General features: G+C 31.6%; 14 protein-coding genes, 2 long non-coding RNA genes and 1 pseudogene across 31 annotated transcripts; 8 read left to right on the plus strand and 9 right to left on the minus strand.

The window, feature by feature from the left end:
• Positions 1-5,914: 5,914 nt before the first annotated feature.
• On the minus strand, positions 5,915-8,341 carry LOC100797820 (cytochrome c6, chloroplastic). Of its 8 annotated transcripts, none has more exons than XM_006605448.4 (6): positions 8,171-8,341; positions 7,920-8,043; positions 7,146-7,243; positions 7,014-7,044; positions 6,572-6,635; positions 5,915-6,234 (listed from the first exon to the last, which is right to left on the minus strand). In XM_006605448.4, the coding sequence occupies exons 1-6, from the start codon at positions 8,228-8,230 to the stop codon at positions 6,111-6,113; spliced, it is 501 nt and encodes a 166-aa protein (XP_006605511.1). In that variant the 5' UTR covers positions 8,231-8,341; the 3' UTR covers positions 5,915-6,110. The 8 variants fall into 8 exon arrangements, 5 of the variants coding, with proteins under 5 accessions (XP_006605511.1, XP_003556673.1, XP_014627811.1 ...); XM_003556625.5 differs by having other exon boundaries at positions 7,142-7,243; XM_014772325.3 differs by having other exon boundaries at positions 7,920-8,103.
• A 3,650-nt stretch (positions 8,342-11,991) lies between these two features.
• Positions 11,992-18,125, plus strand: LOC100777083 (lecithin-cholesterol acyltransferase-like 4). Its single transcript, XM_003556281.5, has 11 exons — positions 11,992-12,454; positions 13,275-13,366; positions 13,451-13,569; positions 14,004-14,139; positions 14,299-14,350; positions 14,744-14,844; positions 15,578-15,760; positions 16,218-16,375; positions 16,536-16,590; positions 17,188-17,241; positions 17,377-18,125. Exons 1-11 carry the CDS (start codon positions 12,208-12,210, stop codon positions 17,785-17,787), a joined length of 1,608 nt encoding a protein of 535 aa, XP_003556329.1. The 5' UTR covers positions 11,992-12,207; the 3' UTR covers positions 17,788-18,125.
• A 102-nt stretch (positions 18,126-18,227) lies between these two features.
• Positions 18,228-21,923, minus strand: LOC100798352 (uncharacterized). Its single transcript, XM_003556626.5, has 3 exons — positions 21,613-21,923; positions 20,208-20,804; positions 18,228-18,860 (listed from the first exon to the last, which is right to left on the minus strand). Exons 1-3 carry the CDS (start codon positions 21,885-21,887, stop codon positions 18,494-18,496), a joined length of 1,239 nt encoding a protein of 412 aa, XP_003556674.1. The 5' UTR covers positions 21,888-21,923; the 3' UTR covers positions 18,228-18,493.
• A 2,010-nt stretch (positions 21,924-23,933) lies between these two features.
• LOC100785829 (protein PHLOEM PROTEIN 2-LIKE A1) lies at positions 23,934-27,418 on the minus strand. The gene is made up of 3 exons (XM_003556296.4): positions 27,398-27,418; positions 26,398-26,557; positions 23,934-24,432 (listed from the first exon to the last, which is right to left on the minus strand). The coding sequence occupies exons 2-3, from the start codon at positions 26,547-26,549 to the stop codon at positions 24,063-24,065; spliced, it is 522 nt and encodes a 173-aa protein (XP_003556344.1). The 5' UTR covers positions 26,550-26,557; positions 27,398-27,418; the 3' UTR covers positions 23,934-24,062.
• Positions 27,419-27,928: 510 nt separating this feature from the next.
• LOC102670399 (uncharacterized) lies at positions 27,929-31,042 on the minus strand. 2 transcript variants are annotated; one of them, XM_014773063.3, is made up of 3 exons: positions 30,808-31,042; positions 29,604-29,762; positions 27,929-29,493 (listed from the first exon to the last, which is right to left on the minus strand). In XM_014773063.3, the coding sequence occupies exons 1-3, from the start codon at positions 30,829-30,831 to the stop codon at positions 29,368-29,370; spliced, it is 309 nt and encodes a 102-aa protein (XP_014628549.1). In that variant the 5' UTR covers positions 30,832-31,042; the 3' UTR covers positions 27,929-29,367. The 2 variants fall into 2 exon arrangements, with proteins under 2 accessions (XP_014628549.1, XP_006605516.1); XM_006605453.4 differs by having other exon boundaries at positions 30,399-31,042.
• Positions 31,043-32,913: 1,871 nt separating this feature from the next.
• On the minus strand, positions 32,914-36,025 carry LOC100787947 (protein PHLOEM PROTEIN 2-LIKE A1). The gene is made up of 2 exons (XM_003556300.5): positions 35,757-36,025; positions 32,914-33,460 (listed from the first exon to the last, which is right to left on the minus strand). Exons 1-2 carry the CDS (start codon positions 35,909-35,911, stop codon positions 33,094-33,096), a joined length of 522 nt encoding a protein of 173 aa, XP_003556348.1. The 5' UTR covers positions 35,912-36,025; the 3' UTR covers positions 32,914-33,093.
• Positions 36,026-36,117: 92 nt separating this feature from the next.
• LOC113000790 (uncharacterized) lies at positions 36,118-39,238 on the plus strand. Its single transcript, XM_041013134.1, has 5 exons — positions 36,118-37,272; positions 37,602-37,660; positions 37,988-38,046; positions 38,447-38,525; positions 38,778-39,238. The coding sequence occupies exons 2-5, from the start codon at positions 37,651-37,653 to the stop codon at positions 38,972-38,974; spliced, it is 345 nt and encodes a 114-aa protein (XP_040869068.1). The 5' UTR covers positions 36,118-37,272; positions 37,602-37,650; the 3' UTR covers positions 38,975-39,238.
• Positions 39,239-42,255: 3,017 nt separating this feature from the next.
• On the plus strand, positions 42,256-46,385 carry LOC100798879 (uncharacterized). 2 transcript variants are annotated; one of them, XR_001386851.3, is made up of 8 exons: positions 42,256-43,397; positions 43,803-43,950; positions 44,595-44,738; positions 44,983-45,055; positions 45,136-45,206; positions 45,798-45,860; positions 45,935-45,991; positions 46,077-46,385. It is a non-coding gene; the product is annotated as an uncharacterized lncRNA (long non-coding RNA). The 2 variants fall into 2 exon arrangements; XR_005890186.1 differs by having other exon boundaries at positions 43,813-43,950.
• A 10,351-nt stretch (positions 46,386-56,736) lies between these two features.
• LOC100799048 (protein PHLOEM PROTEIN 2-LIKE A1-like) lies at positions 56,737-58,655 on the minus strand. Its single transcript, NM_001255241.2, has 3 exons — positions 58,306-58,655; positions 57,782-57,900; positions 56,737-57,149 (listed from the first exon to the last, which is right to left on the minus strand). Exons 1-3 carry the CDS (start codon positions 58,642-58,644, stop codon positions 56,780-56,782), a joined length of 828 nt encoding a protein of 275 aa, NP_001242170.2. The 5' UTR covers positions 58,645-58,655; the 3' UTR covers positions 56,737-56,779.
• Positions 58,656-63,696: 5,041 nt separating this feature from the next.
• Positions 63,697-66,573, minus strand: LOC113000741 (flowering time control protein FPA-like; annotated as a pseudogene).
• A 2,169-nt stretch (positions 66,574-68,742) lies between these two features.
• Positions 68,743-80,232, plus strand: PHT1-8 (inorganic phosphate transporter 1-8). Of its 3 annotated transcripts, XM_026127275.2 has the most exons (8): positions 68,743-68,809; positions 69,282-69,333; positions 70,340-70,404; positions 70,518-70,586; positions 72,074-72,137; positions 74,825-75,211; positions 75,986-76,270; positions 79,043-80,102. In XM_026127275.2, the coding sequence occupies exons 6-8, from the start codon at positions 74,898-74,900 to the stop codon at positions 79,881-79,883; spliced, it is 1,440 nt and encodes a 479-aa protein (XP_025983060.1). In that variant the 5' UTR covers positions 68,743-68,809; positions 69,282-69,333; positions 70,340-70,404; positions 70,518-70,586; positions 72,074-72,137; positions 74,825-74,897; the 3' UTR covers positions 79,884-80,102. The 3 variants fall into 3 exon arrangements, with proteins under 3 accessions (XP_025983060.1, XP_006605371.1, NP_001345390.1); XM_006605308.4 differs by lacking the exon at positions 69,282-69,333; NM_001358461.1 differs by lacking the exons at positions 68,743-68,809; positions 69,282-69,333; positions 70,340-70,404; positions 70,518-70,586; positions 72,074-72,137 and having other exon boundaries at positions 74,177-75,211; positions 79,043-80,232.
• Positions 80,233-82,882: 2,650 nt separating this feature from the next.
• On the minus strand, positions 82,883-88,325 carry LOC100808100 (exocyst complex component EXO84C). The gene is made up of 7 exons (XM_003556336.4): positions 88,164-88,325; positions 87,939-88,033; positions 85,704-86,739; positions 84,624-85,154; positions 84,110-84,298; positions 83,465-83,601; positions 82,883-83,371 (listed from the first exon to the last, which is right to left on the minus strand). Exons 1-7 carry the CDS (start codon positions 88,257-88,259, stop codon positions 83,125-83,127), a joined length of 2,331 nt encoding a protein of 776 aa, XP_003556384.1. The 5' UTR covers positions 88,260-88,325; the 3' UTR covers positions 82,883-83,124.
• Positions 88,326-93,735: 5,410 nt separating this feature from the next.
• LOC100801000 (uncharacterized) lies at positions 93,736-94,476 on the minus strand. Its single transcript, XM_003556629.4, has one exon. It carries the CDS (start codon positions 94,474-94,476, stop codon positions 93,736-93,738), a length of 741 nt encoding a protein of 246 aa, XP_003556677.4.
• Positions 94,477-105,219: 10,743 nt separating this feature from the next.
• On the plus strand, positions 105,220-125,404 carry LOC100814878 (zinc finger protein ZPR1). Of its 5 annotated transcripts, none has more exons than XM_041013123.1 (16): positions 105,221-105,513; positions 108,924-108,968; positions 110,379-110,419; positions 110,540-110,621; positions 118,393-118,437; positions 118,762-118,818; positions 119,289-119,348; positions 119,435-119,562; positions 120,928-121,192; positions 121,287-121,353; positions 121,899-121,969; positions 122,042-122,131; positions 122,752-122,860; positions 123,461-123,552; positions 124,092-124,197; positions 124,691-125,404. In XM_041013123.1, the coding sequence occupies exons 1-16, from the start codon at positions 105,394-105,396 to the stop codon at positions 124,723-124,725; spliced, it is 1,413 nt and encodes a 470-aa protein (XP_040869057.1). In that variant the 5' UTR covers positions 105,221-105,393; the 3' UTR covers positions 124,726-125,404. The 5 variants fall into 5 exon arrangements, with proteins under 5 accessions (XP_040869059.1, XP_040869057.1, XP_040869058.1 ...); XM_041013124.1 differs by lacking the exon at positions 124,691-125,404 and adding an exon at positions 124,305-124,540 and having other exon boundaries at positions 105,222-105,513; XM_003556349.5 differs by having other exon boundaries at positions 105,223-105,513; positions 125,019-125,404.
• Positions 125,405-127,625: 2,221 nt separating this feature from the next.
• On the plus strand, positions 127,626-128,573 carry LOC121174262 (uncharacterized). The gene is made up of 2 exons (XR_005890187.1): positions 127,626-128,031; positions 128,114-128,573. It is a non-coding gene; the product is annotated as an uncharacterized lncRNA (long non-coding RNA).
• A 4,293-nt stretch (positions 128,574-132,866) lies between these two features.
• LOC121174384 (replication protein A 70 kDa DNA-binding subunit A-like) lies at positions 132,867-134,560 on the plus strand. Its single transcript, XM_041013624.1, has 7 exons — positions 132,867-133,007; positions 133,092-133,359; positions 133,459-133,543; positions 133,634-133,764; positions 133,865-133,958; positions 134,037-134,187; positions 134,399-134,560. The coding sequence occupies exons 1-7, from the start codon at positions 132,867-132,869 to the stop codon at positions 134,558-134,560; spliced, it is 1,032 nt and encodes a 343-aa protein (XP_040869558.1).
• A 342-nt stretch (positions 134,561-134,902) lies between these two features.
• On the plus strand, positions 134,903-135,583 carry LOC121174261 (uncharacterized). The gene is made up of 3 exons (XM_041013135.1): positions 134,903-135,055; positions 135,134-135,202; positions 135,303-135,583. The coding sequence occupies exons 1-3, from the start codon at positions 134,978-134,980 to the stop codon at positions 135,456-135,458; spliced, it is 303 nt and encodes a 100-aa protein (XP_040869069.1). The 5' UTR covers positions 134,903-134,977; the 3' UTR covers positions 135,459-135,583.
• Positions 135,584-142,230: the final 6,647 nt, after the last annotated feature.

A 142,230-nucleotide genomic window follows, 5' to 3' on the forward strand; every position in this document is an offset into this window, starting at 1 on the left:
TAAAAGTTAGTATCTGTCATGTTTTTAAAATGAGAGACTCCTCAACTCAAACCTTTATTTATATATATATATATATATATATATATATATATATATATATATATATATATATATATATATATATATATATATATATATATATATATATATATATATATATATTTTCTCTCAACATGTTCCTCAAAAAATCCGAGTTAGAAAGTTTGACAATATTTTAGCACCATATTTTGAGTTTCTTTGGATTTGATTATTCATGCTCTAAACAGGTGATAAAGATAATGTTCCCATGTGCTTTCAGAGCACTTCGTCCCTACATCCACATAATCACAATTAAATAATGTATGGTAATTAGATGTAATAAAAAGGGGTATAATTAAATTGGCCAGGTTGGTGGAATCAGTTGAGGGTGCCCTCATTTTGTCTTTAGCTTTGGGTGGTTTCTCTGTCTTTGGTGTATTTGGTTGACAAACAATGACATATGGACAGACCAAATGGAAGGCAAGGACCACCTATATGCATCTTTTTTTTAAATATTTCTTCTGATTTGTGGATAGAGTCACATGGTTTTGCTTTTGTGTGTTTTAGCTCAATAATCAGTTTGATATCTTCAATTGATTAAGGTAGTTGTGACTTGTATGTGGTGGTTGTGAATAAAAACACTTCATATTAGGGCTGCTCCCTTTACCAAACGTATTAGGGTTCTCTTTTTTTTTTTTTTTTTTTTCTTCTTTCTTTGGGTCCCACTTGTTCGTTAGATAATTCAATTAACTCCTTTATACATATAGCTGGGTTTTTTAATTAATTAAGATGCCCTTTTGCTTTCCATGCCTTCAATCTCACAGTTCGTTTGTCCTAGCCTCTACCTAAATCAGGGTAAATGTTAATTACATTTTAGAGAGAATCACATTTATGATGCCCAGTTTGTGTTTCACCTGCTCCATTTCACTTCAACCACACAAAGGAGACACTCAACTAGATCATTAGAAAAACACTGAGCAACCAGAATTAAAGAAGCACAAAGATATTAAATAATATTAGTTTAGTAACAATTGATTCCATTTTCTGTGACCTTTTTCAAATATAAGACACCCGGAAACAAAAATGAAACACATGCTTCGATTCATATTATCGATTATCTCCAAAATAGGATTCAAATTTTACTTTTTTTTCTTCCTCGAGTAAGAGGTGGCATATCGGTAAATTAAAAAAATATATTAACAACTATAAATAAGCTCCATATAAAATATTTTTTTCATACTTATGTGTCATTTTTATTGAGATTTGACATGACAGTTAAATTAGAAATTGCGAATATTCGTCTAATCCCTACCTAATTTTGATAGAGAAAATCTGTTTTGACTGAATTCTAATTTGGATTTTTTTAATTTAAGAAAATAGAGCTAGATATAGTAATTAAATAATAACATTGAAATTTGCAAGATGAAGACAAGAAGAGCTACCACTTGAGTGTATGATCAATTCAAATGAAATTATTCTGTATTAATTAATGGCCTCGAGTCTAAATCTTAAATATAGAGCCATATTAAATTTTCGAAGAAAAAAAATTACTACTTATATATATATATATATATTGATTCTCTTAAGAATACTTATAGTCATCTATAAAAAAAAGTCCAGAAGAGTGTTACCCACCTTGTTTTTTTAAGCGATCGATCTACCTTTTTATTATGCCTAATTGTTAGAATAGAGAATTATATGAATTTGGCTTTTCTAGCTAGAATAAGCCAGTCTCACTTTAAATAGTAATGCACTAATCTCAGTTATTAATAAAAAAATCAAAATTAATATTATGTATATATACATAATCAATCATGTATGTATGTGTAAGGAATATCATTTTCTTATCAATAATTAAAATTATTTACTTTAAATTCTCTTCTCACTTTATAAGTTTTTAAATTGAGAGCTTAAGAAATGTGAAGAAGATCGACACCTATTTCATTCCTTCCAAATATTAGATACCTTAACATTCCCTGTAGCCATCTGTGTATTTTTTACTAATTGTTTTGGTAACCTAAAGTTAACAAACCAATTAACATTTATGTTTGAAATGAGCAAGTACTTTTCGAATGATGATGGTTTTCTTACCATTGCAATTAAAATTACAGTTGACCAATCAATTAGCTGATTGATTCAATGTATTTATATTTTATACATGTAGTTGACGTCATTGAATTGGTTACAACAGTTATTAAATATGGGAAAGAGTTGAGTAATATTGGAGATGTTGACTCTAAAGGATTAAAAATAAAACTTTACCAAAAAAAAAAGATTAACAATAATTCTGGACAGCTTGTAATTACAATCCCAAATCTTAGCTGTTTTTTTAGAAAAAAAAAATGTTTCAAAAAATAAGCTCAAAATTTGTAACTTATGATTATTTTTCTACAACTTTTTTCCCTTTCAGCGGTATAAACATTTTATTATATTTTTCTTAATATAAAATTATTTATTATTTTTGTTATATAATTATATAATCTTTAAAAATAAAGCAAAAGAAAATATGTATTAAACTTCCTTCCATCCAATCTTTAATATATATTTTTCTTCTATTTCTCTCTTCTCTATATTATTTTCCCCTAAATGCACCCAAACAAGAACACCATAGAAGCCAATCAAGTGGAGGATTGCATATGGCCAAGACAAGAGCTAGCAGCAATGAAAGATTTCCCTAGATAGGCCAAGCACCAGTTGCTATTAGTCATTTGTTAGTGTAGCTGATAGAGATAGGGTGGTTTTCACCCGTGCTTAATTTGTTTTCTTCTTTACTTCACTCACCAAAAAAAAAACAACAAAAACAAGAATGCCATAAAAGAACTAGGTGATATTTAAAAATGGGGAAATTGATTTGATTAGACTTGGATCTCATGAAAATTCAGACAATGATCTTGGTTTTCAAGAACGCCATAAAAGAACTAGGTGATATTTAAAAATGGGGAAATTGATTTGATTAGACTTGGATCTCATGAAAATTCAGACAATGATCTTGGTTTTCCATTAATTGATAAATAGTTTTTAATTTTCTTATCCTCTTTAGCCTTTAATATTTTTTTTATCTATAAATATTAATTGTTAATTTATTATAAATCTTTCTATTTTTTTATAAGCATTCAACCAACTTTATATCTTCCTTTAAGTCTTTAATGTGTTAAGCTAGCTTTGTAAAAATTATCAAGGATTATTATGAACGTGGATTAGAGTATATATCCTTGTACTCCGATCCCTTAATATTACTATTGTGTTTGTCTATTAAATAATTAAATAAAAGGGACTCGTTTGTGTTCCATCAATTTGGCATGGATGCAACGTGGAGATCCAAAAGCACGGTTCGAGAAGTATTGCTTTTCTTTTCTTTTTTTTCCTTTTACATACAAATCATATATATTTACGGGAGGCAATTCCTCATATTGAATCATTATGAACAATTTTTCTTCTGATTATTCAATATAATTATATACTAAAAACACAAATTTTAAAAATTATAGGTAAAATTAAAATAATTATGCGCTAGTTGATTTACCTGTTCAGTAATTTTCGAGAACAATTGTTGAATATACATGACAAAAATCTATTTCAAGCATTATTTCCTTTCTAAACAAGCATTGGGGGATAAAGAGAAAAGAAGTATCTATCTCCCATCAATAGCCTGAAAAAATACAGGAAATTGACAATCAATTAATAATTTTCGTAACAGCTGTTTCTAGTATATTAAAACTTACCAATACATCATCTTTTTCTGCTTCTATATATAAAAAAAAAAACAAGAATGTAATTAAAAACACAAGTTGCTATGTGTATAAAGCTATTTTCAAGATTAATTCATCAAATCGACAATATGCAAAGATGAAGAAACCCTTGCCTTGAGGGAAATTCCATGATACCAAGCACAAAGTGGCACATGGCAACAAACTATAAAGTGACAAGTTGTACCACCCAATGGCTCTTGATTAGTCTAGTCTTTGACCTTTTTTCTCCACATTTACGCATGGGAAAAATGAATAGAGATCTAGTTTGTCCCGTTTTGATTATAGGTTGGCTGTTGGGGCTTGGGAGGACTATTGCTCTTGGTGTGGGAATCTTTAATAATATTTTTATATACTTGAAAGGGCCAGGGCAGAGCACAAAAGGTGGAGCTATATATAGCTATGGCGTGATTTGTGAGCATTGTGCAATTTGTTAAATGTTTTGGGGATCTATGTTCACGTATTTGATTCAATGTGTCATCATGCATCTTGCCTAGGGTTTAGTGAGAATCATCCTTCGAAGTTTTAACCCCCACGCTTGGTTCATTTTGACTCGTAACTTTTTTCATGAATGCTTTATCTAAGTCAAAGTTTTGCTTGATTTGGTGACCCACTAAATGAGACAGTTAATTATCACTGGCCCATTTTTCCTAAGTATTCTACAAAAAAAATAAATTATATTGCTTAGTAGACATTAAGGATCTATTCAGCAGAGAGGAAAGAAATAAAAAGAAAATAAATTAAGATAAAAAATTTAAATTAAAATAAAATATAAAAATATGAATTTCACGTAATTTTATTATTATTTTTTTCTTACTCTCTTTCTCCTTAAACGATTGATATGTATGTTTGGTATTACTACCAAAGGGGACTAAGAAAGCAACATATAAACACCCTTATATCTGACTGTGTGGAGTAGGTTGCCAGGCCGCAGGCCCAAGACATAAGGAGTTTGACATTTGAGTGTTATTAGGTGCACCCAACATTATTGCTGATGTACCCAACATTCTTTGAAAATGACAAAATTGTCCTTATTAATTTCTCTCCTTGCGGATCAAGTTGATCCGTAAAAGACTTACGGATCAACTTGATCCGTAAAGAGTATTTTTATCTTTTCGTGGTTAGTGCTGGATGCACCAAGAATAATGCTGGGTGCACCTAGCAGTACTCTTGACATTTGGGGCTGGGAAGTAGGCTCATGGACATGCCATGGTCTTCAGAACTGTCTATCAAACATAAACATTAGATTTAGAAAAGAGTTTATTATTACCCTTAAAATATCTCATTTCCTATAGTTTTATTATTTGTTTATCCTTTCAGTTCTCACTATCTAAAATTACCGAATGTTGATTAAATGAGCTACGTCACTTCCTTTCAAATGATATTAGTTGACACTTAATGACGATAATAAAAAAAAGTAAAAAAAATATAACTATAAAAATCAAAATAAGATGTTTTAAGCTGTATGAATCAAAAAAGAAGTTGTTGCAACTATAAGGATAAAAAAAGATAATTAAACCCTGAAAAAAGGTCAAATTTGTTATAAATTTATTTTGACTTGACACTCAAATATACCCTTCAAAATCAAGCATTTCAATTAAGGCTTTGTTTGCACTCATACAAAACTTTGGGATTCATTCAAATCAATGCATGGTTAGTTTGATTTATATATTTAAAATAATAATAATAGTCACTTTTACGGCCAAACATGTGTATTAATATATGTAAGGTTGTTCTATTAAAATCAATAGTTGAGTTTGAATCTTGAATATGTAATTACTTGAATTATTTGAAAGGAAAATTTTATCGTTCAAAGTGATTATGCTTTGCTGGAATATGATTGATTATCTTCAATAAAATATACTTATGGTAATCACTTTTTTAATTATAAGCTTTTTTTAAAAGAGAATTTTAAAAAATAATTTATGCAAAAGAATTTGATGATCTTCTGCCTTTAGATCTATAATTTGCTTGGACAAGAGGACCTGGGTACAAGTATACATCTAGTAGTAGCTAGGGCTTCTGTTTGCCTTAATTTTTAGTAATTTCAAAAGAATCCAAGCCCAAATCCTATCAAAATTTATATAAATAAATCCAAAATTTCCATGCCAGCATATGTCTGCGCACAAAATAACTGTGTAAGCTCAAAATAACTGTAAACCAAACATTCATATATTATGAAAAGATGAAACAAAAGTTAATAGCATGCTTTGTTCAGCTCAATTGGACATAAAAAATCATTTAATTTCCAAAAGTTCCCTTAAAAAATTGAAACGAACAAGCAATTGTTTTTTATAAATTCATTAAATTGAACCAAATATGTATTAAATCATTCTTCTTTAGTCTCTATACTTGGCCACCCTTGATCAGCCTGTAACTTGACAAACTCGGCCAATGTCTTGATATCTTCATCTTCCAAACGAGCTCCAAATGTGCACTGACCCCGTGGCATGCACTCTTTACCAAAGCCCTGCAAGCAAGTGTAAGACATTCTTTGACCAAGTAGAATCTAGATATGCGTACAAATTATTTAAACCAGTAAACATAAAATGTGAATGATGAAAAACAAAATATTGACAATGTATATGTATGTACATTTAGTGAAAGTGAAAGGTAAGTGAAGTTAATTTTAACCATACAAAACTATACATTGTTGGTCAAGTTTGGTTTTACTCAAATAGAAACTAGATAATATATTCATGTTTTTATGATTTAAAGTAACTAAATGATCTAATGGGTTGTCTTTTTCCCTCTTTCCTACATATCCATTTGAATACATAGAGAGCTAATCCTACAAGATAACTTACTGGCATTCGTGCTTTGCCATAGTATGTGACACGATAGATTGCTTCTTCTGTATCAACTTCATTTCTGTTGAGCAATAACATTTGGATTATTTCAAAGATATACCACAAAGACTCAGAAGTTTGCTACAGCCGTTGCTAGAGGCCAACAACCTGTGACTTTCAAATTCACATTTGTTGATACTCTAAAGAACTTGCTAAGCTAGCAATTTACAACAAAGATATATTGATTCATGCCTTCAACTTAGGCAAGAGCAGTTTGCAATAACTTGCATAGGAAACAGTTGATACTTGATAGATTATTTTCATTCTTCATTAAGTATGAAAGAAATGATCTCTGAATTTTTTAATTTCAACTAAGACTTTTATCCTTTAAAAATTTCAGTGCTTTCTATTCCATATTTTCAATTCACTGCATGAGGGTGCTTAGGTTTACTCCATTTACCTCTGTAAATCCTTTGTAAATAGAGTTGCCCCTTGTAAGTTAAAATAGGAAGAATAAGGAAGAAAGAACAAATTAATTTCAGTTTAAAAAGAAAAAAAAATAAAGAAATGTCATGCATAAGGGGATACTCACCGGTTGTATTATGTTTCCACCTGCATCATGGCATCCAATACAAGCTTGACGAAACAACGTGGTTCCTCTCTGAATATCTACGGTTTGAGCACTTGAAACTGTAGAGTAGAATAAGCTTAACATGAAAACTTCATGTTTCTTTCTTGTAAAGATTACCTTTAGAATAGCTTACAAATCCAGAAGTGCTAGTTCTTTTGTAGAGTACACTTTCTTCTCTTACATTTAAGATGAGTGAAACAAGATACATCAGAGGAAACAACTAAGTTGATCCAATAACTGTAAACAGATTTTAGCCAATTGGCACACACAAATATTTGGCAAGCATGAGATGCCATACATTTTCAGTTCATAAATCAGAATTTCTTAGTATGACTTTTAAGCTAAAAACTTATTGTAGATGATAGTGTATGATTGATTATTTACTAAAATGGGACCACCAAAAAATGTATTTTTCAATCAATCTAATAATAAAGTATGTGTTTAAAAAAAATATCAAAAAGTGTGTTATTAGTATTTTTTTCATATTCTTTCTTCCATAAGACGTATCTTCCAAGAAGAATCATGCATTGAAGATTTGATTCTTGATTGATGTGAAGTTCTCATATGATTCATATATCATCAAATAAATTAATTTTGTAATTTTTTTGAATTGTTTTGTCTAGACGTATAAAACAAGAGTAGGTGGATTGCATGTTGGCAGTCATGTCATTTGAATCAAAAGCAGGGGCATTTTAGTATTTTAAAAAGAGGACATGGATAAGGAGTAGTACTAACCTGGAATGCTGCAAATTGGAGATAAGACTAGAAAAGCAGCCACAAGACGAGTCAAGCTCTTGAGAAACTTCACTTCACTCTTCCTTGTAGTAGGAATTGGCTTCTCTTCCCTCATCACATGCTCCTTTAAATCAATAATTATTCAATACCCAGCATTCTACTTGTGATCAGTTTCTCTCTTTTTCTGGCTTAACACATAAGACATAATTCAAAATCAGAGAGGACAAGTGAGAGAGTGACAAGAGTTTTACCTTAATAGAGAGGAGGTGAGTGTAGTCATTGCAACCAGAAATCAAGGAAGCAATTTTCATTTCGTTTGTTCCTATGTAATAAGAAGAAAACCTTAAGCGCAACTGAAACAGGATATGTCAACAACGTAAGAGTCCAGGAGTGGCTGCTTAACTCCAATCCACTCACTAACACGTGACACGCACGTATACTTCTATGTTATATAGTCCGGGAGTTCAAATAGAAAAAAACGTGGTTTGATGAAAAAATTATACTATTTTTTTTTTAAATTAATCATTAACAAAATTGGTGAATATTTTATACTGATTTAGAAAAAATTATATATTTATATTATGACAGCGATTAGGGTGCGAAAGTGAAACTACTTTCGCACCAAACGCAAGTTTCAGAGAATGCATTGCGTCTGTTCGATTTTAAAATTAGAAAATCAAACAGTGGAGATCTGCTTGGGGTATCGGCCCTCCCCTTCCATTGTCTTAGTCACAAAAGTGACTTCCGGCCCTCCGCCGTGACCGCCAGCCTCCCCTTCCTCCCCTCCGCCGCACCCTGCAGCTGGATCTTGAAGTCCTTGACCTCCGCCATGTGGAACCTCAGCCCCCACGTCGCCTCCGCAATCTTTGCCACAATTCGCGAACTTGCGGGCAACGTGAATGGTGGGGCTAGGGAGCCTCGCGCAAGAAGCCAAGCTGCTCCTCAAAGGCTCCGACCAGATCCTGGCCATCGTCAACGTCCTCCTCGTTGCCGAGAAGCCAATCACCAACGACCACCTCGATTGGTACGCTATTCTCCAGGTCGATTGCACGTGCCAAGACCTTGATCTCATCAAAAAACAGTACCGTAGACTCGGCCTTCTTCTTCACCCCTACAAGAACCCTTTCTCCCTCGCCGACAAGCATTTGGGGAAGACGTGCGACTGGATTGTGGCGCTCAAGGCGTTGATGCTCGTGAACGAGGGCCCGTCGCTGTTCCAAGAGGAAATCCTCTTCGCCGCCTCTGTTCCTGGGATCCTGGGATCCTGGGATCAGAGGCTTGACTTGATGCTCTTTGATAGAAAAAACATCGCTGCCTCCTATGGTGGCGGTGCTGGTAGTGTTGGCCTCTAGCAAGATTTCGGCGAGCCTCAATGAGATTAAGTAGCCTCTTCGACCACAGGTAGAGGGGGAGGGAAGAACAGTGACCGTAAGTGCAACCTCTCAATCCGGTTGCCATCATCAAATCTGGTTCATTCAATTTTTTTATTATTAAATCGGACGGACCCAAATGACTGCGACCCTTTTTTTTAAACTTACATAGGGTCCGAAAGAAGTTTCACTTTCGCACCCTAGAATTCACCTTATATTATATATATATGGATCCACAAAGCTAGGTCACACAAAAAATAAGCTTTTCGCGGTGTTAATTCCTTAGCAGAATACCATTTTAATTCCTTACTAAAAATTTACTTTTAAAGGAATAAACCAACCAAATTAAAACATTATTGCAAATTTTCAATTCAATACAATAGATGAACCAATTAAACAATCAAAGTTAACGTATTTATTAGACATGACAATAAAACCCATACTTGTGGGTACCAGTCTGAATCCGTCCTGACTTTGACGGATAATATCCGAGTTGATCAGGTATGAGATTGGATTCGAATTTTTCCCAATAACCAAAAGTCGGGTACGGGTATGGGATTACTACATCCGTCGTGACCCCGAACCCATCCCGTCACTTAAAATTTTTAGAATTTTTGCATAATTTAATCAAAAGGCCTAGAATTTTTATTATTAGTTAATTTTATTTTAAATTTTTTACATAATTTAATATTCTTTTCTTAACGATTTTTGTAAACACATGCGCTATAATAAATTTATTGATATATAAGTAGTTAAAAATAAATATTTAACAATCAATTTATTTTTTCTAAAATCAAATTTATAATATTTTCTTTTAAAAAAATTGTTTTTCTAATTTGAATAAGATACGAGACGAGGTCGGGGATACCCGATATCGAATAGGTACGGGAATGACACAATAAATTTTAATTTGTTGGGTATAGGATATGGAGACATGAGGGGTTAGGTCGGAAATTGGAAAGACAATACTGTCCTTACCCCATCTCGTTGTCATGTCTATTTATTGATTGGTGCGTTGAGGAAGAAAAAAAGAACATATAGAAATTGGGATTCAAATGCTGATTAATATTTTTAACAAAACTAATTAAACAAAGAAAACATTACAACTATTTAATATTTTAATATATTAAAAGGAACATAATGCGGCCGGGTTGTACAGTTTGGGTTCACACTCCATAAAGCATCCCAAATCCATTACAAATGACAAAAGGATTTTCTTAAGATCAATGTTTAACAAACACCCACTCAAAACAACACACCCATTTTAAAATATTTTCTTTTCTTTTAATTTTTTATTTTATTAAATATTAAAATAATATTTATTATGTGACGTTACCGGTGTGTGTATCAGCGCTCTTTTCTTAAAAGTCTTGCTATCAACGAAATCGAAACCAAGAGACAAACACAACCAGACTTCTGCAAATGTTAGTGATTCAAAAACAGGCCGTCACAATTACAAGATAAAATTCTAATTTTCAACTAAGGTAGTTTTAGTTTATAGTAATTCTATGCTTACACAGATATTTGATTTTTTTCCCCTTATTTCCATCATTATTGGAGTTGGTTTTGACACTTGTTATTAATTAAGCAAGATACACAATGAAAATATTTTATTTTTTTTGTGTATCTTGACAAAATCTCATTAAGATAGATCTTGAATGTAAGAAAAAAATATTTTGAATGTTTGTCTAAAAAATATAAATAAATTTCAACTAATTTTATCTTAATGAAACTGTTTCCAAATTATGATTAATTTAACTGAAATTTTATTTTCAATAAATATCATTATATTTAACATTGAATAACAAATTCCTTTCCTAACCCGCCTTTTAGATTTTCTTTTTATATATAAACATGATATTTGAATCTTGCACTTGCAAAAAAAATAAAAATGCCGATAAACATATATATATAGGCCTTTAGATTTAAGAATGGACAAAGTCAAACTCGTAATCAGAAATAGGCAATTAAATTTTCTTGATCTTGTGCATTATTTGTTTTTTAAATCATAATATTAATATGAAGTTATCTTTAGAATGAGTATTTCCGTCAATATACTATTTAACATCCAAGTCAATGGTCTAAAAGCCAATTATGATCTATCCAAACTAATAAAATAACATATATTTCCCATTTATTTGCTTAAACACGTTTATAGGCTAAAATGCTTAATTACTCAATTATTATGGGTACTAGTATTTTTCAATCAACTACCCTGTATCTAGTCTAGATCTACTAAATTAAGAAACCAATATCCATAGAGTTGTTATGGTAACAAAATATTAAGAATCACCAACTATATCCACAATTTCATATTTTTTAATTTTTTATTTAATTATAAATTTTATCACTTAATTTTCATAATTTTATGGATTTTATCTTTCAACTTTTCTTATCATTTAATTTTTATTAGTTTATTAAATTTACCATCCAATTTTTATTTTTATGAATTATACTATTAACTTTCATCAATTCATAAATTTTAGCATTCAATATTTTTGATTTTTTTACATTTTATCATTACATTAAAACAAAACAACATTATTTTACTTTTTCTTTAACATTTTTTATGGCATGTCAATGATGATAAAATATGTAAAAATTGAAAAAATTAAGTGATAAAATTCATGAAAATAAAAAATTAAATAATAAAATTTGCAAAATCACTAAAATGATAAAATTTGCTATTAAATCAAGAAATTATTCATATGAGAAAAGTTAGTGACCACAACGAATCTGACAAGTGGCAAATAATTAAATTTGTCCATTCCACGCTATCGTCTCTTCTCTTCCGTGCAACGCAGAACTTTGCTGGCGTACTCATCGTGACGAAATTAACCCAACAGCACACAGCACTTTCCCCAAATCAAATCATCGAAACCCTAACTCGCGATTCCCGATCGAAACCCTAACTCGCGATGGCGATCTTGCTGGGCGAAATTCTTCAATCGCTGGAGCTGTGGCTGAAGCTGATCAAGAACCCGCAGCCTCAGCCCTACGTGAACCCTAATCTGGACCCCGTTTTGCTGGTGCCCGGTGTCGGAGGCTCCATGCTGCACGCCGTTGACGAATCCGAAGGAAGCCGAGAACGCGTCTGGGTTCGCTTCCTCAACGCCGAGTACACGCTCAAGACCAAGCTTTGGTCGCGTTACGATCCTTCCACCGGTAGGACCTAATTTTTCGTTTTAAGAAAATAAATAATTAAAAAGCACGTTGAAAAAGCTGAAACTGATGCTATTTAGTTGCGCGTGTTGCTAATTTAACGGTTTTTGCTGTTCGTTGATGCTGTCAATTTTCTGAAGATGTTTTCGGATTGAAGATGAAATAAAATTGATATCGAATTAAGTCAAATTGCAGGTTTATATGCTAAAAATAAAAATACGAATTGTTCGTTAATTTTTTTTCCTTGCTTTGCAACAACTTATTATATAATTGCAGTAGGACAGGGAGCAAACCTTGTGATTGAACAAGTGCGTGTTTGGATAAATAGCTTAATTAAGAGTTTATCAGTGAAAACTTATTTCTTTTGATAAGCTTCACCGATCACCATGGAAGTTATTAACTGCATGTTTGGTTTAATGTTTATCAGTATTTGATGCACGTGGAGCAAAAGCTACAGATAGTAGTTTCTGAGTTTTAGTTTTACGCTGTTGACATGAAACTGCCACTTGACTCAAGGATTTGATATGCAAACAAACACCAGCTAAGTAAAAGAGCTTATAGGAGTCACTTTCTAAAGCTTAACTAAATACCTTCAATTTTTAACTTATGTGCTTATATGATAAGTCCAAACCAGTTCTGAAGAAGCTATTCTAAATGGCCCCAAATTGTATTCTTGTGTCTTTAATGCTCGTGCTGTCCAAGCTTCTGTTCCTGGCCTGTTTATTTTCTTCACTGAAATAATTTGTGTTCTGTGCTGACGAGTGTGCTGTAAGAAACTGACTTTGGCGATCTTAACCTACCTAATAATCTATTTTGAAAACAGGAAAAACCGAGTCCATGGATCCAAATTCAAGAATTATGGTTCCTGAAGATAGGCATGGACTCCATGCAATTGATATTTTGGACCCTGACTTGGTATGCTTGTTTTAAAGTTTGTTGAAGTGCAATGCAGATATCCAAGCAAGTTATTCATGAATCCTATATAATTCTTTTGAACAGATGTTGGGAAGTGATTCTGTGTATTATTTCCATGACATGATCGTTGAAATGCGTAAGTGGGGGTTTGAAGAGGGAAAGACGCTTTTTGGTTTTGGATATGATTTTCGCCAAAGCAACAGGTACCTAATTATTTTAAAGCTGGAGCAGTTTAACTAATCTTGAAAATTGAATCATTTCCCTTTTCATCACTAATCCATAATAGTGAAATTAAAAAATTTCAAATATGTACATGTTATGAGATTATTTTATGTCATCTTTCTGCTAAGGAAAAACTGATTCTATATTTTTTTTTTTATAATGGAATTGATTCTTTGTAAAAAAAATTGCTGAGTATTTTTATAATTTGTTATTATTATTATGAAAGGATAAGTTTTCTGAGGAAGCTATTAGCTGATAAATAAACATAGCCTGAAGTAAACTGTAATTGTGCAAATGAATTTAATCTGATTGATGTCTCTCCAGTGTATCTATCTTTTGGCTATTGGTAGGTAGTATGATTTCCCACAATCCTAAGGATAAGGTCTCTAACAAGTATTTAACCATATGAAATTAGGTTGCAGGAAACAATGGATCGGTTGGCTGCAAAGTTAGAATCAATTTATAATGCTGCAGGAGGGAAGAAAATAAACATTATAACTCATTCTATGGGCGGTCTTTTGGTGAAATGTTTCATGTGCCTGCAAAGCGATGTAACACATCTCATAAGCTTCTCATATCAGTTTTGATCTATTTTGTAGTTTCCATTTAATCTAATCATATATATTTGTCAATTTATGATTTATACACTTGAGTCTTGGAATTTATCTGCTGCTGTAACATGTGTTCATTTTTGTTCATGTCTTTTTCAGATTTTTGAGAAATATGTTAAGAATTGGGTTGCAATTTGTGCGCCATTCCAGGGTAAGTAATTCTTTTCTATATTTATAAGAAGTATGGAATTATAATTAAGGGTATTTGATGAATGATTCTTTTAGCATTTCAATGATGGGTCTATTAATTTTTTTTTCCATGTTTAATATATTGGAAGAAGGCATTGTCATCTTTTCTTCATAGGCTAAAATAGTTGATGGAAAAAAAATGTGCAAAAAGCATGATTTTCAAATATCAAAAAAGAAGTGTTAGATCATTCACTGTCATTCACTTGATGTTGACCAAAATATGATTTGAACTTAATAGCTTTTGTTGCCTTCACGTATCATCTGTATTGTTTTAGCTACTTAGGGGTCTCTTAATTTTTGTTTTGCCACAGAAAAGTGCATAATGGTGTAGTTGTACTTGTACATTGTTCTGCAGGTGCACCAGGAACCATCAATTCTACCTTTTTAAATGGAATGTCATTTGTGGAAGGATGGGAACAAAACTTTTATATTTCCAAATGGAGCATGCACCAGTTGGTACAGATCAGTTATTTTTGTCTTCTGGATTTGTGTTGAGTTTGTTTATTTTTAGTTTCCTAATACAAAACGTTATATTTGTGTTTTTGAGTTTGTTTACTAACTGTCTGAGCAATTTATCCTTACCTTTCAGAGTGCGTTTGGTTGAGATGATGGAAATAGAGGAGAAATATTTTAATTAGAGTAGAGTGTAGAAGGTGTGAGACCCACCCTATTTCTTCTGTATTTTTCTCCTTCCCCCCTCTACCAAACGCACTCTCCGTGAAGGCAATTGACAGTAGTGCAGATAGATTAAGTGTTTATTAACCAGTCTGTAGAAATAGGAAACTACTGATGATGAGATCTTCCCATTCAGTCACATAATACAAAAGAAAAAAAAAGATTTGGATGCTATTATTCATAGTTTTATAAAAGTTATTTTATTATTGGATTACTCTTTCATCTTGTATTATCTTTTCATATAGACTACATGATTTGGATTTTCCGTATATGTATTGTTGGATGGTGTGTTCTCTATTTCTATTGGTTGTGCTGCTTCCCTGTGTAAAAGATTATTTAAAGCATAATCTTGCATGTTTCTTTTTATTTTTTGTAAGCATGCATCCTTTTTGGATTCATGTTGTTCTCTCTCTCTCTCTCTCTCTCTCTCTCTCTCTCTCTCTCTTTCAATTTTTGGTATTTAGATATTTTGATATTGTAGAATTATTTATTGAAGCTTCTTCCAATGTCACAGCTGATTGAATGCCCATCAATATATGAACTTATGGGTTGTCCTAATTCTCATTGGAAACATATTCCTGCTCTGGAATTGTGGCGTGAGAGACATGATTCTGATGGGAAATCACATATTGTTCTGGAGTCATATCCACCATGTGATAGCATCAAGGTTTTGGAGCAAGCTCTTGTAAATAACATAGTGAGTTACCAGTGTTAACTTTCTCAGCATGCAAATTAATGGAACTTGGTTAAATTTAGGTATCAGTAACATTTCCATGAAATTGAATGTGTTATAGTTTAAATTTGTTATTTTAGAGCAAAAGACACTTGTAAGTTGCCTTTATCTATTAAATTCTATACAAATAATGATTAATGGATAATTTGGAATTGAAAAAATCATAATATAAAGATGTTGTCTTTTCCATATTTAGAGATGAGCTTGGAACTTCAACATAGTCTCTACTCTCTTCTTTAAGCAAATCTTTCTGTGTGTGTTTTTTTTGGGGGAGATAGGAGGGAATGGAGTGGAGGATTTCCATGCTTTTTAGAATACATTAATGCATTTAAGGAATGCTAGTATTGATATTCAAGATCATCTAGGATGTTTATTGGTTTGTAGGTTAATTAGATTGGTATGATATCTATCTGTGATCCAGGTTAATTATAATGGCGAGGATTTGCCCCTGCCTTTCAACTTTGAGATCCTGAAATGGGCAAACAAAACATGGGAGATTCTGTCTTCTGCCAAACTTCCCTCGCAAGTTAAATTTTACAACATTTATGGGACCAGTCTTGAGACACCTCATAGTGTTTGGTAAGGCCTCTATCAATTCTTTGGATGTACCATGGTTACCCTTGAAATGGTATTTGTGAAGTGTATTAAGAATGGACTAGTGGATACAAGTAGGTATTTATAATTCTTTTGGAAATATATGACCAACTGATCATCACTTTGCATAACTATTATTCTGCAGCTTTGGAAGTGGGGACAAGCCTGTCACAGATCTGCAACAGTTACGTTATTTCCAGGTAAATACATTTGCCATTCTGTTAAATATATGTTTCTGGATTCATGTTACGTATCAAAGGAGAGGGATGACCATATGCTATGGTGCACGGCTGCATGCAATACTGATTCCCCAAGTTTACAATACAGTTTTCTTTCTTTATACTTGCATTGAATAAAAGTCTGGGCAGTTTTCCATCTACATTTTGTCTGTCTGTATTTATTTTAGTATTTATTGATTGAATTAGTCAATAAACTGTGTTGATTAATAGAGTTAGTAAATGCAAATAATTTCTTTTTAAAGCCCTTGTGGTATGTTCTGACTTTGGAATGTGGCAACCTCTTCTATTCATAAACTTGATCTCACATAAAAAATAATTCTTTTTGATAGATGCACCTCATTTCTCTTTTCTTCCACTGTATATAATTGTTTCAAAATATTTAATTCTATTATTGACATACAGTGTCTTTTCTCTCTAGTGTGATATAATTGAAGAATAGTTTTAATTGAACATGTTTGATGCTAAATCTGTGTAAATTATTTCCCCCCTCAAGTCATAGTTTGGTTCTCTTCTTTGCTTTGGTTGCCAATGCTTACTTTTATCTTTCTTAATATTCAGGCCAAATACGTATGTGTTGATGGAGATGGAACAGTTCCTATAGAATCAGCGAAGGTTTGTTAATTTCCCTATACACAATCCTTGTGCAATTGATGTCTTCTTGGTATTGTGTCAATGAAGTAGCATTAGTGCTGGTGGTAATAATTGGGTTAAGAGCCCGAAATGTATTTTGATTAAACCTAAATGCAGGCTGATGGTCTCAATGCGGAGGCAAGGGTTGGCGTGCCCGGTGAACATCAGCGTATTCTTCGCGAGCCTCACGTATTTCGGCTTCTCAAGCACTGGCTGAAGGCTGGAGAACCCGATCCCTTTTACAACCCGGTCAATGATTATGTGATTCTACCTACTGCTTTTGAAATGGAGAGGCATAAAGAGAAGGGTGTAGAAGTAGCATCCCTTAAAGAGGAATGGGAAATTATTTCCAAAGTCCAAGATGACCAAAGCAGCACAGCAGATAAAGTGTGTTCCATATCAGTTTCACAAGAAGGAGCCAATCAATCTTATTCTGAGGCTCATGCTACTGTCATTGTTCACCCAGACAGCGAGGGTAAACAACACGTTCAACTGAATGCTTTGGCTGTTTCAGTTGATGCCTCATGAATAACATTCTGTTGAAGCCTTTCTGCGTGTTTGGAAAAATGTTGGGTTCGACGTAACCCACCTTTTTTTTCCAATCCAGCTGTATATAACTGTTCCGTTTGCTGCTATGGAACACGTGAACGGAGTTTGGAGCTGTGCAAACGGCAAACCAAACACTCACATGTATTGTTGATTATGGATGACATCTCTTGTATATAATGATATTCGTTTGATGTTGCTGTGCCATATCCCTCCCGATTTATGTATGATATGTGAAGCGTATGTATCAGTTATGAAAATGAATACCATCGTTCTGAAATTCTTGTATATAATGATATTCGTTTGATGTTGTTGTGGCATATTCCTCCGTGTTCTATGTTTGATAGTACATGTGAAGCGTATGTATCAGTTATGCAAATGAAATACCAACAAATAAAAAAAGAATGAACAAGACAAAGAAGAAAACAGCAAGCTATTGTATTTTATTTGAGTAATGATATGAGAACACTTTAAAAATGCATATCGATTTTCTCCATCTCATTATTTTTTATCACATCTTTATATATTTTCTTCTCTTTCTTGGATCTCTAGATGCCAACTAGAGTGAACATGTCTCTATTCATTCTATAACTAGAGATCAGAGAGTACTAAATATGGGAATAAAATACTTCATTACATGTTACTATGGCAGAGGGGGTTTATATATAGCTTAGTATCTACTTGATTCTTAGTTCTTTGGTTTGATGACAATGCCTTGGATTATAAGCCCTGTCTTCCACATGCCACCTTCATATTCATACATAGAGATCTCTATGTTGCCAACATCTTTTTCAGATGCCACAAACTCTCCCACTGGAATATGTATCCAACTCTCCCTTAACTTGTTTAAATTCTCCTTGTGTTCTTGTTTTTTTCCTCCAGGAAGGACAAGTCTAAAATTTATTGGAACTTCCCATCCTTGAGCTGAATCTTTCAACATTACAATAAACAACACTTGATATGGAATTCCTGGTAAAAGCTTTCTAGCGTCAAATTTCCCATGCACTTCTAGCCAGCAAACCATTTTAAGTTTAGCTAACTCTGTCATCGTGCCACTGCATTATAGAAAGGTAGATAGATAACTTAAATGAAGATTGATGGGAACTATTTGAGATCAATGTGCATAAGTTTTAAGACTTATTTTAACTAGACACTCACACATAAAGAGACTCTTTTGAGAACACCTAGTTATGGTAAAAATATGAGAATAATTATAATATTTTTTTTCTAGATCATAAATATCTTTTACTCGAGTCAATATCTTTTCTTGCCGAATAAGATTACTAAGGATAATAAAATTATCCAAATATTTAACACACTGTAATCTTTGAATCAAGATTAAAAAAAATAATTAATACTTTCATTATCATTATTATTACCACTAAGTATCAATGTGATCATTTTAGACAGATGATAAGTTATTATATAAACAAACAATGCTAGTGACTTGATATTGATCTTTCCCATGAACAATATTTCTCAAGTTTAATTTGATAGAATTTATGGTTAATAGGATTTAATACATGTCAATATGGAATATAGGAACAAAAAGCATTGATATTTAATTAAGTCCGATGGATGATTGAATTAGTCAAAAGACATTGGTTTAAATTTTAATACAATGTAGCCACAGTTTAATTGTGGTAGAATAATATATATACAATAATGATGATAATTGAATAATACATAAAATAATATTAAAGAAACATAATATCATAACTCTAACTCTACAAACTAAAATACTAATACACAATTTCATAAGGTCTTAAAGTACCCAAAAAAGTTTAAATTAAATATATCATTATACTTACGCTTAAGTTTCAACAATACATAACAATATTTATTAATAATAAAAAAATATGTTTAGAATAAAAAATAAAAGAACAAATATTTTAAGTTTATTTTTTTAGACTGTTTTATGGTTCATTGACTAGTTTTTCTATAGGCCATTCATGTTGTTTATTTAAACTTGACACTTGATCGGTTTACTGTTTTTCAGTCCAATTGATCAACTGTGTTTGATTCTCAGAACACTAACAATGCTTTTTACATACTATCCATTATCCATATTTTTATTTATAAGACTCAACTCATTAATTCATCAAGATTAAGAAAATAAATTAATTTAATTTATAACAATAAATTTATCCTAAATTTATATACTTTTTTAATAATAATATTGTCACTAATATTTATTTTTCTCTTCTAAATACATGTCAATATAACTTTTCTTATTTAATTACGGATATATTAGTTTAAAAATAATTAATGCATTAGATAATATGGATTAGGTCTTATAAAAAAATAACTTTAAAAAAATGGGTCTTATAAATAAGAATAGAGATAGTAGATTTTTGTGATGGCGAAACATCTTATATAATATATTCATGATACATGTGTACCTTGCTTCTTTATGTTGTACCCATTTCCAATAGTTTGGATTTTCTGCCCAAGTGATTGAGAGTGATCTTGCATACACCATGAAAGAATTGGTGTTGTTGGCACTTGTGACATTATCTATTGCCTTTGTGCTATTCTTGAAGTATTTTGAGTTACCTGCAGGAGACATCAACCATGATTCCCTTCTAGTGAGTTCATGTGGTTGTTGGTGGTGTTGTGATTGATTAGTCTCATTCTTTGGTTTGATGGCAATGCCTTGGATTATAAGCCCTGTCTTCCACTTGCCACCTTCATATTCATACATAGATATCTCTATGTTGCCAACATCTTTTTCAGATGCCACAAACTCTCCCACTGGAATCTCTATCCAACACTCCCTTAATTTCTCGTTTAAATTTTCCTTGTGTTGTTGTTTCTTTCCTCCAGGAAGGACAAGTCTAACATTTATTGGAACTTCCCACCCTTGAGCTGAATCTTTCAACATTACAATAAATGACACTTGATATAGAATTCCTAGTGAAAGTTTTCTAGTGTCAAATTTCCCATGCACTTCTAGCCAGCAAACCATTTTCAGATTAGGTAACTCTATCATCGTGCCACTGTAACATAGATAAATAGATTGTTTTAATGAAAGATTGACTGGAATATTGTGCAAGATGAATATGTGCTTAAATTCTAATACTTAATTTAATCACATATACATAGAACGATTTTTTTTTTTTACGCAAGAACAAGTTGTTATTTAAAGTAGAAAATGCTAGTGACTTTTATAGATCTACCTATGAGAACATATTTTTTCTTAGGAAAAATCTCATTAGCACGAATTCGTACTCACAAAAAAATTTACAAACTCTCGCCACCTTTGATTTCGTCAAAAGCTTTATTTTAAAATTTCTTATTTAAATTCAATCAGCATGATTTCAACGTTTGTTTTCGTATAATATTTCATGTAATTAACTTTTTTGGTTTAATATATTTTTTAACCCATAAACCTTTTTCCAATTTCATTTTTAGTCTTTAAACAAAAATTTAACCTATCTTAATTCTTACATTTTTTTCCCATTTAACCGTTTAATATATATCACGGTTAAAGAATTGATGCATGATCAACTAATCCGATGTAACATTCATGTCCAAATTTGTTTTGTAAACTATTATTAGTCCCTTATCATTTTCATAAAAGTCGCTTATAGTTTCCGAATATTTTTTTTACCCATCTTAGTCACTTATTTCTTACAATATTTAGTTTTACTCTCTCCATAATAAATTTTTTTAATTCCGTTTACCCTTTTTGGTCTGATTAGTCAGTCATGTTCACTACTTAATTAGAAAACTGCTTTTTAAATAGATTCTTTTTGGTAGTAATTATATTAAAACCCCCCCAATATATTCGTTATAGATGTGTACCTTTCATCTTTATCCTGTACCCATGTCCAATAGTCTGGATTTTCTGCCCAGGTGATTGAGAGTGCTCTCGCATTCAACATGAAACAGTTGGTGTTGGTGCTGTTGGCAGCTGTGACATTATCTACTACCTTTGTGCTGTTGCTGAATTGTTTTGTGTTGTTACTAGCTGCAGGAGACAACAACAATGATTCCCTTCTGGTGAGTTCATTTGGGTGTTGGTGTTGTTGAAACTGTCGTTGTGATTGTAGCTCTTCCTGTGATTGTGAAGCCCCCATTTTTTTTTCCCTCTACTATACGTTCCTTGCTAATTAGTTATTGTTCAAAATATATAATGTTTAGAACTGATTCTGTAAGTTCTCAACCATCGTTATTGCTTTCGCTTTTTTTATTCTAAAGGATATAAGATGCTTTATGATAAGAGTGCTCATCCGAAATATATGAATAGAACTGTTTTTATTGTATGGTCTATTTTTTGGAAGTGAAAAATCTTATTTTAATTTCTCTGTATAGTAAAATTCTTGGTTTTAATCCTTATATTATACTATTGAACATTTTAGTTCCAATACCTCCTAAAGTTTTTAGTTCTTCATGTTAGATACTGGTTAACATCATTTCTTATTTGACGTCAATTTTGAGAGACTAAAATTATAAAATTTTAAAAATTTAAAGACTAAAATATTGAATAATAAACTATAAGGACTAAAATTAAGAATTTTAAAAAATAAAAAGACTAAACATTTTTTTTCTTTTTTTGGAAAATGATGACAAACTTACATCACAATATTTATTGGTGTATGCCTAAAAGAATAAAAGAAACAAAAAAAATTAGAATAGAATGAAAGACAAAATATAATAGATTGGACTCCTCTAAAATGCAGCGGACACTTTAGAAGATAAAGCGCACATATGTGAACCTCTATAATAATGGATGATGTAGATTGTTACACATCATTTGATAATATGTGTGATAAAAAAAATGAGATAGAAATGAAATGGAAGAGAAAGTAGATGTATATGATAATAATAACTCTTTTTTATATTTACCTTATACCTTTTTTTTTTGAATTTTTTTTATCATATTATTATCATTTTTTTCTGTTTTCCTTCCTGTCTCTTTCTTAGGGTGTAAAAACATTAATTTTGTAATTGAAAATTGAAATGTTAGTAATTGAATGGCAGTAACGGAATTTGAAAAAGAAAATGGATTAACATTAAGATTGGTTTTAGTTAGATTTCGTTTTAAAGAAAAAATTGGGTTTAAGCAATTAAGTTTTACCCTTGCACTCTTTGAATGGTAAGATTCGCCATGATCGTATTTGATACGGTGATGAGGTTCTTTGGATCATGCTGCTCTTAGTTGACGTAGGTCCTATCATAGGTGATGGTGGGAGGTGACCCTTATTGTTGAATCATGTTTGGCATGAAGATCTGATTCTTAGTTTTTTTTATTTTTTAGTTGTGGCCAACTAGAGAGTTTGTTTATAATGTTATAAACCTTCCCTGTGATGATGCACACTTGGAAACTTAGGTATCGTTAATTCTAGTGCCAAAAGACACAGCATTTGTTTTCCTTTATTGCATGGTGAGATGATTTTATGTTTTATTTGTGTTGATGATGGATTAGTATACAGGAAAAAACAATTCATAGTATTTTCGTAAACAAATAAATTATGAGATGTTTCAAATCAAATTAAAATAAGACCTTGCACATAAGAGTTGTATGATGTCATGTAATGTCTCTAGGTCGTTCATATAAAAAAAATGACCTCTCTTATTTTTGTCTTTCATTGTCAAAATATGTTATTACGCCTTGTTTGTGCACTGAAATAAAGGGAACTGTACTCCTTATGCAAACTGTTAAACATAGAATCCATAATTTGTTAATTTTTCTCATATATACTTTGATCTTATTCCTAGATAAAATCGTAAAAAAAATGTTATTCCTAGATAATGCGCATCTGCCTCCCGTTGTTGAGTTATATGTTATTTGTATTCCTTCTCTTTTCTATGAGTCTGTTTGGATATATGAATAAAAATATTCTTGAAAACTTCTCTATTAAAACAAATTTTATATTTTTAATAAAACAATTCTCAAAAATGCTTATGATTTATATTCAAACTGGTCTTATATCTTTCATGAGTCATGACACTCTTTTCATTTTTATTACCCAATTTGAAGTATCTGAATTTTTTCTTTTCAAAACACAACTAAAATAAGACAGTCCCACATATTTTATTTTTTTTTAACTTAATAGATTTTATTTTATTATTATTGAATAGATAAAACAAATTAAAAAAAGAAGGAAGAAGAAGTAAAAACATTACACAACAAACTGCTATATCCTATTTAAGTAATGATATTAGCACACTTCATCAATCCAAAAGCTTTATTACTAGTAATACAAATTATCATTTATGGCATCGACTTCATAATACATCTATTTTAATACTTAGTTCTTTGGTTTGATGACAACACCTTGGATGACTAGCCCACTCTTCCACATGCCACCTTCATATTCATACATAGAGATATCCATCTCACCACCATCTTTTTCAGATGCCACAAACTCACCTACTAGAATCTCCATCCAATTCTCCCTTAACTTCTCGTTTAAATTTACCTTGTGCTGTTGTCTCTTTCCTCCAGGAAGGACAAGTCTAACATTTATTGGAACTTCCCAACCTTCAGATGAATCTTCCAACATTATTAGAAATGACACTTGATATAGAATTCCTGGTAAAAGCTTTCTAATGTCAAATTTCCCACGCACTTCTAGCCAGCAAACTTTTTTTAGTTTAGCCAACTCTATTATTGTGCCACTGCATCATAGATAGATTTCAGTTTAACCAATTTTGTCATCGTGGCACTGCATCACAGATAGTTAGATAACTAGATAGATAAATAGAGATATATATGAATAGCTTGTTGTAATTAAACTGTCTGCAATTGTGCAAGATGAATATGTGCATAAATTTAAAGACAAATTGAAATGGACATCCTTAAACGAATGGACAAATTGAAATTTTCAATAGAATATTTACTATTTTGTTGTGTGATATCATTCATAGAATTTGAAATAGTGGGAGAAATGTTTGTCACATGTTGAATTTGTTTATAACAGGATTGTTTATTCTATTACTTCGAATTTTCCTTTTGGAGTTGTGTATGATTTTAATCTTTGACTTCTTTAAATATCTTGCCTTTTTCAATCAATGAGTTTACTAATTTGGATGGAAAACATAAGACGGATTTTATTAGGGAGTTGCATGTTAAGGTTCGAACCAATATTGAAAAGAAGAATGAACAATATACAAATCAAGCAAGTAAGAGACGTGTAAAAGTGACTTACAAGAAGTTATTCTTATATGTATGACAAGTTGTTATAAAGGCACTCTGTTCTTATCTTTCACATGTTTTTAATCTTTACAAGGAGTCACTTATGTTCGGGTTTCTTTGTTTCGTATTATTATTTGATTTTGCTACCTGTTCGAGGCATTCCTTATGCTTTCCAAGGTCTGTAATGTCTTTATATATATATATATATATATATTTCAGTCGGGAACAAATGCACTCCTGAGAAAAAAAATTCAAGTATATATTTAGTGTTTTATCTTTTGTTCAATTATACATTTTATTTCATCTCATGTTTTCTTTTCACATGAATAGTAATCACGGTTTTAAATTGTGGGCTGCAACCAAAATGAAAAACATAAAAGAGGTTTTTTTAACTTATTACAACCCTCTCACAATCAGAGCTGCGATCGTGTCTACCACATTTGTCAGCAATTTTTTTACAATGTCAAGAATTACAGCAAAGTCGTAACTGTGGTTGCAATTGCAACTGCAATTTATACCTCTAATAATAATAATTATATTTATGAAAGGAAATTATCCTCACTTCTCAATTACTCCGGATCTAGATCACCATTGACTTTTTTATGATGATGTGTTCAATTTAATGGATTCTGATTATATTCACATGCAATTTTCCTTTCTTAGATTGCGTAAATAATTGATAATGTATTTTTTTCTAATGAAAATTGTGAAAATATGCTAATGTTTTTTGGTGTGAACTAGTGTATTCCTTGATGAAAAAATAAAGATTATTTTCTTGAAGAATTGAAATCCATTTAAGGGGTCGACATAAGATGTTTTATCATATTTATTTATGAATCAGGGATTGAATCCATGATCACATATTTAAGGAATAAGATTATCTATTAAGAATGTGTGTAATATATTTCAATTTCTTACACTAACAAATAAAATATATACTTGCTAAGTAAAGAACAATATTTAAATAGTTAATTTTTTAGCCCACTTATAACTTCCATTGTAACCCATTCTCTATTTCAATTATTTTAAATTTCAAAAACATTTCCAGGAATGTTAAAATCTAACTAGATTTTTTAAATATTTTCTGAAATAACATTTATACTAATAACATTTTTGGGAATAATTCTAAGTAGGATAACACTCCAGACATTACCATCATTTACAACAAGCCAAAAATATATTAATAAAAAGATGAACGAACAAAAAATACAGGGGGACGAAACACACGGTGAACTAAAGAGCTATCTAAAACTATATGAAAGCAAATCAATCCTATTGCGAAAGAAATCTTTTATCAATAAAAGAGGGGATTGAATCTCACAACAAAAATCCCATCCCTGTATGTTAGATTCGTGAGATATCTACTTTTTAGAACACTACTTTTTATATAGAATTTTGATTTTTTTTTTTATAGTAAAACCCCTTAATATTTGGAGATAGATGAGTACCTTGCTTCTTTCTGCTGAACCCATATCCAATATTCTGGAGTTTCTCCCCATGTGATTGAGAGTGCTCTCGCATACAGCATGAAACAGTTGATATTGCCGGAAGCTGAGCCATTATCTACTGCCTTAGGCTTCGATGATAGACAACCTCCCATTTTTCTTCCTAGGTAATTAATGTTTTAAATGCATAACATTTAGAGTTGATTCAATTTTAAAGACTCTAATTATTAGCAAGACATAAGTTGTAATTAAAGAAATAATTGTTAGGAATTTTATAATTCCTAATTAATTAATATGGACTACATACTATATTATAATATTTATATTAGTTATGAAACCAGTTTGACCCATTAGGAGATAATGAGAATCCTAGTAGATTTAAAACATAAGACATGGTTATGGTCTCCAATATACCAAATCAACAAACAATTTCTCCTCTCCCCATCTGAAAATACTTCGTACTAATATCATCCTTAAAAGAACATTAAACAGAAAAAAGACACAGTTAGAGTTTCAGAAGTTGAGATCTCTAAAGCAAACAGAAACAGAGCACAAATATTTAAGCCAAAGTTTTAAAAAAATAGTCACAACATCAAAAAAATTTAACTGTCTACCACCGTAATTTGAACAGTATTGGTCGTATTTGTCCATGATTTTCCGTGATATCAACAAACACGATGGCGATGGATGTTTAAAACCTTGATTTAAGCTCATGAAGTGCAGTGTGTAACTTTTCCTTTGATTAAGAAAGATACAAACAGTATGCAGATTGAGAAAGATTGGAACATGTAAGCAGATTAGAAAATGCTCAAATGCTCGATCAGTAAAATAAGCAATTGCACAAAGCAACAAACGTTGGTTTCTCCTAACAGAAGTCAAATTTATGGCTGAAGCAGGGGGGGGAAAAGTGAGATAGATAATCATAGGATGAAAATAAAATTACGAAAGTCTAATGTGAATTATTATTCCCTTGTCAAGATTTGGCTAAGAAAAGTGTTCTTACCAGTGTAATTGTTAAATGGTGAGAGAGAGGACTAAGAAGCAGGGTGCGAACGAGATCAGACACTCGATGATGTTACGATGTGTGGTCCAGAACCAAGGTTGACTTGAGGTCCAGACACTAGGAGAATTCGTTTTGGTCGTAAGAAAATAAATAAACTAATCAACCAGAGTTAGGCCTTGCGGAAAGGACCAGGTTGGAATCTCTACTGAGGGATGCTTACATTTAATATTTGTTGTGTTTTGAACAAAATTACTTTTAAAGGAGGAGGCTTGTACGTGGAAAAAAAAAAGAGCAAGACCAAGCCGTGTAAGAACAAAATTAGGATAAATGATCATTTTAATTATTTAATATATAGAAAGAACAAAAACTTTGATTTAGCCTCTTAATATATAAAAGTGTGACAATTATGTCTTATAGTTAAGTTTTTGAGACTATCTTATCATTAAGTTGTAATGTTGAAAAATCAATTTGATATTAAATTATAAAATTTAAAGATTAATTTATCATTAAGTTAAAACTTAATTGTTACACTTTTTTTACATACCTAAATTAGAATTTTTTTTTACTTTTTTAATCATATGACACAAATGGGTTAGATATATTGGGTTTTTGCTTCCTGCACCTCCCATTATTTGAAAAAATAGGTGAATAAACAAATATGCCCTCACCTCCCAATAACTTAACCTAACTTCTTCTTTCTTTTCTTCTGAGCCGCAAACACCTCCTATTCCCCCCTTCCTCGTCGCCCCACACCCCACACCTCCTTGGCTTCTTGGTTTTTTCTTTTCTTGTGGTTGTTCGTGAGTTAATAATCATCCAAGATCACCTTCCACATTTTTTCCAAGTAAGTTGAAACTTTCATCCCTTTCCTTTTTTTTTTTTTTGTAATTTATTCAGATAGCTTGATCTGGTTTATGTTGTGTTGTATCTGGATCAAGCTATCCGTAATTGTGTCATGAATGTTTGTTTTTTATTTTTTTATATTTTTTGTAATTGTTCCGGATAGCTTGATCCGAATGTGGATTTGGTGGTTTTCATATCAAGCTATCTGTAATTGAACAATGGAATCCATAAATGTAATGTGTATTGCATGATCTGTAATATTTTCTAATGTTAAGGATCATGCAATCCAAGTTACATTGCACAATTATGGATTAGTTGATCCATAGTGGTGATTGTCAACCCGAAAATATGTTTCGGATTGACAATCATTACTACGGGTGAACCTATCCATAATTTTATTTAGCCAAATGGAATGCAAATTGGTATTGGAGAAATTGTTATTTTAAAAAAAGTATTTAGCAACCCAACTATTATGAACATTTTTTATTCTCAACTATTATAAATCATTGCAGTATTTTAATTTAACTTTTAAGTGTAGTTACATCTTTTAAAACAAATGACATCCAACTGCGTAAATTATCTATCTTTACACTAGTTATTATAGAAAAGGATCTACCTTACCATGTATGATATGATTAGATGAGTAAGTTCTAATTAAATTCTATAAAAAAACGAGATTGAATTGGGTTTAGAAAAAATGTGAATGAACTCAAAAAAAGAAAAAAAAAACATGAATGTTGCACATGGAATCATATGGTTCTATGACTTTCTTCCTCCTTCCTTCCACCACCTACCCCATCTATTATGTTTTAGCAATTGGTTGATTGATTATAATTAGTTACACAATTTAGGCAATCCATCTACAGAAAATTCTCTCACCTTACTCTCCTTCTTGTAGAAAATTATATTTGTTATGATAGGTTAATTGATATGTAGGATATTGTAATTGTTAGGATAGGTTAATTATATTGACTTTGACTATGATTACAAATGTTAGAATGTGTCGGACTATGTTCACAATATTTATGATATGTTTAAAATATGTTGACTCGAATTCTAATTAGTGTACGTTGATGTTATCTTTTATACAAATATGTCATGTACAAGAGGTGGTGACCGCACCAAACCTACTCCATATGTACGTAGACGTTAAAGACTTGCAATTGTAGATGAGGAGCAAGAGATTTATGAAACTCTCGAATATGTTGCAGTTGATGATGTTGCACCTGAAGATGTTGTGTTTGGTGGTGGACCTGAGGACAAATCAAGCCTTACTGAATATGCTCATCATGTGACTTGTAAATTTTGGAATGACTTGGTATACCAATAACAACAATCTAATATTTAATTTTTTGTTAATTACCTTTGTAGTTATGAATGTTTTGCTACAATCAACAATTTTTCCAATTTCTTGTCCATAATCTTTATGAATATCTTCGTCTATTCTAACGTCATTATCCATGTCAACCTCCACATCCACTCCATCAGACATCTTCCTCACATAACCATCTTCCATATAAATCTTTCAAAAGCAACAAAGTAAGTTAATGAACAAAAACTATCCAACATATTCAAACCAATTTATAATTAATAACTAAAATTATTATAAATACCCTAAATTAAACCAACCTTCTAGATAAGGCAATGAAATGAAAAAAATAAAATAAACTAGATTGACTAATCCAGAACTTCAAAACATTAATTTTGGATTCCCTGATTCGAGATATAATATAATTTTTGGATCAGACTATCAAGAATTGATGTTTTGAAGTTTTAGAATAATTGACCTGGGAAACAAAAAAACTCAAAATAGATCAAACAATTTGGTATTATAATTGCACAATTCTGGATTAATTGATCCAAACTAATAAACAAATACACATAATTTACGGATCAATAAATACGTACTTGTATAAGAATGAATATGTATTATTTGATCTGGTATTAATACTACACCATTTTGAATTCATTAATCTGGATTTGTATAACAAATCTGAATTGTCTGATTCGGTATCATGTTACTTTTACAAATTTAATTCTTAATTTATTGATTCAGACCTATCTTAAAACTTTGTTTTCTAAAAATCAATTATGGACAAGACAATTTAGTTATAATAATTTAACACAAAAAGTATAAACAACACAATTAACAACTCACTTGTGCAAGTGAACCTGAGACACGAAAATGTGAGGAAGTGAACAAGACAATGTTTCCGGCATGGAGAAGTGAGGAAAACAACCTATGGACAAGTGAGGAAGACAAGGTTGCTATGGCCATTATGAAAAATTGGGAGGTGCAGCAAGCAAACAGGAAGTTAACCAAGCGCCGACATCAAAATCCCTTTGAGCCCAAGCATAATACTATCCCAAAAAACCATCCAATCTACTAACTAAGGGCAAACCAAAAAAACCTCCAGCCTATACACGTGACCACTAACAGCGCATGGTGCCTTTGTCCCAACCAATCACATTGTAGCCCTTATAATATTCACCAACCATTCTTGACTGTTATTGAATCAACCATTCATTGTTGTTTTAAGTATCAGCATAGAGACAAAAGCAAGTACCTTTGCATGTTTCTCTAACTTCATCACCCGACACCCCCTTTTGCACGCGACAGAATTCCACCAATACCAGGTTTTTTATTTCATAACAGACCTGCACTTTTTCTTGTGTAAGAGCTTCAAATTAAATACAAAAGTTTTTTCAAATAACGAAAAAAAAATAAGATAATTTTAAACTAAATAAAAGAGTAAAATAAAATTTTAAATAAAATAATAAAAATAAAATTGAAAAAAAAAGTTAACATCTTATTCATTAACTTATTTTTCATAAACTAATTTAAATAAAATATTAAAATAAACTATTTAAAATAATTTATGAAAAATAAGCTACTAAATTGATCCGAATAACTTATAAGCCAGTGAAAAAGCTTATAATCCCTCAAAATTCTTATCAAAACTATCGTGTAAGACCCAGACGTGTAATAATAACATTGATTAAGATTGGTTTTAGTTAGATTTCATTTTAGAGAAAGTTATTATACTCCTTTCTGATTCTCAAATTATACTCCCATATTATATAGTTTTATAAAAATCATTTTAGTCTCTTAAAATTGAAAAAAGAAAATAAAGTTTTAGTCTCAAAAATTTAATTTTTAAAGACAAAATGATTTTTTAAAAAAGGTTTAATTCCTCAAATTTATTACTTAAAGTCTAAAAAATTAGATGTTAATATTTTTCAAATAAACTGTTAATTCATGTAAGTTATGATCATATAATTTCAAATAAATTCTTTATTCTCATATGTTAAATGTAAATGATTGAAAATTAAATTTATTTGTACGTACCAATCATATAAAAAAAATATTTCCATTTAAAACTTTCGTTCAAATGATTGATGATTTAAACTTTATACAAAGACCCCAACACCGTATGCTATATAGGGAACCTCATATAAGAAATCATTTGATTAATATCAATTTATCAAATTTAATTAAAATTTAAAGTAATAAATCATTAATACAAGGATAAAAAAAATAATTAACTGCATCCACAAAAATTACAATAAGAAATTGAAAGTAGACTGTGATAAGTAAAATAAATTAACTAATAAATATTAATTATAATTATAAGTAATCAATTATCAATCAATTTAAATTTAAATTAAAAGATAATGGTTCAAGGATATAAGGATATTTTTTAGACAGACTCTGAAAATTATTCTCTGAGACAACAAAAAAACATCATAATAAATTTTAGAAAAATGTTACAAACACACTTTTTAATATACTTTTTTATATTGATAAAATCATTAATTGAAAATGATAATTTTTGTGAATCTCATATTATATTTAATGATTTTTTCCTGATTTTATAATTTTTAATAAATTTTAAACAATTAAAGAAAGTGTTAAAGAGTATGTTTTTAGTATTTATCTCAATTTAATCTCTGATCTCAAAAAAATCATACATCAATATATTAATGTCAATATTAATTAAATTTAAAGTTATCAAAAAAATAAAAGAAATTGATTAAAAGTAATCGATGCTCAGTTAATTTAAATTTAAATTTAAATTTTGTTTAAAGGATCAATAATTATAGGGTTTTAAAAATATTAAAAACACTAAAGAAATAACAATAATGATTTAACGGGGTATTTCGGAATAAGTATATATAGTTGGTTGATAGGTACAATTATTACTGCAATCATTCATCTTGAAGTATTAATAAAATGCAACAATTATTTATCATGGGATTTTTTAACCTTATTTTTACTTAAAAAAATTAGACATTTCCCTATTTTTAATTTTTTTGTTTTTAACTTAATAGGTCTTATTTTATTGCTATTATTGAATAGATAAAACAAATTATAAAAGAAGGAAAAGATTCACACAACAATCTGTTATATTGTATTTAAATAATGTGATATTAAAACACTTCATCATTTCAAATACTTTATTAATACATATACTTTATTATCACATCTACTTCTTGTATATACTTTTTTTTTCTTTCTTCATCTTTTCTTGGTATCGACTAGAGTAAAGGTGTCCTTATTCATTTTATTTAGTGATCAAAGAAAAATTATATATAGCTTAGACTTTATTTGCATAAATTTCTTCATAAATACTATTTATAGGGGAAAAGTAAGTAGGAAAAAAACTTCTCTCTATAAATTAAAAATTAGTTAATTTATCCATAACCTAATTTGTTGTTGTTGGAGTACATTCTTTTCCTCATGTTAGCTTCTTTGAATATTAATTTTAATTTATAGAATTATTTTTTTTCATTTTTTCTTCTTATGTTTTTCTTCTATAAAAGCTTCTATATCCTTAATATGTATTTAATACCTAGTTCTTTGGTTTAATGACTACACCTTGGATGACAAGCCCAGTCTTCCACATGCCACCATATTCATACAAAGAAATTTTCATCTCGCCAACATCTTTTTTAGATGCCACAAACTCACCTACTAAAATCTCCAACCAACTCTCCCTTGACTTCTCGTTTAAATTTACTTTATGTTGTTGTCTCTTTCCTCCAGGAAGGACAAATCCAACATTTATTGGAACTTCCCACCCTTGAGATGATTCTTCCAACATTATTAGAAAGAACACTTGATATAGAATTCCTGCTGAAAGCTTTCTAGTGTCAAATTTCCCATGCACTTCTAGCCAGCAAACACTTTTCAACTTAGCCAACTCTACTATCGTGCCACTGCATCATTGATAGATATCAATTTAGCCAACTTTGTCATTGTGGCATTACATCATAGATAGTTAGATAACTAGATATATAGATAAACAACTAGAGAATTAGATAGATATATGAATCTAGTTGTAAAATTAAAACTGATAGTAATTGTGCAAAATGAATATGTGAATAAATTTGAAGTTAGGCAGCTGATTCAAGGAAGAAATTTTATTTCTTGATTGAATTTTTAATTCACTTTAAAGAATTTTCTAACAATCGTTTAACTCAAGTTTCTATGTTACACTACTCTTATAAAATTACCGTAAAGAAAAGTTCTACATAAAGTGATAAATAAAAGATAAATTACATTAATTTGGTCGGGAACCTAATTTATATTGTATTTTTTCTATTCATAATGTTTTCTAAACAGTTGCAAGCATCAATCATTTTCTGGATATATATGTCAGCCATTTTTTGGGTATGTCGCTCATTTTCTAATAATTACTAGTATGATGGTTATGGGTGCATGCTTCCATCATGGATTGTTGTCCTGAAATGTATCCCTAAATATTTTAATTACAACGTTTAATTTGACCTTTTGTCTACTTCATTCTAGGCGCAGAAAAATAACTATTAACTTCCATGCCCCATCCACCTCTCCTATTTGTTAGGAAATCATGGCTTGATAACAAAAATATGCATTTAGCCTTTGAAAATTGCCTATAGTCATGACCTAGCTTCCAAGATTAATTCTTCCCTCCATCTTGGTCTTCCCCAAAGTAGGCCTGATTCAATAAAGTAATTCTATTTTTCAATTAGAGAGATGACGGTTTTCAAATCCCTTTCTTTTCGTTGATAATTTGATATTTTTGATTGAATTTCTTTGTTTTTTTTGTTTGTTTGATTTTTTTATTTGCTAGTTAAAGATTTTAAAATAAAAAAAATCTTAATAATATTTCAAAATCCAGCAAAAGCAAAAAAATATAAAATTCACCTTTTTCTTATTCTTCACACCGTGAAATGTTAGATAAAAATCCAAAGATAAAAAGAAAAAATGAAAAATGTCATTACCGTGTAAACAAATAATTTTAAAATAAATATTATAAAATCTCCAAAATAATTAAAAAACGATAAAAAAAGAGAATAGATTCTCTTATATTACAACACACTTTGTTTCTTTTAATACTAAGTTTCTAAAAAATGAAATTTTAGTGAAAAGATATATAAGATAAGTTTCGAAAATAGATTTGTAGTAAGAGATGAAACTTTTATTACAAATTAATTATCAATAATTACTTTTACCAAAAATATTCTTGTATTCTTGCATTGTTGTCCATCTCATCTTATTGCGTTAGCCGTCAGAAATAATAATTAGTTATTCGTCGTTAGATATAATTATTTTAGTTGTTCGTCTTCATGGAATTTTAGTTATCAGTTATTTTTAACACTAGGCCAAACTAAAATTCATTTAGATTGAGCCACAAAAACTGATGATCATCAACTGAATTAACCATTAGCCAATGATAAAACAATAAGCCCCAATAGCAAACATTTTTAGTGTAAATTATCAATTTTAAAGATCTACCTTGGCGAACAATTTTTCTCGAATTTAGTTTGAAAGAATTTGCGGTTAATAGGTTTTAATATACTGTGAATATAGAATAGAAGAAAACAAGATAAACATCGATATGTCAATTGACAGTTCACATGCTCTTGAACACAATTTTACGGTTTAATTATGGATTCGGATTCTGTCCGTATGCAATTTTTCTTTCCTAGATTATGTAAATATTCTATAGTATGTATATTTTTTTCTAATGAAAATTGCGGATAAATGCTAATAATATGCACCAATAATATACATTCATTTCTTATACTGAAAAAAATATATATAGTTGCTAATTAATGAACAGTATTTAAATATAAATAATTGTTATCTTTTATCTTTTCGTAAGCAAAAGAGGCATGTTAATTAAAGTATTACAATATTAAGAGGAATCCTAAATTCCTAACTAGGTTAGCACTCTAGATGATACCCATTATTCATAACACGCCAAAAATTAAATATACTAAACAAAAGAAGAATTAATGAACAAAAAATATGAAGGCGCCAAACCAAACCCAGGAGAAACAACTGAAGAGTTATATATCTAAACCTATACGAAGGCAGATGCAATATTCCTATTTCAGAAGAAAACTTTATTAACAATAAAAGAGGAGATTGAATGAGAGATCTACTTTTTAGAACACTACTTTTTATATAGATTTTGTTTTTTTTGTTTTAGTAAAACTTAATATATATTTGGAGATAGATGCGTACCTTGCTTCTTCTTTCTGCTGTACCCATGTCCAATATTCTGGAGTGTCTCCCCATGTGATTGAAAGTGCTCTCGCATACAGCATGAAACGATTTGTGCTGCTGGAAGCTGAACCATTATCTTCTGGATTTGGCTTGGATGGTAGACACCCTCCCATTTTTTCTTGCTCTACTATACGTTCCTAGGTAACTAATGTTCCAAATATATAACGTTTTAGAGTTGATTCGGTAGTTTCTGAACCTTTGTATTGCATTTTCTTTTTTTATTCCAAAGGACATAAGATGCTCAATGATAAGAGTGCGGATTCCATATATGACTTTGGACAGTTTTTTTTATGGTTTAATTTTTGGAGAATGATGAACTTACACCATAATAATTCTTAATTTTTACATTTAGTAATTATATTTAAGTGACAGATACGACAGAAAATAAAAAGAAAAAAAAGTGGAATAACATTGATAGGTTTTAGTTAGATTTCATTTTACAGAAAATTATATTTCCCTCGTTCTTAAATTATATTCTCATATCATATCATATCTATCTTTATCTATATAATTATACAAACAAGGCTCTGACTACTTTTTCTCTATCCTGTTAACACCTGTCCACTGTCAATTCTCTATCCTGTTGACACATATCCAGTTATAGGCATTCTTTTATGCTTCTTTGCTCATTGTCACGTGAAGGCTTTCTCCTTTTCTGAAGGTTTGTGTTTTACAAGACTCATTCTCTCTTCTTTGTGTCGGCTGTTGCAATTCCTTATTTCCACAACCACCAAGCCATGTGTCACTTTCTAATTGCCGGATTTCACCGCACCATTTAATTCTCCTTAATTCCAGAACTTTCTTCTCTCTCTTCCATTTCTCTTGCATCCATCCAGATTTTTCCCCTCCTCTCTCTCTTCCTCAACTTCTTCTCTTTTCTTCTCTATCAATATTCAGTTTTCCCTTTTTTCTCTTCCTCAACTTCTCCTTTTTTTCTTCTCCGCTTTTGTTTCTCCTCCTTTATTCTTTTGCATCCATGCCGTTTTTGTTTCTCCTCATTTATTCTTTTGCGTCCGTCCATATTTTGTTTCACGTTAATATTCTATTTTTCCTTTTTTGGTCTAATTTTTTGTGGTTTGATTTTTAGGACAGTCTAACGATGGTGCTGAAGGTTACGAGGCTTTGCCCATGGAAGAGTTGGGATAGGCTACTAAAGAATAAAGGTATTGAAGAATAAAGGTTCCATTTTTATCTATTTTTTCTCCTTTTTTTGCCTAATCTTTTGTGGTCTAATTTTTTGTGGTTTGATTTTTGGGACATGCTAACAGTTGATTTTTCTTTTTCGTTTTTTAAAATGCAGGTTCGTAGACACAAAAGCTTAAATTTTTTGTGGTGTTCTGCCTTTATTTTGTTTTCTGACTTCTCCCAATACAAAAATTTAAATTTTTTGTGTTCTTTTGGCATGTTCTATGCAGAGAAGGTGGAAAAACACATTAACTTTGCAATTTTTATCTCAAGAACTTCATGGGTTCAGGTTCGTAAACACAAAGGCTTTAATTTTTGGGGGTGTTCTGCCTTTATTTTGTTTTCTACATGAGTACAGGTTATGTGTTGAACAAAAAACGTGTCATCTTTTTCGTAATTTCCTTTTTTAAAAAATTTATCTTCTCCCATTTTTGCTACAAGAGTTGTTGTTGATTTCTTTTTGTTTCTCTTGTAATTCTTTTTTCGTTTTTTTAAAATGCAGGTTCATAGCCACAAAAGCTTAAATTTTTTGTGGTGTTCTGCCTTTATTTTGTTTTCTGACTTCTCCCAATACAAAAGTTTAAATTTTTTTGTGTTCTTTTGGCATGTTGTATGCAGAGAAGATGGAAAAACACATTAAGGTTGCAATTTTTATCTCAAAAACTTCATGGGTTCAGGTTGGTAAACACAAATGCTTTAATTTTTGGGGGTGTTCTGCCTTTATTTTGTTTTCTACATGAGTATAGGTTTTGTGTTGAAGAACAAATTGTCATTTTTTTCGTAATTTCCTTTTTAAAAAAATTATCTTCTCTCATTTTTGCTACAAAAGTTGTTGTTGATTTCTTTTTGTTTCTCTTCTAATTCTTTTTCGGTTTTTTAAAATGCAGGTTTGTAGGCACAAAAGCTTAAATTTTTTGTGGTTTTCTGCCTTTATTTTTGTTTTCTGACTTCTCCCAATACAAAAGTTTAAATTTTTTTGTATTCTTTTGGCATGTTGTATGCAGAGAAGGTGGAAAAACACATTAAAGTTGCGATTTTTATCTCAAAAGCTTCATGGATTCAGGTTCGTAAACACAAAGGCTTTAATTTTTGGGGGTGTTCTACCTTTATTTTGTTTTCTACATGAGTACAGGTTCTGTGTTGAAGAACAAATGTGTCATTTTTTTTCGTAATTTTCTTTTTTCAAAAAATTATCTTCTCTCATTTTTGCTACAAGAGTTGTTGCTGATTTCTTTTTGTTTCTCTTCTAATTCTTTTTTGTTTTTTTTTTTAAAAAATTATCTTCTGCCATTTTTGCTTCAAAGAGTTGTTGCTTATTTTTACATCCTCTCCATCTTCCATTTTCGTTCCTCTCCATTCCTCTTCATATTCATATTCCATTTTATTTCTATTTTTGTTTTGGTTTCATTTTCGTTTATCTCACTGCCTGTTCATTGTTTTTAATGAATTGCTATTGTATGCAGAGAAGGTGGAAGAAGACACTGAAGCTGCCATTTTTTACTCCAAAAAGCTTACATTTTTATCTGATTTTTATGTCAAAAGGTTTGTCTCCTTTGTTTCTCTGTCTACATGTTCGTTTTCTTTGTTTCTTTGTTTCTCCATCTTCCTTTTTCATTCCTCTCCATTCATCTTCCTTCATATTTTGTTTTCTTTGTTTCTTTGTTTCTCCAACTTCCATTTTCGTTCGTCTTCATTCCTCTTCATATTCCGTTTTACTCCTATTTTTGTTTTAGTTCCATTTTTGTTTATCTCGCTGCATGTTAATTGTTTTTTATGAATCATTATTGTATGTAGAGAAGGTGGAAGGAGACACTAAAGCTGCCATTTTTAACTCCAAAAACCTTCGATTTGTATTTGATTTTTATCTCAAACAGGATTCTTTTCTTTGTTTCTCTATCTACAAGTTCGTTTTCTTTATTTGTTTTCTTTATATTTCGTTTGACTTTTGTTTTCGTTTTGGTTCCATTTTTGTTTATGTCATTGCATGTTGATTATTTTTCATGAATCAGTGTTGTATGCAGACAATGTTGAAGAAAACACTATACCTATCATTTTTACTCCAAATATTACACTAAGTAACATAAAATTATCATTATCTTCATATCCTAACGTAATAGTCTCATTAATTTGAAGATCATGACCATTTTCATACTCCAACAAAATATTTAAAATTGATTGGCAAAAATTAATTGGCAAGTACCTATTAATGGAAAGGTTTTTTTTCAATTTTCCTAACGTTTTTGTTTCATTTTTAAATTGGCAGTATAATATTTAAAGTTGATTGTTAAGTAATATAATATTATGATTATCTTCATATCTTAACCGAATAGTCTCATTAATTTGAAAATCATAACCATTTTCATACTTCAACAAAATATTTAAAATTATTTCCAAAAATTAATTGGCGAGTTCCTATTAATGAAAAGAATTTTTCAGATATTACACTATCAATTTTACCAAATTGACAGCATAATATTTAAAAATGATTGTTAAGTAACATAATATTAGGATTATCTTCATATCCTAACGGAATAGTCTCATTAATTTGAAGATCATGACCATTTTCATACTCCAATAGAATGTTTAAAATTAATTGACAAAAATTAATTGGCAAGTACCTATTAATGGAAATGATTTTTTCAGATATTACACTATCAATTTTACCAAATGGACAATATAATATTTAAAGCTGATTGATAAGATAATCTTGACGAAGGCAAAAGACATGGAGGAGAGAGGAGAAAGTTCTGGAATTAAGGGGAATTAAATGGTGCGGTGAAATCCGACAATTAGAAAGCGACACATATGACTTGGTGGTACTGGAAAAAAACTTCAGCATGTGAGGAAGGTGTGAGCACTGAGCAAAAAAAATTAATAAATAAATAAAATTAAAAAAATGACATTGTAGGACACGTGGATTGAAGTGAGAAAAGAAGGATTGGAGAATTTATTATTTTTTATTGGACAAAATTAATTGGCAAAAATTAATTGGCAAGTACTAGAAAGGTTTTTTTTCCAAATATTACACTAAGTAACATAATATTATCATCATCTTCATATCCTAATGGAATAGTCTCATTAATTTGAAGATCATGACCATTTTCATATTCCAACAAAATATTTAAAATTGATTGACAAAAATTAATTGGCAAGTACCTATTAATGGAAAGGGTTTTTTCAATTTTCCTAACGTTTTTGTTTCATTTTTAAATTAGCAGTATAATATCTAAAGCTGATTACAAGCTCCTTTTACTTCCAAAATCACGAATTTCCTATAAATTAAAATAGAGAAAGAACAAAATGTGATAAACAAAATACTCTTCACTATATGTGTCTTTCCTTCATAAATCGGGTTTATAATAGTGAAATCAATTTTCGTAACTTCGTTATTATCAAAACAAAAAGATCATATCATACTTTTAATGAAAAAAAAATTTCATATGAAAGTGAAATGAATAAAATTACTAATATTAAATAACTCAGTATAACTAATATAAAAAATGTGTTTTCAATTTACGTTTTTCAGCAAATTGTAAACAATAAAATGCATTACCTGGAAATCATAATGATTAAATTATAATTTTAAACTGTCAAAACAAAGTAACATAAAAATTTCTCCATCAATCAAAATGGGGTCATCATCACTTTATTTTTATATCCGACAATTAGAAAGCGATACGTGTGGCTTGGTGGTACTGGGAAAAAACACCAGCATGTGAGGAAGGTGTAAGCACTGAGCAAAATAAAAAAATAAAAAATAAAATTATGCATGGATTGAAGTGAGAAAAGAAAGATTGGAGAGTTTATTATTTTTTATCGGACAAAATTAATTGGCAAAAAATAATTGACAAGTACCTATTAATGGAAATGTTTTTTTTCAAATATTACACTATCAATTTTACCATATTATTCAAATCAGCTTTAATTTTCTATTTATTTTTATCGTAATCATTGTCAATTTATTAACATTAACATTTAATTATTAAAGGTTCCATTTTTATCTATTTTTTTCCCATTACTTTTTAGTAAACTAAACACTATTGATGGAGGGATATTGTTGTCTACTCTGCTCATCTTACACATTCCCTGCTATGCTCATCTCATATTTATTTGCTGCTTATTCCAGTGCTTATGTTTTACAGACCATGTAATATCCATGTTCTGTTTTCAGATTTACTTGATCATAAAAAAAAAAAAAAAACTTATCCCACCATGCTGTGACCTTTCAATATTTTTGCTTCTAATTATTGAACATTTTAGTTTTTTAAAGTTACGGGGAAAAGTTTTTTGTTTTTTCCTAACCTTTGTGTTTTGCATTTTCGTTTCCCACAAAATTACCCTTCTTCACTAAATAAGAAAGCCAATGGTAACATAAGCAATGGATTCTCTCATTCCCGTCCTGCATTTGGAAAACAACAGCACAGAGTAAAAAAAAGAAAAAAAATATACAAAAAATTAAAGATTAAACAAAAATTGTGGATTTTTAAAGATATAAAAACCAAATATTTATATTTTGCAATAAAGAGATCATAGTTGTGAATTTTTAAAAATAGAATAATAAAATGTTTTAATTATAAAATAAAGAGATCATATGCCCACTAATTTTTTTTTAAAAACAAACACTACAAAATTATTTTTCAAAAAAAATTATTTTTTTTAAGTGTCAATTATCTTTTACAATGAAAATATTACTTTCATATGTCTATTAATTATGAAAATTTAGTCCCTCTTCACAATAAAATACATCTAAAATAAAAATTTTCTTGCAAAATCACACTATTTTTTAATTTATTTCCTATGTTTCTTTTATATAATTTAAATCAATTTTGAAATATTTTCAACACAATCAACTCTTATACAAATTATCTTTATGTTATATACAAACAGCACCCTGACAAATAGTATTTATGTCACTTACAGTAAAATTATACAAACAGCACCCTGACAAATATTATTTATGTCACTTACAGTCTAATGATACAAACAGCACCCTGACAAATAGTATTTATTTCGCTTATAGTTAAATACCGACCCGTGCATCACACGGGCACTCCACTAGTATACTATCTATAAAAGAGAACCCTCTGGAAATTCCTAAAATACCCCTACCTAAGATTGTGACAGCTGTCCATTTCCTTGATTTTTTGGTCTTTTAGGCTTTTCATTTCCCACTCCCTTGGTTGCTCCACGTATTGTTCCAGGTGTCCTCTTTTCTAACCTTTTCATTTTCCACTCCCTTGGTTGCTCCACGTATTGGTGTCTCCTTTTCCAATCTTCATCCCAAGTCTTTTCAGTTTTCTTTTTTATTTTTCCATTTCTCTTTCTCCCGTGGCAAAAGGCTCATTTCTCTTTCTCTCTCACTCACTTTCTTTCTCTGTACAACTTGGAAGCTTTCTCTCTCTCAAAACAAAGCTCCTCGAGAGGGGTTTTGACAAAAATGCAGTTGAGGTTTCAGCTTCAGGGGAGAAACTCTGTAACGAAGGGAAAACAAGGGAGGGTTAAGGAGACAGAGGGTGTTTTGAATGGAGTAGTTTATTCTCACTGCCATGGCTTCTTCTCAGTTCAGAAGATTCTCAGGTTTCATTGCTTTGCAGTTTTCTTCACGAGTGTCCTTTTGTCGTGGCCATCCTTTCCAATGGATAGCATTAACATCTCGGTGTTATATTTTTTCTTACTGATTTTTCAATTTTGTTTTTGGTTCCTTTTTATTTTGTCGGGCTATCGATGAAGAAGCATCCAGCAGGCATGTTTTTTCCTCTTTTGTTGTTATGCATGTTTGTTTCATTACTATTTATTTTTATTTGCAAGGTTCTAATTTTGTTTGTTGTTATGCATGTTTGCTTCTTAATAATAGTTATTTTTTTTTACTGATTTTTCAACTCTGTTTTTGGTTCTTTTTTATTTTTCCGGGCTAATTTTTTCGTCATCTTCCCCATATGGGTTGTAAGTTATGTGTTTGATGAAATGCCTAAATGAAGTTTTAGTTTTTAATCTTAAAAATTCATGTGCATCAGTGCGCATCCTGCATTCCATGCTGGGTGTCTAATGAATGATACATGCAAGATTTTGATGATAATCATTGTAACAATTGGTTGGTATTGATATCATTTATATTCTTTAATTATTTTAATCTATTGTTCAACAGGAAGAAGCCCAGGTTTTTTGTTCAACAGGAAGAAGCGCGGGTTTTTTTCTTGCTCTCTCTTAGTTTGTGTTTTTTTTCTTCTTTAATTTTTGTTGTTGTTGTTGTTACTATTATTATTATTATTATTATTATTATTATTATTATGTAGTTGGGTGTCCTTTTTTATGTTATAATGACCGAGTGAACTTTGAAATTTTTCTTTGAGGTTCCTGGTGTATGTAGGTGGTGATAACAAAGAAAACCAAAAAAGATCTTAGAAGATTAAAAAGGTACTCCCTTGACTTGATTCCATTGTGTGTGTTTAAAGTCTTTATAACTATTGTTAGTCAAAAGCTTTAAAAAAAAGTGATTTTAAGATTTTGAAAAATGTGAGTTTTTATAGAGACTGTTTTAGAAGCTATTATTATTATTATTATTATTATTATTATTATTATTATTATGTAGTTGGATGTCTTTTTTTTTTGTTATAATGACCGAGTGAACTTTGAAATTAAATAGTCTCTAATATCTATTTTAAGTTTATAACATATGAAGGAAATTCTTTGGGCAATTATTTTTAACATTTTGCTTCTCAAGCAGTAGAAAAGAAGCACACTTTATTTTATTTTGATTGGTTCACTTCTTTTAATGGGTTCGAGTAACTAATGCACCTAAATCATTGTCCTTCTTTTAAGTTTGGCTTAGGACGTGGATAAACAGCACAGGTGTGGATAAGCATTCTTTAGGGAAAATGGCATCAGTAAAGAGACAAATGACAAAGCCAATCACATTTTACTTTTGTGTGTTCTGCCAACCATTGTTAGCCTTCCGAGAGACTTGATGGTTAAGAGCATTGATCTCTTTCTTGCATTATTGATGCTAAAAATGATGTGGTGTATTGCTAATGTGTTGTCGTGGCATATACTATGAAGATAATGTGGGGTATTGTTAATTTGTTCTTATTCATTTAAAGTTTTGTTTGAATTTTTTATTTTGATTTTGATATGGTGGGTGCAGCTGAGGGTTACACACATGGGGATGTATTTTTACATTAAAAAAGAACTTCTATCATTTCATAATATATCCATTGTACTGATTGTTCACTTTTATTTGATGAGGCTACAAACTTTTGCTTCCCTGTTTCATTCTTTTAGTCAATATTTTGTATTTAATTAAAAAAATGTTTAAATTGCATCTCTTGATATAAAAAATTATAATGTATGTACCTGTTTCATTCTTTTGAAAAATAACTCCTCGCCATCTGCTAAAATTTGTCCCTTTTTTATACATTTACCTCGGCGAACCTGGGGTTTTTGATGCATACAAGTATTTTTGTTGGAACGTTGATATATAGTTATAGAAATTGCTTAGTACTTTACTGATATTTCTCAATTCTTTTAAACACATTCTTTGCCTTGCTCTATTTTCCCATTTTTTTCCTAAATCATGCACACATATTGGCTGATAATATTAATGTATTGTTGCAGGCTTTAATATGTCGAATTGGTTGCCTTGAGCAGCTAGTGTTAACATGCAAAGCCGGGTGGGGATTCCGATGATATGTCGGCTGAGGTTGTCAAGAATTCTTGGAAAAATGAGCAAAGGAATCAATCGTGATTAGCAAAGGGGAGGTAAAAATTGCATCTGTAGGCTCTTCTTAGATGTGGTTTGATGCTGATGACTCAAATGGTTACCCTGAATTAGGGAAGAATTACAACTATATAATAATCGCTCAACTCTTGCTATATGGATACCGTGTAATCATGACAACTTTCTCTTTCTTTTTCCTCCTTTTAGGCTCTTTGGAATTTTTTACAATAGTAGTTACTGCTTTATATATCAAAATTTAGTGCTTTTTCTTATGCATCAATATAGGGCTCTGATTTTGTGGCAAAAGCTATGGATTTAGCAGCCAGAGAATTAATAACAAGTGCATCACTAGGACAAGGTTTGATCTGCGTTGCTTTTTGTCTCTTGCTGTGAATCCTGATATGTGCCAAATTAAATATAGGCTTCCTGCAATGGTAGTTACACAGGTACAGCTTGACCGTGCCAAGGTATCCACGAAGTCTGCAGTTCTAATGAATTTAGAGTCCAGAGTATGCTCTTTCTAACTCTCACGGGTAGTTTGAATGATATCTAATTTATTTCATTTACTCTTCTCTCTGCACCTAAATTAAAAATAATGTGTCCCTCTTGCATCTTTGCTTCCTTCTATATTATGATATATTTTGCCAAATCCCCAAAGCAACAAAAAAAATGATTGAATGTAAATAGGGAAATTAGGTATATTATTAATCTTCTTTATAAAGGAAATCTTGAATAATTCATTATTTATATTATTACAATAATTAATATTTTTTATATTCTTTGGTTTATCAGAAGGAGTAGTGGATACGGTTTAGGATCATTGTTATAATAGACAAAATTGATGGTGATCGTACATAGTGGCTAGGAAGGGATATAATGGCTACTGCTGTAGTTATTGGACTCAGTGGAGGAAAGAGACTCTTGAGTTCATCATACCATTACTTTGATATTATAGAAAAGCTTTCTTATGGTAGTGATTTTGGATCCACACACTACCAAATTGGATTTAAGTATTATGACTTTTTCATCATAACCATGAACATATTTCATTTTATGTTGAGTATTGGCAATTGTTCCTTATGTTATCCTGTGCTTGGCAGGATATCAGAAGAGAGCTTGGAATGGAAATAATTGAGGAACATACGGTGATGGAATATTCTAAGGTGATGCATCCTGCAATACTTAGTAGTTTTTTTAGCAGATTTTTGTTTGTTTAAATGCTATTGTTTTTTGACAGGTCAACAAGAAATGTGAAAAATGTGGCCATGGGGAAGCTACCTATTATACTAGATAGGTATCTTTAATGTAGATTTGCCAATTCAATTTGAAGCTCTTATTTAACAGTCTAAATTTATTTATTTTAATCATTCTAATTTCAGATGAGATCAGCAGACAAAGAGCAAACTACTTTCTACACATGTACCGGCTGTGGTCATCAGTCTCAGGAGAATTAGTGGTTTACTTTAAGGTTATGCTTAGTTTGGGAGAGAAAAGTGGAAGGAATAAGAAAGATAAAGAGTGAAAACTGAGATGATTTTTTGGTAGGAGAGAAAATGAAAACAAAGTTAATTTTTCTTCTTCTTATTTGATTGTGTATAAAGAAAAAAAAAGCATGTAGGTGAAATGTAATAAATACTTAAAACTTGGAATCAAATGTAGCAATTAATCTTTTCATAAAAAAAAATATTTACAAGATTTTTTTTTTGTGCAGAATTATTTTTTTAATATATTTATTTTACTAATTATTTTTATTATTTATCACTATATATTAATATTGAATTACTGATGTACTCATGCTTAAAATTTAGACAGGCCTATAACACCGGATTCCTCTGGAAGTGCCAATTGCTTCTTGACTATGTCATACACCTTCTTCACTGTCTCTGGTTTTGATGATTACAAAATAAGGTTTGGTCTTTAATTAAATAAAGTGTTACAGACTACGATAAAATATAAATTATAAAGCACCCAGAGTCACAGAGAGACAAGGAGATTCCTCTTTCAGAGATGTTTGGTGTGTTTAAAAGGATAGCATGGAAGATCTCCCCATACGAACAAACAAAGAAAAGGGACGGTGGAAAGATTACCAAAGGAAAATAAAATCTTCTTTTGACATGCCTCTTAAGACTGAGCTTACCAAAGACAAACACCACAACACACATCTAGCCTATTACAATTTGTTGTCATCAAAGTGACTATGTGGGCTTCATCCAAACTCATGAAGCTACATATATTAAAAGTATTTGATTTCTAACATTTATTATTGTGGTTTCTCAGCCCATAATTGATGTTTCATATACCAACTTTAATACTGAGATTCGCACGGGAAACAAATCAAGTCGGTAGTGCAATGAAAATTAGAAATTTTCCTTACTTTCTCTTTTTGTATTTAATTAATTAATTAATTAATTTTGTTTTTATTATTATTATTATTATTATTATTATTATTATTATTATTATTATTATTATTATTATTATTATTATTATTATTATTATTATTATTACTATTATCATTATTATTATTATTATCATTATTATTTAGTTATTATTGTTTGTTTCATGTTTTTTCTTCCTTACTGATTTTTTCCCTTTTTTCCACTTTCTAATTTTCTTGCTTGCAAGGTTCTTTCTTTGTACTTTGTTTTATGCATGTTTATTATTATTATTATTATTATTTTTAAAAAAAAAATTTATGGAAGGTTCAAGCTATTTGAGAGGTACTTCAACTTCAAATTTCATGATATTGTGCTATGGATTTATATCTTCTTTCTTCATTCTTATTAATTCGTCTTTCATTTTCTTCTTTACAATTGCAGTCATGCTATTATCATACTTTTTTGTTTGCTTCTCTGATCCCTTCTCTCCACCATGAGTAGGTCAGAACAATCACGGAATTTTAAAATATTAGGATTCCTCTCATTTTTCACTTGGATTTTTTTTGGTGGTGAAGTGAATGACAATGAAAAAAATCCCATAGAAATGGTGGTGAGTTCTATTCTTTTGCATTGTCTTTTAAATTTAAGTTGTTAAGATAGTACAGTTAATAGAACATGGATTTGAAATTGTTAATTTTTCTCTATTATTGCAGGTAATTAGAGGAAATAGTGTGGTCATTGTTGAGGTGCTTCAAATTCAAGTATTTAAGTGTAAATTAACAATTGTTAAGTGACCTGACAAATGTAAATATGGAGTAATTTATATTATAATTGACATGATGTCATATATTTATAAAAAAAAACTATTTTACTTATTTGAAATTTCAATTCTCAATTTAATTACACTTTTTTTTTACTTTTTAATCCTTTTAGTTTTAAACATTTATTTTGTTTATTATGTTTAAGCCTTATGAGATTCATCTTAATATAGTTTATTAATTTTGTGATCTGAAACAATTGTTTTGCATGAACATCAAGTTTCCTTAATCAAGTGATCCATGCATATACACAGGTTTTAAATTCGCATAAACATCAACCTTTGAAGTCCCTTAATCAAGTGACTCATACGTATGCACGGGTTTCAAATTCACATGAATATCAACCTTTGAAGTTTGGTTAATCAAATGACTCAAACAATTTAACAATTGATCAACTCTATTATTTACAACTATTTAATATGAATGTTAGTTCTTTTATCTTTTTACAATCTCTTTCTTTTTATTCTTCCATCGAAAATCATTTAGACAAAAGACTCGTGCATGCGCACGGGTTACCGACTAGTAACTTTATAAATCACAGCCCTTCCTTATAGATAAATATGCTATACGTTATTCCATTTTAATGTTTATATTAGTTTAAGCTGTTCAATAATAACTCACCAGTTCAAATGTTCAATCAATAATTCAGTGAACTACTATTCCTACCGAGTCAATTATCCATTAATTCAATGTTTAAAACACAAAATTCAGCTATTTTATATGGACTAGCCGTCTAGACCTGGACTCAATTAATAGCAAATTAAGTCTTAATTAACTTATTGTTACTTAATCTTTAAAAAGATTATTATTATAATTGAGTAATTTTTACTAAATAATTCTATTAACAAATAAATATTTAAAGATGAGACATAAAATTTATTCTTGATTATAAGTTCTTTGTAATCAAACAAGTAATTTCATGATTTTTAACTTATCAAAGAGTTTTCTAATACTTAATACATATGGTAATAGTGATTTCGATACAAATATCCATAGATAATTATAATTATATCATATAATGATCTGTAATATAGTTTCTAAGTAAATTTTATAATAGTATTTTTTATTTAAAAGTTAATCTTGATAATCATTAGATTTGGATAGTAATTATAATAATAAAACACAAGAGATTGAAAAAGTAGAGATTTCAAGAAGAAATAGAGATTGAAAATAGTAAAAGGGTTTAGAAAGATGCATTAAAATAAACAAACATAAATTCATTAAAAGTAAAAATGAATACATACACGATGATCATCTAAACTAGTAGTCAATTTTGATGTGCTACATTATCAGTGTTTGAGGAGTTAAGTGATAGTAATTCAAATTCATTGAAAATTAACAATCATAGGTCTTATTTATAAAATTCTAATACCAACAATTGAATTCTATGATTTTAACATGTATACAATCCTAAATACATAAATCTAACGTTATTTGATAACTTCATATAACTTTTTCCATAACTACTTCAACTCATATTTCGAATTTCGAAACGATCATGCTTTTGAGCATTTTCCAACCCCACCTGCCTTAAATAGAGTCATTAAAATTATCAATTTCTATCAAAATAAATTCCTTTGATGGCACATTCAACTTCTCAAATTTTAGTTCACGTATTGATCACCTATGAATGCACTCTTAGGGGGTGTTTGGTTTGGTTGTTTTCTGTTTTCATTTTCACTGAAAACAGAAAACGGTGATGAAAATGTGTTTGGTTTGATTTCTGAAAACATTTTCAGTGAAAATGAAAACAGTAAACAACTAGAAAATGAAAACAAAAAATTTTCGTTTTCAGTATTTTCAATTGAGAATAGAAACCTCATTTTGGTTAAAATGAAATTGCGGTGACAATGAATGTAGTTTTAAGCAAATCTAAAAATACAAAAAGACAATAAGTCAATATATCATAAATTTTCAGTATTTTTATTTCATGAAAACAGAAAACAAGAAATCAAACCAAACATGTTTTCAGAATTCAAATCTTTTGAAAATAAAAACAGTTTTCAGAAAATGAAAACAGGAAATGAAAACAGAAAATGAAAATGTAAACCAAACACACCCTTATTTTTCTTTAGAGACAAATTCATCAAAATTATATAAATTTCATATCTTAGAAAAATTTCACATAACAAAGATAACACTTATTTAACTCTATTTATTCTTTATATTATTTCAGCTAAATCATTTTGTGGTTTAAATTAAGAAAAAAGGGTGATATTAAAAAGAATTATATTGTGCATGATTACTAAACTAGCTACTTAGCCCTAAAGACTACCCTAGACTTTGCTTTCACTTTCACGGATATCACCCCCAAGTCACTCAAGTGAGGATTCTTGGGAGTGAGGAAATGATTGCTCAGATACGACAAAGTTGGCTTACTCACATTTTTAGGTTAACAAGCTTGTACACAGAAGAAAATGAAACACTTCAGCTAGTTTGGGATCTAAAAATACCGCCAAAGGTGGCAACTTTTCATGTGGAGATTGATCCTAAATAGGTTGCCATCGCGAGATAAACTTCTTCAGCACAACATCATCACTAATGTAACTGATGTTTGTTGGAGCAAAATAGGAGAAACAAGAAACACAAAAATCAATCTAAACACATGAACTCGTGAGAGAGAAAGATTGGAGGGAAATTTTTTTTATTCTATTGTATGTATTCTGTTACACATAATGATATGTCTATATATAGACTAACTCAACTAACTAACCACCATAATTACTAACAAACTAGTAACTGTTTTTTGAATTATCCTTAACACCCCCCTTTGATTCAAAAACAGTGAATCAACAACAAGAACATTACAACAACATTTACTGAACAAAACTTCTTAATCCTCCAAACTCTGAACTCCTATTTTCCTTCTCAGCTCCTTGAATTTGTCAGCCTTAGTCATTATGTCAGCTAGTTGAACCTCAGTTCTGTAATGCACTAGCTTAACCTTTCCTTTAGCCACTTGATCTCTTAGAAAATGAAATTTAGTCTCAATGTGCTTGCTTCGATCATGAGAGACTGGATTCCTTGCAAGATCAATTGCAGATTTACTGTTTACTAACAATTAAATAGCCATTCCAGTAATGATTCCAAGTTCTTGAAGCAAAGAAGACAGCCATGAAGCTTGACAAGCAGCTGAACATGCTGCAATATACTCAGCTTCACAGGTTGAAAGAGCTACAACACTTTGCTTCTTTGAGCTCCAGGATATAGGTGCACCAGCAATCATGAATATATATCCCATGGTACTTTTTCTGTCCAAAACATCTCCACACCAATCAGAGTCTGAATAAGCCACAAGATGTGGTCTAACCTTCTCATCTTGATGTGGGAATAAAATGCCCATATTCAGTGTACCTCTAAGATATCTCAAAATTCTTTTGACTGCAACCATGTGAGAGTGTCTAGGATCACTCATGAATTTGCTAATCATCCCAACACTGAATGCTAACTCAGGTCTTGTATGACAAATATACCTCAAACTTCCCACAATTTGTCTGAATACCGTTCCATACACCGTAGCCTCATTCTCACACTTATCCAACTTCAAATTCACCTCAGCTGGTGTAAGTGAAACATTACAGTCCATCATATTAAACTTATGTAGTACTTCAAGTAAGTACTTTCTCTTATGCATGAATAGACCTTTCTCAGAATGCTGAAATTCTAAGCCCAGAAAATAGGATATGGTTCCTAAATCAGTCATTTCAAATTCATTTTTCAAATTCTGTTTCAGCTCTTTAATTCTCTTGGAGCTGCTTCCAGTTATGAGTAGATCATCTACATATAGGCAAATGAACAATGCCTCCTGATCCTGGTCAGTAAGCTTGACATACACACCATGCTCAACTGAACATTTCTCAAAACCAGAATTAGAGAGAAATTTATCAATTCTCTTGTTCCAGGCCCTAGGTGTCTGTTTCAACCCATAGAGTGCCTTTCTTAATCTCAACACCTTTTCCTCATTACCTTTACTAATGAAACCATGGGGTTGGTGTACATATACTTTCTCTTCTAAAGGACCATTTAGAAAAGCTGATTTTACATCCAATTGCCATAATTTCCAATTTTTCCAACTAGCTATAGCTACCAATAGTCTTACTGTTTCCAACCTAGCCACTGGTGCAAAGACCTCTGAGTAATCAAGTCTTTCCTTCTGCATGAAGCCTTTTGCCACTAACCTGGCTTTGTATTTTGCCACTGTGCCATCAGGTTTCAGCTTGACTTTAAAAACCCATTTAACAGCTATTGGTGTCTTGTTAATTGGTAAATTGACCAATTCCCAAGTACCATTCCTCTCTATGGATTTAATCTCTTCAGTCATTGCTTCTCTCCATTTACCATCTGATATTGCTTCCTCAAAACTCAAGGGTTCAACATCAGCTAACAGCACCAAGTGTTGTGCTAAGTCATTTTTTGCAGTCACAGTACTTGAACTTGCCTGATATAATTGAAAATCTTTAAGTCTGGATGGTAGATTCCTTTGTCTTTGTGGTCTTTCTACATTTAAGTGACGTGGAGGTGAAAGATTATTATTAGGAATTAAGGCATTGGGATTTACCTCAATAGCAACCTCTTCCCTCGCTGAATCATCAGAAATGTCATTTTTCCAATCCAAGTTCAAACTAGTCATAGGAGTAATACTGTCCTTAGACCAGTTTCAAGCTTCTGTTTCCACATGATGAACATCTCTACTACACACCACTTGTTTATTCATTGGATTATACAGTTTGTATGAACCAATGGGGTTGTAGCCAATAAAGATCATTACTTCACTCTTGTTGTCTAGCTTCTTCCTTTTCTGATCAGGAATATGTTTATAGCATAAAGAGCCAAATACCTTAAAGTGTTTGATTGAAGGTTTCAATCCATACCAGGCTTCTTCAGGTGCCATCGAATCTAGCTTCTTAGTAGGACACCTATTTAGCAAATAGACAGCAATAGTAGCAGCTTCACCCCAAAAACTGTGTGGTAGATTCTTTGTTTTCAACATACTTCTCACCATATTAAGTATAGTTCTGTTTCTTCTCTCAACAACCCCATTATGTTGGGGTGTATAAGGTGCAGTGACGTCATGCATGATACCTTGATCGTTACAGTACATGTCAAACTCACTTGAGTTGAATTCTCCACCTGCATCTGTTTTGAGGATCTTCAATTTCCTTCCTGATTGCTTTTCTACCAGTGCTTTAAATTGTTTGAACACAGTAAAGACTTCACTTTTGAGTTTGATGAGATAAATCCAAACTTTCCTGCTCAGGTCATCAATAAAAGAGACAAAGTATTTATTGCCTCCAAGTGAAATAGCATCAAAAGGACCACACACGCCGGAATATACAACATGCAACAAATCACTGGCCTTGGAAGCAGTATATGAGCTGAAAGAATTTCTTGATTGCTTGCTGATCAAACAATTGTCACAGATCTTTTTTGGAGTCTGAATTGATGGTAATCCCAAAACCATATTCTTTGATTTCAGGGTTCCTAAATCTCTGAAATTAAGATGCCCTAGTCTTTGATGCCACAACCAAGATTCCTCATTTAAAGAAGTAGCATTCAGACACTGAGTTTCCATTGATGTTAGACTAACTTGAAAGGTTTTGTTTGAAGCCATAGTTGCCCTCATGACCAGCCTTTCATTCTGATCATAGATTTCCAGAAAGCCTTTTGGAAATCCTATGGTGAAGCCTTTCTCTAGGAGTTGCCCTAGACTAATCAAGTTAGTATCCATCTTTGGTACAAACAGCACATCAGTTATCATAGCATCCTTACCATCTCTTCTTTTTAACAATACATCACCTACTCCTTCAGCTTGAATTGATCTATTATCAGCAAATCTGACTGTGCTTTTCCTATTCTCATCAAAGTTAATTAACCAGTTTCTATTTCCAGTCATATGATTAGAGCAGCCTGAATCTATATACCAATTATTCTCACAGCTACTCATATCAAAATTTGTAGTCATCATAAGCAAGAGAGGTTGGTCATCAGACTTTACCTCGGTATCCTCTTTAGCCAAATATGCTTCATCATGTTGCCTGCCTTTGTTTTCATTCTGAGTGGCAGGGGCTCTGCATTCAGTAGAGAAATGCTCAAGCTTTCCACAGTTGAAGCACTTCAGTTTCTTTCTATCCACTATCTTTCTTCCACCTTTCCATTGACTGTTGCCACCTCTTCTTTCTGAGTTTTCTGACTTGTCTTGATCAGATCTTTCTTGATCCTGATAGTGAGAGTTCTTGTAATTTCCACCTCTGGAACCTTTGCCCCTTCCTCTTCCTCGAGATCCATTTCTTCCACCATTTCTCCCTTTCTTAGAAGTTTGAGCAAACAAAGCCTGATCACCAGACCTTTATGTGGATCTCTCCATGAGCCGCTGCTCATGAGCTTCAAGTGAGCCTTGAAGGTCTTCTGCCTTCAACTCATCTAGCTTCCTGGATTCTTCGATCGCCACAACAATATGGTCAAAATTTGGGGTTGGCGTTCTCAATATCTTTTCAACAATAGATTGGTCAGAAACTATCTCACCACATGCCTTCATGGCATTGGTATGAGAGATAATCCGATTAAAGAACTGAGCTATCTTTTCATTTGACTCCATTTGCATCAATTCATATTGGCGGCGAAGAGTTTGTAGCCGGACCTTTTTCAGTTGCTCCCCTCCTTTGTTACAAGTTTCAAGAATTGTCCATGCTTGTTTCGCATTCTTTGCATTGGAGATCTTTTCAAAATGTGCATCATCTATGCACTGGTGTAAGAGAACCAAAGTTCTACAGTCTTTCTTCTTGTTGTCCTTGAACGTGGCGCGTTGTTCTTCAATTGCCCCTTCAGCAAGATCAGGGAATCCTTGTTCCACAATGTCGTTTACATCTTGTGATCCCAACAATGCCTTCATCTGAACTCGCCATCGATCCCAATTCTTGCCGTCTAACATTGGAAAGTTCGTCGGAAAGTTTGCTCCTCCGTTTGGCCCCATGATCGCAGCGACAATCAAAACGAAACAGATGAAAGGAATGAATGATCCCTAGATCATGAACCAATGCTCTTGATACCAATTTGTTAGAACAAAATAGGAGAAACAAGAAACACAAAAATCAATCTAAACACATGAACTCATGAGAGAGAAGGATTGGAGGAAAATTTCTGTTATTCTATTGTATGTATTCTATTACACGTAATGATTTGTCTATATATAGACTAACTCAACTAACTAACCACCATCAATTACTAACAAACTAGTAACTGTTTTTTGAATTATCCCTAACAATGTTTGCTACCTGTGGTGTAATACAACGCAAGAGACAGTGGCACATGTGATCCTCTCCTACCCGAAAATATCTCAACTGTGGATGGATTGGTATATATAGACAAGAAAATGTCATAACAACTTTGCCAAACTCAATGAAGACTCACCTCTGGCAGCACATGTTCCCAGTAAGTTCGATCAAGGAGGCATGATTGAGAGCTTTGATCTGGACAAGATAGGCATTGTGTATATGGCGTGTGAGGAACAACAATATTTTTGAAGGCATGGATTTGGATACTGGAAAAATCAAGGAAGAATTCACTCTCTGCACATGGTCATGGCTCCGGTTCCTTGGAAAAGCTACCAGTTTGTCTTTCAATCAATGGTCGGCTTGTCTAGTAACATGCATTCTTGGCATTAGGTAATTGACATGCACGTTGCACATTGGTTTACCTAGCTGCATGAATTTCTATGGCAAGTGGGATTGAGGTAGTTTCACTCCATCCATAATTCTATGTTAGGACATTTATTACGTTTTGTTTTCAGGGGATTTATTACAGGTGAATCAATGGTAGGGACATTTGATAGGTAGTTGGGAAATACACAGGTTTGACTTCTTGGTGGGTTAACTCTCATTAGTGGCAACCAAAGCTATTAAAGCTATTAATGATATGTAACCCATATAGAAACACTAACAAATAGTTTGGTTAGCCCTGGTTGGGTATTTGCTTGTACCCTTTTTTTGTAATTAAACTCATATGGTATCAATACAACACTTTTTATTTGGCAAACAAAAAAAAAACCTTTAACCGATCTTATTTTAAATGATGTATCATTTTTTATTATTGGTGGAATAAATTATAAGGGAATATTTATTGTACGAAATCTTGTTGGATTTTGAGAAATGTTATTCCTAAGAATATTAGATAGAAATGACATTTCTGATTATTTCAAGAAAAATGTGTTTGATTAACTATTTGAAATCTTTTTTATATTTTTAGGAATATTTAAAATATATGTTTAATTCATATTATTATTTCTAGGAATATATGTTATATTACTAAAATATCTTTTTTATATTAAATAAATCATTATATTTTATATCAACAATCAATTATATCATGAATTGATCTACATAACTTGAATGTTGTGGATCATTAAAACATACATATATAAAATTAAATTCACACTTAAATCATAATTGAAGATGTTTGTACAATTTTCATAGGATGTGAAACAAACCAAAAAGAATCATAGAAGAAGATATAAAATGAAATTCTAATTTACAAATTAGCAAAAATATACAGTAGCGGGAATAATAAAATTGGTAGCTAAGTAAAGAAGTAGTTGAAAAATGGATATTAATAAGGAGTTACATAAGCCAAATGGGCAGGCCAGCAAAAATAGGTCACCTACTCTCTTTTTTTTCGTTTTCTTGTTTTCTTTTTGTTTTTGTTTTATTAATCAAATGATTGTATTTTTTTATTATTTTTAACATAAGTCTAACTTCTTTATTTTTTATTATTATTATTAATTTTGACGCACACCATGTTGCTCTATTCTATTTAGAGAGATAAAAATGATAATGAGAATGAGATACTTCTGTGCACATGGTAGAGAAGAGAGTTTCATAGCTTATATTCTATTTCCTAGTTCTTTGGTTTGATGGCAACACCTTCAATGACAAGCCCTGTCTTCCACATGCCACCTTCATGTTCATACATAGATATCTCCATCTCACCAACATCTTTCTCAGATGCCACAAACTCACCTACTAGAATCTCTATCCAGCTCTCCCTAGACTTCTCCATTAAATTTTCCTTGTGTTGTTGTTTCTTTCCTCCAGGAAGGACAAGTCTAACATTTATTGGAAGTTCCCACCCCTGAGCCGAATCTTTCAACATTACAATAAATGACACTTGATATAGAATTCCAGGTGAAAGCATTCCAGTGCCAAATTTTCCATTCACTTCTAGCCAGCATACCATTTTCAGTTTAGCCAACTCTATCATTGAGCCACTGCAACCAACATGCATATACATATAAAACAAGTTTAACTAGCCATATTGGACTAAGTTAACTAGACATATATATATATATATATGTGTGTAACAAATTGTTATGAAGGCAAAAACAAACAATATAACTAACCTGCTTGTGAATTTTAATTTATAGATATACTCTGTTGATCATTTTTCTCTCAATTTTAATTTGAGATGATATTTTAAGGTTAAATTAGTTTTTTTTCTTTAATTTATTTTTTAGATTCAATTTGATTTTTTAATTTTTTTTTCAATTTGATTCTCTAATTTTTAAAATCGATTCAATTTGATCTTACCATCTAAATTAGGTTAATGGTATTAATAAATTATATTTTGTGGCAGTTTAAAATCGTTCAATAATTTTAAATCCCACAAAATACATATTTTTCAATATTGTTAGATTAATTTAAACGAAAAAATTAAATTGAATCAGTTTTAAAAATTAGATAATCAAATTAAATTAAAAAAATTAAAGAATCAAATCGAACCTAAATAATAAATTAAAAAGACAAAAAATTAATTTAACATATTCTTAATTAGTATTTTTAATTTATATATCTATATATATTTTTTAGTGAAACTCTTACATAATTTGTGAAAAGTGTGTACCTTTCTTCTTTGTGCTGTACCCATTTCCAATAGTTTGGATTTTCTGCCCAGGTGATTGAGAGTGCTCTTGCGTACAGCATGAAACAGTTGCCGTTGGACTTCTTCTCTACCCAATATTTCTGTGTTACAAATAATGATAATCACTATGAAAATTGTTCAATCTGTAATTAAATAAACTCTTAAATTGCAGTTAGGGGATCGCGGTTGCAGTGAGTCAAAAAATCTTTACCTTATGAGCAATTGCAAAAAAATGCAACTAATATGGTTGTGATGCAATTGTGGTGATTCAAAAAACCTTTGCGTTGCAGCCATAATTACTATTGCAGACCACAATTTAAAACCATGAACAGAACTCTTAAATCGAATTATTAGCTCAAACTCTGGTAGCAGGAAATAATCATAATTTAAAGAACAAATTTCAATGGCTCTCAAGAATCTTTCAATTGTCAACCTAGGGAGAAAGGGTGAGGTAAGAAATTAAAGAAACTACTCTTGAAACTGATCATGAACGAATTTAAACTTGCCTTTGTTTTGTGGTCTAAGAACACCCCAGCATATAGCTTATCCAACAGAGATTTATCAACTGGTGAATCTGCATTACTTTTCAGTATATGTTCATAGTTGTGTGGGATCGGTAGTCCTTTCAAAGATTTCACTGGCATCATAGTGGCATTATTATCTACTACTGCCTTTGTTCTATCCTTGGAAGCTTTTGTGTTCCCTTGATCAGGAGGCAGCAACGATGATTCCCTTCTTCTGGTGGGTTCATGTAGCTGTGGCTGTGGCTGTTGGTGCTGTACATGTTGTGACTGTGGCTGAGGCTGTTGAGATTGCAGTTTTTCATGTGATTCAGAAGCCCCCATTTTTCTTCCTCTACTATACACGTTCAGAGTTGATTATATAGGTTTCCCTAGCTAGTTGATATATCTAAACCTAATTTTTGTGTATACAAAAATAAAATCTAAGCATTTTGTAGTGTATATTTCAAATTAGTTTAATTACCTATTTAGTCTCTATAATTTTTAAACTTATATTTTTTAGTTTATATAATTAATAAGAAAAATTTTTAATCTATAAAGTTTATACTTTAATTCTTAAAAGGTCTCTGTCTTTAATTTAACTATCATATTAAAAAATTTTAACAATAAATATCTTTTAAGAATTAAAATGTAATTTTCAGAGAATAAAAAATTTATTTATTAAACTTCAGAGACTAAAAAATTCAGTTATTAACTATATAAATTAAAATAAATAAATTTAAAAATTATAAAAACAATTAAACTTATCAAATTTCTGAACCGTTGTTATTACTTTTTCTTTTTTTATTCTAAAGGATAAGATGCTTTATGATAATGAGGAGATATATAAGAAAGACTAGTTTTTTTTTATCATTCAAGAAAGACTAGTTAAGTAGTTATATATGGTTATACGGTTTAACTTTTATAAAGGGTTAAACATATTTTTACTTATTAAAGAGTGTAGTTCAATTGGTTTTATATTTAATTCCTACGATAAAAAAAATGTTTTTTATTTTTTATAATATGTAAATGACTAAATGAACAGTGATTTTTTAACTTCATTTTGCTAAACATTTCATTAACATTCATCTTTTTATCTATCTATTTTTTCTATTACATTACTAGATGTCAAATAAGTTTTTAAGTGTAAAAGAATAAATTTTATATGAAAATATGATAAAAAATTATTTTTCTAAAATAAATAATCTTTCTATTTATCTCTCATTCATGAAAATGTTATAGATGTGATCATTGTCTTTTTCAAAAAATGCTCCTGGTCAATTCTTTTATTTATAAAAATAAAGATCACCACTCAATAGGTGTAACATAATTAACAACACATGTTATATTTGTGAGGAATGATCAGAACTTGAATCCCCACAGAATTCATTTTTAGAGAGTATAAAGAACTTTATATATGACTATATTTAAGATTAGAATGAAGTGTTCAAAATTGAGCTAAATTGTTTATCAACCATGAAACCGGTCCAAAAAAATCGAAAACCACAAAAAAATTAAAAATCACATATTTTTTGTAATTTGGTTTGATTTTTTAAATCTTTTAGTAAAAATCTGAATTAGATCACATATTATAATTATATTAATTTTATTTAATAAATGTTGAACATATTATGTAGTTAGTTTTATTTTAAATTTTTAATGATTATAGTATGTAATTTATAGTATACTTCTTTTTATAATAAGTCTATAATATGTTATTTTGTTGTGCTAATTAATAATAAATATTACATAATTTATGATAATTTTTTTTGTTTTGTAATTAAGATGCATATATAATTTTTATATATCAAAAAAAAAATGTACCAATATTATGAAAAATTAATGTTAAATATCAAATGATGTATAATTTATCATTATTTTAAAAAAGAATTTGTAATTTCATTTTATAATCATGCTAAATAAAAATAAAAATAATAATTTTCAATTAAAATATGTTTTTCAAAATTAAAGAAAAAGAAAATTTATTTTAAAATAATCTAATAATCATGTAAGTTTAATTAATAAATTTTAAATTATGATAATAGATTAAGAAAAAGTAAAAACGCACGAGTGTTAATGATACTCAATGAACTATCTATGTTTTGACAACCGAAATAGTTATAAAAAAATATTCTTTACTTTCAGAAAGTTAAAATGTTATTCCAAGATAAGGCATCAGGTGCATGTGTGTGAGTTACACTACGCCAGAAGTGCAAATAGTGTCACAATCCATGTTATTCTGATTCCTTGTCATGTCTTTATCTTTCATGGTGCTCTTTGCATCTTTGCCACCAAAACACCTTTAAATAAATTACAGTTGTTCGCTTCAATTATCTTGGCATGTCAATTCACAATCCATCACGCAAGCATAAACATCGTCAAAACCTTATCAAAGGGTAGGCTTGGATACTTTTGAATAAAAAAATAACTTAATATGCAGCAGACCAAAAAAAAATATGAAAATTAAATTTGAAAACTAAAGAACAGATTGTCGTTCCCCTAACAATTGATACTATTGCATATAGTAAGTGGCAGATCCAGGACCTGTGTGTCAGTGGGGTAATTTATTTTTAATAATAATTACCATATGTACGATGATAAATACATAAACAGATCGAGATACAAGAAGAGTGAAAAAAAATAATGAAATATTTGTGATTTTATTAAAAATAAGAGGATTTATTTACTATTTATTTATGCAGAATCTGAAATTTTAATAAAAATTAATATTTTTATTTTATTAACTTTTAATTATTAGATAATTAAGAGTTTATATTCTACTTTGGAAGGCTTTTTAAACATTGTACGTGATCTGCGGGCTTTATCCTTAAAAAAATATAGGATAAAATTTTGAAGCATTAATTTAAAAAAATTGAAATTTTTAAATTCTTTTATTAGTAGAAATGTAAAACATAACATATTGAATTAGGTAACCGATATAAACTTACACAAATATAATATAAGAGTTTAATGATTATATATTGTTAATATAAAATAATTTTATACCGTCATTTAATTACAAATTATCATTTATAACTTTTTAGTTATTATAAAAAGTCAACAAATTTATTATATAAAATAGTTTTATAAAATTATTTTACATTATTAATGAATATTTCTTTTTCTCATATTGTAATATTAGCAAGCATGTTTGATAGTTTTATTTGTTTCGTATCTCATAAAATGAAGTTTTTTTATTTCCATGCGTTAACTTGTATTGTATGTGAAAAAATGTAACTAATTTAAATATTTATGTACATAATTTATTTATTTTTAATTTCTTGTATTAATCAATTGCTTGTTAGTGAAAAATAAAAATAAATCGGTTGTTAGTTATGATGTGGTTGGCTATTGGTGGTTATTGATCCAATATGAACTGATTTTTCTTTTAAACTATTGATTGTTATGGATAATATTTTCAAAGTTTATAAAACTTAGTTTTCTCTCTTTTAATTTTAAATCATTTGTTTGCATGTGTTATTTTGTTTTGATAAGTTTATCCATGAACGCATGTGGTTATTATCATGATGATCTCGAACTACACATTTGGGAGAGTATACTTCTAGGAGGTTGTGCTCAACTAAAAAGCATTAAAGTTAGATCACTCGTTTGAAATCACTTTAAACTAGACTTCTAAGTTTTTGCTTTTGATAACATCAATATTTATGGTTAATTTTAAACATTAATATTACTTTCTATACATTTTTTTTCATCCTTCAAACTCATTTTTTTATGACTTTTATAATATCTTTATTCTTTAAGAAAGTGTATATAACATAACTTAAATCTATAGGTTTTTCTTGCATATGAAATTTTCTTGTGTTTTTCATGTAAATTTCTTTTGTTTTTTTTTTATTTTCTTCTATTTTTAATATGTTTGTGCTGAATTTTCTATGATTTTGATAAAAATATTACTATTTCCTTAAATTCATTAAATTGATCCATATAAAATTTCGATATTTTTTTACATATTCTTGTGCAAATTTTGTTTGCATAAAAAAACATAATGTCTTGTGTAACACCCTAAAATTTCCTTCTTAATTTATTTTTTTCTATACGTGTAAAATTGCATTGTTGAGGATTTGACAACAAAAATTATGCATTGTGTAATTTAGTTATATGCTTGCCTAATTTAATTTATTCTTTGTATGATATTAATTGTATAAGTTTTGTGTTAGTCATATTTATTTTTAGTGTAAATAATTTATTTAGTTAGTTAACAGAAATTTGAAAACTGTCTGAACAAAAATTTCATCTGTAGCAAAATTACATCACGCACTAAACAGTAGTGTAATTTAACTATGGGTACACGTATTCCTAGAAAGTTTAGCCCAATAACCTAAGCGATTAAGATAAATTTACTAACTTTTGTATAAAAAAACAAAAATACTCATTTTTGACAAATCATATCCCTTCCATTTTTGCTAGTTTTGCAAAAAGAAAAATCACCCATTTGAGGCATGGAGTGGCAAGTTGAAACATGGCCAACTAGGGGTCATTCAAGTGTCAATGAACATGTCAACATTGAAGCCTAAACCTTACCTCCTAGCTCATTAAAAAAAATCAAATTAGAACCCTTTATTCTCCTATTTTACACAAGTTCTACCACTACTAAAAAAAGGAGCTTCAACGACGCACCTTCAACAATGGTCACAAGCCAACTGTCTTAGTAAGGATGCAGTGGCATTTACGTAAATAAATGTCAACTCAATAAAGACGGTGTTCGAAAACCCGTCTTTAAATGAACTATACAGCGAAGGTTGTTGCAAAGATCGTCTTAGTATGGTCTTCAGTGGCATTTTTGAATTAATGACATACAAAGACGGTGTTATTAATACATTGTCGTTAAATTCAATTATATAATTGAATTTTCGATGGGCCCTGTGTCTCGCTCAATCGAAAGCTTGGAGATCGAAATAGGGTATTTGAGATTACCTATAACTTTGGAGATTGAAAGACTGGCCATGTGCCCACTTTGTTAGAAAGCGCTTGGAGATCAAAATTGTGAAGCCCTTTCTACGGCGTCTTCTGTATCATATTGTGAAGCCCTTTCCACGGAACGAACCCTCAGTCCCTGTTTTCCAGGAAATGAGCCTCTGTCGCACCACCGTGAGCTGAGGCTGGTGTCGTGGCCTTAGTGTGGCGCGCGCCCTAGCTAGGCTAAAGTTATTGTGAGCTGCAACTATTTGTTAAATTGTTCGTTCGGTAAGCTTCCCTTATGTTGTGCTTAATGTTTCAAAGTTGTAAGCACTATATTCTTATTGTTTTGTGTGCTAACCATCGTTTCAACGGTTTTCGTGTGCAAGGAAATTCTCCAAGTCTACTAAGTTGTTGCATGAAGTAAAACCAACCCACATCATCTCTCTCTGTCTCTCATTTTGATTGAGGTAATGATAAATGTTTATTACTAAAACAAGCTACATGGTTATATATTTCTTTATTATTGAATAGTGAAAAAAAGGAATATATGGCTTGAATTGGTTCTTTGCATATAAGTATGCTTTTGTTTTATTTTAACTTTTAACTATTACTATTATTAGTTGAAGACACACAGAAACATGTTCATATATTGCGTTTATTATAGTTTATAGTATATACTAGTCATTGCAAAATGGATAAGTGTTTATACTCATAGCGTAAACCTTGCACAAGGTGGCTTGATGAAGGTGCAGATCTTAAGGAGCAAATTGTTTTATCACACATTTGGGAATGTTCAATCTCAAAAAAGTGGTTGTTTGTTTGCAACCCAAAATGCTCAAAGCAGTGCTCTAAACTTCAAAATAGTAGCAATAGAAACAAGAACAGTAGCATATGGTGAGACTTGAGAGAATAAAATACAGAGTTCATACCTAAGATATTTGCCCAAATGACATATTTAGGAAAGTCCCGTACCACATACTCGATTCTTTCAAAGAGAGACATTTTTCTCACCCCAACAAATGCAAAATCTGTATTTCTGTTGGTTCTCAAAGGTCTACCTACCACAACCCCTGTACAATATTTACTTGGTCGTTTTGGATGGATCTTACAATAGATAAATCTTCTAAGATATTGAATCCAAGAATTGCAGTCACCACCTTCTGATTTCTTGACCAAGGTTTTGAAGATTGCAGTCATCACCTTCTGATTGCAGTCACCACCAAGAATTTATCTTTTTAAGTTCAAACACTCAGACTTGCATATTTCTCACATTACTAGATAGTTTTCAGATTTAGAAACCAGAGATAATTTAGCCAAAAAAAATTGCAACTAAGCCATGCCACAGGTCACAAGCAATGTAGTTTACACCTATGGCTTAAACGATTTGGGGAAATAATACAATATAATCATAATTCCAAGATGTAAAGAAAATAATCAACCTAATTTATTATGATATAAAGGATTTCTTCATTTAAAAGAATTAGTGAATGGATAATTACTTACAGAAGACAATTCTTATTGTTGATTTCCTGGCCCATGCACTCCTTGTGTTTGTTGTTGTTGTATCTGTTAGAGAAGGCTGGCAACAAACTATAGTGTTGATTGGTACCTCTGGTTCTTATCAGCCTCCAATTTTGACACTCCTTGGCCAACTCCAAATAAAGCTGGTTGAAGTTGTTGATTTGTGGGCCCTAAATTAACTTTGTCCACTGTAAAGGGCATCACAGATTATTGTTGTGATGCAGCATTGGCAACTTGATTTGATGAGGAAATAAAATTATTAGGTTGTCAGAACGCGTTAGAACTATATAAAACAGAGGCATCTGTTCCCTAAACAACTTCATAGTCTTTCTCAGTGCCATGGGGGACTTCCACCTGATATTGTTAACTGACTTGAGGAGACACAGCTACCTGTCCATTTTGAGGAGGTAAGATGAAATTAGTCATGGGTGTACACGAAACAGCACCTAGCTGCTAGAGGCTGGAATTGGTATCTTGGAAACAAGAACTGCCAGAGACCACTTGAGCAGGGTGGTCAGTAGAAGATGCATGTGGATAAGGTTGATATTGAACATTATGAATACTCCCAAATTGTTGAGGAGGATGACTAGAAGGATCAGGGATTTGCTGAGCTTGTTTCCACAAATGAGATTGATTTCCATCATTAGGTGCAACAGAAGGAAAAGATGGCTTCACAATAGAGGGACCAGCCATTTCCATTGGGCCACCTGTGGTTGATGATTGCGTAGTTGCAAGGAGTAAAGAAGTTAAACTTGCAATAAGTTCAGGTGTCCATGTAACAGCTTGGGATGCAGAAGTAGTATAAGTAGGAGCATAATCAGAAGGAACAGAATGAGCTGAAAGGGGGACATTTGTAGCTAGATGAAGTGGTTTTGGCAGATGCTTAGAATCCTCATGCAACAATCTGTTATAATCCATTGGTAAAACCTGTTCCTCCTTTACCGATATTGAACCATATTCAGCTTGCAAAAGAGGAATCTGTTGCATATACTGAGTAGAGGGTGAAGGCAAATGCATTGGTTGTTGCATAGATGTGCTACTTGGAACTAATGGAAATTTAAGAACCACACCATATAAGCGTTCAGGTCCTGTGACTTTCAAAACCTTGGTTAAGAAATCAGAAGTTGGTACTCAAGAGCTATCATGTACAATTACCACAATCACACACCTCTCAGCCTATAACAACTATATGTTTTTGCTATTTTTGCATATAATTATAAATGCTATGCTCCATCAAGCACAAGGATTAACATAATATATATCATAGTTTATATGTGTACAAATATTAATAGCAAAGCTTTTACACAAGGACAATAAATGCAAATATTAGCTTTTACACCCAAAAAAAAGGCAAATGAGCATCATCATGCAGATTTTGGGCTTGTTGGTTAAACATGCAAATAAGTTATTGTAAGATTGTTGATATCTTTTTTGAATAAGAAAATTTTAGTTAGCATCCACACCATGAATTAACGGATGCGAAATCAATTTAGCTTAACAAATAATCTTAGAGTCAATAATTATGGGTATAATTTTTAGAGTCAATAATAATCTTATCTTACTCAAAACACTATTACCTTTAATATAAATTGCATGTGATTTATAAAATAAGAAAAGAATTATTTTTGTAATTCACATCTAGTTAGTAAGCACAACATGAAAACTGACATGAAATTAATTCAGTTTAACCAATAATATTAAATTTTAAGACTTGAGTATAATATATTAATTACTTAGAGGCATTGTGTACACTGATAACAGTGTGAACATATCAGCTGGGGTGGTGAATGCCACACTCACAGATATTGTGTACACTGATAAGACACTTGCCATATATCATGTGGAGCAACCTCTCATTCCTTTAGACTTCTCTAAGCCTAAGCCTATAGCTTCAGCACCAGCTATGGCCAAGGCTCCTAAAGCTGATAAGGAGAACTCTTCAGCAGAAGATGAGGATCAGGCTCAGGCAGCCAAGGACAACTCAGATACAACACGTTTTGTTGGCATTCATGGAACAATGTTGGTGTCCATTGGAGTAGCTCTGCTTACAGTAACAACTACAATGTCATTTGGAATGTTTGAGCAACATCCATTTCCAATTTCCTCCCATATTTTGTTGCTCACTTTGAATACTAAATACTAAAATGGACTTTGAAATGTGATCAAATCTTTTAACTAAATTTCAAATTTTGATATGTTGAACTTATGATTCTTATTTAATCCATCCTCATTATTGATGTATATATTTATTTTTTGGTTCGCAAATGAAACCAAAATATTAGGTTAAGCAGCTAAAGTTAATACATGTTAGAAAATACTAATTATTAACAACAAATAAATAATATCATAAATCATTTACCTCTCATTGACCATCTGTGTATGCTTTACCAATTTGTTTTAGTTGTGCCACTGCTTTGTTTGGAGGAATGGAATTACCTCTATTTGTAATGTTATACCCAATGGAACACAATATGCAATAATATTGCAATGTAGTTCATGTTGTTGAATGTGGTTTTATATTTTATATATTATGGAGTAATGAGAATAATGTTAATGCTAATTTAGTGATGTTCAGCCATATTTGACTTCTTACTACTTCAATATTTTGCTTGATACTACAGTGTTGTGTACAAAAGGAGGAATTATGTTGTGTGTTCTGGACTGCGTCGTCTGCTTCCCATTCAAGACTGGAAGTGACATACTCCTTGTATTTGGTGACTATCTTTCGAGGTATGTTGTTGTATGTCCCACACTCCAAAACTGTTACATGCTTAGCTTGTTGCTTTCTGTGTATTGTTTTATATAAACACTTATGTGCATTGTGAGCGAACCTTAGTTTCCCGTTTGAGATTCAATACATTGATTAATACGGACATTTTGCATTAATCAATGTGTTGAATCTTGAATTGTCCGTTTGGACAGCTTAGGAGGGCTCTTTGTTTATAGTACTTTCATACGCATGGGTTAACTATTTATTTGTTATATTGGTCAAAATTTTGGTATACTACATTTCACTTAGTTCTCTAGGTGCATACTTGAAAGTGGTGGATCCTTAGATTTCATCACTTTCATGTCGTGTACTTAGAGATCAATGCAAAATGCTGCCGAAATTTAGGCAAAATTAACAAATAACCAAGCGTACCCATTTGTCCGAATGTACTTTAAACAGGGGCTTTCTGAACGGGATAGGGCCACACCTTTAAGGAAAAAAGTGAGATTTTCATGCATGTCGGATAACTTAGAATGGTGTTGAAGATTTTCTGCAGTTTGCTCAATCTAATGCTCTATCTCTGTGGGGGAAATATTTTTGTCCATGTGTCAGCTATGCAAATGGGAGACGACAAACAGTAAAGGACATAAGATCTCATCTTATCTGTGATGGGATAGTTCCGACTTACATAAAATGGATATGACATGGGGAATCGTCGAACATGGCAACAGTCTCACAGGCTGAGCCGGTAAATGAAGACATTGGAAATCGATTCCTGTTGTACCTGTTACAGATGGCTATGTTATTGGGAGTAGCATCAAATCGATTCCTATTGTTGGAAAGGATATTACTCTTTTTGTTCAACAGCTTATGCGGGTGGGTAATCCTTTTGGTATAAAATTAAAAGGTTATTGTGCCTGTATTATTCCCATATTTGAATATCTGTGAATTTTTGTAAACCTCTTTTTAATGTTTAAAGCTTTTAAGAGTTCACCCTATTATGAGAATATGGCATAGAATATGGTTTACTTTCTCCAGCAAGTAATGAATAATTTAAAAGCAGTATACTCTTTTGTGTTTAATTTATGTGAATCTTTTTTATTCTTTTTGTAGGGGTTCGAGGGTTCTGTCATAACATGGAAAAGAAAGATCCCTTAGAAGGCAAGCTTCTCATCTTTTTCCAAGATATATGTTGCCTACTATTTGATTATATGATTTCCTAATTTAAAATGTTATTCTTTAGTGCTCAATTTATCACTTCCTATTGTTTCTTGTGTTTCTATATTTTTTTCAGAGGTGGCAGATAAAGTTTTTGTTAGTTCCATCAATAAAGAAGCTACAAACAAGGAAATTGAAGAAGTATGTTTCACCATTCACACTCATCCATAATCCATATATATTTTTCCATTGCCTGAACTTGAGTTACTATTTTTCATGACAATGACCATATCCATGGTTTTGTATTTAGCTGAAGGATACGTAAATTCTAGTTGTAGAAATGTGTCTAGACCCACATCCTAGGTTGGCTGGATGGAAATGTTGCCCTAGTGGCTCCTATTAAATTGGAACAGATATAGATATTAGATACAAAAATATTAGTTATCATGTGGACACTTCTCATGATGTTGGTATGTGGCTAACAGCTAGCAAAAAATGATAGTTACCAATAGGTACATATGTAACCATTTGCAGCCTAATTTAGTTTAAGCGGGTTGGTATGATAATTTTTTTCTTTATGGTAGCCCTGCATTTTCTTTTATATGTGATATTGTGGAATATCCTTTATAATATTCATGTTGTGTTTCTGAGTTTTGTATGCATATTCATGCAGATATTTTCCCCTTACGGGCATGTTGAACATATCTTCTTTAAAAGCACTCATGGTTGGTCGTTGATCTTGTCATGCTATGTTTTTCATACTATATCTGTGGCTTTAAGGAATGGACTTGTATTTGATTCTGTCTTTTATTTCTTATCCAACATTTCCATTATAAGGAAAGAAGTTGTAGATAGAGCTAGAATAATAAATAGGAGAGATAGTGTGAGGCAGTGGGTGAAAATGAACTCTTTCTCTTTCTGTCAAATCTCACTTAACTAAATTTTGCTTCAACAATGACAGCTATTGTAGAAAAAAGTACTAGTAAAATGTTAGGAGATCCCTACCATTAATTGCTTAGTTGGAGAAAGGAATGACAATATAAATAATATGAGGGGAAAGCAAAGAGCAAGCATTGGATTTTTGGAGTGGAATTTGATTTGGGAGGGTAGAGTCCAGGTGTCTTGAATATCTGGGTATTGGGGAATATGTAGGGGATCATACTAATGTATCTTTCTTGATGTTTGTTTTTTTACCTCTCTAATACTGAACAGAGGCTATCTATTACCATAAATGTTTATATTCCAAATCAACAGACTTATTAATCAACTCATGAATTGAGTAAACTAATCTAATGATAATGAATATCTTTCGTATTATTTTATATATCATTCTAGAATAGAATTCTATTTCTATTAGAAAGAAAAATGAATATTAAAACAAAAACAAAGAAAAATAACTTTGTTATTTCAATTTATTTAATTTTGAATTAATATAGAAGAAAATAGAAAAAATATTTATACCATAAAATTACTTAAAATTTGGAACATATATGTCATCAATTTATTATTCATGGCCATGGTTTTCATTTTAACCTAACTTGTTATGTGGATGCCTTTCTTGATTTTGAAGGATATGCTTTTGTCAAATTTTCTAATAGAGAAATGGCATTGGCTACAATCAAACGGCTAAATAAAACCTTCATGATGAGAGTAAAACTAATTTATTTAATTGATACATATTACTTTATCCACTTTCAAATGCTAGCTAAAGTCTTATTTTTAATCACCTAGGGTTGTGATCATCCTTTAATTGTTCATTTTGTGGATCCTAAGAAGCCTAAGACTGGAGAATCAAGGTTTTTCTTTCTCACCCCCTTATCTTTCATATAACTATGTTTATTACAATATTTATTGTTAATATACTAATGCAGTGTTAAGATGATTCAAATTTTAATTTTAATTTGTATAGGATGAAGGACTTGATATCATATCAGAGGGATTGGATACCTTGAAGGATCTGGCACATGAAATGAATGAGGTTTGTTGTGTTATGCATCTAGCTCTGATTAGGAATTGTGCTGAAAGATGTTGGATTTTAAGAGGATGAAGGACTTCATATCATACTGATTATTCACCTGAGAGAGTTGATTATGTTGAAATGGTTTGTTCATGCATAAATCTTATTTCAGTTGGTGACCCTAGTTTAAGTCATTCATAATATGTTTTTTAGTACACAATTTGTGAATATGGCTTAGCACCACATACTTTAGTACAATATTTATAGTGAAAGCTTGAACATATAGAGCTACTGCACAATTGCAAAACTAAATAACCAACTAAGTGGTATACATGTACAATTTTGTTATAACAGATTTTATTATTAGTGGTGTTCATGGTTATGCACTCTGCTTGTTGCTTGTCTTACCCACGTGACTAAATGTAGTCATTGAGATGGGTTGGTTTCCTAATGCACCTATTGGGCCTGTTAGTAGATGTTGGACTGGTGTTGCTAACATCACCTTCTCCTGATAAGTTTGGCTTAATGAAATAGATTCAGTCAGCTTCTATGTGGCTTTACCTGCTGGTGTATTTTTTGTTCGTGAAATGATTACTTTTGTTATTCAAATTACCGTCTTGAAATGGATTCACTTAGCTTTAGTATACCTTATTTGCTTGCTTGGATAATTGGAATTGTATTCGTTAGGTATACCTGTATCTCCTAACAAAGAACAGAAAGAATGATAACTAGTCATTTGGAATGATTAGTTATGAGTTCTTGTATATTCAATGATAACTTAGCTTTTTTTATGTGATGACTTAATTGATATGCAATGGATGGTAGAATAAATTCTTAGTTCTAGGGTTAATACATTTTTACTATAACAAGGGAATATATGTGTTGTAATTACCAATGAATACATATGTGTTGTAATTACTTAATTGATAATATTTTATACATATATGTATAAAATATTGACCTATTAAACGAACGCATTCAAAGACAGTTATTAGCGAATAACCTTCGTTGAATGGTATCATTTCTACGATGGTGTATACTTAAAAATCGTCTTAGAAATGATACCATTCAATGACGGGTTTCATCATAACCACCATCGTTGAATGATACAATTCAATGACGATATTTACGTAAAATTTGTCGTTAAATGGTTACTTGCAAAGACGGTGTTGAACAAAAAACGTCTTTGTAACGATGACCTTTCGATAACGGTGGTTTACGTCCGTCATTGAAAGTCTTTGCTTTCAACGATGGCGGCTTCAAAGACGGTGCAAAATCGACGTAGAATGTTGCTAATAACTTATGTAGAAGGCATTTTCTGCACTAGTGTACCTTCAGGGAGAGAGGTCCATTTTGCTTCTTCTTCCAAGATCTTTCTAGTGTTCTTGAGTCATTAATCCATCAAGCTTAAGTAAATAAGTTACATTCTCTATTCTAGACTTGAGTTGTCTTCATTTTCTTATTCTATCTTTTCTATTAACTTAAAATTGTCATTTTTACTCATGAAGGGAAACCTTTGAAAGCTAAACATCCTTCATTCTTCCTTCTAAATTTTGTGAGTTTCATCAACAGGTAAGGAGGATCTCTCTAACTCTTGAATCCCATGCTTGTTGTTAAACTTCCTTGAATATGTTGTCTTGAAATTTTGTGCTTGTTCTCCTTCCCTAAATTTGTTTGCTGAGTTGTTTTCCTTTATTTATTTTTTATGCCAAAAATGAGCTATTTGCATGTTAAAATATAGAGTTAGCCTTAAATTGCGCTTAAATAAGAGTTTCCTAACAAAAGCTATGAATTAAACAAGCTTAAAGACCTTTTGTAGAATGAAAATTTGTCACAAACTTGGACTGAGTGTTCAGCAATATAAACTATTTTCTTAAAATTTTGACCTCAAAAATGAGGTTTTTTTGGTTTAAAAATGTAGGGCAGTATATAAGATTTATGAAAATCTAATTCCCAAAGCACCCAGAACATTAAAAAAAAGCTAAGAGTGAAACTTTATAAATTGGAGTGGCAAAGTAACTTTTGATAGCTTAACATTGAAATTTGTGCTTCTGGATAAATTACTTTAGAATTATTTATTTTTGAAATTATTGATTTAATTGTTATATGATTGTTGAGATAAACAGCAAACTCTAATGATTGATGCATGTTCTGAAATTGTGATGATTCTTTATTGATAAAATTACTTAAATGCATGCACGTATATTTATTATTGTTGTTGTTGAATGGTAAGACCGACAAAGTGTGAACTCTAACAATTATATCTATGGCATGTGAATTTATTTTATATCATATATATGTCTACATATTACCATTTTTATTTGTACGCGTTGTAGTTTGGGTCCGGAGGTGTTCGACCCTCGACAAATTATTTGTTATGTTTGTTTAGATATCTATAATTACAGTTGTTATGTTGTCCAATTGTTTTATGTGACAAGTGGTTTTACCACTTAAGGGGTCGTGACTAGTTCCCTGAGAATAGTACATAGGCTTAGTCTTGTCCCTATTTCTTGTTTGTTTGTATGTGTTCGTTGATGCACGTGGCACAAGGGCTACGCAAGCAATGCTGCAGTAACAGTCAAGAGGATTGGATAAAGATTAAGGAAACAGTGGTTCTATTTTCTTCTATGAGAATGTGAGGTTACGTTGAGGAAGCGGATGATGGACAGAAATACACTAGAGTATAGTGGACAGAGAGGTTGAAAGAACCTAGGAAAATTAGCGAGTGGTGACTAACCAGAATTTCGTGCACTCATTTGGCATGGGTAACTCACAGGCCCGACTTTGCTACTCTTGACATGTTGGAGTATAAGTGTGAGGTGAAGTCCCACATGAAAAAGTTGAGCACCATATAAGTGAGGAGAAGACCCATAAACTTGAGTCTTAAGATTTTGGGTTAAAGTGTGGTGTCAAATTCTCTTATGTGGTTGCTCATGGCTCATTGGTGTAAATCTTCCCGGTGTTTACTCCCCTCAATTTTCTGACAATTGGTATCAGAGCCGACGGCATGTCCCGTGGGTTGAGCGGTAGTGCAAGGTACCTAGAGCATGTTAAAGTGGAAAAGTTGAGCGCCATATAAGTGAGCCTTATGGTTTTGGGTTAAAGTGTGGTGTCAAGTTCCCTTATGTGGTTACTCATGACTCATTAGTGCAAAACTCCCAGAAAATGACAATAACTTTCAAAATGATTTTTCAATATAGAACGTTTTTTTGATAATATATTTTATTCATGAGCATTTTAATTATATGTGCATCCCTTAATATATATGTGTACATATTCCTTCTTTTCCCAAAAGAAAAAAAAAAGATATTTTAAAATATTTTATCAACTTAGAAATGAAAACTAAATTTAATGAAGTGTATTTCACAATATTTATTATTTAAATAATTTTAAAACTATATTTTAGAAAGAAAAAAAATTAAGGTGTTACATCTTATATTTTTTTTTTAATTCAGTAGTATATACATGAGAGCCCAAGTCATAAAAAAACTAAAAAGTGTTATTAATAAAGTAGAAAAAAAAATTAAAAATATAGTTAAATATCAAAAAATATTTAATTAACAAAAAAATAATATCATTAAATGCTCAAAATTACCTATAAAATGCCTTTAAAAAGAAATACCTATAAAATAATATTATCAAAATTATTATATTTAATATACACGTTATAATTTTTATTATTTTGGTCCCTAAAGAAAAATTGCCAAGTGCTTCCCTTGATCGTCTATGCTTTATAGTTTTAATCTTTGCCACTAAAAAAATGGGTCAGACTGCAAACCTGCTGGACCCCTTGATGACGCCGGCAACTGCAGATGGCAAATATAATATGAACGTAAAATGTTTCAAGGATGCATTTGATTCGCATCTTTAGTAGAATGATGCAGTCATGGGTTTTACTTAAAACCCAATTGGTTCTTCACAACATTAGGCATTGACTTAAAATCCAATTAATTTTCCCTACAATTTCCTCGATAAATACAACAAATTAATCTCACGAGAAAATAGCATATACGCCAACAAGCCCGAACCTTCCCCGCTAAAGCACAAACATCAATTTTGGCCCTTATATTATTAGGTGCCTCAGTTCATACTTAGGCAAAATATATGATTACACATATATATTGAGACCAATTAACAAAAGTCAGAACCTAAACGACCATGGCACAAAACTCCCATAGGCCTTAGTAACCACAAACATTTTGACACATATCATATATATAGACTTTAAGAAAATAATATTGAAGAAGCTAAATGGCTAGGTTGAAGGTGTTGTCTGCCCTAGACACAGCAAGGACACAATACTACCACTTCAAAGCCATCATCATTGCAGGGATGGGGCTCTTCACCGATGCCTACGACCTCTTCTCAATCACTCTCATCATCAAGATAATTGGAAGGGTATATTACGGCCACCGCGAAGGTGAAAACCGGTACGAAACCCCACCGGAGGTCGTGTCCGCCTTGGTCGCCGTCGCCCTGCTGGGCACCGCCGTCGGCCAGCTGGTATTTGGCCGGCTTGGCGACCTCAAGGGGCGACGGCGAGTGTACGGATTCGCTCTTTTGTTGATGGTCTTCAGCTCCTTAGCTTCTGGCTTCTCCATTTGCATAAGAAAAACCTGCGTTCTCCTCACTCTTGGCTTCTTCAGGTCTGCCTTGCATTGTTACCAATAATTCAAAATATTAACTTGGCCAAACTTAGGACAAAATTTATATATAGTTTGTTTTTTTAACGGTTTTTAATGCTTTCTCTAATTAGAGTGGGCTAGGTTTCATTTCCTTAATTTAAGTTTCATTTACATGTGTGTACACGCGTGTGTTTAACATTTAATATATAAATTTTACCTGGATTACCAAAACTAAATCCAATTATGAAAGAATAACAACACTATATTTTATTCTCAAACTTAATGTAATGAACAACTTAAGTTATATATCAAATTAAACCATATAATTTATTGAAATAATTTTTTAAAAAAATCTTTCTTATGAATTCTTTAAATCTTCTTTATATACTATTTAGTGTGTAAATCAATTGTCATGCATTATTCCAACAAACTTAACGAGTAATTTTTGATTTGATTGTTTGAATTTCTTTTTCTAGTATATATTATTAACTGTGTAGAATAAATGATATGAAATTATTTCAATTTAATTAGTAATTTTAGTTTATCATTATATTACTATCAAGCATGTGAATTAATTCAATTATTTCAATTTAATCAAATATTTCAAATTTAAGTTATAAGTATATAATTATATTAAATATTTAAAAGAAGAATTTTATCATTTATAATAATCATACTCAACTCAACCGAGTTATTTTTTAACAAGAATACATAAGTTTAGAAAAAAAATTATTTTTTCTATCAAGTTTTTGTTAATAAGTAGTACTAATAATTATAATGGTTGATTTGGTTTAGGTTTTTCTTGGGGCTGGGTATTGGAGGAGACTACCCTCTGTCTTCTACCATAATGTCGGAGTTTGCGAACAAGAAGACAAGAGGGTCGTTCATAGCGGCGGTGTTTTCGATGCAAGGCTTCGGCATATTGGCCAGCTCCACCGTGACCATGGCAGTGTGCTCCATATTCGGCGCAGCGTCCAAGAATTCCGAGGCTGACGTGGCATGGAGACTCATACTCATGCTCGGTTCTGTCCCCGCAGCCATGACTTACTACTGGCGCATGATGATGCCCGAAACCGCCAGGTACCTGCTCCCATTCACTTCTTCACTTTCCACCTTCATCTTTTCTTTTAATTTATTCATTATTCAATAAAATTATACACGCACAGTATAAAAATTTGACACATTCATTCATAATATATTTTTAAATTTATTATATCGTAAAATATAATTGAATGAAAGTATAAAATTATTTTTGATAGACATTAAACTCTTATTATTATCACTTATTTCTTGCGTCCATCCATTGAATAGGCGTGAAAGGGATGTTGTCTCGCTGTGTTTATATAATAAATTGCTTGTTCTGGTGTATAACCTTATAAAACGGAATTGACAAAGACAAGCTGATGTTTATCCTTGTTGAATTTCTTTCACAATTAATGTGTAAATAAGAAGCAAAAACATCAAATAAGATGAATGAGTATCATCACTTTTGTTAATTAGCATAATAGTTATGTTGTAATAGTTACAAAGTTATACATAGCTTTCGCTTAAGAGTCAAATTCAAGAGATTGCTTGTAAATGCATTTTCCTCTTATGAAATGTCTTCTACAAAGATAAAATTGTAACAATTAATTGAGCATCTAAAGGACAATCCCTTGAATACATATATCCTAGATGTCGGTTGAATTTAAGGTCGAAACATTAGCACTAACTAATCTAGTTCACTCTTTTCCTTTAGCCTCGACTGAAGAGCTTGTAAGTCACTTTTGCTCTTTAGTCTTAGTCTCAACTTGGGATCACAACTTCTCTCATTACTTAGGAGTTTAATAAATTATATAATTAAAATTATTCAAAAAATAATAGAAAATTAAAATGTAAAAATATAATATTTATCATTATGAATTTATTGAAATATAATATTGAAATACTAAAGTAAATATTATATATAGTACAATGATTAAAATAAAATAGTTTAATATAAAAAATCGTGCAGGAGAAATGAGTGAAAATAAATAATAAATTCATGTTTTATTTAACAAGGATAATTAAATATACTTAATAAATATTTTAAGGATAAATCCGAATAAAATATAAAAAGTTAGAAATTAATGTTTTAAGTAATATTTCAAAAAAAATATATTAAAAGTTATTAGAAAAATTTATTTATCAAATATTCAAATAAGTTTATCACTAGTAAAAAAATTTAAAATTAACTTAAATAATTTGTCATACAATCTTTATTAATAAATAATGTGTATGTATTTCCATAAATGTTTCTTGAGCCTTTTAAGGAATGCCTTAATTAATTTTAGTAAATCTCCGAAACTCAATTCAACTAAATTTTTTAATTTAAAAAAATGTAACTCATTTTATTTTGTGTATGCACTTATTAATCCTTGTCTTTGGCGTGCAAGGAATCAGTTATTCAGTTTAGCCACTTATTAATTAGAATTGTTTTAGTCAAGGGAAAAATAGAGTTTGAAGGAACCTATGGCTTCGTATTCTTATTCATCAGGTCCATCATCCATGTCGTTGAAATTTTCGCATTTATCAAATCAAGTTGATTACACCAAAAAGACCAAGAACTGTACGTGCACCCTTAAAATTAAAGAATGCCAGGTTGCGTTAGCCGAAAAGAAAAAATGGCAAGGTTGATTAATTATAGAGTTGTTTAAGGAGCTCTCGTGATTCATGTTTGATATTATAAAAAAATCAAAATATTATCAATCGTTTGTTTGAATTTAGGTTGAATTTATTACTTTAACCACCCTCAACCATTATTTGTCTTATTTATAATAAATATATTATATATAAGAGTTTTAGGAATTGACTAAAGGCAAGAATATATAATTAAAAAATAATAATTAATATTATCTTAAAAATATCAGTAGTATTTTTCGTCTATCACTATTCACTAAGGATGTGTTTGTGATAATTGTGAAAAACTAAGGATGTGTTTGTGATAATTGTGAAAATTATATTATTTTAATAATCAATTATATGTAAAATTGATGATTATTATAATCAATTGTAATCATAATCAAATTTTATTTGGATAAGTTTGTTGAAAAATAATAATTTCGTTTGAATGAAAAAAAAAAAGAAATTACCTTCGTCATAGTGTTTAGGAAAATGTAAGAGTATTTTTTGGTCAAAGTCAAACATTTCATAAACAATGCATTACTGAATTTGAATATGTATTTTATGCCTTGTCTTAACCAGCACGCACCAAGTACCAATCAGACTGTGCGCCATGCGATCAGATACAATAAATAAATAAATAAACATATATTGTATTATACTAAGGTTTAAAAAGATAAGAATTTAATTAAAATATAAACTAACCATAAAGTTTTACATCCTATTAGACTCGACCTAACAGTGAAATTTGGATAATAATTTGTAGGTCTCAAGTTTAAATCTCATTTTTTTCAATCCAGACTTAAAAAAAAAAGACTTTTAATGTTATTCAATAATAATATCATACATTGTATGACTGTTGGCTATTATAATAGAGTTTAATCATCATGTAATAATGATATAAAATATTTTTACATTTTCGTTTAATTACAAAAAAATTGTTAATATAATTTTTAAAATAATTATCATAAAAGTTAATAAATTTATCATATGTAATAAATTATAATTAAATAACGATATAAAATATTTTAAATTTTCAATATATAATCTTTTTTTCCATTATTTTAAATGTTATATATACAGGACTATTTATAATTAATAGTCAATCTTTACATCATCGGTATATTAAAGTTAAACTCACATAATAATGTCAATATACATTAAGATATTTAGTATGTTTCTTAACTAAAGATTGTGATGTGCAATCATTAGGTACACAGCATTAGTGGAGCAAAATGTGATGCAAGCAGCAAAGGACATGGAGAAAGTCCTTGATGTAACACTGAGCCAGATTGCTGAAGAAGATCCTTTGCCACCAACCCCGCATCCTTACCCTCTACTTTCATGGGAATTCTTGCGTAGGCACGGTCCTGACCTATTTGCATGTTCTTCCACATGGTTCCTTGTGGACATTGTGTTCTATAGCCAAGTTTTGTTCCAAAGTGAAATATACAAACGCTACCTAGACAAAAAGGAGGACGTGGATGTGTATCAAGAGACTTTCCATGCTGCATGGATCCAAGCCGTTATTGCTGTTTGTTCCACAATTCCTGGCTACTTCTTCTCAATGTATTTCATTGACAAATGGGGAAGGGTCAAAATCCAAATGATGGGCTTTTTCTTCATGGCATTGGCCTTTTTCTCCATTGGAATTCCCTATTACTCTTATTGGACCACCAAGGAACATCATAAGAATAAAGTGTTCATGGTGTTGTATGGACTTGCTTTTTTCTTTGCCAATTTTGGGCCCAACACTACTACTTTCATAGTCCCGGCTGAGCTTTTTCCTGCTAGGTTTAGGTCAAGTTGTCATGGCATTTCTGGGGCAGTTGGCAAGGTTGGGGCAATTATTGGGTCTGTGGGGTTTCTTTGGGCTTCACATAGAAAGAAGGAGGATGGGTACCCTAAGGGAATTGGGATGAAAGTGTCCCTTATTATACTTGGAGGGGTGTGCTTATTGGGAATGGTGATCACCTACTTTTTCACGAGGGAAACCATGGGAAGGTCTTTGGAAGAGAATGAGGTTGAGATTGAAGAGCAAGATAATCTTTGATTTAAGGGTATGTATAAGGTAGTATTATGGAGCATGGTAAATGATAAGTTTCTGTTAATAAGTATTAGATATGATAGTATGACATTAAAAAAAATATCTAACAGTTATTAATGGAAAATTATTAGATTACCTTATCCAAATCCTTGATGTATTGCACCTTTTGTTATTTCTATTTAATTTTGTATAAGTAGCAATGAAAATAGGTTAGATTGTTCGGTAGAAGCTTATGGCCTAACCTACATCTGGCCTAAACTAAACCTTTTTAGAAAATAGGTCAAGATAATTTTTTTTGTAAATTAAAGTCTATCTAGTTAAACAGATTAGGCCTTAGGTCATTTATTAAAATCTTACACTTTGACTTTTTAAATGTTAATCATGTTAATTTACAAAAAAAAAAAAAAAACAAGTTAAAGTTTATAATTAAATTTATTGGGAAAAAAACTGTCATATTTAAATACCTTATTACAATTTTTTTTTAAAATAAGATAATGAATATTATATATATTAAACCTTAAAAATATGTTAATATCATATAAATAAGTTAAATTTGATTCTTATAAAGTCTTGCATACATATTTTTACATCTATCTTAGAATTAAAATATCACAAACTAATCCCTTAAAATATGTTTGTAGGTCAGGCAAGACTTTTATATAGGTCATACTCGAATCCTTAAAAAAATCTTTGGCGGGTAAACATGCCAAACTCATATATATTTTTAATCCAAGTTAAGCTTAAGCCTAGCTCAACTCGGCCTATTTTCACCCCTAAGTACAAGGTTTAGGATTTTTTTTTTTTTCGTGTAATGGTGACACTAAAATTTGAACCTAAAATTTTATGTGAGCTACCTACTTCTGCTTATCCCTAAGCACGTACTAGCAAGGTTTTTTTTTTTACAATATTTCTAGTATAAAAATAAAACGAAAGAATTAAACATACTAGTAGTTATTAATGGAAAATTTTTGTATTATCTTACACAAACCCTCATTTATTGGACCTTTTGATATCTCTATTTTATTTTGTATAAGATTCAATGTTTAGGATTTATTTTTTTGTACAATGGCAGCTCTAAAATTTGAACCTAAGACTTTAATAATTAAGTTCCTTAATTTCTCTTTACAACTAATCCAATACTAGTGAGTTTCTTATGATAAATGTAGTATAAAAACTAAATTACAGAAGAAGAAAAAATCAATGGTAAACACTATATGAAGATTTGTGTATATTATAAAATCTATTCTTCAAGATTTCACAATTAAGAATTGATTGATATGCACTAAGGTATAACATAGGGAGAAGATAAACATTCAAGTTACAACACAAGTTTTTATCATGTACATGTTGTTGAGTCTGCAACCCTTTCTGTGTTTAAATTTTTACAAACCTTCTAAACACAAATTCTAAGAAACCAAATCATTAGCCTTTTGAATCTAGCCTATTGATGAGTTTTTTTAAGTGTATTTAGAAATACAGGTTCTGAAAAGAATAGCAATTGAAATATACTCAAAGGGATGATATGAGTCACTCACTCAGAAAGATGACAGGCTTGAAAGCTCAAAAAAAAAAAAAGACTCAGAGTGTCCTTGAATATATACACTACAATGAAGTCAATAACTCACTAAATGAAGAGAAAATTCCATACATGAAAAGTAATCACCAACTCAAGGACAAGAAGAACATTTCTCTCAATAAAAAAATTATAAGAAAGCAACAAGTTCAAAAATAGACAAGATTGAAAAATCAACTTCATCTCAAAGTAAAAATCAACTAAAGTTATAGATGTTGATCTACCTTGATAATTTGACATGTGTGTAGTAATTTGAAGATTGCTTGAGTCGTATAAGTGTGTTTGAGATTATCTCATTGGTTGTGGATAGCTAAAATAAAGATGTACAACTTTCATGAAGAAGTCTTGAGCTAATATGGCTTCAATTTTGGATGAAATTTATCATGAAGATAGAGATATTATTTTTTCCTCACATTATAATACAACTACAATACTTTGAAGATTGTTTATGTTAGAGTGGTCTAACTAATCTGAGACCAATGCTTAAATGTCAAGGATATAATTATCAACAAGCTCACACTAGTAGACATAACAAGTTGCAACAAGCTCACACTAGAATGTTTGGAATAGAAGTTTATGATGTTATCTCATCAAATATTCCTATAAGAACATTTAATGATTTTCCATCTACATTATCATAATAATGGAACAACAACATGTCTTTCATATGATTCACAAGTAATGAGATTTCATGAGAAAACTGGAGTTAACATCATAATGATGCATGAAACTGGAGTTAACATCATAATGATGCATGAAGCAACATTATATTTTTCATATGAATCACATTGAATAAAGATTCGTCAGATTATTGAAGTTGCCAGTAGTAGAAAATACATGAAGCAACATTATGTCTTTCATATGAATCACAATGAATGAGGATTCATCAAAAAGACTAAAGTTAACATCATTTGAAGATGCATTTTAGCCAATAAATAAATAAAAATTCTTCTTTTAATTATTTAACCAATCTTCTAAGGATGCTAGTTAGCATTTATCATATAATAAATGTAAATATGAATGCATTTCAAAAATTAATTTACCTAACATATTTAATGCATTCTCAGTAAAAAAAAAAACATTTAATGCATTCCAGAAATTAATTTATGAAACGCATTTAAAGCATTCTGGAAATTAATTTTCAAAATGCATTAACTTTTGCATTTAATATACTTTCATAAATGAATTTTTTAAATGCATTTAATATACTTTCATAAATGAAATTTGAAATGCATTTAATTAATTTTATTAAACACATTCAATAATTTTTATGAAACTCATTTAATGCATTCGGGGAAGAGGTATCAAGGATGAGAGGAAAGAAACATTTTTAGCATATAAAATATTAAAAGGGAATGTGCAAAAAGAAAGAGCCATCATCAAAATATGTCGACCAAAAATATATCAATCAATACAAAAAAAAAAACGGGAATAGAGAAACCCAAGCCACCTTACCCTCCTTTCAAAATATACACATGAGATATCAATCTACACTTACTCTTCGACCCTAATTTAAATCCAAGGGATCTTCCTATCCCCTAGCACGGTCTATGAACATGTCCTACAATATGCCATGACATTGCAAATGTGATAACTGAGGACACTTACATTTTTCTCAAAATCTCAAACTACAACTACTCTATATTTTAAATAATCCAGAGAGAAAAAAAAAAATCAATTATCTGGATCAGACAAGTTAGAGGGGCTGTCAAGTTCGGCCATGCTAGCAGATGCAAAAGACTCGGTTGATTCCGTAGAAGACAGGGATGAAACAGTATCAGAGTCTGAGACAACTTCGTCATGATGAACAATGATGTGATCTTCATCGGTGTCGGATGCCTCAGACCCTGATGCCCCAAGCAAGAGCTTGTTTATTGCTGACTTTGCAGTTTCCACAAACCATTCATCCTCAGGAAGTGCACTGATAATTGATCATGAAAAATGATTGGTGTTAGAATACTAGAACACAATACAACTGAGGACAAGGAATGGTAAATGCAGAAATCAAGAATACCTTTGTGGATCAATGCCCCTAGCAGAGAAGGTCCGGATGGCACGCGCAGTGATAGCTGATGCTATCTGATGGATGTGTCGAGATGGATACCCCGCAAAGCGAGCAATTTCAACAGTAAAGTGCATATCAAGAATTAACTGTCACAAAAAGACAGCTATGGGTGAGAGGAGTGCAGAGAAAGAAACCCTATCCACAAAATTTTACCAAACTAAAGAGAAAGACAATAATTCTCTATAATAATTTTTCCAATGGGAAAGAGCAATAATAGCATGATATTAAGTAATTTTCTCTTAAGACATAGGTTTTATTGCATAATGATACTGAAGACATACATCAAATGAATGAATGATGAATGATATGCATTATATCTTCAATTGTGGTTGATAACAAATTCTCGAGATGCAATCTACGGCTCCCATGATAACCATCACAATTATTTATTTGACAAGCCAAATAAACGACACTATTTGTGAGAAAATATTGATTTAACCAAATATTCTACAAATGATGCATCAAGACTGTGCTGGGTAAAGCTTAAGACCTAAAAGTATTTTGGATGACAGAATTTGGACATAAAAGTGTTCAATTATATATATATATATATATATATATATATATATATATATATATATATATATAAAATACCTGCTGCAAACCAAGTGGCTTTAGAGGAGCTGAATTATCCTCTAATGCACCCCAGAACTCTTGCTCATCAGACAACCACATGACAAGAGTCTCTGTTAACCTAGCTAGCAACATTTTCTGTATTTTCTCTTTCCCAAGTAATACATCTCCAGCCACAGTTGCTAATTGTTGCAGCTTTGCAAATAATGCCTGAAAATATAGCTATACTTGTCAGTACTAAAACAAAACACCAGAATTCAATATGAACATGTAAATAAATATATAGACACAGACCGACAGATGCACAGATACATACCTCAGTAAAATAGCATAATGCAAGAAATTATCAAATTAGTGAGCAAATAACAGCCACAGCTTCATTCAGAAAATCAATTTCTAATAATGACTGAAAAAACATGCAATCAACAGCAACATTACCAAAAAGGAAACATGGAAATGCAAAAGGATGATCAAAGAAACAAATAGAGAACAAAAACAAGGGCAGCAGCAAAAGCAGAAAAATAAGAATAATGACCTGAAATGGCAGCGAAGGCAGTGGGTCAGAATCCCAGTAAAGATCCTCTCTGTTATCACTCAAGTAAATATGTGCATTCAACCGTGTTTTTCCCTCTCTTGAATAGATGAAAGTAACAATATATTGCAGACAGAAGTGATCCCGAAGTTTGTCAAAAGAATGCTGAAGATGTTTCCTCCACTCCTTCAATTCTACACTAGCATTTGTATTGAAGGTTACATTCTCTGTTGCTCCACTATTTGGTTCCTTGGCCTTGCTTTCACTTTGCAGCATCCACCTTGATAACACAGCATTTGGTAACAGTTCATCCAATATCGTAAATGCTATTCCCAATATTGCAAGTTGTTCTGAGTCAGTCTCAGCTCTGAAAAGCGCGACCTCTTTCAGTTCTGGAAGATTGTCATCATCAGAAGGACCTGGTAGTGCTCTGGTAAGAGCATCCATGTATTTATCAAATAGTTGTAAGATTCTGTTCAGTACATTTCCTCCGAAATGCAAACTAACCGTTGGCGTTAGCTGTTCCAATATCTCCTGTTATAGCAAGACAGAGAAAAATTCCAAGCAAGTTCATTCATTTACGCTGAAGTGAAGACAATCTCTAACATACATAATAAGATATAAACAAAACAAGTGAACATACATAAAAGGAACATATTGACATTATCGCAAAAGTATGCACATATGTTGCACTGTCATTAGCACTAGTTACACATCAACTGTCAATACTTTAGCTAATTCCTCATGCCCAGAAGATCATGGATATCAAGGAACATTTACTAAAGGTCTAAAACCTGATATTATGAGGACCTTAATCAATAGTTTCTTATCAAACAGACCAATTTATTACATATTTTGTTGAGATGAGGATCAACAGTATGCTGCATATCTCTAGAATAAATGTTTTAATAACAGAGCTAGCAGGGAGAAAATGGAAAAGGAAACGAGGACAAAATTTAAAGCAAAGGCTTTTCTTATCCTGCAAAACTTTACATAATTCCATCACAGAAAAGAGTGCGTAGGCAAAATAACATAATTATTATCCATTTGAAAATAGCCACATCATGTGATATAGTTACTTACTTCAACTATGTGCATAAATCGCATTCCACTCTCAACAAGCATGCTACTAGATGAACTAGCAATTGCAGAAAGTGAAGATGCAAACTGTGGTGACAACGGGCAACATTCAGCCATGTCAAGCACTACTCTTCTAGCACGTCTAAAATTTGATTCTAAAACTTCTTCAACAGAAGGGCGCAGAAGCACCAACAGTAATTTAGACAATTTCAATCCTTGTGATTCCAAGATTGAGCAGTAGTTCAGACTAGCCTGAATGCTGATGCTAGCAGCACGTAAGGCAGAAACAGTCTCAGATAAGGGTGCATTCTCTTTCACCACTCGTACAAAATATTCAATTTCCCACTCTGCCCACTGAACAACTCTGTTGGTATAAACAGGATTATCTCCAAAAATCAAAGCAGATTCCTTTATTGTCAGTGATATTACAGAAAACACAATCTTGGATAATGTAGAAGGAAATGTTTCAGGACAGAGAGAACTTGAGGGAAGCAAAGCCTCAATTCTCTTCTGGAGGTGAGACTGATAAAACTTCAGCATTAGTTGATGTGCTAGAGGACCTTTTCCAAGTTTTATTAAACCATTTAAAGCTGTTTTCAGCTCAGGGAAACTAACAGAAGGTTGTTCAGCAATTCCAACCAGCTGGTCTTCAAGCATTGCCTTCCTTTCCAACAAGGAAGACTTGTACAAGGAAACATCATCTGAAGAGTTATTCCCTGAGCCCTTCAACTCTGCAGAATTTATTTCTTCAGCATCTAATGCTTCTAATGCTTCTTCAAACTTATGCTCAGCCAAAAGTACATCGATGGTTTCCAAGAATAATATTTTCTGGTCATTTCTCTCATTTGGTAAAGGCTCAAGGAGTTCAGGTAGTTCAGGTTCTTGCTGAATTTCAGCAACATCGTTGCTTGATTGATTCCACTCTTCCAATTCACGGCAGACACCAGTCATTAAATCCTGAACAAGAATACCTTGTGCTGAGATATGCTTTTGCAGCTCAATCAATTCATGCTTTACTTCCACAGCCTCTTCAGATATCCTATAATATCAAGAACAAACAACAAAATTTGAATGCATATAATATGGTTGAAGAAAGTGATTTGAATTGTTACAAAAGTCTGTTGTTTTATAGTTCAGGTCGCAAACTTGTCAGAAATATTAAAATAGGAACCATTCGTAGGCCTTCTACTAACAGTTTAAGCTTTTGAGAAGCTTGGTCTTTCACCCACACAGTTAAGTGTTCAATCCTTTTCACACCTATTCCCCAATTAAATTAAATTTTAGCACAAGGTAGGGAAGAGAGCTAGTGCTTTGTGCACATTTCAAGTTCAAGCCCAAAAATAACTCATGTATCAGGGTCTGTTGAACATACTAAAGTATAACCAACTTACTGGGCAATATTTTAACAGCTTGAGCTTTTTCTTGACAAAACTAAACAAATAAAAACAATACCAGCTTGTTTCTCATCTTCCACTGCAGCATCCATACAATATAGAGAAACCTTTAACAAGCTATGCTTGTAACTGGAATGGTGCATTACAATGTTACTTACTTTGTTCACTAATTAACATTTTGAAAAATATCACCATAACTAGTGAAGCAACAAGCAAACAAATAAATCAGAGTTCTATTCATAATAGTTTTATCACTTACCAATCAAGAAAATGAAACCTTTTTATGTCAGTTTGGTATGGGGGGTTAGAAAGGAGGTGATAAATTCATGAATCAACTCTCAATACAACTTTAATATAACTTATCTATGAATTTTCACTCCCATTTTCATTCCTATCAAGACGTTAACCATTTCCCCCCTTTTCTGAGACAGCTATTAACGGCTTATTCTAATCAACAAGTCTCCTATTCTTCCTATTCCAATTTGAAAAATAACTATAAAACTTACAGATAAATTCCTATCAAGAAATTACCAATCAAAGAAATAAGATTCTACTGCAGAATCAAAAAACAAATGACCATCTAATATTGATTCAAGAAACAAATACTAGTTAGCGCAAAAAGTTAAATCTGCACGAACAAGGCTAATGGCCACATGACCAAAGCACGATACACCATTGAAATTAAAAACATTGTACCCATCATACCCATATATGTGTGCTGGTACTTGAACTTGTAACAGTGCAATATAGACAAAAGGCACACCAATTTATAAAAGGGTCATGAAATTCCTTGGTGGGTAACTTCAAATAAATTGTGATTCAGAACAATACACAAAATGTTTACCTCAAGAAAGCCAAGAACTTGGAGTGCATATTGCCGCACAAGTTCTCCACAGAATCCTTTAAATCTAGGAGCTCACAGCAAAGCTTCCTGATCCCCTGAAAAAAAAAACACAAGTTTTTGTTTCATCACAAACATGCAATTAAACAAACAAACAAAAAAAAAGGTTTCTTCAGAGTGTGCATTGTTTGATGTTGATTGCGAAAAGAAGGAATAGAAACAGCGAACCTTTTCGGTGTGAGACTGATAGAGAGAGTCAACCTTGGACTGGGGAATGATGCTCTCAATGGAAGGGAAATCATCTTCTTCCTCGCTACTCTCCATTCTCTCCCTGAGTCTCTCTCTGTCCACCTCTCACAAGAAAGTGAAAGTGCCTCTTTAGTTGCAAAAATATTTCCTATTTTACTATTTTTTATTTTTTATTTTTTATTTTTTTAGAAATGGAAATTATTTTTTATTTTAGATTTTCTCATGTGTTAAAAAATATAGTACTTCTATAAAGTGAAAACATGATAAGAAGAAAATTCCTAAAAGGAATTTGAAAATAATGCAACCTATTCTATTCCTTTCAAATTGATTAATGTTTAAGGTTAATATACATATTCGTTTCAAATTTGAAAATATATTCTTTTCAAATTATTAATATATATATATATATATATATATATATATATATAATCAAGAAAAGTAATTATTTTGAGACAACCCGTAAATCCGAATTGATCCAAATCGATCCGAACAGTCTGAGTTAGATTATTTATGTATTTAGGTCAAAACCGAATTAAACTGATTAAAACATATCAACAAAAATTTTTTGAATTGTTTGGTTTGACGTATTACTAATATTGAGACGGTTGGAATCAAGGATCATTAGTGTTGAAATTTTTTAAGTTATTATTTTCAGATACATTGTTATTTTCATGTTTATAACATTAATAGATCGTATTTTGTTAATTTGTTTTAACAAATCTAGTGGCAACAAATATGGTTGTAGCAAATTTGGTTGCAATAAAATTTATTGTAAGAAATTAATTTGTAAGATTGATTCAGACTATTATAGTAAATCTCGTTGAATCATGATATAAGATAGTAATTCTAAAAAGAAGAAAAAATCAAACTTAAATGGATAATCCATTTGCCAGAACCGAACAAAACGATTCATGACTGGGTTGGGTTGGATTTTTAAAAAAAAGTTGTGAAAACCAAGACGAATCAAACTGATCAAATTTAATTGGATTGAGTTCTGAATTTGACAAAAATCAACCTGAATTAGCCCACGAATACCCTAACAATAATTTATTAGAGATTAGTTTTATTAAAATATTTTTACTGTATTTATTAATTTTCATAAATACATTATTAAATATTTTAAGACAATAATATTTATTAAAGTATAAAAATAGAATAGAAGTTTCACTTAAGAGTGAAATTATTAATCATGTGAAAATATTTTTTGAATGCTAAAATATCATTTAATTTAGAATGGAGAAAGTAATATTTTTGTTGTAAAATTTTTCACTATGTTTTACTATAATTGATTTTAATTGAAATTTTTTTAAAAAAATTAAAATAATTAAAAATTAAAAAACTCATTTAATTCAATAATTTAATTAATATAAAAAATCATATGACATGTGTTATAAAATAAAATAAAATCTAATTACGTACATATGTTCTACAATAAAAAAAAATGTTAAATTTATAGTATAGAAAGTTAATATTATCCTTTAGAAATATTTAAAAACTACAAAGGCAACAAAACAATATATTAGCTTTGCGTATAGTTTATTTGTTTCATATTTTGGTCAATGTCATAAAAAATTTTTAAAAAAATGGCACTTCTGTGTGAAATCACTAACAAGGCAATCATTTAAAATCAAATACACATGTCACATAAACAATGTAATTTGTAACACTCTAAGAAATATTATCTTAAATGCATGTTTTTCATATCAAATACACAGATAAAAATAAAATCATACATCACTCCTAAGTAATACTATCATATGCATGACGTAAGAGTAATTTTCTTTATATAAGGGTCCCTAAACAAAGAATATAAATTGAATACATAATTTGTAATTCAAAAAGTTAGCCTAAGAAGATATAACATAAGTATCTCCATGGGCATCTCATGTCCTCCTAGATACTTGTTCAACCCTGAAACATAAATATTAAATTAATGAGACGATGTTTTAATGAGTACTATAAACATGCAACAAGCAATGAAAGACTCATGAATGCACAATTTACATAAAACCTTGTTTCACAATTTCATAAACATATAACATTAGCTTTTACATGCTTAACATTATTTTTTCCTATATTTATCCTACAACTACGTATTGAGCTCAAATTTTCAAGAAGCATCACTTCACTCTTATGTCATGATCTCATACTTATATACCCTCTGGTTCAAAGAGTTGTTTATCACTTCTTTAGGATCTCACTATCGTTGCTTATTCATCTTCATCTTCAAACACATTCATCTTCCACCACTAGAGGCATGTAGAAGGGGAAAAAGTCTTCCTCAAGACTCATATTATCATCCAAATTAACATATATAAAGCCATGTGAAAATTAATACAGTGGAAGGAAGTAAATTAATGAGGCCTATCGATGAAACTTGAAAGTGCGGTGATTTGAAGCCTCAAAAAACAACATCAATCAATGCCACTTGAAAGGTAAGGAATCCTATTGGGACTTCAACATTTGAAGAGTCTCCTTCAATTTCAAAAGTCCCTCCAACAATGTCATTATGTCAGAGATAGAGTCTTTGTCACAAGCACTACTAGAAAATGAATTTATGTGTAATGTGAGGCCCTGACACTTAACGCCATTGCGTAGGGACTTAATGCTTGCTCTTTGGAAGTCCCACACTTAGTACATAAAGAGGGATGCTTAGTGTGAAAGCCCAAGAATTCAATATTTCTTCTATGTTAAACTCATTCTCAACACACCATTGTATGTGCATAGTATGGATATGCAATGATTTGGGACTTGTTCTTTAGCCATTTCCACACTTAAGGCACCGTAGGGCGCATTTAGAGTAGTTCCCTCACTTAGTGCAAATACACTAGGAAACAACATAGACCTCACATGATTTCATGTCCGGTGTCATATTTGTACAAAAGTGCAATCTACAAATTGTAACAACATAACCCTAAGATCTCCTTTGGCCATCAACGACCCAACAACCAATCGTAACACAATAAATGCAACAACAATACTTCCACATGCCTCAAAACATCAAATCCCATAAGGAAAACTCATCAATCATACCAATCAAAGTAAAATCCTAGTGATTATGAAATTTACATGTTTTCCATGTGATTAATGAGTATTGAGATTAGAAACTAAGGTGTTATTAGCAAAGGCTTATATCTACAACCTTTCATATGAATAATTGAAGTGCAATAATTGTATATAATGATGCATGCATTATATTAACAACTGAAACACATTTGTTTTATTTTATTAACAAAATGTTACCGGGCAAAAGTATGAAAAAATGATAGAAAGTTGTCATATTTCTTAATCTTAATCTTTTTTATACTTTCTCTCTTTATTTCATTCATAATGTGTTATCAATATGAATAAGTTTCTAGCAATGTAGCAAAATCCTTCATGATTCTTTTGAAGTTACAAATTTGCTTACTCTATCATGCATTATATTTTTCAACTTGTACAATGAAAGTAAATAATTGTTCATATTCTAAAACACGATATATGAATGTATTATTGTTTAAATTTTTAAGTAAATATCTAACTTTATATTTTTATTTTCAAGTGTCTTTAAAGTGCCAAAATTTATAAATCTAGAATTGTTGTTCTTGATATTTTTAAAGGGAATTCTATAATTATTACTTGATGTTGATATTCATCTTATCTTAATATTATAAATATTGGAGGCATTATTAAAGAAGAAAATCAAATATCCTTCCAAGATTGTGTAAAAGCAATAATTTTCCTTCGCCGTCATTTATATGAGAAATTGAAAACTAAGTAACTTACTAGTGGAAATCATTGTTTCTTTAGAATAGTGATTAATGAAAAATACAACCAAAAATAGAATAAGATTCTTCCATATGCTTGACATAATTAGCTATATTTGCAATTGCAAATTTCAAAACTATAGGCAAATATAATTTAGTACTATATTCTTAAAGAGTAGTTCTTAATTAAAATTATATAGTGAGAAAATTATTGATGAAGATGTGTTACAAAAACATATTCAACTCTTCATGCCTTGATTTACCAAGTATTTTAAGTTAATTTTTTGTTACTTATGGTTAAAAAAAATAATAAACTTTTAAGAGAAAAAAAATCTTGTATAACTAGCTCCACATTATTCCTTAAAGTGAATGTGACATTCTCTCAAGGTTGTGGTAATAAAAGAAGTCTAATGGAAAAAATATTAATGAAGATGTGTTACAAAAACATTTTCAAGGCATGAAACTATTTCTTATATTAGTTTTTGAAATATATTAAATGTGAATATTAAAGGAATTAATTGGTATTACTTATACCAACAAGATATATATATCTTTTTAGTAGTTCATCACTTAAGAACTTCACAGTTAAGCGTGTTTGGCTTGAAACAATTATGGAATGGGTGATCTTTGGGAGTGTTTCCCAAAAACATGTGAGTGAAGACAAAGCACGTTAAAAAAGTTTTGTATTGATTTGTGGGGACAACTATTGGCCCTAGAAGCAGCCAAAGCTTATTGTTGAGATATCGAAAAGGGTTAGTTACAAAGGATTCTAACCGGTGGCTGATTCTAACCACCAAGAATGTCGAGTGTAGTGTCACCATGTAAAGTGTCATAGTGTGCAGCTGCTAAGAAGTCGACAATTATGGATGTTACATTTTTGGTAAGAGAGACAACACACAATCACTGTCACTATCATGTTTCATAACACGAATGGTACAAAATTAATTTTTGAATGTGAAATATATTTTTTAAAATTATTATCAATAGCTTGAATAATTTTATCACTTAAACTTATAAATCAAAAAGTAAAAAATCTCACATGTTTTATCCCAATTCTTTGAAACAAAGTCTCAAACCTCTAAACTATAATTAATAGTATGATATTTTTTCTTGAAATAATGTAATGACTTACAAAATATGTGAGAAACTTAATTAGAAGGAAAGAATTGCATTTTTTTATGAATGAAACAATTGCATTTTATTAAATGTCAAATTCATGTGAAAAATGTTATTTATTGATGATTATAAGAGACTAATACATAAAATAAAAGTTATTTTAACAATGAAATTAAATTTTAGTTTTACCATTTTCAGTTTTTGATAGTGATGAGTTTCCTCCTTGACACTGATGCGAGAGGAGTTTTGTTCCCTCATATGTAGTTTATTTTCTTTTGTTTGTTTATGTTTTCCCTCATATTACCAAAAAAAATCTCAATTTTACCAAATTGTGACTACAAGATTTAAAGTCATGTTTTGGAGTTTTAGTCAAGGTTTGCATATAAAGGAGGGATGATGTTTTGAAGCCACATTTAAGAGTTACATCCTAATCTTTACCAATACATATAATTATAACATATCCATTATTAATAGATTATAAATTAAGAAGTTGATAAAAACACAAAGGATACCATATATGAAGATTGACCATTATTAGTCATTAACAATTAAGCAAGATTCCACTTAGACAAGTAAAGATGAGTTTCAAGGAGGAAAAAAAATAAAAATAAGGTAAACATGATATTTAGTTGGTTGAAGTATTTGACTTCTAACTTTATTTATTAGAATTTTTAGATGATAAGCATAATTCAGTCACGACGCTCATACTTGCGAACCCAAATGTGTTTTCCATTTATCCGAAGCTTTGCAACGCGTTTCCCATTCAAAATTTGATCGACTGTTTCCACGGTTTTCAAAACCACCATTGCAAACAAAGACTGCTTATTTTCATCAGGGTTTCCCATAGATAAGTCCTCCAAACAATTCCCATATGCATATGTAAACAATTTTATCACCTCGTCTCTTGACACTGGAAAACCTCTAGAAAATGTTACAAACATGGATTTATCATCAGGAGTAACATCATCACAGGGCCCCTTTGTCCATATTCGCTCATCAAACAAGTCTAGGCTCACAGTATCCATTGGTGTCATATCAAAGGTACCAAACAAAGGGTGTGGAAAACTAGGGATAGTTATATGTGATATGTTACCTTGTGATGTACCAGCTCTGTTGATATTGATTCTTAGAGCTATCTGCACAAGATCAGAAAAAATTCGAGTACAAATATTTTTCAAAACACTTTTGATACCGGCTATTATGGTGTACCTTTTCTGCTTAAAGATTTTCATAGATATGCCACTTTTTGTTAGCCTTGTTGTTAAGGGTAATCCACCATTATTTGGGACGACAAAATTTTCTTCTTCTAAGCATTCCAGACAAGAGACAGCTTCATCAACAAGACCATTGACAAAAGTGTAAGGCACGTCCATCACTTCATGGGTGATTTGGGGGTATCCATTGTATTCTAGCCAAATCCATAAGGCCATGACTAGAAGGGACTTTGCTAGGTCGCGATGTAGTTTGAAGACCAGAAAACAGAAGACCTCACGGTGAGTTTTGTGAAATTGATAAAGCTCTTCTGTCGAAATCGGAGCCATCATGAAGGTGAGAAGTGGTGAAAGAGAGAGAAAACGCATTGTTTGGGAAGAAGAAATGATGACTCTAAATTGGTAAAAGAACCAACTTTATACATGTCATAAAGGTTACATATATTAATTGTGTTTGACATGTGTATGGAGAATTCAATATGTAACTGATGTAAAATATGAAAATAAGGATAAGTGTAATAAAATAAAACAATGCATTTAATTAATTAAAAAATAAGTGTGGACCTCTATCAAGAAAGTTAACTTAAGATTTTTTTTTGTATGAGGCTCTTTTATCGATACTTATTAATACCCAAAAATGTTATAATATTTTTTAGATTAAAATATGTTTTTCATCATTATAAAATATGAGAAGTTTTGGATTTCGTCATTGCAAAAAATTTTGCTCATTTTTTAACCTTATAAAATTGAAATGTGTTATATTTTGGCTTAAAACAAGGTTCTAGTACATCTGAACCTACCTGTAACAATTTTTTGCAATTATAAATTTGGGAGTTAAAAACTACCATAAATTGTAGAAAAAATGTCACAAATTGTATTTTTATTTCATTTTATTTTGTAGTTTATGGCGATTATTCAGGCATTTGTGTCAGTTTTTAACTCCCAAAAACTCTAACAAAGGTTCTGATATCCAAACCTTGCTTCAGAACAAAATTTGATACATTATAATTTTACGAGGATGAAAAATTTTGTTGAGACAAAATTCAAACATTTCTATTTTATAAGGACGAAAAATATATTTTATCTTACTTTAAGTAGTTTTTATTGACTTCCTGGGTGATATATTTGAATTTTGATTCCTCATTCAAATTTTGGTCTTGATTGGTATATGATGAACACAATTCTTTATGTGAATTAATTACTTTTTTAAATTAGTTAATCAAATATAGAAAATAATTTAAAAAGTAAACTATTTAATATGTTAAGAATTAAAAATGTACTATTTTCAATAAATATGAAACATTTAATAAGTTAAATAAAATACTTATAGTTGTAACTATGTTTTAAATATTATTTCAAACATGTAAAATGTATATAATAATACTATTATACTTGTTTTCTTAATCAACTAAATTGGTTGGTTTTGTGAACCATGAATTGTGCCTGAGTTTGAATCTAAAATGCACACTATTCTTTTCTTATTTTAATAAACCCTTTTGTAAAAATGTTTTTGTCTTGTTTGGTAGAAAAGAGAGAAATATGGTGGATAAAAATAAAATGAAGTAAAAATATGTGAAAAACAAAGTAAAAAAAAGTATTTGGTTGAAGAGAAATAAACAAGATGCAATGAAACAAATAAAGAGGTGAATAAAAATATGTGGGAAATATTATAATGCACCCCACAATTTTTTAAATTATTTTTACTCTAACTCTTCTCTACCCAAAATTAAATAATTTTCACATATCTCATCTTTCCCATTTCTTCCTTACCAAACAAAGCATTTATGAGTTTCTTATTATGCAAAAGAAATACTAATATATGAGAGATTATTTAATGCAGTCCATGAAATATTTTTTAATTTAAGTATAAAAAAATAAACAAAGAGAAAAATTAAAATTTATAAAATAAATGCATATAATTAATTAATAAGAAAACATAGTAATTTAAGTTTAGGAAGATTTTTTTATTGGACCATATTAGTTGTTAGTTTATTAGTTTTTATTAGTGGGAGAAATTCGAACTGACAACCTCTTTCTCCCCCCTTCTTCCTTTAACCACCCAGATAACTTTATAATTCTAAGTTTAGGGAGAAATTTAACAATTAAAATAATTAATTCAAAATGAAAAGTCATTAAATTTGAGACAAATTAAATTTCATTATAAAAAAAGGAAAGTCACTAATGAACTTTGTCAAGTTAAAAATAGAAATCATCAAAGAATGCACTTATGAAAAGGAAGGTGAACTATATTGAAAAATTACTAAAACAATTAACAACTTACCAAATGAAATTTTTATTTAAAGTATGGGTGTGTTTAGCGAGTAAATTTAGTAGCATATAAGTTAATTTCATTGAAATAAACTTGCTTGTATAAAAGCTTATTTTGGTATATTCTACTTTATTTTCAAGAGTTATTTCATCTAGATTTTAAATTATAAATGTGTCAGGTCACAAATTTGAACTATCCCTCGTCTCCTTGGAGTGAGGTACATGTAAGTACCTATGTAAGTGCTCTTTAAGCCCAACAACTATCCCTCGTCTCCTTGGAGTGAGGTGTAACTTCTTTACTAACTTAATGAAAGAGCTTTATGTATTTTCTTCTTTTTTCTTCATAAGGTACAACTTGAACTGATAAATTGACTTGAAACATGCCTTCAACTAGTATCATAAAATAGAAAAATATAGCTTTATAATAAATGCATAAGATATTTGAATAATAAGGTTGATACAACACTAATAACTTAGTTGTTTTTTGAAATGCATTTTGTTTAGAGCAACGTCTGTAAAAAAAAACATCATTCATGTATTTATAAAGAGAATCAAAGTTGTTTTGAAAACAAACTTTGAATGTTTTTGATAATAATACGTATTGGACGCTTTGTATAAAAAAACATTGATGCTTAGTTCAAAAAGTGTATTAGACATTGTTGAGACAAAGCCTTTCCAAAGCTAATGTTTTAATGATGACAAACCACTATGAAGCAAAACCACAAGTAACAATTTAACTACTAATGATTGTTTTAAGTGTTCTTGATTAAGAATAGAAAAAATCATAAGCATGGTACAAGTGTGAATAATAGACCTCTAGTGGAAGCTTTTAATGCCATAGATTTTGCAATAAAAAAATAAGACTACCATAATGAGAGCTCTTCAGAAGTTGAAAAGACAATCATGTTTTCTGGGTAAGATATTGGAAGTTGTGTATGATCAAAGGTATGGTGTTAGGGATAGCTTAAGACAAAAGGTAATTATCAGAAGCTACACATGACTTAAGGATTAACAAAAGTTGCATTGCAAGTTGATTAGTGATGACAAACATATCTTACGAATCCAAAAAAATACACTAGTAAAGACATGCATTAGTGTTTGGACAACATTGATTCTGAAGCTACGAGTTCATTATTATCCTTGATGATGTTCAATCAAAGGAATCAAATGAGACAGTTGTCCTAGTCAACGAACCAACAACTAAGTAGAAAGAAGATTATAACATGTTTCACTACAATAATAGTGCATCTATAGAAGACATGATGCGAAAATAATGTGAAACAAATAAGACCAATGTTCTCAGAATTGGACCGATCATCGAACTGGTGAAGGCCTTGGTTCAAGGGTCAATGATTTAATCGGGGTTGAACTGGTTTTAATAAAAAATATATTAAATATTTTAATATAATATCCTAGTGATATTCAACAAAAAATAACATAATGTGCATAAATTGATAATAATAATAATAATAATAATAATAAGTAAATTTCACTTAAAAGTGTCATAAGTTATAACATGTAGCAAATATAATTCAACATAATATCTAAGTTCAATGGTTCTTTTTTTAAGAAAAAAAACAAAGCAACGTCATTTTGAAAGTTTTTTTTAAAAAAAAAGTTTTAAGAGAAACTAGTATAACCGATAAATCCACCAATTTTACCGATTTTAGACAAGTTCAGTGGTTTTGAGTCAGTTTAAGGATGCATTAGTTCCCGATCGAAACAAACTGTATGGTCTGAGTTTCAAAACCATGAGTAAGACCAAAAACTAACACTCAACATATTTTTCTTAACGAATCCTTCAACAAACACAATTTAAAATTCAAGAATGCAAGTTGGCTGACAATGGAAAAAAGCAAAGACGAAGAAGACAACTAAATGAGTTATAGAAGAAAGAGGTTGATTAGATCTAGATCAATCTATAAATTGATCAAATTTAGATTAGCAACTTACAAGGAAAGGGTGCCAAAAAGATAGGGTAAGGTCAAGTGAGCTAACCCCTTAGTAACTTCCTTAGCCAAAAACTCTGTGTGGATCTAGTAGAGCCAAATTTGAATGAGTGTAAACACATTCATCAAATGAGTCTCTCTAGAAGGCATCCCAAAAGGTATAGATTTCATCCCCTAAGATTAGAGGGAAAGAACTCATAAGAGTAGCTTGAGAACTTCTACTTCTGAAGCTTAGTGTGAACATAAGTGTTGTGTGAGACTGTGAAGCCTAAAGAGAATTTTTTTAAAAAAGAATACTTGGGTAGAGCCTACAAAGGCTAAAAGAATATTATGGTAAAATCTAAAGAAGTTTTTTGAAAGAATACTTGAAGGAAGCCTCGAAGGGATTTGCAAAAGAATACTAGGGTGAAGTCTAAAAAGGCTTTTCAAAAGAATACTCTGGTGAAACATGCATAGACTTGTAGAATACTCATTGTAGGAGCTTGTGGAGGCTTCAGAAAATAAAGAATATTATGGTTAGGTGTTTGGTCTTAGTGGAAAAATCCTACAAGTATAGGTATTGGACGTAACCCATGTTGGGGTGAACCAATATAATTCATTTGTGTGGTTGTTTTCTTCCCAATTGCTTTATGTTTATTTTCATTGTTTTATGCTTAAAACTTATTTTTGACAAACCTTGTTTTGAAAAGACTAAATTTGATATTTGAAAAGAAATCATAAAATTGTTTTATTATTTAGAAGCAATACCTACTCTAAGTAAGAAAAGTAAAAAACCAGAAACTATTGTTTAACAAAATCTGTGATTTTGAAAGTAGGATCTAAAGCAATGGAACACAAGATTACTTAGAGGTTTTTACTCTAAAATATTCTTTTATCCACATACTTGTAAAGGAAAAGATTTACCTCTCTAATTTTCAAAAAAGAAGCTTAAGAAAAAAAATGTGCTTCTGCAAAAAATAGTTTAACCAATTTTGGTGTTATTATTCAACCTTCCCCCTTCTAGTGCCCAACTAATTCACTTAAGACACTTAATGTTAACTTTTTTTTATCTAAAGTCCTTTACACACATCATAAAGTGTTATAAAGAGTGACATTTTTCACACATATATGTTTGCACATATAACACACTGTTAATCTTTAAAGTTCAATAACCATTGTTATTGTCAAAACACTAATGAGTTTTGACGCTTCTAAGACTTTGGTTTCGACACTAGATTAAGTTGGTATATAACCATTGGATAACGAGCATGGAAATCTTTGTGCTTAAATATTTATATTTGCTTAGGCTCTCTTTTGAGAAACTGGTGTTACATTTTGTTTATGGAAACCCCTTGTGTATATGACTTGGTCTTTCACATGTAAAACCTTAACGAAATTCATTTTGAAAGATTGGTATAATTTCTTGATACTTATTTGGGAGAAGAGTTATGCTTGAGTTTATAACTCTACATAAATATTCAATCCATATAATATTAATAATGTATTCTCCTATTTGTTATGAAGTATGGTGTTATTTATGGTAATACCCATTTAGGTGTTACAATAGGCCTCTAGATAATTATGAAACACAAACTTCCTAATTACATTTATACCAAGCCTAAATCGTGTTACTATAGGGGTCAAATCCCTACCTCCTTTCAACCGCTAGTTGGACAACAACCTCGAGATCACATTTTAAAATAAGTTTAAAAAAATGCTTAAGATTAAAAATAATTTACAAAAAAATAATAATTGAGTTGAAATAACTAACTTTGCAAAAGATTTATTGAGTTGAGTTTAAACCTTAAAAATTACTAAAATTATCTAATCTTGATTTGAGCCACTTTTGAGTTGTTCTAATGTTGTAAGCTAACGTAAAGTCATAAATATATTTTAAGATTTTGGTTTAAAGATACTTTATCCCTATAATTTTATCGATTTTCAATTTATGTCCCTCAATTTTTTTAAAAAGGTCCTTAAAATTTGTTATTCTTTTGCATTTAGTCATTTTTTGTTAAAAAATACTAATGGTAAGTCACGTGACTAACGACTGCTAACATCAACAAATGATGACGTCAACAAGTGTCATGTTAACAAAAGAAATGTCATGCCATGGGTGTTATGTCAACATGGACTAAAAACAAAAAAAAAAATCTACAAGAAAGTAAAAACAAAACAAAAAGTATAATTTATAGGGACTAAAACAAAATAGTGACATATTTGTAAGATAAATTAAAATAAATATTAATGTTAAGTCATAAGATTGTTGAGTCATAAGATGAATCAGGACACTCAACAATTTTGATTAGATGAAAATAAATACAAAGGTTAAAAGTTACGTCTTATATTTAGTCAGGCGAAAACATTATATATTCATCTAAAACATCACACAGAAGCATACAAATGTTAAGATGTGATGAATCATTTAAGATTTCATTTAATACTATGTATCTGAGATTCATTTTGTAGAACTATCTTAAAAACATTCTTCCTAGGATCTGCCGAAGTCTTGAGAAGTATGAGAATATTCAACAAGTTCAAACAATCTCAAAAGATGTGCCCTACTATGTCTGCTATAACCGACCTACTTTAACAAAAAACACATGATTTTCTACTAAAGTATGCTTCAAGAAAGCTAAAAAAAAAATGCTTTCTCAGCATGAAGAGGATTTGCATTAAATGCTTCAAGGGACACTTCTTCCAATGGAAACTTCCAATGAAGAAATATAATCGTTTAAAGACAACAGTCACTTGCTTAAGAATATACTATAAATATGAGAACTTTGAAGAGTGAAAGTTATGAACCTACGTAAGATTCAAAATCTCTAGTTTTCTCTTCTCAAGCTCTATCTTTGTATACTTGTAAAATTAAAAGCTCTCAAAACACTTTGTATATCTTGCGAGAAAAGACTAAGTGCTTAAGTTGTATAATCGTTTGTAAGATGTTAAAAACTAGTTAGTGAACAAACCAACCAACAACAAATATTTTGATTTGTTTAGAGCCAATAGTGACTTGATAGAACAAAGAATACTAGGTAATTTTAAGTTTGGTGATAAACTTGGGTTGTAAGAGTCAGAAGTGACTGTAAAAAATACTTGTAACTTGTTTAAAGTTAGTGAAACTTTATGGATTGTCAAGATTGAATGTTGTCTCAGTGGTAGAAACGAATCAATATAAAAACTTTGCATCTTATATCTTGATATCTTTTGTGCTAATTGACTTAAGGTTTGAATTTGATTTTGTTGTGCAATGAAACATTTTTTACAAAATATGTTACTATCGTTTGGTAGTGTCAATTTGTGAAAACCTATTATTTACTTTCAAAAGTTATATCAGACGATAGCTTTATTTGTTGAACAGGTTTAGAAAAAATTCTAAAATCACACTTCAACCTCCCTTGTGATATTTTTCTTTATAACTAATATAAAATAAATACATAACAACAAGTTTTAGAATTACAAAAGTTCGACTTGGTATGTTTTCTTGTTATAAGCTAATTTTTAAGGCTTCATCTTCCATGTTTGAAGGTTTAGCTTATTCTAAAATGTTTTACATGAACATGAATTACGACATGTTTTACATAACCACAATGTTGAGTCACATTTGCAATGATAAGGAAAAATTATTTTGAAGATTTGTTCTAACTTAAAAGCCTAGATACATGACCTACTCGGTTTGAAGGCTTTGTGATGGTGACACCATTATTTGTAGTTTCTCAAAAGTCCCACAATTGGCCTAATCCATGGTATAATCCTTAAACACAATCACTTATAACCAATTGTAAATCTAGGATCCTAAGTTGTGGGGGACAAAATATACACATTCAAGATAGAATAAGAGAGATAATAATGTTATCATTCCTATTGGTGCTAACATGGCACCCATGACATGGCATTTGTAGATCTAATCATTTGTTGATATGACACTTATTGATGTTAGACATGTTAGCAAAAAATTAACAAATTTTAGGCACCTTTTTTATTTTTTTACAGGGACAAAAGTAATAAAAATGAGTATATTATAAGGACAAAAAGTATATCTATGCCTAAGATTTTTATTGTTTTGAAAAAAATAAATGATTAATTTTTTAATATTAAAGTAATGATTTGTATTATCTAATGATATTTTTGTCTCAATATAATTTATTTTAAAATATACCATGTTATCAAACTTTAATTTTAAAATTTCATCACTTCACACATGTTATCAAACTTGAATTCTATATAATTTAATTTTATAATGTTATAAATTAGAATACACAATTAAGAGAATGAAACTTAGTTTCTTTATTCTTTTAAAGTATATTTCACATACTATCCTTTTAAACTGTAAAATTATAATCACAACCTTCTAAAACTGCCATCATTTTATTTTTATATGTATATTTGATCTCCTTTAACCCTCATCCTTCTCAATTTGTCATGTTTTATCTCTAAACTAAATTTCAATATTTTAAAGAAATTATCAGAGACAAAAAACAATCATATATTACCAAGTTACTAGTTCGAGTGATATGAGACTCGATTTCATTAAGCAAAATCTCAGGATCGAGTCTTGTGGATAAAAAAATATGGTTGGGAGAGAAGACCCCACTAAAGGTGATCACTTCTTTAACAAAAATTAGTCATCAACAAAATTGATAGATACTTCAAGCTAATATCACAATGACACAAAAATTAATCATATATTATAATTTAAGTTATGCATTAAAAATAAAATATATTTTACACATTTAAAAGTATATATTTGTTATAAATTTTAATTACAATATATTTATATGTTGAAAAACATTTATTTATTATAATTTGTTGTTATATAAAATTAAATATTTATCATATTTAACATGCATATGTTTTTATCAACAAATATTAGTTGTTTGTTAGTGGGAGAATCTAACCTCCAACCTTTCCCTCCCTCCCTTCTCCTTTTACCATCCAACTAACCTTATAATTCCATTTAAAGGGCATGTTAAAATGCCAGTTTTTGTTTTTTTAATAGAACAAGTTTAATAATTCATTTTAAAAAAGAATAGGTTTAATAATTTATGACTTAAATATATTTTTATGTCTCTAAAATTCAAGAAATTTTATTTTTAGTCTCAAAAATTTAAAATTGATTTTTAATTATATAATTTGAAAAGAAAAACTTATTTTCGGCAGAGGCATTTAAACAATTTTTTTTTTCAAATTATAGGTTGATTGAATAAAAATATTTTTTCTTCTTCATTTTCTACTTTCTCTCCTATTATACTCTCTCCCTTTTATTATTAATAACTAATAATTCGGCTTAATTATATAATTTGTCTCTTTATTATATTTTAAGGTTTAATTTGATCCCTCAATTATTAAAAGATTCAATTTGATCCCTCAATTATTTAAAATATTTCAATTGGATCCCTCAATTATTTGAAGTCCAATTAGGTCCTTTAAATATTTAAAACATTACAATTAAGTCCTTTTCTATAATGAATTATAAGTTAAAATGCAATTTTCGTCCCCCTATTTTCTCAAATCCATGATTTTAGTTATATTGTTATTTAATTGAGATATTTCATTCTCACTTTTAAAAAGTTTGCATTTTTAGTTTCCCATTTTTTAATTGAAACATTTTTTCTCCTACTTTTAAAAAATACACAATTTTAATTTTTGTGGTCAATTTCAAACTTTGATTTTTGTATTATGTAAATGTTGATTGACACATCTCTATTTATTATTCAAATGATAATTTTTAAAATTATCTAATTGCTAAGAAGCTTGATTTGTTAAAAAAAAGAGTTAAAAAAGCACATAGTCAAGTCTCAATTTGATAAATGGGACTAAAGTCAAAGATTTTTTAAAAGTGGGGAACAAAATGTCTCAGTTAAAAAATAAGAAGACTAAAATGAAAAAACAGGAGAGGACAAAATTTGTATTTTAACCTAAAATATATAAGTTTTGATTAAATTTTTTAATAATTAAGGGACCTAATTCAACTTTTTAATAGTTAAGGGACCTAATTGATTTTTTTTAAAAAATAATTAAAGGACTTGAATTTTTTAACAATTGAGAAACCCATTGAATGTTTTAAAATAGTTAAAGGATCTTATTCAACATTTTAGTAATTGAGGGATCCAAGGAACTTTTAATTATAGTTAAGAGACCAATTATATAATTAAGCCTAGTAATTGACCCACCATCTAGCTTATCATGAATAGTCAAATACTATCTCGATTTAAAATTAAGTGTTGTCTTAATGTTTTATACAAATAGAGAAAAACTAATAAATAGATAAAAGATAATAATAGTTTAAAAAACTAATTAGATAGATGAAAGAAAATAGTATTAATATTAGATTCAAAAACTAAGGTAACATTTAGTAGAAGCATTATTTTGAGTGCTTCATATATTAAAAAATTTATTTCGATTTCATGTCATAAGCTATTATTAGGAAACAAAATTTGAAAACTAAAGTAAAACAAAAGTTTTAAGTTATAGAGAATTAAAATAATCAAAAAATTTATTAGAAATTTAAAATAAAATTGGGTCATTTAGGAGAGACTTTAAGTATATTTAACCCTTTTTATTTTGTATTTTTTAAAGGCCCATTGTTTTGCTTCTCTTTCACGTGCAGATCACGTGCCCACTCTCTAATTAAGATTAGTCAAGGTCAACGTAAATTCAAGTTTTGAATCCAACAAAATGTGACTTGGGCCGTGGGCCGAACATCGTAACCCGACCCGAACAACTTAACCCGATAGACGTGTACCCTAGTTCCTTCTAGCGTCTTCCCCAAACACAAAACCCGCTAATAACAACATTCAACAAATTTTCTTTTTTTCATCTTTTTTTCTTTTTCCCAGCGGTTCAGGAAACTCTTCTTCGTCACTGTGGTTGAAAATCGAATCCTTTCTCTCTCTCTCTCTTGGCAATAAAGTGAAACGCATCAGAGAAATTCAATTCAATGGATGCAAATCGCGAGCAAATTGTGGACGTTGGGTCGGTGGTGGAAGCCGTTTCTGCTGACGACGGTGACGCTCCTCTCTACAGCCTCGAAAGTCTCTGCATGCGTTGCGGTGAAAACGTAACTTTTCCTCCTTTCTCCCTTTTTTTCCGCTTCTCTTTAATTCACTGTGTCCGTTTCTTCTTCTTTTTCCCGCATTTCCTGCGTTTGTAACTGAGCTTTTCAATACTCCATTTTTTTTTACTTTTTTCTCTCTCTTGCATATTCATTAATTGAGTCGGTGAACGTTATTATGAATCACACTTTTTTTTTTGCATCTTTATGACTCGGTGGTGAACGTTACTATTATGAACTAGGAAGCTTATGCATCACACTTTGTTTTTTCTTCCTCCTTCTTCGTTTAATACGTATTCAATGCACGATTTTTTTACTCTTTTTTTTTCTGCATCTTTATGAGTCGGTGGTGAACGTTACTATTATGAAGTTTATGCATTAAACTTTGTTTTCTTTTTCTTTTTATGCGTTTAATTCATATTCAATATACGATTTTTTTTACTTTTTTTTTCTGCATCTTTATTACTCGGCGGTGAACTTTAAAGCTTATGAATTGCACTTTGCACCATTTTTTTTTACTCTTTTTTTCTTTTTCCCTCTTAGTTCTTTTTATTTGATGTAGAAACGTTTATGAAGTTTAAAATTGAACACTGGGCTTCGACTTTTACTTCCATACGTCAATGCGTTTAATTCGTATTCAATACTCAATTTTTTTTACTCTTTTTTTCTCCTGTAGTTTAAAGGCCTTGTATTTTTCTTCCCTAGTCAATGTGTTAATTTATGAGTCGGTGGGGTTTAATTTTTTCATCAATTCATTTAGCTGTATTAAACACTTTTTGGAACTATCCACCGTTTGAATTTGAGGTAATGTAGTTTGGCGGCATACTATACTGAATTTGGGGTGTTTGAAAGAGTTTTTACCGAAGCTTGTAAAAGTAACTTGTAAGTTTTTTATAGCTTATTTCAATAAGCATTTGGTAGAAATTTATCAGTATAAGCTATTTTTAGTTTATTTTAATAGGTTCAATAATCAAATTTGTGATGAGAACTTAATTAAGCTCTTAATTGAGTTATTTGGCTAAACACTTTCATTGTGTATGAGTTGGGAACTAAGGATACGTTTTGTGTATGTTGAAGGATATGACAAGTTGAATAGGGTAGCACTAAGCCCAATCAACTAAGCCCAAACAACTAAGTAAAAAGCAAAACATTTTGTTTTCTCAATTGTATTGGGTTGGTGCACTGCGAAAGTAGAATAGGTTAGCAGTTGGCATGGGCAAGACTTTTTGTTTTGTCTATTGTATCGGGTTGATGCACTGCACCTGTAGAATAGGTTAGCACTTGGCAGTTAGCACAAGCAATGCTTTTTTGTCTATTGTATGATATAAGTTCTCAACTCTTATGTGATAGGAACTTAATTAAGCTCTTAATTAGATTGTTTGCCTAAACATGTTCATTGTGTATGAGTTGGTAACTAAGGATACGTTGTGCATATGGAAGGATGGGACAAGTAGAATAGGTTAGCACTTAGCACAAGCAATTGAGTTTCAAGCAAAACATTTTGTCTATTTATCAGGTTGGTGCACTGCACTAGTATAGTAGAATAGACTAGCACTTAGCACAAGCAAAATTTTTTTGTTTTGTCTATTGTTTCAGAGTCGATGCAGTGCACACATGGAATAGGTTAGCACAAAAATGTTTATTTTGTCTATTGTAAGTTCAACAAAAGAAGGAGGGTTTCTAACTCAGAGGTGAAAATAGGAGACCATATTATCCCTCAAGTCACACGGTTTAAATATCTTGGGTCTGTAATACAGGATGATAGGGAAATTGAAGGGGATGTGAATCATCGCATTCAAGCAGGATGGATGAAATGGAGAAAAGCTTCGGGGGTGTTATGTGATGCAAAGGTACCGATCAAGCTAAAGGGAAAGTTTTATCGGACTGCGGTAAGACCGGCGATTTTGTACGGAACAGAATGTTGGGCGGTCAAGAGCCAACATGAGAATAAGTAGGTGTAGCGGAGATGAGGATGTTGCGGTGGATGTGTGGTAAGACTCGACAGGATAAAATTAGAAACGAAGCTATTAGAGAGAGGGTTGGAGTAGCGCCTATTGTAGAGAAGATGGTGGAAAATAGACTTAGGTGGTTTGGGCATGTAAAGAGAAGACCAGTAGACTCTGTAGTGAGGAGAGTAGACCAGATGGAGAGAAGACAAACAATTCGAGACAGAGGAAGACCCAAAAAGACTATAAGAGAGGTTATAAAAAAGGATCTCGAACTTAATGATTTAGATAGAAGTATGGTACTTGATAGAACATTATGGCGGAAGTTGATCCATGTAGCCGACCCCACCTAGTGGGATAAGGCGTTGTTGTTGTTGTTGTTGTTGTTGTATCAGGTCTGTGCATTGCACGTGTAGAGTAGGTTAGTATTTAGCACAAGCAAAACCTTTTTTGTCTATTGTATTGTGTCGATGCACCGCTCACTTAGATATGGTTAGCTCTTAGCACAAACAAAACTTTTTGTTTTGTCAATTGTATCAGGTCGATGCACTGCACATGTAGAATTGGTTAGAGTACTTAGTAGAATTTGCTTTTGTTTTGTCTATTTTGTTGTATTGGGTAGATGCATTGCACTTGTTGAATAGGTTAGCACTTAGCACAAGAAAATCCTTTTGTTTTGTCTATTATATCATGTTGACGCACTGCACACAGAATTGGTTAGCTCTTAGTACAAAAAAAAAACTTGTTGTTTTGTAAATTGTATCAGGACAATGCACTGTACTTGTAGAATTGGTTAGAGCACTTAGCACAAACAAAATTTTTTGTTTTGTATATTGTATCGGGTATATGCATTGCACTTGTAGAATAGGTTATCACTTGGCAAAAGCAAAACCCTTTGTTTGTCTATTGTGTCGATGCACTGCACATATAGAATTGGTTAGCTCTTAGCACGAACAATATTTTGTCAATTGTACAAGGTTGATGCACTGTACATGTAGAATTTGTTAGAGCACTTAGCACAAGCAAAACTTCTTTTTTTTGTCTATTGTTATGGGGGTTGATGTACTGCACAAGCAGCTTGGAGGTGGGGCAGGGGTTGGGTTATTCTTCATTGGTGTTAATGGGTGGCCTTGTGCATGGGAGTAGAGTTATATCATATATGTGTCAAGTTCAACTTATTGAAGAAATAATCATTTACTTTTGTTAGTTTACTAAAAGAATATTTAGGAAAAAGGAGCAATTATTTCACGGAACTAATCTATTTCCAAGCAACACTATCACTTGGCTTATTGAGTAATGAATATTTACACTTTTTTTGTGTGTTTCATCTTTTGTGTTGTTCTATCCATGGCCATGTTAAAAATCAATGAAACAAATAATTTTGTGCGGTTCAATTATTTATTACTTGGCTAACAAGTCAAATGCACCTTAAACTTATCATCTGACATCAATTTCTTTCATGTTTGTCAGGGGACTTCAAGATTTTTATTGACTTTAATTCCTAACTTTAGAAAGGTATGCTTTATCTGTCGTTCTATTTCCTCTTGAGATTGACATGTGGTTACTAATTTTCATCAGTAGGTATTGGGATATATCATATATGTATGTTAAATTTCATCTTTATTTCTACCTCTCCTTATGCTTATGTTTCATTCATTCCCTCCCCTTAAGGGTGTGTTTGGTCTAGAGGAGAGAAATAGAAGATAAATTTTTGAATTAAATTAGAGTATAAGAGGTGTGGGTGGGTCCTATGGAATAAAGTACAACATTTCTTTGGTATGTTATTTCTCTCCTTCATACCAAACACAATCTAAGTTATGTGTTAGTACTTAAATTAAAATGGATTAGCACTATTCACAAATTAGATGATGGATCTTATAACAGTGTTTTACTGTAATGTTGCGTTTTGTGAATGACCACACAACCTTTATTTATAATGAGTAAATATGATCAATATTGATTACATAGGGTCAATCTAATATATCTAATCATAATAACAAAATATGTAATCATAACACTCCCCCTCAAGCTTGAGCATATGGTCGAGCTTGTTACAAAATTGGTCTACCCGATGGAAACTAAAGGTGATTCGAGTCATGTGATTGCGATAGATAAACATGGCTTTGCGGCAGCTAACGAAGGCCCACAGTGATGATGAATACAATGTGACGCTCGTCAGAGATGCATCACGTATTGTGTGGGTGAACTTCATGTGCTAGGGCCTTGTGTGAGGCCTTGTGCAGCGGTGTTTTGAGTTGGCTGTGTATGTGGATGATGTGGCAGTCTTTGGTGATGGCGATGGGTACTGTTCACCCATGAAAAAAGCAACAAGATCCATCTCGGATGCCTTGAGGTGGAGGGAGAGAAGATCAATGTGACGCTGGCGGCAATGCGTCATGCATCCCGTGCATGAACTTAACGTGCCAGGACCCTTCATGGGGTTGCATGTGACGTTGTTTGAGTTGGCTGCGCACGTGGAAAGTGTGACAGTCATATGCGATGGGCGACAATGGTCAAAGGTATGCTACAGCGAAAAGTCATTGGAAAAGGAGAAAGGGTGCTGGAAGACGGGCAGCGAGCAGAATGGTCCACCACGGACACTAGGTCCCTGGTGGAGAACCACTTTCGTTCTGTCAAGCATAACGTAGCTCTAATACCATATAACAGTGTTCTATTGTAATATTGTGTTTTGTGTATGACCACGTAACCTTTATTTATAACGAGTAAATATGATCAATATTGATTACATAGGATCACTCTAATGAGTAATAATGACTAAATCACTAATTACTATCTAATCATAATAACAGAATATGTAATCTTAACAGATCTGATCACATATTGTTATTTTTAAGTGCTGTTTCTTATGTCTGCCCATTAGTTTTCTAGAAATATAACCCATTGCCACATTTACCTTTCCTGCAGATTTTGTTGTCAGCTTTTGAATGTCCACACTGTGGTGAGAGGTAAACATCCCTTTAGTCTATGCCCTCCTCTTAAAACTGTGCAATGAACATAAGTGGTCCCTTTGATCTTCCTTGGAAGCTAATATTTTTGTTTTCTAAATTATTGTTTTGATCTGTTAGGAACAATGAAGTACAGTTTGCTGGTGAAATTCAACCACGTGGTTGTTGTTACTCTTTGGAGATCCCATCATGCGAACAAAAGGTTTGTGTTGATTCAAATTTCAACTACCCTCCCAAAAGAAAAAAAGAATTATCGTTATTTATAATATATGAATTAAAACATGGTGTAGTAATGACTTGAATGGAGGTGCTCAAGTGTGGTCCAGGTATTTTTGTTCAAGAACTATGTTAAAAACTTTGTTGGAAAACAGCATTAATTATTAACATCCTAGCCTGCCTTAAATTGAGACCTCATGCACCTTCATTGTGATGTGAGGGGGTGGGTGTAGTCCCAGTTGACCAGAGATAAGGCTTAAGTAGTGCTTATAAAGCTTGGATTCATTGTTGGGGCCACCTACATTGGGACTCTAGGCCGATAGCCCTAGGCGGGAGGGGGGGGGGGGGCGGGGTTGTTGGAATGCTGCATTAATTATGGACACCCTTGACCCACCATAATTTGCGGCCTCATGCACCTTCGTTGTTATTGGTGTGAAGGGGTGGGTATGGTTCCACATTGACTCGACGGCTTAAGTAGTGCCTTATAAAGCTTGGGCAATTCTCTCCTTACAAGCTAGTTTTGTGTGGTTGAGTTAGGCCCTAAGCCCAAATTCTAAGAAAAAGTTAAACAACACAACATTCTTATCAGCAAAAAAAAAAAAAGAACAAGAGTTTCTTTGTCGCACATTTCTGATATACTATTTGGATATTATAACTTGCTTTAAGTATAATTTTTCAATTTAAGTTTGTTTTAATACTGAGTTAGAGGTTATTTTCTTAATTTATGGTATATTTATGCATATGCATATTACATATAAGTATAATTTTTGCATTTTAGGTGAAAAATAGGATCTTACAATCTTAGTTATGATCTTCGAGTTACGAGTTTTCAAGCCCTGCCAGATCCTAGGTAGAATGTCGAGTTGAACATCGTAAAAGACATTTGTCTTAAAGGGGTAATGATGTAAAACGATTTGAAGTAAGATGGCATACAATGATACAAATGTGTGGCAAAACTTAAATCACGTGAAACTTTGTAAGAACTGCAATGCTGAGGCAGAATACAGCTGGATTCTTCAGTCTTCATCCATTCTCAGATGGCCAAAATTTTAAGTAAGAAAGACATGGAATATCTTGGGATAGTAACATGAGAAATGCTAGGAATACACTGTTTTATTAATTGAAATTTATTGAAAATGACAAAAAGTTGTGGGTCCCACATCATATTTAATGTTTCTCTCTCCTGATTTTGTAGTTTTCAATAAATTTTAACCATTCTAAGGTTGTGTTTGGAGGAGTGTGTTAGAGTATGGCACTCCTCTAATAACATTTGTTCAAATTGTAAAAGAACTTTCTAGATTTTTTTTTTAAATCAACAAAAGTAATATTGTATTATGTATGAATCAGTACAAGTTGTACTGTGAAAATTTCACCTGGGTGCCAAATTGAGCAGAAATATGGTGCCCTAATACAAGTTATTCATCATTAATTAAAAAGCATATTTCTGACTGTAAACCTGGCTCACTGTTACAGACACTTATAAAAATATCCTTCCCTAATCCCAAAAAGCCTCCCTCATATTACTGCCAGGTCTGACCTCTGCTGCCATTATCCCTTCCTAACACGTGATGGAGGAAGTGCTATCTCGGGTTTTGTGGTAATGCACCTGAAATATTTGTCCATGATTATGATTCCCACCAAAGCGGTAAAATTTTGTTGCAGCTAAAAAAAATGTGTGCTGCATCCTCTTCTTGATTTGTGCAGAATGGGCAGGTTGGATCATTTATTTCCACATTTCTCCTATGCAGGTTTACTCTAGTTGGCAGTCTATCCTTGATTAGCCTCCACATGAAGAAAGAAACTTTACTAGGGACCTTTACCTTCCATAGCGCATTAAAAGCACCATCCTGATTTTCATCAGTTTGGTCTTTCATCAGCATCTTATATGCACTCCACACTGTATATGCAGCAGATGCATCTTCCCTCCATATCCATTTATCTTGTTGATCTGGATGAATGTTGATACCATCTAATTTTTCCAAGAACTTTGCAGCTATGTCTATCTCACCATCAAACAGTTGTCGTCCCCATTGAAAATCCCATTCCCACCCTTCAGCTGTGAAACTTCCATCTGCTGTATAACATTTTGTTGTTGATAGGACATAGAAAACAGTGTAGGGTACTTCAGCTTAAGTGACACTCTATCCTCCTTCCATCCATCCTCCAAGAATTTAACCTTTTCTCCACATACCACTGACCATCCTTTTTATCGCTTTATCTAACCAGCTGTCGTCTACACCGGAATGAGCTATGCGATTGACATCCTTCCACCATGCTGATTCACTGCTGCCCCTACTTTCCCCCTCACAGTCCACCATTTGCCATATTTTGACATTAGTATCTTAGCCCAGAATTCTCCTTGGTTATGAAATAAGTTCCATCTCCACTTTCCAGAAGTGCATAATTAAACTTTCTTATGTCCTTGAGTCCCATATCCCCTTTCTCTTTTGGTAGGCACACTAGTGCTTCATGTCACCACCCCACAAAAACCGCCTTTGAATCCACACCAGCTTGTCTAGGACCTTTTGGGTACTTGAAAAAAGAGAAGAAATATATAGGGATAGAATTTAAAACAGATGTTATGAGAGTGACCCTTCCCTGAATGAAAGTAGCTTTTGTTTTCATTTCGCGAACTTTTTCTCACATTTCTTGACAATAGGATCCCAGACGTCACTACAACTTGGGTTTACCCCAATTGGGATACCCAGGTACAAAAAAGGTATGGCTAATAGGCTGCAGTTTAAGTACCTAGCAGCCTCCTTCCACCTCACTGAAGTCCCAATTGCTCCAAAATTACTCTTTGAAAAATTAATTTTGAGGCCTGAGACAAGTTCAAAGCTTCTCAAGATTGTCTTGATCGCTTTGACATTTTCCATGGATGTTGTCCCAAAGAAAATTGTATCATTCGTGTACTGTAAGTTACTAACTTCTACCTCATTTCTTCCCACTGGATAGCCTTGAAACACATTTTTCTCCGTTGCTTCTCTCATTAATCCATTGAGTCCCTCGACGACAACATTGAATAAAAGGGGAGCTAGTGGGTCCCCTTGTCTTAGGTCTTTTTGTGGAATAAACTCCGCCGAGGGGCTACCATTCACCAATACAGAGACAAAAGCGGATTTTAGGCAGCCCTCAATCCATGATATCTGTCTTTTGCAGAATCCCATCCTCCTTAACATGTACAACAAGAAATCCCATGATACTGAATCGTATGCCTTTTCATAATCTACTTTAAACACCAAGCAAGGCTTTTTTACTTCTCTTTGCTTCATGGATTACTTCGTTTGCAATGAGAATGCTGTGTAACATATGTTTGCCCTCGATGAATGCTATTTGTCTCTCATCTATCAACATTGACAACACCTTCTTCATCCTTCTCGCTAGTACCTTTGCAACTATTTTATATATGCTACCTATTAAAGAAATAGGCCTATATTCATTTAGGTTTTGCGGATCGCTGACCTTAGGAATGAGGCATTACACCCTTTCGGGAATTTTTCGTGGACAAAAAATTCATCCATGAATCGGAGCACATCCGACTTTATAAATTCCCAAAACTCCTTAACAAATTCAAAATTCACTCCATCCGGTCCAGGGGTCTCGTCGCTCCCGCATTCCCACACAACAACCTTTATTTCTGTTTCATTGATTGGCTCCGACATTTTGGATTTCTGCTGTTGTCCAATAGCTTTAAATCTGACCCCATCTAGTTTGGGCCTCACCCAATCTTCCTCCTGAAATCTGTTCTCGATATACAAACATATTTCCTCCTTCACCCTTTTGGGTTCATCAATCCAAAGTCCATTGACAAACACACCTCTCAAAGTGTTGAATCTTCGATTTGAATTTACCAACATGTGGAAAAACTTGGAGTCACAATCCCCTTCTTTGATCCATTTTGCCCTTGCCTTCTGCCTTAATAGTGACTAATGAGATAGAGCTGATGCCCACAACTCCTCCTACAGCTTTTTTCGAGTCAGCACTTCATTTTCAGATAGCTGTCTTTCGTCTCCTTCAGTTTCAAGCTTGTTTAAATCCTTCTCGATGCTTACAATCTTTTGATGTGAGTCTCCAAATTGTTCCTCATTCCATACTTTCACCCTTGCCTTAACTCCTTTTATTTTTTTAAGCACAAATACATGATTATCTGTCCAAGATTGTTGAACCACCCTTCGGAATGATTTGTCATGGAACCAACAATTCAAAATCCGGAAAGGTCGCGGTCCTTAATCAATATTTTCAGATTTCAGTAGGATTGGGCAAAGATCAGAGAAGTTTCTTTCCAATATGAACTGTGTAGTTCCTTGCCATTTGCAAACCATTCTACCAAGACGAGGATTCTATCCAGTCTGCTCTTTGCTGTCCCATTTGACTTGTACCATGTAAATTTTCTCCCCACACAAGGTACAATCCACCTGAAGATCACTGATCCATTCGTTGAATTCCTCCACATTTCTTTCATTTTCGCCTCTTTGACTCAGTCCTACTCTCTCAGCTGGGCTTCTGATACTATTAAAATCTCTAAGTATGCACCACATCATTCCTGGGCTTAATTCTCTCAATTGTCTTATATGCGCCCACAAATTTCTCTTCTAAGCCTTGTCGCATGGCGAGTATATGTTGACTATAAACATCTTCTGCCCATCAGGAACCCATATGCCTTCTAAGTGAATAAATCTTTGTCCAGTTATCTACTTTCCAATTTGAATGATTTTTCATCCCATAAGTAGAGTAAGCCCCCTGCTCTATTACATGATGGTTGCATCTCCCACCTTACCTTTGCACACAGTGCCTGACGAGTGAGTTTATCTATTTGTTCCTTCTTAGTCTCCTGTAGACACTACATATTAACTCTCTCCTTTTTGTTACCATTTTAATTGCTGCCCACTTTACCCCCCTCCCCAACCCTCTTACATTGTAAGTGATGATGTTCATAATCCAGCCCCATTGTTTCCCAACTTGGCAGCCACCTTCCTATCCCTTTCCTCCATATAGTAACTAGCTTGTTGACCACTGGTACATCTCCCCTTCCACATGTAACTTGCAGATTCTGCGCTATGGTCCATTGTGTTGTTGCTTCTTTTATTTGATCATAAATTTCTTGGCTGTAATTTTGTATTGATGACTGTGTTTCTTGTTGCTTATTTTCCATTTCATCCCTATCTGCCACTTTCATCTGACTGTGATGCTTGACTAAAGAGAGGCTGTCACCCTTGTTGTGAGTGTTGTTGGCTTCCATGTATGCACATGTGATTGATTTTTTTGAGAGCCCAAGTTTGGACCCATCTGTTAGGCCTCGGTCCTCTTGTTGTTTGCACCTTCTGGTTCTTGAGTGCACCTTCTTCAACTGTGATATTCCATTTTGTTCGCAGTTTATGTTTTCTTCTGCCCCTTCAATTTTCCATCAAGGTTGTTTTTTGGAAGGCCCATTAAGGGCCCATTTCCCTCTGATTTTTGTGCACCTTCCCGTGACTCTGGAGCACCTGATTCAAATTTTTCTGGCAGCAGTGGGCCCCCCTCATGCCCATTGTCTTTTCTGCACTTTATCCCTTGCAGCTTAACGTTCTCTTTCCTTTCTCCTCCACTTGTCTTTTCTCTACCAACCCTTTACTGCTATTATCCTCGGGTTCTTCTTGGTGGAAAAGGGTATGCTTTGCTTCACCTAATATCCTTTCAGTCTCTTTTTGATGAATAACATTGTTATTTTCTGCAACTAGTATCCGTTCTGCCTCTTTTTGTTCATTTTTGGCCTCCTTGTCGTAAGTTTGGTCAGCTTCCTTCTGTCTAATGGTACGTCAGCTTCCTTCTGTCTAATGGTACACTGTGATGTGACAATTTTCTGTGCTCGCGGCGGTATCCTCCAATTGGTCTTGTGGATCATGCAGATCCTGTTGTTCTTTGGTCTGTTGCCCATTCGACACCTCTGGGCACTGGTTGCTGCCGCATGATATCAGAAATATCTTCTTCGACAGCTTCTCCATTTTCGATAGACTCTCGTCTGAGGTTATTTTCTCCGATATTTGCACCTATTTTGATTATAGCAAGTTTCCTCAACCATGTACACTGAGTATTCTACCCCATTGATCCATGCGGATATGTTATGTTGAATTTGCAGTTGTCGTGGTGTCTCGACTAGGACCTGCGCCCTATCCAACCTCTGTAATCCTTCCACTTCATCATCACCTCCACCACTTCTCCTACCACAGATACGATCTGTTTAATGTGTTCCAAATCCCACGCATGTAAAGGTATTCCCCAGCGCAACAACCAGTCCAGGCGATACCCCGTTCTGATTTGAGGGTTTCATTTTTCCTGCGAGTAAAATACTGACAAAGCTTGTTCATTTGCTACCGTAATCATTTGTTTGGCTCTGTCCTCTGTGAGTCCCAGAGGAAGTATCATGCCATCTCCTATATATTTTGGCGTGATGTCTTTGCCCCCATATCACATGAAATCGTCTTCCACTCTATTGAACATCGCAAGATTCTTCGGTCTTCCCACCCATGTGTTGCTTAGCCATGTCTTCTCTTCCACAGGTATGTTCAATGGTACTGATGAACAAGAGATTGTTCCTCCTGTTGAGCTCAGGTTTGGGGTATTTCTTCCTCGTCCCGTTTTTCTGCTTTCGGTCATCAGCATTGTCGCATACGAGGTTATCTCTTTCATTTTGTTGAAACTTTTGTCTCACTGCACCTTCAACGCTACTTTTGCCTTTGTCGTCCTCGTTCACCTTACCAGAAGTTCTCTCCGCCCTTTGCATGTCGTTCCAGTTGGCATCTCCCTGTTTTGTCCTCATCCTTCATGCTTTGCTATATTTACGTGCATTTTCAATCCCCCTACTACCAGGTTATCTAGTTTTCTTTCAAGCCAGCTGACATCTTTGACCCCTCTGTATCTTACAAAGCAGTATCTCTCCCCCCTTCTGTTGTGGTTTCTTGCGATAAAGACTTCTCGCACGTCCCCCCATTTTTTAAATTCATGCCACTGCTCTGTTTCATTCATCTCGTGAGGAAATCTGGTGAAATAGAAGGAATGAACATCAGCTGCATCCCTCCAGTTCGTTCATCTCTTTTCAGTCTTTTGACCATACCCATTTTTGACGTGGTTACAACGGGATCCTACTCTCACCCACTCTCTATTTCTCTCTCACACCCCCCCCCCCCCCCCCGTCGGTTTCTCTCTCATCTCTAATTGAATGTTTTAGCATCTTAGGTTGTCATTGTTGTTTGCAATTGAAAACGCACTGCAACTGACATGGTTGGTTTTTTGTGTGCATTTTACTGAATCAAGTATGATAAGCATCTCAGTGGTGGAAACTGGAAAGAATGTTGCTATCCTATTTCACTTTTTTCTCCCCCTTTTTCTTTCCATGCAAGGAAATAGTCAAACTGGGATTATAAATGGCTAGAAGGCTTTTTCAGAAACAAATAATATATGCATGTTTGTCATACAAAATAGGGAAAGAAATAAAGTTAATTGCCCATGGTGAAACATTAATGAATACCATGGCCAAACTTAGAAAAGTCTGGAAACTAAATTTAACAAACTATTTTGACATTGGTGTTATTACATGAAACAGAACCTCCAGGAAATAGCCTTATTGAATATCAGTCTAATTCCTGTATCGTCAATGTATGCTTTTTTGGGATTCTCCTATTCCAGTTATTTGTTATTTTGATTTGCAAGCATGTTTTTTTGTTAACTATTCTGATAATTTGTTTATAAGAGTGTCTTGTTGATCAGTTTTATGAATGCAGATGCTAAATCGACAAGTGGTAAAAGCTGAATCTGCTACCATTAAGGTACTCAAATTTGTTTTGTTTATTTTTTTCTCTACATTTATTTTAACTCGTTTACTCTTTTTCCTATTTTGACAGCCATGTAAGGGTAACGAAAACCCTTTAGTTCATTGACACCCTGGTTCTTGTCTCTTTTAAGTCAAGGGCTAAGCTAGATAGATAGATAGATGGTTTGCATTGTTTTTTTTTTTTAATGAATGAAGCACTTTAAGAGTCATCTCTATTGATTCTAAAATTGAGTGACTATTGTGGTTCTATTAATGAAAATTTTAAGTGTAATGTGTAATAAATTCAAAAGGCACCTTGCTTATATGTATGATTTTGCAGATACCAGAACTGGATTTTGAGATTCCACCAGAAGCTCAACGTGGTAGTCTGTCAACGGTACTTCTGATACATATTTCAATTTACTTTGTTCTTTTCTCATTCCTAGCATTGACAGGTTTTGCTTGGTCAATTTTATTTTTTTCCCGGGTAGGGCAGGGGTTTACCTGTTTTTGCATTTGTCAGTGCAAATCTCTTCTAGACACTGCATTTGTTTTTGTCACACACAGCAGACTATTTAAAATCTGGTGAATAAACACACCAATGTGTCCTTTTTTTTATTTGATCAAAACGTTTGTTTAAAAATAAGATTGTTATGTTTCTAGTCTATTAGTTTTTGTTTGTATGATTTTGGCACTTTCTGTATGCACCCGTTATTTAGTAGCAAGGATGATGCCCATACATGTATACTAGAAATGTAAGTTGTGGGTGTCGGAGCTCTAACAGTATTTTATGAAAATTCATGAACATTGAACAGTTAAACATTTGTAGTCAAATGATTCAACAATATCATTTTTGTGTTATTATAGGTGGAAGGGATACTTATGAGAGCAGCTGATGAACTTCAGGCTCTTCAAGAGGAACGCAAAGTACTATTTGTTTCTGCTTTATATTGTTATTTGATATATAAGTTTCTCTTTTAATAATTTTTAATGTTATGCTTTTTACCTTCTAGAAAGTTGCTCCAGAGACAGCTGAGGCAATTGATCAGTTCCTGGTGAAACTGCGAGCCTGTGCAAAAGGAGAATCAGCCTTCACATTTATTCTTGATGATCCTGCTGGAAACAGCTTCATTGAAAACCCGTAAGAGATCATACCTCTTTTTTCTTTTTATAATAAATAATAAGAGTAGTTTTATTAGAGAAGAGATTATAAAAATAGAGGGTAAGATATCCTCATATAAGTAAATGACAAAAAAAAAGAAAATTTTCATCTTGGTAGAGCTCACTGACTGATTTGCTTACAAGTTGACAATTTTCGGGATGAAATAGTGTTTATTTCACAAGTGTGGGTTGAAATATGTGTAAAAATAAAACTTAACAGTTTGTTAAATGTAAAGAAGTTGAGGGTTTTAATTTTGTACGGGCCACCCAAGAGACCAAAATCTGAGGCTCTACTAACAGCACTCGGGGGGACTCCATCTAATAGGCTGCCTTTTCCTTTCTCAAGTTTTATTACATCACATCATATTGTTGGATCCCCTGCATGCACTAGTGTCCCCATCTAACAAATAGCCTTTTTCTCCCTGAGTACGTAACCAGGTGAAAGATGCTACTGTAAGATTCTATCATGGATCCCCCACCCCCAATATAAGTGGTAAAAATAATTCGTGGTTAGTAACAAATCTGTTTCAAATGGTCAAATTCTCAATCTCATACATTTTAATCTCAGCTTCTCATAACAATTTTATTTAATGTATTCAAAATAATTGCTTTTTTCATAGTTCATAGATATAATCATGCCATTAAATAACTAGAAAAAAAAGCAGGAATCTGAGTGATTAAATAAAATATAAAATCCATATTTCTCCATGCATAAGATATTAAATGGTGATAATGTAACAAAATAAATTAAAGTAATAATCATAAAAATAATAAAAGCATGCCATCGTGATCAATATTCACTTATAACTAGTAAGATCCAACTAAAATTACTTCCAAGGAGAGCAGGCGATGTAGGCCCTGCCATTTTAGGCTTGCAAAATTTATCCCAATTAACAAGATAATTTCTCTTGGTAACCCCCATTTCTGACTAAAGAAAGAGTCTCTTAATTTTCTCCATTCTGTCTGTAACTTAACAAGAGAATGAAGAGACATGTGATTGAAGTGATGCTGTACAAATGAGATTTGATTTGGAGTAATGTACCCTTCTAGAAGAGAATAAAAGCCAGTTTCATATTGCATCATACATACTATCATAGAAAGAATAGGGAACTTGATTATTTTGAAATATGTTCTTTTAAGTGTATTTTGGTGGCTTAATGGATTTTTGTATTGAATTGATGCAAAACAAATCATTCTATAATATTTCTTATAACTTATTTTAAATCAGTCAAGACAAACCTGTATTTGTTCGCAAGGCAATCTTACCTGCATTTGGTGCTTACTAACATTAGTCACACCTTTTAGCTGCTGCTATTTTAATTAAATGGAAGACACATGTGAACAGGTTTGCACCATCATCTGATCCATCATTGACTATCAAGTTTTATGAGAGAACTCCTGAGCAGCAAGCATCATTGGGATACCTTGTTGGTTCCACTCACATTGAAGGAACTCATGATCAAGCACCAGAAAGGGGAGAAGTGACTGCTGATCAAGTGAGGAGAGAACCTCATGGGTCAATAGGGGCAACAGCTGGTCATCGAGCCATTGCACAGAGTAACAGTTCAGAAATTGCTGAAGCCTTATTTCGATATACTGCACCAGAAGAGGTATGCATTGCTGAATTGTATAGTGCTTGTACTGAGCTTTGGCCTTTTTTGTTGTTTGTTCATTCAGTGTCACATTGCTGCTTGTTCTTGACAGGTGATGACATTCCCAACTTCTTGTGGTGCTTGTGCCGCTAGGTGTGAGACTCGAATGTTTGTCACCAGTATCCTTTTATCATTTTTCATACTGCTATTGGGATATTGTTTGACTGTTTTACATTAATTTAGAAGGAGTCTGTCATTTTTGCATCAATGACAATTATAATTAAAACTGAAATCTGACATCATATAAACTATAGGGGCTGGTTTTTCTTTGTTTTAACTTCTTTTTTGATTCCATCTTTGGTGTGCAGAAAATATTTTTTTGATAACCATGTGTTCAATTAAAAATCCTGAAAATAATCTTTGGTTTCAAATTTCATGAACTTGGCTATAGATTCAAGTTTACTCAACACCAATGTTGGATGTTTAGATTAAAATGAAACACTTGTCTACAGGGTTGACTTGTATTCTGGTTGTTGATAGCCTAATAGGGTAAAGACTGTAGATAATATTCATTTGCTTGCTTGATAACAGCGCCATGCTCTTCTTAACTATGCCATGTGCCTATTCTATATTCTGTATTCTATATTCTATATTATTGGCAGTCCGCCTGAGCCACATGTTTTGTTAGTTCTTCTACACTTTTGTTGATCTTAACAATGACCAGATATTCCTTACTTCCAAGAAGTAATTGTTATGGCATCCACATGTGATTCCTGTGGTTACCGCAACTCTGAGGTATATGCTGATTTCTTGAGTGTAGTTCTCTATTTTGAGGGCTGGAATAAAATATTTCTCTTCACCTTGCAGTTGAAACCTGGTGGTCGAATTCCTGAAAAAGGGAAAAAAATTACTCTTAATGTGAAGAATGTTAATGACCTGAGCCGTGATGTAATAAAGGTCTGTAATTTTATCCTGGATCTTAACTAATTTCAACCCAGCAGTTTGTTAATTTGTGTATGGTTAGTGATGAATGATGGATCTTGTAGTTTATCCTTGCATTTTGTGAGCATGTCATTTTTCTTATTTCTAATGTGTAATTACTACAAATTGGGATTCATAAAGAAATCTCATAAGAATTGGACTCTGGTTATTGACGTTATAGCCTTCAAATGTAGGACAAATGTAAAGCTTCCGGAAGTTTGAAGGAACTGAGGAAAAAAACTAATCATGTGAACTCTTTCAGTGCCACTTTAAATTTTGGCTTTATTCTTCAATTTATTTTGCCATCACACTTGAAACTATAGCATTTGAAAGAATGAAATTCACATTTTGGGGTTATCAGAAGCCTGAAATTGATGGTTTCATCAAGGGATATCCTAGAAATATTACATCAACATGTTCTGTTTTCAATGATATATTAAAAGTTGTAATGATACACATCTTGCCTTCTAATAAAGATAACCTGTGAAAAATGTCATGATGATACCCATATAGGCCTGACCATTTGAATGTTTTCTGCAATCTGAGACGTAGATATGCATTTCATATCAATTGACTGAGTAGTTTGGTTTGATTAGTCTGATACTGCAAGTGTAAAAGTTCCTGAACTTGACTTGGAGCTGGCAAGCGGAACCCTTGGAGGAATTGTTACAACTGTTGAAGGTTTAATTACAAAAATTAGTGAAAGTAAGTATGCGTTCTCTCTCACACACAAAAACTATAATCTAGGAAACATCCTACTGAGACAGGATAATTAGGAGTGATCTTTGTGAAAAGAAAAGGACATAGTAGTAGCTGTACACTTTGTTGAGCGTCATTTGAACGAAATGATGAAGACATTTTTCTTTTTAATAGATCTTTCAAATTTCAACCAATTGAACATCATTATTTGTTTCTTTCACTCCAAATAATCTACCTCAAATATGTTTGAAAAGCCTTCTAAATGCAAAATTTGTATCCATTTTGGAAATATGGATTTTAAACTGTTCTCCTTTCATCATGTTTATGTTGTTCCTGTAGTGATTTTTTTTAATACAATCTATTTATTTTTGCTAGAATGTAGCAATGTTGTTAAATAACCATTGTAGTACCACATAACGCTATAACATGGCCTCTTTTTAGGCCTCTGCCATAAGCAATTTCTGAAGGGAGCCCCGCTATGGCAGCACAATGGCATGTTTATATGGTGAAATTTTGGCCTTCTGCCATATTTTGCCATCCGCCATAGCCCATAGATAACAGAATGTAGAATATAATTTGATAATTTGATGTGATTTGCTTGTACAGGCCTTGAGAGGGTCCATGGCTTTACTTTTGGAGATAGTCTCGATGAACAGAGAAAAAACAAGTGGATAGATTTTAAAGCAAGGCTAAACAAGGTAGCAAATGACTATTTACCTGAGTTGGATTGAATTTCTCTCATATCTGTTCATTTTATAGTTCTATTGATTAGATTACCATCAGATTTGTAATTTATGCTTTACACAATGTTTTGCTGCTGACTGGGGAAAGAGGGAAGAGGAGCAATAGATAATTACAGGCATTGTAAATTCATTTGTATTTCTGAATTATTTTCTTATATTTTATCCCGTTTGTGTACCTGTTTCTATCCCAGTTTGATGAATTTTATCTATAAAAAGAAAAAGGAACAAATAACAAAAAGAAAAGAGTCAATGGATTTTTAACCAACTACATTCTTAAGGGTCACTTTCTGGGCTACAACGACTTGTGGTTATATTCCATGCTACTTTTGGGCTACATCGCTTGTTGGATGTTTCTCTAACATCAGTCATTAATAAACTGAAGCTCTCAGACCTTCCTGTCTTTGAATTTGAAGGCTTTGATTTGAATTTGCCTATTTAAAACCTATAACTTCTTAAACCCAATTTTTTTGTCTGCACCCTTTCATTTTGTGCAGCTTCTTAGCTTGGAAGAAGCTTGGACTCTAATTCTCGATGATGCATTAGCCAATTCTTTTGTAGCTCCTGCAACTGATGATCTGAAAGAGGACAATCAATTATCATGTAAGTTTTCCAACTTAGATATAAAGCTATACTTTGTGCAGATAAAGTTTATATTTTCTTAGTGCGAAATTGAAATTCTGAATCTGTTTTGTCCCCCTTTTGCTCAGGAACCTCAGTGACTTTATTTCATTATATTCCATTTCCATCAATATACTAATTCCATTCATTACCATGAGAGATTCTAGTCTCTCTTCATATACCATATGAAAAGTTGAAAAATCATGTTGTAATAATCCAGAAATTGTAATAGAAATTAAAAAAAGAGGTTTGTGATGATTTTTCAATGTAAAAATTGGATAATCTAGTATCAGTACGGTTAAAGATAATGCATTCTGCACCATCAGTTCAAGCTATTGAGATGATAATTTTTTGTTTTCTAAGTGTACTGAAATTAAAAACTAGATTATTTTCTTGCCTTTGGTTTTATTTTGTTGTGCAGTTTGCTTATATAGTGATGTTTTAACTTTTAACTTTCTATACTTGATCATATCAGGTCATTCCTTGGGTACTCTTTCTTTATCGGTATAAAATATTTTTTTCTTCCTTAAGATATCTGATTCAATTCAACCATTGGAGTTGCTTGGTAATCCAGTATACTGCAATGTGAAGTCAACAAAAAAACAAATAGGAAGTTTATTGGCGCGATATTTCCCTTGTTAGGGGCATGTGTTTCAACCTTTTGTGTTACAGTGCTGAGTAACCTGCATAAGTTGAATCATGTGATGAATGGGTTTAATGCAATTCAGATTGTTTAGAATTGTTGGCATGTTATCTACACTTAGCTGCATAGTTTTTCGTGTAAATATATTCATGTCTTACAGTTGAGGAATACGAGAGGTCATGGGAACAAAATGAAGAATTAGGTCTGAATGATATAGACACCTCTTCTGCCGATGCTGCTTATGAATCAACAAATACTACTAAAACTTAGTGAAAATTGTGTAATTATTTCTTCTCACACCCCCAACCAAAACAAATGGAGGGAAGAAGCAGTCAGGAAAGGAAGAATTTTTGTGCCAATTTGATAGCAATGAGACAGGAAGGATGGAGAAGTCAATTGTCTTAAGCGTCATGTAATGGCTGATTGATTTATTAATTTGTAAGCAAGTTCATCAACTAGTATCATCCTTCTGAAATAGTTCTGTCGTGAAAGATGTAATCTCCTCTGAACTGGCAAGTTAATTGCTTATTTCTGCTTTTGTAGTCATCTGAGATTGTTTATTTTTAAAAAAATTCTTCTTCCCCCCTCCCCCCTTTTTTTTATTGGAGGGGCGATGATTACCGAAGGTTGGCACAGTTGAAATATACATATTTTTGAATATGTTGATTAACGATTTAGTCTCTGGAAAAATTTTCACCAGTAGAGGTAAAATCTGCATGGCTGTTCTTTAATGTTTCGAAGTTTTGCCTATAGTGAGTTGGAGAATACCCTTGTGCGTATTGTCTCCAGATCACATTTGCAATGTGTTTGATGAAATAAAAAATAATAGATAATTCAATAATAAACTTTGAAATTACAGATAATGAATATTTTTGAATTTAAAACATAAATTAGCCTTTGTAGAGATGGTTGAGTGGTTGTTAGTCCGGTCTTGAGAACCGGTATAGTTCGAAACAAAGAACCGTCGAGGGTTCAGCTAATAGATTTGTTTATTTTAGTTTCTATCAAATCTATTTTTTGGTAAGACTATTGGCAGGCTAATAGATAGTGATCAATATTTTGTTTTTGTTAAATACAAAATATTTATTATTAGAAACAATGAATAATTTTTGTCAAGGATTACAAGTGCAGGTGAGTATTTTTTTCTTAATGTGATTTATTATCCAAAATTAGAATTCAAACCTAGATTACTTAAAGAATTATGTCACTATTATTTGTACTATTTTTTTTTCTTAGATTAGAGATCATAGATATCTTTTAACTCATTGGATTAGAAATTAAATTTACTTGCAGCGTGTGTTTATTGTTGATTCAAGAAAATTTTGTAAATGATGAGAATTGAGAAAATTGATTATTCTAACCTGTGAATTTAGTAGTAGTGATTAGTAGCGATGATTAATAGTTCTGTTCCTCAAAAAAAGTTTTGTTAAAGTTTTGTTAACACTAATCTTATTGATTTTAAATAATTAAAGTGAATATATTTTGTTGAAAAAGTAAGGATAGGTATAGGTTGGGTTGGTTTGGATTTAGCATATGCTTTGGTTTAAATTTGTTGTTATTAAATGATTTATGTCAGATTGTTTAATTAAAATGAATTTATAATTTCTTATGCGAAGGAAAAGCTTTTGTCTGCTGCAGAGGCGAAGACATAAGACCACAAGGAGGTGAAAGTCACCACGTAAGATGTGACTTAATGTACTTATGGCTAAATACTTTATTTTATTTTATTTTGAAGAAACTAGATGGATAAATTTTATTGGATGTTACTATAAAATAATTTACACTGTTAGTACATACCCATTAATCTCAATGTTAATTGTCATTTACTTTATTATAATTTTGAGAGAAAAAAAAAATCAGTTCATAATTTGCACCTCTTATGGCAAGTGTTGTTAGGTGCATCCAATATTTTAAGTGAATAAATAAAAATAAATAAATGGACGAAATATCTTTCATTTAAAATTTAAAAAGGCTCCTCTTCCTGGTTGGACATTACCACCTCTTTCGTACGTACTGTACCGTTCTGCTATCCGCTCACACTGTGCTTTCTTCTTCTTTGTTTTGTGGTTGTTTTCACCATGTTGTTGCTGTTGAGTGCTTCCATTGTTGGCATTGAGGACGTCTTCATTGATCTTCGCCGTTTTCACCGTCGAGGTAAGCTTGCTGCTCTCCATTAATGGCTGCTGTTGGTGTTTCGTCTGGTCTGATTTTATACGGATCGTATGATCTGTATGCGTTATATGATCCGTGTAACACATACGGATCAGCTAATCCGTATGAGGCATACAGATCATCTGATCCTTTTGCCTCATATAATTCGTATGTTATTTTTTAATTAATTAAAAAAAATGAAATTATTTTGTTTTTATTTTTAAATATGCTTTTTTTTATGAAATATAAATATATTTTTTTTTGGTTGTAAATAGTTATTGTTATTTTTTTAAATAATAAATAGTTTATTGTGAATTGTGTTAAAATAGTTATTTTATTTGTTAGTTTTGTTTTAGAAATAGGTAATTTTTGTGTTTTAAATAAAAATAGTTTATATTGAATTATGTTATGAAATAGTTATTAACTTTAATGGTAAATATATTAATTTTGTATTTGTTTATAAATATTTTATTTGTATGAAATATAAATATACTTTTATTATTTGTTTGCAAATAGTTATTGTTTATTAGAAATAAATAAATACTTTATTTTTATTATGTTTTTAAATAGTTATTTATTTTAATTCTAAATATAATGAATTTGTTTTTCTTTTAACTATAAAATATTTTTTTTATTTAGGAATGATTGTATTGTAATTGATTTAAGTATTGTTTGAATTTTGACCAAAAATTGTATGTATGAGGAAATTTGCAGATTATGGTTAGAAATAGAGGTTTAAGGTGTGCCTTAGACAGAGTTATAGGAAGAGCCCTGAGGAGAGGGGATAATCTTGATTCAGATGATGTTTTCCAGCGGCAAATGCCCACAATATCCGCACATAGGCAAGGGAAGTTGTCGTTGTTGCTGAGGATGCTCCTCACATGGATGATGCAGCTTAAGAGCTATTCCAACATGCTAAAGAAGCTGTTGATGATGCTGAGGGTTTTTCAGGCAGACCTCGTGACACATCAGTACTGACTGCCTATGCTGATCATGTTGCAGTCATTATTTGAAATGGAGAGGTATTTATAGTTTTTAATAAATATTATTTCAACAAGTATTTGTTATCATTGTTAAAATTGTTAAAATTATTTAATTTTTTAGGAACGCCCTCAATTGAAGTTATCCTCCCATGGAAGGAAGGTTCAAAAATTTTGGAGGTCTACTTCTGAGATTGAAGGGATGATTGCAGCCACAAGATTAAGTTCTTTGATCGTATGTTCATTGGATATTGGCGATTGGGGATTTATATCCGCTTTTGTCAAAGGGTGACAGAAGGAAACGAGCAGTTTCCATCGTCCAGTATGAGAGGTCACCATCACGCTTGATGATGTGGCCTTTTTGCTCCATCTGCCCATCATAGGAGCATTCCACAGCTTCGCCACAAATTCAATTTCATAAGTGACTGATCGAGCCCACCGCAAAACATCATCTTGAGTAGCAAACATCTATAGTGTAAGCCACACAATTTTACTCTTCAAAGGGACATTCCTTTTATTAAATCACATTATTACCTGAGAAGTATTGAACACCTCAGAACAATCAACATATTTTTTTTCATTCACACCAGCTTCGTGTTCATTTTCATCATTCATATCAACTTCTTTAGACATTTATATTGTTATACATCCATTGATATTCGTCCATCTTAACAACAGATTCAAAAATTTTCACATCACAAACAAACAACACCTAACCGTACCATACATATATTATCACACAAAACTTTGTAATTTTTTACTAAATACCATTTTATAAACACTAAAATTCATAACCATATATATTAAAAACCAATAACCCCATATAAATAATAGCATACAAATTATTTCAAACACACATATAAACAAATAATTTTTATTTAAAAAATTAAATACTAACATTTATAATTTAAACGAATTAAAATTTTTAACAAGTTTTAAAAATTTAAAAATCCAAACCATACAGATCACTTAATCCGTATAAACCATATAGATTAAGTGATTCATAAGTTCAAATTTAACTTACGAATTAGATAATCCGTATAAAATATACGGATTATGTAATCCGTAAGTTAAATTAAAACCTAAGGATCACTTAATCCATATGGAACGAAAACCAAAACTACAACTGACGTACTTCCGACGACGTCGCAATCGAACCAACCATCGCAACAATCACCACCGACCCGTAACACTTTCACCTCAACCGAAGCGGCACCTCTCTTAACGGGAAAAACCAACACCAAAGGAGAAACCAAAGAAGAAAGCGAAGCACACGAAATGTAAGTGGCAGAAACAGTAAACGAAACTTAATAAATGAAGAAGATGCAGGGGTATTTGTGGAATTATAAAAAAATTCTAGGTGCACAAACAATAATGCTGGTGCACCTAGCAAGACCCCTCAATGGCTTGCACTTCTATTAACAAAATAGATTGCAATCCAAATAATGAATAGTCAATAGCTATTTCCATCTGGTGCTGCTTTTGGTACAGGGGCCCGTTTTTATGCTTTGATGGGCTTGTTGTGTGGTAGAGAACTAAAATTTGTAGGATTATATTTATAGAATAATTAAATACAAAATAGGGTAAATATTCACGCAAATCTTCCTAAGGCGGGACCACGAGAGACTGAAAGATGGCATGAACTGACCCAGCCAGAAAATGAAAATGGGGAAGATGTCCCCACCTTGTCCAATTTGTTCAATATTACTTTAGTCTCAAATATTAAAAAACAATGCTTGACCTTAAACATAAAAAAGTTAATTACTTTATCTTATTTAATATTATTATCTCTAAATTATCTTTTATTTAATTGAGACTTTAGTTTTAATGAATTTTTGTTCTTGATATCAAATTTCAATAAAAAAAATAAATTAAGAAAAATAATACAATTTTTAATTAAAGATAGAATAATTAAATATAATTAATTACTTTGTTTAATTAGCATGAATCAAATTTTTTTCTTATATTTGGAATACAATACTTGAATAGCACTTATGGCGCTTTATGGCACATAATTGATAGGGGCTAAAATCATGGACAGTAGTTTTGGGGAAATTAGTGAGCAGAATCAGGTCATATGCTGTGATTTAGGGACAACAACGACCCTTTAAGATACTAGCAACATATATTTGCTTGGGACCTTCACAGCTAATAAGAAAAATTTACCTTCTGTTTAACATCTATTGATATTGGATATTTAAGGTTAATGCATATAAATTAAATATTTAAAGAATGTAGAATATTGTTCTATTCAGATTAAAATATATTTATTTAATATCTCATTTTTTTTTAAAAAATATTATTATAATAATTATTAAATATGGGTAAAGGTGAAAAAAATGTAATGGTATTTTATATTTGTAAAATATCAATATATTTGAAAAAAAAAATCATTAATAGATTTAAAATGAAGATAGTAACATTTTGACACGCTTTATCTGGATGATGCACTTTTATCTACTATTATGACTCAATTAAAAATAGAGGAGTATTAGCAATATGCTTTTAACACTTTTTATTATTAATTAAAAGTTATTAAAAATTATAAAATTATGATTTTAAATATTGGTTAAAATTTATTTTTTTGACGGTAATTATATAAAATTTATTAAAAATTACAAAAGTAGGAGTTGAACTCATTAAATCAAGAGTAATTTTTTTTTGTAATTTTTAATAAATTTTAACTAATAAAAAATATATAAGAAAATTGTAGTTTCAAATTAAATCTCTCTCTCTCTCTCGTTCATTCCTTCTTTAACCTTCACACTAACCTTATAATTAGGAGAAAAATATTTCCACTAGCTGAGTATATATAACTAAAATATATTTTTTTTCCCTGCTATTTTTTTATCCAAAATTATATTTTCATACTTATGGGTCACTCCCTTGGTTAAGTGTAATCCTATAGTTGGTCCAATTGTTAGCTACTATTCTTACCATTTATGGAGGTTAAAACCCCTCACAAATTAGAAAAGAATCTACCTCAAATTTTCAACACAGGCTCATCAACTCTTTTAATAAATGTTATAAAATCCGGTTTGATCTAGTTGGTTGAATCGGTCCATTCGAGATCCAATGACCTAATCAGGTCCGTTTTACTATTGAATCGATCATGTAATTGATTCGAGATGATCCAGCTAAATCTAACCAATTAAGTTACTGAATCTTAATTGGACCGGTCTGACTTGACCGATTTTTTTAAAAAATAGAACACTTCTAAGAAGCCCGTTTTGATGTCTCATTATTATCAATTGTTATTTTAAATTTTAAAATATTGATGATTTTTTCTTGACCAAATAATATTAGTTATACATTTATCTATATATAACTAATATTATTGACCCACCGATTGAACCATTGACTACTATCTCGACCAAATCGAGTTTAATAACAATAAGACTATTTTCAATCTAACAAATTCTAGCCTAAGTCCTCGATGGCCAACAACTTAAGTAGTAATTCCATCCCAACAACATCAATATTTCTCCTCCTCCCCTCATTATTATCCTCCCTAGCTTTCACACAAGATACCTTCCACCCACCACTTCCGTCTCCCACAACACCATATGCATATTCGCCTGCGACCCATCCTTTTGCAACTCCGTCCTCCCTCTTCAAAACCGCAAACTCTATTTCTTTGGTCTGTTTTCGGTCATAAGGTCCCTATCACAAGCCGCCATTTCCTTGAACTTAGAATGGAACTAGACACTACACAATGTCTCTCTAGCACTCTTCACATGGGGCTAGGTTCCGCACAAGTGTTTCAAAGAAGGTCACGAATGAGGGATTTGAAAATTTGTGACAGATTTTTTTGTAATTTGGAGGCTAGGTCAGAAATCATCTATCATTATACAAACAAGGCCCTGGATGCCTACGTGTCGCGCTGTGGTTAACCCAATTTCCCGCCCAAAAATGTCACCTCCAGCTACAGTGCACCAATACGTTTCCCATTCCAAGCCTTTGCAATACGTGTCCAAGCTTCTCCAATACGTTTCCAATAAACCTTTCGTATACCGATGCGTTTCCATTACCCATGCCGTTCGAATACCAATGCTTCTCGAATGACCACTTGACAAGACGTTTACTTTTGCGGATTGCAGATGAATGAAGGGTTTTGGTTATACGCTTCGTTTCTTTTGTTTTACTTTCTTCCTGGGTTTTTGGTTATACGTTTGGTTTCTTTTGTTTTCGTTTCCTTGCATTTGGCTCCTACTTTACACAGGTGCATTTGAACAAATGTTCATTTGAGCAACAAAAGCAAAGGTTCGACTTTACCTGTATGATTTCGTGTTTTGTTTTTGCTTCTTCGTTGTTGCTGCATGTGTATGATTCCGTATTTTGTTTTTGCTTCTTCTTTGTTTTTTGGTTTTTTTTCCTACTTTACACAGGTGCATTTGAAGAAGAAAGGTTGATTTGAACAAGAAAGGTGCGTTTTTTTCTACTTTCCATGTGTTACATTAACATGTATTCATTTTTTTTATGCTTCGCCTTTACCCGTGAAAAAAAGATTTAGTTAGTGGATGTGTATGATTCCGTGTTTTGTTTTTGCTTCTTCTTTTTTTGTGGTTTTTTTTCCTACTTTACACAGGTGCATTTGAAGAAGAAAGGTTGATTTGAACAACAAAGGTGCGCTTTTTTTCTACTTTCCATGTGTTACATTAACACGTATTGGTTTTTTGTTTTTTTTTTTTGCTTCTTCTTTTGGTTTTGATTGTTTTGTTTGTTACCTATCTATGATTTTCTTATTTGTCTGTGTTTTTTTTCTTCCATCTGTGTATGATTCCTTAGCTGTTTAATTTTTTTATACTATTTTTTTAAAAAAATTTAATGCTCTGTTTGATACATTGTTCATACTATTTCTTTGTGATATTGTAGCGATGTCTGGAAAAGAAAATCTTATATCTGAATTGCATCCAAGGAAAGGATCATGGAAGATAGCAGTGCGTATAACTGATATGTGGGATGTTAAGAAACACAATGGGAGACAAGCGATTGAAATGGTCTTCATAGACCAAATGGTAATTGTTATGTTATTTGCTTTGATTCTACTGTGTAGTTAGTGAAGAGGGTATTTGTAGTTATGGATTGTTTATAACTTTCAGGGTGTAAAGATTAGGGCAACGCTATGGCAAGAGTTGTTCCCTGAATTTCAACCGAAGTTATCTTTAGGTTGTTCCTATTTGATCCAAAACATCAAAGTTGTGGACAATCAATCTGAATACAAAGTAAGTTCAATTCCATATTTGCTTTACTTTGTGAAAACAACATCTGTGAAGGAAGTTGAAAGACCTGAAATTCTTGCTAATGTACACGTCATAACTAAAATTGCTGATATTATTTCTGGCATTGCACTGCGACATACTTTAGTTGGTAAGTATATTATAATCTTTTCCATTACATATTAGTTTATATATTCAACCTATGTTCACCACAACTGAATTCTATTCATTTATCTTGGTATGAAAATAGATGTCGTGGGTGTTATCGCTGAAGTTATTGAACGAAAAACAGTGAATCCTGCATACAGGGTTACGGTGAAGTTGAGAGACAATAGGTTATTTTCATGATATTTTAAAATATTTTGAAAAACCATAATGATATATGTTAAATTACAAATTAGTATGTATGTGTTATGTCCTGTTAGTGATGCTGAGATCCTCATGACACTATGGGAGGATTATGCTCTTCAGCTAGATGATGTTATTGAAAAAAACCATTTTAAAAGGGAGCCGTTGGTGCTTATGTTAACATTGGCTAAGATCAAAGATGCCACAGGTGAATATAATGTATTTTTTTTTTACTTCTTACGTTTGCCAATCAATATTATGTGGCACTGCATATTATTTCATGTACCTATAATGTTTTTTTTTTGCAGACAAGTATCCCCTCAGTGTCCAAAATATAAAAAATGGTTCCAAGTTGTATGTAAACTCTGATGATATTGCCGAGATAAGGAAATTCCGTGATAGGTATGATAACTGCAAAAAATTTGAGTTATATATTTTGTTTATAATAATACTCTAATGTTATGACCTTCATCCTTGTAGTTTATGTGTTCCATTTTATGTTGGTGGACTAACAGAAGAAGGCAGTGGTTCGCAATCTCAGTATACCAGTAATTCACAAAGAGGTGATCGTGATAAGTTCTTGCATAATGCTCAGATGGTCAGGTTAGGTGACATAAGCAGACTGAGAGAGGTAAGAACAAAAAAATTTAAATGAAACACCATTTGGATTGAATATGGTGTGGTTCCTGAATTGGATTTGGTGTGGTTGCCGACTATTTATGGTGAAAGTATTGTTGTTGTTGTTGTGTGTATGATTTTGTTTTCATAGCTTTTAAATGTTTTTTAATTTTTTTTGGTTTGATCTGTCCACTTTCATTTGTTATATATTTTAATTCAATTAGGATTGTTTCTGTTTGACCGTTGCTACGGTGGATGAAGTCTTGATTGATACACCATGGAGTTATGATAGCTGTCCAAATTGCACCACAACGTTTGATCCATTAAAAATAGTGGGTGTCTGCCGTTCCTGCCAGAACCAAGTTAGTCATACGGTTCCCAAGTAAAATGTATTCATTCCCAAATCAGTTATAATGTACTTAACATTGGAGTCTTTACTCACATGGATATTGTTGTGTTAGGTATAAATTAGTTGTGAAAATGGAACACAATGGAGAGAAAGCTAACTTTTATTTTTGGGATGCAACGTGTATCAAAATGTTCGATAAGACAGCCGAGGAATGTAGACAGGAATTGATTGCAGTATGTATTGTAACATACCCTGATGGATGACATGACAATTCAATATGACTTTACTATATTGCATTTAAATTTATTTGTTTAAATTTATTCATAATAATTAAATTTATTTGTTTAAATTTACTGCTTATAATTAGGGTGGTGATGAGATCAAAGTGTTCCCTGAGTGTGTGGATGATTTGGTTGGTAAGACATTGGCGGTCAGGTTCAAGTTTCGTGTAAACATGCGCCAGTCATCTGTGATGGATGTTAGCGAAGAAGAACATCATATCCAGACATTGACTTTCAAACTTGGTCTACAGGTAATAGTTAACTTATCGTAAGGGTGTATCCGGAAATTTAAAAACATTTGATGTTGCCTCTGAATGTGGTATATGCAGGATGTGCAAACTATAGGGAAATCACCCGCATCGTGTGCTGAGACTTCATCAGGGTATTACCATCCGACGGTACGTAAATTTGTTACACCTTTCATTAACTAATTAAGTACAAATTTGGTCTAAATATGTTATTGGGCCGTCATAACAATACCTTATATTTGTTTTGCAGCCTTCATTGTCCCAGTCAGCTGACTATGACCCTGGGAACACTGCCTTCATCACCCTTGCCAAAAGATTGAGCGGTGAACAAGCCACAAATGAATTTGATTCTGAGGATACTACTGCGTATGAGCTATCCACAAACAAACATATTAAAGCTGAGTAATCAGTTGACATTTTAATTATATTTTGTATGCTTAAATTTTATATATGTTTGTTGGGTTATTTTGGTTTACATTTGGAGGGCTATTTTTTGGTGATGTTGTACCCACTTAATTAGTCATGTATGGACAATGAATTCTATCGACATTATTTCGTGTGGTTAAATTTGATATCAGTAATGTTTGTCCATTTAAGATTGTGATGGGAACTATATTGTTAATGATTAAAACGGTCTCTTCAAATTAAAATCCAGACGAATAACATACAACTAAATTTTGTCACCAACCAAAATATATCTACGTCTTTGAATTTGAAATTATCAATGGAAAAAAACAAAGTTTTTTTTATCAATTCTTTAAACCATATTGTGCATGTTTACTTAAGGTACATTGTAATTGTTGTTCTGTACACGTGCGTAATTAGTGAGGTTAATTTGCTAAATTCAAATAATGTCATTTCTATTTGTGAAAAAGTTAAACAATTGTATTTTGTAATTAAATGATAACATTTAGTACGATTTCCTGCAGGTTGACAAGCCAGGATCAGCTTCTGGACCTATGACGGCTTTAGTACGGTACATTGTAATTATCATTTGAATTTGTAATGAAATCTTTCAATTTGTAATTATCAATTATTATCAATTGAAAGAAAAGAAAAGTTTTATGAAATCTTTAAACCATTTTATGCATGCTTCCATAACGTACATTGACATTATTGTTTTATACACGTGCCAAACTAGTAGGGTTAATTTGGTTAATGCAATTAATTTGTTTTGTATTCATAAAAAAGTTGAACAGTTGTATTTTCTAATATAATGATAACATTGTGTATGATTTTGCTGCAGGTGGACAAGCCATTATATGATTCTGGACTTATGACCCCTTATGATGGTAACGTATACACTTATACAAAATCACTGTCATATAAAGTGTTGGAATTGGTGCCAAAGCAGGTACTATTTAACCTTATATTTTATAGTATATTATTTGCTATATTAGTGTTAGCTTATATTGTGGAGTACCTTTCACATATATAATACAAGTATATATTAGGTATTAGACGTGACCTGACCTGCATATTCCCAATACCCGATACATCAAAAATTCGTGTGTGATTGACAGGAGGAAGAGTAAAAGGGTGTCCATTAATATACACAGTATTTAGGTGCAGTTTCCAATACCAAGTAACTGCTATGGCAGTTACATTAACTACTCATTACCTATTTTTGTTAAAATAGTTGAATCGTTATCAATTGCAATATATACATTTTGTATGTGGTAATTTCAAAATCTTCATTTGTCTCTCATTCTCTTTCTCCTTTCAACATGAGTACAGAAACATCTACGGGCTCCAATGTTGTAAGTCTGTCTACTTTCGCTTTCTTCTTCTTTTCCAAAGTTTACACTATTGGGAACTTGCAATGTATATGTATGGAATGCTTTCAACATTGAACTTCATATTTGTGTTTTTGTCTTCATGTCATTTTTGTGTTGTAAGTCTGTCTACTCTCGCTTTGAGGATTTTTTTGTTTTTAATATGTTAATGTTGAATGTAGTTTGATCATTCATCTTGGTGATTGTCATCATCTTGGTGATTGTCATCATATTCTAGAAAAAGGGGTATAATTTATAATATTTGTTTGGGGAAATTTTGTCATTCAGGGCCCACCTAAATTCTTGGGATGCACAGTTATATATCAATTTCAGACTGCATTCCATGTTGATAGAGTATGTGTTTCCCCACGCAATTATGTTATGATTCCTGTAATTTATATTGCTAATATGATATCATTGAATCTTTAATTGCAGAACTACATTGAGGTACCCTCAAAATATCATCAGCAATGGGCTCCTGATTACCCACCTAATGTTCTCTTTGATTACAATGGCCACAAGCAGATTATACAAATTAGAAAAGATAATAACAGATACTATTTTGCTGATAGGCTTAAACAATTTAGAAGAGAGTTGAATATATATGAAGGTGTCATGGTTTACTTTATGGCACCCAACAATAATACAACTTTTCATCTCCATTTTACTCCACCACTGGAAAGACAGACATGTGGAAGGCCTCACAGTTCCACCAAAAATTATGTGTTCACCATAGACATTACCCAACCTATGATCTCAAATGCTACCCCATTGGTACGACTTTATTGATATCATAAAAGTTTGTTTTGTTTATTAATATCATAAATCATAAATGTTTGTTTTGTTTATTAATTAATAATAATGACCTTGCAATCATTAGTGACTGTTTTGCTTTAAATGTAGTTGCTGCCCCCCGAGGCTCTCAATTTGGTTGGGCCATCATCACTATATATGACTATTCAGCGTAGTAGTGGGCGTCGTTTAATATGGAGCATGTCTATGGATAATGGCATTCGATGTATGGCTGCACCTTGGTACCGATTTTTAATGGACAATAACGTAATGGCTGGAGATGAGGTCGCCTTCTATTTCAGGCCCAACCAGCATGTATGGGAACTTATCTTGAGGAAGCAACTCATATGGGAAGATGAAGGCCAGTCACATTGAACAATCCAGTCCGCAGCCCAATATAATTTATTTGCCCTTTTTTGTTAAACTTATATTATTTTGTAAGTTTTGATCAACCCGAATGCTGTAACTTAATCACCATCGGTGATTAAACAATATTTAATTACCTTTGAATATTAGACAATATATAGTTTGGGAGTGTTTTATATTCATCCATGTTATCGTAGTATATCTTTTCTTCATATTATTAGTCAAATTATTGCATGGTTTTTTTAAAAATAATATACATATATATATATATATATATATATATATATATATATATATATATATATATATATATATATAAATGCCCCATTTTTTATATAGTTTTAAAGTATTAACTGCTCAACATTTAGAACCACAATGGAGCGTATGACTTTACATGTTCGTAGGATCTTTAAAATTACTTTGAAACTTACTTAAATGTAAAACAAATTACAAAATGATCAAATGGCAAAGGTGTTAACCAAAATTTGGATTTTTACACAACCCATTTTCTAAATTCACTGCTCTAAAATATATTGGTGTACACAATTCAATACAAGTGAAGCGTAACTATATAGAATATCAAAATTCTAAATCATTTTCCACCTATTTAATAACAACAAAAATACAATAAATATATATAATCAGTAGTTTAAACAATTTGGCTTTTGTGAATGTAACTTTAGAAATATGGAGCTTATTATTTTTTCAATGACCACACGTGGTTATAAGAAGCTGCTAACGCATTTAATGAGCACAATTAATAATGTGTACTTGCAGGCACTGTAGCCAAAACTGAAGGAATGCAAAGTGCCACCCAGTGTCGAATCAATAACTTGGGCCGAAAAAAAACACAAAACAATGAACGAGAAGGGTTTCTTCTTCACTTTTCGTAGGTTGTCTTAATTGGAATCAATTTGATAATGTTGTTTTTCTATCATCATCACCATTGAATCAAATTCATAGCAAACAACACGCAGAACAACTTAAACGTTGAACCAAAACGCAAGCTGGGAAGCCACATTGAGACAACAACACAACATTGGCAAGAGACAACTAACCCTCAAGTAAAGTTTCTTTGCTTATTTTTTTGGATGTTAAAAATTAGTTTTAACTCATTGTACAATACTACATGCACTATCAATTTTGCATGTTGCAATTTTAATATGTTTATCTTAAATTGTTATTTGCAAAGACTTACTCAATAATGTAGACTTTATTCACGAGTTTGAAATGGAAAATTCTGTCGAGCGGAGGAAACATAGAAAAAACATATTGCGAGAGAGAAGACAAAGTGATGACAGTCAAAATAATTATGTACCTAATGGTAAAAATGTATATCAAAGCACATTTTAGTTATGCTTATGTTTTATAAATGCTAACACAAATATAACGACTGTTATTGCAGAAAAGCGTAAACGTATTTCACCATGTGATACACAATTTAAAGGGCATAGTCCCATAGTACATACGCAGTGTACACCATTATCAAACATCATGTTTTCTACAAATCAATGTGAGCACAATCATACAAGAGAATCTGCTATTCGGCCGAGACATTCTTTCAACCAACGTACCGTCGATGCTTCAACTATCCAGATGAATCTAATGTCAAAGTTTGGGAAAGAAAATTTAACTCCATCAATGTTGAATCATCATGCAAATTTTCCAATACATACAATCTTAGATGCTGATCCCATTCACACTCCCTCAACAACTCAGCATATACATTCAGGAAGATATACAATACAAAAATCCAGACTAATAGAGCACATCTCAGATGACAATGATGAAGAAATCAACAAAACAGAGGGGGTCATTGATACATGTCAAATGTTGTTGTTGTGTTTAATCAAAGAAACTTTATTTGAATGTTGTTGTTGTGTTTAAATTAAGTCAACTTCCAAATCGTTATATTTAACTTACAATGTATTTTAGTTACTTTTTTAGGCAGACACAATTTATTTTAGATTAAGCAAACAATTTTGGTGTCATATAGATTACTCATTTGACGACCCACTAACAGAGGATGATGCAGAAAATGATAAAAATGGGAATTTGGACACACCATATGAAAATCAAAATACAGGTTCAGCCAATCAACTTTCCACTTTGATGGTGTTTTGTTTAATTCCTTTTGGTTGATGGGTCAATGTAAACTTACACATTAATGTACACGTATAGGTTACAAAGATGTTGGAGATCCAATTTGGCAATGCAGACACTGTAAAGCTATGATGTGGTATGATGAGAGAATTAACAAAGACAAACAAACCAAAAACCCAAAGTTTGCATTATATTGTGGTGATGGAAAAATACAACTGCCTGTGTTAGAAGATGTTCCACAACCGTTGAGGCAACTACTCTTTGATTCTAACGACTCTCAAGCTAAGAACTTCCAGCAAAACATTCGATCATATAATGTAATGTTTGCATTCACATCACCCGGTCTCCAACTTGACACAAGGTATAATACAGTAAGAGGGCCTCCTACATTCCGTGTACATGGTCAAGGTCATCATCTTATTGGAAGCCTCCTACCTTTGGCAAATAAGTCACCAAAGTTTGCACAACTATATATTTATGATACAGACAACGAAGTTAACAACAGGCTTTTGCAAAACCCGTAAGTGTTACAATCCAACCAATAAATGTTACATTACATAATTTTAAATTATTTTTTAACAATGTATACCATTACCACTTGCTTTTGCTCCTTCATCAATGTACAACAACAAAGATGTTCTTAATGAAGACATTATCATTGCCATGAAGAATATGCTAGATAACAACAATCATTATGCGCATAAGTTTAGAATGGCAAGGGATAAACTACAATCTTTAATAGTCTCTGACCTAAAGCTTAAACTGATTTATGATAGGCAGTCAGATGGAAGATTATACAATTTGCCAAATACTGCTGAAGTTGTTGCTTTGATTGTTGGTGACGAGCACACAGGTAACCACAGGGATATCATAATAGAAAAGCAAACAGGATTGTTGAAAAGAATCAATGAACTTCATCCTGCATATTTGCCTTTGCAATATCCCCTTTTGTACCCTAGAGGGGAAGATGGCTATCGGCCAGATATTCCTCATAAGGATCATCCAAATATCCATGCAGCAAAGAGAAAAAATGTTACCATCCGTGAATATTTTTGTTACAGGCTGCAATCAAGGAACAATGAAGCTCAAACAAGACTGCATTCAAGAAGATTGTTTCAGCAATGGATTGTTGATGGTTACTGCATGATTGAGTCGCAAAAACTAAATTATGTTACGCAACATCAACAGCAACTTAGAGTTGACAAATACATCAATTTGAATGTTTGTAACAATGCCCCTGAAACACTTGGCAATGAAAAGGGTAAGAGAGTTATACTATCCAGCTCCTTTGTTGGTAGTCAGAGGTATATGGAACAACTGTATTTTGATGGCATGACAATTTGTGGCCATATCGGATTTCCAGACCTATTTTTGACATTAACGTGTAATCTAGTTTGGCCTGAAATACAAAAAAAGGTTAGGAAATCCAATCTCACACCTCATGACTGCCCTGGTGTTGTCTCAAGGATATTTAAGATGAAGTTAAATCAATTGATGAATGATCTCAAACGTGGACATGTCTTTGGTCCTATTCTGGGATGTAAGTAATTACCATTTCTATGAATGTGTTCTTACAATTGCAATGTTAAACTATAATTACAATTATTCATTATTAATGTGGCTACTAATATTTTATGTTCACTGCAGTTATTTACACTATTGAGTGGCAAAAAAGAGGATTGCCTCATGCTCATATTTTGATATTTTTGCAACTTGCAAACAAGTATCCAAATCCAGAAGACATTGATAAAATTATTTCTGCAGAGATACCAAATAAGTACACAGATCCAGAATTGTATCAAATTATCTCCAAGCATATGATTCACGGTCCATGTGGACTCCCAAATAGAAGTGCACCATGTATGGCTGATGGGAAGTGTATTAGATTTTTTCCTAAGAAATTCAACGAAGCTACAATTGTAGACCGAGATGGATTTCCAGTATATAGGAGAACAAATGACGGGCGTACGGTTCAGAAGCATGGTATTGAACTTGATAATCGCTTTGTTGTACCATACAGTCCACAATTGCTACTCAAATACAGGACACACCTGAATGTTGAATGGTGCAATCAGAGCACATCCATCAAATACCTGTTTAAGTACATCAACAAAGGTTCTGATCGAATTACAACATCTATTG

This window comes from Glycine max, chromosome 20, assembly GCF_000004515.6.
Source record: "Glycine max cultivar Williams 82 chromosome 20, Glycine_max_v4.0, whole genome shotgun sequence".
Classification (NCBI taxonomy): Eukaryota; Viridiplantae; Streptophyta; class Magnoliopsida; order Fabales; family Fabaceae; genus Glycine; species Glycine max.

Excerpts from the sequence above, each read along its gene's own strand:
- LOC100798352 (XM_003556626.5), bottom strand. The coding sequence starts at position 21,887 with ATGGGGGCTTCACAATCACAGGAAGAGCTACAATCACAACGACAGTTT. Across the intron at positions 20,805-21,612 it reads GTACAGGATAAAGATGAAAG|TGGCACGATGATAGAGTTAC; the intron begins GTACACATCTAT and ends TCTATGTTACAG. Across the intron at positions 18,861-20,207 it reads GTACAACATAAAGAAGCAAG|TGGCACGATGACAGAGTTAG; the intron begins GTACACATGTAT and ends TCTATAATGCAG.
- LOC100785829 (XM_003556296.4), bottom strand. The coding sequence starts at position 26,549 with ATGGGAGGTTGTCTATCATCGAAGCCTAAGGCAGTAGATAATGGCTCA. Across the intron at positions 24,433-26,397 it reads GTTCAGCAGAAAGAAGCAAG|TGGCACAATAATAGAGTTGG; the intron begins GTACTCATCTAT and ends TCTATGATGCAG.
- PHT1-8 (NM_001358461.1), top strand. The coding sequence starts at position 74,817 with ATGGCTAGGTTGAAGGTGTTGTCTGCCCTAGACACAGCAAGGACACAA. Across the intron at positions 75,212-75,985 it reads CTCACTCTTGGCTTCTTCAG|GTTTTTCTTGGGGCTGGGTA; the intron begins GTCTGCCTTGCA and ends GATTTGGTTTAG. Across the intron at positions 76,271-79,042 it reads ATGATGCCCGAAACCGCCAG|GTACACAGCATTAGTGGAGC; the intron begins GTACCTGCTCCC and ends TGCAATCATTAG.
- LOC100801000 (XM_003556629.4), bottom strand. The coding sequence starts at position 94,476 with ATGGCCTTATGGATTTGGCTAGAATACAATGGATACCCCCAAATCACC.
- LOC100787947 (XM_003556300.5), bottom strand. The coding sequence starts at position 35,911 with ATGGGAGGGTGTCTACCATCCAAGCCAAATCCAGAAGATAATGGTTCA. Across the intron at positions 33,461-35,756 it reads CAGCAGAAAGAAGAAGCAAG|TGGCACGATAGTAGAGTTGG; the intron begins GTACGCATCTAT and ends TCAATGATGCAG.
- LOC102670399 (XM_006605453.4), bottom strand. The coding sequence starts at position 30,518 with ATGGCCATAGCAACCTTGTCTTCCTCACTTGTCCATAGGTTGTTTTCC. Across the intron at positions 29,763-30,398 it reads TCTCAGGTTCACTTGCACAA|ATTTATATGGAAGATGGTTA; the intron begins GTGAGTTGTTAA and ends TGCTTTTGAAAG. Across the intron at positions 29,494-29,603 it reads AAACATTCATAACTACAAAG|GTCCACCACCAAACACAACA; the intron begins GTAATTAACAAA and ends ATTTGTCCTCAG.
- LOC100797820 (XM_003556625.5), bottom strand. The coding sequence starts at position 8,230 with ATGAAAATTGCTTCCTTGATTTCTGGTTGCAATGACTACACTCACCTC. Across the intron at positions 7,244-7,919 it reads TCCAATTTGCAGCATTCCAG|TTTCAAGTGCTCAAACCGTA; the intron begins GTTAGTACTACT and ends TCTACTCTACAG. Across the intron at positions 7,045-7,141 it reads AAACATAATACAACCGGTGA|GGGCAACTCTATTTACAAAG; the intron begins GTATCCCCTTAT and ends TTAACTTACAAG.
- LOC100808100 (XM_003556336.4), bottom strand. The coding sequence starts at position 88,259 with ATGGAGAGTAGCGAGGAAGAAGATGATTTCCCTTCCATTGAGAGCATC. Across the intron at positions 88,034-88,163 it reads ATCAGTCTCACACCGAAAAG|GGGATCAGGAAGCTTTGCTG; the intron begins GTTCGCTGTTTC and ends TTTTTTTTTCAG. Across the intron at positions 83,602-84,109 it reads AGCCACTTGGTTTGCAGCAG|TTAATTCTTGATATGCACTT; the intron begins GTATTTTATATA and ends TTTTTGTGACAG.
- LOC121174261 (XM_041013135.1), top strand. The coding sequence starts at position 134,978 with ATGCGCCAGTCATCTGTGATGGATGTTAGCGAAGAAGAACATCATATC. Across the intron at positions 135,056-135,133 it reads CTTTCAAACTTGGTCTACAG|GATGTGCAAACTATAGGGAA; the intron begins GTAATAGTTAAC and ends TGGTATATGCAG. Across the intron at positions 135,203-135,302 it reads CAGGGTATTACCATCCGACG|CCTTCATTGTCCCAGTCAGC; the intron begins GTACGTAAATTT and ends TTTGTTTTGCAG.
- LOC113000790 (XM_041013134.1), top strand. Across the intron at positions 38,047-38,446 it reads CAAAAGCTTCATGGATTCAG|AGAAGGTGGAAGAAGACACT; the intron begins GTTCGTAAACAC and ends TATTGTATGCAG. Across the intron at positions 38,526-38,777 it reads TCTGATTTTTATGTCAAAAG|AGAAGGTGGAAGGAGACACT; the intron begins GTTTGTCTCCTT and ends TATTGTATGTAG.
- LOC100814878 (XM_003556349.5), top strand. The coding sequence starts at position 105,394 with ATGGATGCAAATCGCGAGCAAATTGTGGACGTTGGGTCGGTGGTGGAA. Across the intron at positions 121,193-121,286 it reads GATATACTGCACCAGAAGAG|GTGATGACATTCCCAACTTC; the intron begins GTATGCATTGCT and ends TGTTCTTGACAG. Across the intron at positions 124,198-125,018 it reads AGAGGACAATCAATTATCAT|TTGAGGAATACGAGAGGTCA; the intron begins GTAAGTTTTCCA and ends CATGTCTTACAG.
- LOC100777083 (XM_003556281.5), top strand. The coding sequence starts at position 12,208 with ATGGCGATCTTGCTGGGCGAAATTCTTCAATCGCTGGAGCTGTGGCTG. Across the intron at positions 13,570-14,003 it reads GATTTTCGCCAAAGCAACAG|GTTGCAGGAAACAATGGATC; the intron begins GTACCTAATTAT and ends ATATGAAATTAG. Across the intron at positions 16,591-17,187 it reads AACAGTTACGTTATTTCCAG|GCCAAATACGTATGTGTTGA; the intron begins GTAAATACATTT and ends CTTAATATTCAG.
- LOC121174384 (XM_041013624.1), top strand. The coding sequence starts at position 132,867 with ATGTCTGGAAAAGAAAATCTTATATCTGAATTGCATCCAAGGAAAGGA. Across the intron at positions 133,360-133,458 it reads ACTGCGACATACTTTAGTTG|ATGTCGTGGGTGTTATCGCT; the intron begins GTAAGTATATTA and ends GTATGAAAATAG. Across the intron at positions 133,544-133,633 it reads GTGAAGTTGAGAGACAATAG|TGATGCTGAGATCCTCATGA; the intron begins GTTATTTTCATG and ends ATGTCCTGTTAG.
- LOC100799048 (NM_001255241.2), bottom strand. The coding sequence starts at position 58,644 with ATGGGGGCTTCTGAATCACATGAAAAACTGCAATCTCAACAGCCTCAG. Across the intron at positions 57,901-58,305 it reads TCTTAGACCACAAAACAAAG|AAATATTGGGTAGAGAAGAA; the intron begins GCAAGTTTAAAT and ends TTTGTAACACAG. Across the intron at positions 57,150-57,781 it reads GTACAGCACAAAGAAGAAAG|TGGCTCAATGATAGAGTTGG; the intron begins GTACACACTTTT and ends TGTTGGTTGCAG.